A 141,233-nucleotide genomic window follows, 5' to 3' on the forward strand; every position below is an offset into this window, starting at 1 on the left:
TCTTGGTTTTTCCACCTCTTATTTTCCATTCTTTCCATTAGCACCTTAGAACGCGTAGAACTGAAGACTGGGAAAACCTAGTGGGAACACTGGTTCTCAACGATAAACTGCTTATCGTTCACTCTGCTCTTCCGGTTCACAGCACGTGCTGAGCCCTTCCACAGGAGTCAGCGAAATGTCTAGATGATAGAGACCGGATTTTCTCAAATTCTTCACAGACATGGAGACGGTGTAAGACCCCAACAGCTTCTGCAGGTGGGACTCAAGAAGGCAAATACAGACTTCTACCACCACTTTTTCCCAGTCTCTCTAAAAGCTAATACACCGCCTTCTCAATAAAACACATTTTTTAACTAGGAAGGGAAAACATGAAGCAAGCTCTTACGTCTGCCCTATTTCCTGGTCTCTGGCCACTTAAGACGATGGTGCACGTGGCAGCGATCGCAGCCCTTCTACTGGGACCTCTCTGCTCTTCCAAGCTGCTGCTCCTAAGTCCCTCTGCTTCTCAGGGCCCAACACCTGCATCACCCACCCCTTCCATCCTCACTCTCCCAGCAGTTTAAATTCCCAGCGACAAACACAAGGAACACAACTGCCTACCCTCCCCACTTTATAACAAATGTTTCCTGAAATTTTTTATTGAAACAGGTCAGTCCTGGGAATGGGCTGGACAAGACCAATCTCTAGAAATATGCCCTTCACTGAAGATAATAAAGGAAAATAAGGCAAGATAGGAATATGAAATTCTAAGAAGCCCAAGTGAATTTCTTTGACTTGTAGAATTTCTAAGTGAATTCAACGTAACTGCAATTGGCAGGACAGCAGCTACAGATGACTGCCAGATCGGGGCCGCTGGGGGGCAACTTGCTGCAGGGTTCTTCCCTCCTAAGGCACCCTCAAGACAGCCTTCTAGCTACGAAAAAGGTAGAAATCCAAGTCTTTCATCCATTCAAGTACTTATGACTACTGTGGGCCTTCGGAGACCTTATCATAGAGGCAAAAAAGTTGGAACTGGCTGCACCGTGCTTAACTGGCTCTCACTGCGCACATGCGTTCGCTGAGGACGGTGAACCTAGCCCCAGGCAAAAGCTCACGGCTGTGTGGAGGAGTGCAGCAGGTGCTTGCCTGAAAGGAACCCAAAGCAACCACCCAGGCTGCCTGTGATAGACCCCAGCACCCCATCCTGAGATTCCACTTCAAAAGCTCTTGGGCTCTGCTTGGCAACACTACATTTAACCCACATGATCTCTAGTAACTCCTTTGTTTTCTAGAAATTAGGCCAGGGCTCTTTAACGTTAGCAGGAAATAGCTCCAGGCCTTGGAAGCCCAGTCCTTTCAATAGCTAAACCATCTAATTCGTTTCAGCTCCTACCCTGAACCCTAAGGGCAGGGGTTCTCAGCCAGGGTCAGTTTTGCCCCCAGGAGACATTTAGCTAGGCCTGGAAACATCTAGTAGATTTAGGCCAAGGATCCTGCTAAACAGCATACCACGCACAAAAAAGCCAGGGCAGCCTCCAAGACAAAGAATGTCCTGACACAAAGCGAGAATAGTGCGGAGGTTGAGAAACTTGGGCAGAGAACAAGTAGACTCTAGAGAAACGTGTTCTGCCAGTTCCTTTCCCTGTCTCAGAAGTAGACTTGAAACCAGCTTATTTTTTAAGAAACAAAGGTTCTCCTACTTTTCCCTAGGCCGGGATAAAACAGGTACGGAAAGTATTTTTAGCACACTTAATCAGCCTGCAGACAACATTCACCCTGGCATACATTTTGAGAAGCAATTTTTTAATGCGTTAGCTCCCCAGGACACACCTTGGGCTACCTGGTTCTGTTAACACCCAGGGGATAAAAAGGGGTTTCTCTTACAAAGGTCACACCCCTTGGGAGCGGCACCTTTCCTGTCACAGCAGCATGGCCCACGACGCGCAGCCAGGCCCTGAAGTGCACGACATTAGCCCTGCGTGAGGGAACTGCAGACACCCAATCATAAAGAGTGAAGGCTAAATATAAAGTGACCAAATATCCCTGTTTGTCCTGGAGTCCCATTTACACCACTGTCCTGACATAATTAATAGCACTTCCCTTCACTCTCAAAAGGGGCAGGAAATGTACAAGATGATCTTGTAACACCCTGTCACACCAGAGAGCAAAGAAGCTATCAAAGATGATTAGGGTTATGTCGATTTAGGAGCCAATGTGAAGGGGCTCCCACTGGCCAAAAGCGAAATGATTTGAGCATCAATAAGAATAACAACTGTGGCGGATTGGTTTAAATTCATTAATGCATTTTCATTAAAAAATAATAATAATTGATCACTTTTATAAGAAGCAAAGCCACCAGATCATTATTATTGTGAAGACAGGTAAATAAAGGGAAGGAAGAATCAAGCATTTCCTTTCTTCTATGAACTGTATCTAATAGTGAGGGGAAATTTCTTACAGAAGCTTTCCAGCTAATAAACAAAGAATCTTTTATAGAATTAATGAAATAAATGCATTTAGGCTCCCAACATCATATAATGAGAAACAACCAGACATGCCACCATCTGCAATGTGTTCTTGCCAAAGTGTGAAATACAAATCTGGCTACACCTCTACACCTCTAAGTTTTTAGTTAATCAGACGGCAGAGAACTATATTAAATTATGCCATGAGTATACAAACAATAAAATTCAGAATGTGAGAAACTCCACAGGATAAATAATCCAGTTGTTTCAATAAATGAATTTCAAGGGGAGGGGAATTTCCCTGGCAGTTCAGTGGTTAGGGCTCCACACTTCTATTGCAGGGGGCATGGGTTCGATCCCTGGTCGGGGAACTAAGATCCCACAAGCCATGCAGCATGGCCAAATAAAAAATTAAAATCAAAAAAAAAAAAATTTTTTTTCAAGGGGAAAAAGGGATAGGAACTATAGATTATTAGACTTACAAGACAAAGCAACAAATTAAAATTTACAGACCTTACTTTTTTTTTTTTTGCCTGCATTGGGTCTTCGTTGCTGCACACGGGTTTTCTCTAGTTGTGGCGAGTGGGAGCTACTCTTTGTTGCAGTGCGCGGGCTTTTCATTGCAGTGGCTTCTCTTGTTGTGGAGCACGGCCTCTAGGTGTGTGGGCTTCAGTAGTTGTGGCTCACGGGCTTAGTTGCTCCGCGGCATGTGGGATCTTCCCAGACCAGGGCTCGAACCTGTGTCCCCTGCATTGGCAGGTGGATTCTTAAACTAGTGCGCCACCAGGGAAGTCCTCTTACTTTGACCTTAAAGAAGGTTTTTTAAAATTATGTGGTTTTTTTTAAAAAAACATTAATTTGGAATTAAGGAACTGCTCAGTTTTTTAGGTATGATAATAGTATTGTGGGTTTGTTTTTTTTTTTTTAAGAATCCTTACCATTTAGAGGTATACACTGAAATATCTATAAACAACATTTGGGATTTGCTTTAAAATACTTCAGCTGGGGAGGAAGATGAGGAGCAGGATGGGGTAGAGATAAAACAAGATTGGTTATGAGCATATAATAGTTAAAGTTGAATGATGAATACGTGAGGATTCATTTATATATGTTTGAAATTTTCTATTATGAAAAATTCCTAAATAGAAAAATACAGAAAACAATATTTGACATTTGAATAGATACCAAAAATAAGGCTACTACAACTCCATGGGGAAAGTTTTCTTCTGAGACTCTTTTGAGGAACTGTCCACGAGGTTTGGTCTCAAAGCGGACAGGGAAGCCCACGTGGGAAAGACAGCAAGGCCTGACTCTTACAGAAGCTCCCTCAAGAGATCTCAACTGACTGGAAACCCAGTGTATGATCAGAGAATCTACCACTTAATGCAGGTAAACAGTAGCCCATTGAGGAGCAACTCGGAGGCCATGCTGGCCCCAAACTCCCCGCCTAGCTTTGGAATACAGACCTTCCAGAAAAGGCCAAACTCAGGTCAGGTCAGCCCCCACGTCACACAGACTACAGGCCAGAGGCTTAGGAAAAGCCTCTCATTGGGTTTGGCCTCCAGGTGGCTGTAAGCCTTGCCTGGCTTGTCTGGGGCGTGGGGAAGAAAAGAGCTGACTCTGCATCTGGACCTCGACGTTGCTGAGAAGTAGCAGCCCAGAATCTCAGAGTGGACACCTCACAGCGCCCCGGTCAGCGCAGCCTCGTGGGGACAACTGAAGGGCCAGGAGGTCATTCGCTAAATCAAGAGTAAACACCACAGTTGTCTGCCGAGAAATGAGTGATAAAATAATGTTTTTCAAGGTGGACTGAGTAATGCAACTCTCTGTATTAAAGTCATTACCATTTACCTTATTTACAATGGAAAATGGGGGGAAAAAATCCCAGTGAAAGAATATCAAGAGGCACCATGAGACAAATCACATCTTGCAATTACAGGACACAGTCCAAAGACAGACTAACTTACAGTCCCATCAGAAAACTAATCACTCAGCAGCCGGCGTCCAAAGGCACAGCATTACGACACTGCAGCGCGGTCCAGGCTAGTTAGGCAGTTTCCAGAATGTCCAAGAGAAAGGAAAACCTTTAACGACGGCAAAATAATATAAGAAAGCTTAAACACGTTTACAAACACTGCATCTTCTCATTTTTTAAAAAATGTGGTTTTTTGATGCCTACAAACATCTTTGTTTTTCCTAAATTGGCACTCATGCAAAACAGACTGCTACCGTCTCATCATCTCCAGGTGGCCCTGAGGACCCCAAGTACCTCTCAGATGACAAGGACCGAGATGCACTGAGGACGGAGGTGATTCAGGAACAAGAGGTAGGTGGTGGCGAATGCATTTCAGGGCCAGCTGACAGGACTGAGGCACAGGCTCAGATGCCAGGTCCAGAGGGTCCAGGGGAGCAGCCACGGGTTCCACTTTGGGTGGTTCTGAAGATCAAATACATTGACCAACACGTAAGCTCCACGAGGACAGGGATTGCCCACCCCACCTCCACATCCCGCCTATTTTATTCGCTGATGTACCTCAAGCACCTAGAAGAGTTCTTGGCACACTGTCGGGCCTCAATAAATATTTGTGGAACGAGTCAAGTGAGAAAACAGGGAAGCAGCGCATTTTATATATTGTAAAGTGCCATCAAATATAGGGTATTAATACTAGTTCACCTTTTGGCCTTAACATTTAATTAGAATTTTATACAGACCTGGATGTTTTTTAAAATACTCTCATGTTTATACAGTGATCAACAGCAAAATATTAATTTCCTAACAGATGTGTGGAGAGTTGTTATTGTTCAAGGAGTAATGGAATGGGGAAACTACCAGCGAGAGTACACTGTCACAGAGACAAAGGGGGCCGCAAATAAAGTAAAATAAAGGAGGCTGCCTGAGCGACCCCAGCTGGGAGGAAAAGATCAGGCACCTGGAGGGGCAGGGCGGGAGCGCAGAATGGGCCTGCGAGGACTTCCTCTCGCTCGGCACTCGCTGTGAAGGGAACTGAGGGCGCTCTGCGTTACTAACGAGTCTGCTTCCAGGGCCCAATCACAAGCTCCAGGGGAATGAGGTCTCATCTGCCTCGTTCACTGCGCTCCCAGCACCAGGCGCACAGGAGGTGTTATTTACTTAACAAATAAATATCTGTTACATGGAAAAGAGAATTGGGGGAAGGAAGGGAGACAGAGCTAATGTTCTTGCAGGGACACAGCCCTCAGAAAAACGAGGTTCAAGCTGCCGACACGGGACAAGATGTCACCTTGACAACCAGACTCGCTCAGGAGGTGGACGTGAACATCCACGGAAGGAGAAAAACCGGGACCTGAACTGCAACTCGGGATACCGCTTCCTCAAAAAGGGTAAGAGAAAGTACGAGCACCACTTGGGCAGGAGACGCGAGATGCTGTGCCCTCTGGCCTCTCAAATAAACCAGGCCTCTCCCCTCCCCCATGTTTGAAACGAGTGGAAAGAAAATGGGTGAAAGCGCCTCTCTGCCCCCAACGTCCCTCGACGCCCCCAACGTCCCTCGACGCCCCCAACCCTTCAGTGAGTAAAGGGGGGGCGCATCCTCCAACGAGGTCTCCCTCCGCCTGGTGGTTCCAGAAGGCCCCGCCTTCCCCGGCACCTTCTGTGAGCAAAAGAGGGGCATTTCGGCCGGGCGCCCTCACTGCGCTGGGGTCTCCTGGCGATGCTGCGTTTTCTGGTGCCGGTTGAGGATGGACCGCTGGTTGAAGCTCCGGCCGCAGGCGGCGCAGCAATAGGGCTTCTCCCCCGTGTGGATCCTCTGGTGCCTGACCAGCCGCTCCCCCTTGCTGAACCGCTTCCCGCACACCTGGCAGCCGTAGGGCTTCTCCCCGGTGTGGGCGCGCCGGTGCACGGCCAGGCTGGCGTTCCTGCTGAAGCGCTTGCCGCACTCGCAGGTGTAGGGCTTCTCCCCGGTGTGCGTCCGCCGGTGCACCTGCAGGTGCTGCCGGCGGCTGAAGCTCTTCCAGCAGTCCCCGCACTGGAAGGGCTTCTCGCCCGTGTGGCTCCTCTGGTGGACCTCCAGGTGGTGCCGCTGGCTGAAGGTCTTCCAGCACTCGCCGCACGCGTACGGCCGCCTGCCCAGGTGGGTCCGCTGGTGCTTCAGGAGGTACTCACGCAGCGCGAAGCCTTTCCCGCACTCCCCGCAGCCGTAGGACTTGTCTTCTTCGTGGGTCCGCTGGTGTCTGACCAGATTTGAGCTCCGACTGAAGCCTTTTCCGCACTCGGGGCACTGGAAAGGCTTCCAGAAGGAGCTGTGGGTCTTGAGGTCGTCAGGCAGGGGGGCAATGCCGCGCTGGGGAGGGGGCGGCCCGGGCGCGTTTCCCACCGAGCTCCCGGCCTCCTGCTCACAGGTTCTTCCGAGCTCCGGGACCTGGAGAGAGGCTTCCCCAAACCTCTCTGCCGGCCCCTGAGCAGGCGGCCCCTTGGGGTCTGCCGGCTGGGTCTTCGCCTCCTTTTCCTTGCTCCCCAGGCCTACAGGACAAAGGAGATACAGATCGATACTGAAACAGATCTGAAGGTAAACTTCCATGTTAGAACCTGGCTTCTAAGGGTGTCCCACTAACAATTTCTTCTTTTTTCCTTTAACCAACAACCTCAGTACATTTGACTTTCTCTGACTCTAAAACCAGACATTCCTTTACTTCTTTCCATCTGTTACGGACTGTTTGTGTTCCCTCCCAAATTCACAGGTTGAAGCTCTAAGCCCCCAGGTGCTGCTATTAGGAGGTGAGGCCTTTGGGCACTAATTAGGTGAGGGCATGAGGGTGGAGCCCGCAGGATAGGATTATGTCCTCTAAGAAGAAAAGCCAGAGCTGGCTCTCTGCACACACAGAGGTCATGTGAGCATGAACCCTCATGATGGGATTAAGGTCCTTATAAAAAAAAGGAAGAGACACAAGATGTCTCTCTGCCTCCGCCACGTGATGACACGGCAAGAAGGTGGCCACCCATGAACCAGGAAGAGAGGCCCTCACCAGACAACAAATATGCCAGCAACTGGATCCTGGACTTGCCGGCCTCCAGAACTGTGAGATGTAAATGTCTGTTGTCTAAGCTGCCTACTCTCTGGTATTTTGTTACAGCGGCCCAAGCTCAGACAATCTCCATGCCCTTTTGCAGAATAGTCTGCTAAATTTTAATGCCCTCCCTCTTAACTTCCTACTAAGTCAGACTTTGCTTTCCTTCAAAATCCAACTCAGTGTTTTCCTCTAAGGAACTTGCCCCGATTACTGCCCCATCCTGGGTCTCGTCAGCACATATACTCAATTAGCACCGTTTATTTCACACTTACTTACGAGTGACCTTGTTGCACGTGCTATTCTACAGTCATCTGAGATGTCCAGCTTCCCCAGGATCACAGGCCTGTTTCAGCAACGGGGAGCTCCCGGCACTTCACGTCCTCCCTCAGCTCAGTGTCCCTGCTCGCGCTGTGCCCTCCACCTCACCCTGTTTTATGCACCTGGGTCTCTGGGAGCCTGGCACAGGGACTGACTCAGGGGAGACGCTTCATGGCTGCCGGATGAGTGAATGAACCCGGTGTGTAGCAGACCACCTCTACAGCGGCGTATCTATTAGGACGGAAACGCCCTCTACAAGCCCTTCCTCTGATCCCTCTTATGCGCTCTCTAAATTAACAGCTGTTTACAGAAGATCGAGAGGAAGAGAAGGAGAAGAGAGGAAAGAGGGACTAGGGAGCAAAGAAGCCAAAAAGAAAAGAAGAGGGAAATGACAGGTGATGCTTAAACGGGAAAGAGTCCTTTCAGGCAAGCCCATTAAAAGATAAAGAGAGGGACTTCCCTGGTGGCACAGTGGTTAAGAATCGTCCTGCCAGGGGACTTCCCTGGTGGCGCAGTGGTTAAGAATCCGCCTGCCAATTCAGGGGACATGGGTTCAACCCCTGGTCCAGGAAGATCCCACATGCCGCGAAGCAACTAAGCCCATGCACCACAACTGCTGAGCCTGCACTCTGGAGCCCCCGAGACACAACTACTGAGCCCATGTGCCACAACTACTGAAGCCCGTGCGCCTAGAGCCCGTGCTCTGCAACAAGAGAGGCCACCGCAATGAGAAGCCTGTGCACCACAACGAAGAGTAGCCCCCTCTCTCCGCAACTAGAGAAAGCCCACACTTAGCAACAAAGACCCAACGCAGCCAAAAATAGTAAATAAATTTATTAAAAAAAAAAAAAAAGAATCCGCCTGCCAATGCAGGGGACATGGGTTCGAGCCCTGCTCCGGGAAGATCCGACACGCCACAGAGCAGCTAAACCCATGCACCACAACTACTGAGCCTGTGCTCTAGAGCCCGCGAGCCACAACTACTGAGCCCACAAGCCACAACTACTGAAGCCCGCGTGCCTAGAGCCCGTGCTCCACAACGAGAAGCCACCGCAATGAGAAGCCCGCGCACCACAACAAAGAGTAGCCCCCGCTCGCCGCAACTAGAGAAAGCCCGTGCGCAGCAACGAAGACCCAACGCAGCCAAAAATAAATTAATTTTTAAAAAATAAAAGATAAAGGGAAACAGGATATTTCATGCCTCGTGATGTGATAAAATATGAAGGACACAGCTCTCACTTCTGATGTATTCTTTTATTTTGCACCTTTCACAAAAGTAAGTGTGCAAAACATAAAGAGCTGAAAAAATTTTCATAATGAAGATGACCATTAAATATCAGCCACTTCAAGAAATAACATCACCAGCACCCAGAAGCCCCTCCCATGCCCTCCGGTGACTGGAGACACCATCCTACCCCCAGGGTAATGTGTTATCCAGGCTTTTATCACCATAAAGTATTTTTGCCTGTTCCCAAACTTTACATATTTGATTCACACATTGTGTCTGTGTGATTCACCTATATCGTGGTGTAGCTATAGTTGCACTACATTCTTTCTCATCAGTGTGTGATGTTATACTGTTAGAGTATATTACACTCTACTTATTAATCTGGCTGATATTCATCTGGGTAGTTTCCAGGTTTCAGGTGTTATGAACAGCAAATTAAAATTAAATGCAATGCATGAACCTAACTGGACGTGGGGAAATGTGAGTATGAGCTAGATATCATGTATCATGGAATTTATGTTTATTTTCTCAGGCCCAATCCTAGACAGATGTCAGTGCAAGAGCTGCAATCACGTGGGAAGAACTCTCAGGAAGACTCAAGGTTGAGACGGCTAGAGGATGCTATGCTTGGGAAGCGGACCTCCGGCTCACCCAGTCTCAGCGTAAACGTTACGGAAGTACGTGGGTTGTTTTGAAACAGCGAGCGGATAAGAGGACAAGCATAAATCCAGAGTCTCTAGAACAGTCAGAATGGCAAGGAGGGTGTAAAAACTTGCTGGGAACACAGTGGCGTCCTTGGCAGAGGCCCGTCCCCAGCGCCAGGATGAAGGCGCTAGGATGCTGGCACCTCCATGGGTGCACCACGCACGGCTCCTGCGCTCTGCATTTACCTCGGAGGGGTTCCACGTCCTTTGCCATCACAGAAATCGCACATCTCTTCATCATGGGTGACAGCCTTGTACTGGACCCAGGCCTCCCGAGCCCCCCCCCCCAGTATACTGCCACTGACACTACTCTGTGATGACCGCTAGTCAAAAAATCCACATTTAACTTTACAGTCGGCCCTCCGTATCCAACCTTCCTCATCCGTAGATTCAACCAACAGCAGATCATGCGGGACTGTAGTACGTATTCATTGAAAAAACTCCACGTGTAAGTGGACCCACACAGATCAAACCTCTGTTGTTAATGGGTCGACTGTACGATACTTTTGCATGTTTTAAGATGAAACATGTTTTAACATGAAAAAGGACCAGGAGACATCAGTACAGGTGAGTGGTCAGCACATGACTTACAAAGAAGTGATGAGAGGAGGAAGGAGAGAATCAGAGGGAACACAGGAGGGGGCCCTTTGCAGCCACGGTTCCCCTCTCCCCACCGCCCACCCCATCCAAGCCGCGGGGCTGTCAGCCCTCGTCCCTAGCCCCCCGCAGTGTTCACCGGCTGTCCCCGGGGGGCCCTCAGTGCGCACTTCCCAGGCTCACCCTTCCCTCCTACCTTCTCCTGCTGCTCCTCCCCCAGAAGCACCTTTCCTCCCAGCTCTGGCCCCAGGTAAAACCCGGCTGCCACCTGAGACGCCCGGCCGGGGCCCTGCTTGCTCTGCAACACCAGCCCACACCAGCCCCTCCCACTGCTGAGATCCCACTGCAGCCCCGTGCCCTCCTGCACCCACACACTGTGGGCTCCGAGGTTTCAGGAACGTCAGTCCTGCCCCAACACAGAACTGCTAACGTGGGGCCTGCACACAAGGGAGCGCTCCATAAACACAGGCTGGTGAAAGAGATCAGAGGATCCCTCTTTTGCTGCTTTTCTCTTGCTCTCAAGCCCTCAGTCCCCTTCAACCACAGACACGGCAGGAGCTCGTTCAGGGCATCCTAAAGACCGACCTGTCTCATTTCAGCCAGAATAACTACCTCGTGTTTTCTTGTTCCTTGTCTGCTCCTCTCCTGACCCAGGAAAGCACCTCGCCAGCTCCTTACGTGCCTTGGTCCACGTGCTTTCCGCAGACCCATTTACTCATCTGCCATGATATTCCCTTCCTTTATCAGTAGCATCAGGTTCTGAAATCTGGGGCAAGGACAAGAGCCCTGACCTACAGCTTTCAAAGCTCCTCAGTTTCTTACCTCCGGGATGGAAACAGTCTTACCTGGAGGTGAGACCCCGCAGTCCTGGGGTTCCACGTACTCCCCAAGGCAGTCTATCTGGGCTGGGGTCACGTGCCTCCACTCCTCCTCGGGGAAAGCCAGGGCCATGTCTTTAAATGGGCCCAACCCCTGAAACAGCACAGGAGATGGCTATGGATAAAGAAATAATCCCAAGGTAGGAGCAGTGGAAAAGCAGAGAGACACAGGGGACAACACTCCAGGGCAGAACAGAGCAGGAAGACAGAAAGAACGCGGGTCCCTAGATGGTTCCGAGTGGGACCAGAAGTGCCTCCCTCTCGACAGTTTAATGGCAGAGAACGATGGACTTCTCTGAGCCACTGTACTTTTGAGCCTCTGCTGCAGCCACTTGGCTGGTACCCAACAACTGCGGCCTCTAACTTCCACCGTTCAATCACCTCCACTCGATCCTCATGTTTGATGGAGACCGGGGGCTCCTGTTTAGCCCCTCAACCAGAACTGCCTTTCCCTCAGAGATAAGTAAAAACTCGGGCTGGCCCTGCCTTAAGAACAACGCTGTGTTGAAATCAATGTGTCGTCGTCATGACACCGTGAAGAAGAACTACTATGGTAGAAGGAGAGGGTCTGACCAAATTCAAAAACTTTGATGCCCTTTCTTCATCTCCTCTAAACAATATGTTTAGAAAACAGAAACAGCAAACAGCACAGGCATCAACCCTTGCCCAAATACTGCTTTAGTGAGCTCAAACTTGAGTCACTTCTGGGAATTCCCTGGTGGTCCAGTGGTTAGGACTGCGCTTTCACTGCTGAGGGCCCAGGTTCAGTCCCTGGTCAGGGAACTAAGATCCCAGAAGCCACGTGGCGCGGCCAAAAAAAACCCCCAAAAACTGGAATCACTTCTTTTTTCCCGCCAAATGACATCTTTTCTTCTATAAGGAGCTCTTCACTTTAAGACTCAATGTGCCCTTCAGGAAAGTGCCACAGTGGAAATCCCCCACCTCCCGGGGAACACTGGGCATCCCATGGGAGAGATTTTCACCATGGCGGAAGCGCCCCACCTGCGCTCCGGTGACCCCCATCTGTGGCAGGCCGAGAAGTGCTAACAAGGCCAAAACTCCTGGAGCGGCCACAGGAGGGGCCAGAGAGACCACTCGGCTCGGGGCTCCTGGGAGCGCCCACGCGAGTCGCTTCCCTCCTGCTGACACGGGGGGAGGATGGGGTCCAGAGGAAGAGCAGCCGCAGAAGTATCCATAAAGCGTATCCACAACGGGCTACTGATCTCCCGGCCATCCACCACACCCTCCATCACGCCTCTGGCACTTCCACCACTAACGCCTTCCTCCTCACAATTACCAGAGTAATACTGAGTCGATGGAGGAAAAAAAAGAAAAAAAAACAAAGAGTAATCCAAATGAGTGAACTGAGCCTCATGCCTAGACCCTAAGGCAGGGGTCCCCAAACCCCGGACCGGTACCGGACCGCGGCCTGTTAGGAACCGGGCCGCACAGCAGGAGGTGAGCGGCGAGTGAGTGAAGCTTCATCTGCCGCGCCCCATCGCTCCCCATCGCTCCCCGTCGCTCCCCATCGCTCAAATTACCGCCTGAACCATCCCCCCACAGCCATCCGTGGAAAACTTGTCCTCCACGAAACCGGTCCCTGGTGCCAAAAAGGTTGGGGACCGCTGGCATAAGGCTCAGTTCAAATTAATAACTGAGGATGTAAAGTGGAGAGAACGAAGCTGTCACATCCATCAGAACAAGAAAGGTAGGATAATCCAACTCTGCGGATGGTGCTCTGCTGCGAGGAGAAATCGTGGGGAAGGTGAGCCTCATTCGAAGCGACATCGCGATCCCTGAAGAGCAGTCGCAGCTCACCTGGGATCCAGCTGGAAGGAAACCCACTGCCATCTCCTGGTCTCTGGTGCTCACTGCAGGGAGGCCAGGACCAGCCTGAAGAACCGGCAGAGCTGAGCAGGGAAATAAACCAGGAGCAGGATTAGCGCTGCCCTGCAGGAGCTCGTTCACAGGCGTCTAGTGCCTGACACGAAGAACCCCAGGAACCATAAGGAGACTCCAGACAGGTAGGTGTGGGTGGACCCTGCCCTGTTCTCAGCTGGGAAGAAGGGCCCAGCCCAATATGCGCTGCCCTTCAGGGCTGTTCACGCTCCCAAGTCACACTATGGCAATAACCCTCCTTGAGATTCAGCAACCCAGTAAGTCACATGTTACTTTTAGGGATTCAGTTCATCTGCCCACTTACAAAAAATATCCCTACATGTCAGCTACATATTTCCTGGCAGTTTCTAGAAGGGATGTGAGGGAAAGGAGAAGAAATGATAAGAGGGCGTGATACCAGATATCCCCCGCAGAAATCAGGAGATCGAGCTATAGAAAACAATTTCACTTCATCTGTTTCCTACTGAAGTCCAGGAAGTAGCCAGGAAAACTCAGAACTGCACGCTACAGGTAACTTAGTTTATCAACTGCAGGGTTTGTAAAGGAAAGGGGAGGGGGCCGGGCACGAAGCACCCTTTTCTGTGCCCTTTCTTCCTTGCTGCTTGCATCTTACCCTGCTCCTGGAAGGCCTGCGTCCCCTCTCCAGGGTCCTGGGTGAGATGCTCCTCAGTGCCTTGGTCGAGGCCTTGAATTCCTTCCCCATGGGGCAGCCCCCACTCGGGCTTGACCTCCACTGGCCCCAGGTGGACACTTGGTTCCCAAGGACCTCTGCAAAGTGCTGTCTCCTCCTGCTCTCCTTGCACATGGCATGGAACCTAAGAACAGGCCCCAACACCTATTAGAATGAGGGCTGCATAAGGCTGTTATGAAAGGAGTTGAATTAAAACCTAAAAAAGAGACCCATTGCAGCTGCAGGGGGGAAAAAAGACAAGCCGGCTCAGCTCTTCCCCAGGACATGAGTGAGAAGGTGAAAAGGAGGCTAAACTGTCTTTATCAGGCGCTGAGCAACTTCTATGCATCCATGCCATTTTACAAGGGTCCCTTCTGCCCACCTCAATACTGATCAAATTCCACCATGAACAGTATCACAGAGAGATGTTATTATTATTCCAATGAGAACTTTAGCCCAAAACACTCACTATTAGAAAAAAGATTCCCCAGTTACAGATGCTGAAAGTAAAAAATACAAAGCCTGGACTGTGCAGTGAATCAGTGAGAAAAAAACTGCTCTAGAAATAGCAAGGAAAACCAGAACTCACAAGAACAGGCCTTTCCTGGTCCACTTTTAAGCTCCTTGGTAGGGAGTAAAAAAACAAAACAACTCTTTTAGGACTATACAGGAAGTCAGGGGTGACTGCGGTGGGAAAAGGGAGAACAAAATGAAGACAGATTGTTACCTGCAAGCAAAACGGTAACGTCAGTCCTGCCCTCTCTTTCCCAGACGGCAACTGGGAAACTGTAGCAGAGATGGACAGACACATGGCCAGAGTCCCAAGGGAGCATCTGAGATGCAAAGTCACTCACTACGTGAGCCGTCTGAGCCAACGTCCCAGACGTGGAAACGGCACTGTTCCAGACAACGCTTCTCGGGAAGAATACTCACCAAGTGGAATTCCGGAATTCCCTGCATCCCCACATGCATCTCTGCCCAAAGAGGAATGAGTCTACCAGGGCCCTTGAAATAGATCACAGCTGCCTTCTTTGGACCCGAGGCTCACAAGGGAAATATGGCCAGGCCTCTGCCCTGATGACCAAAAAAGGAGCTGACAGTCCTTCCACCGGCCCTGAGTCTTCCCTGCGAATGGCTTTCCTTGCTGAAAACTCCTCTGCCCTCCACAAAGTACCCCAGATGGTCTGGGAGCAGAGGAGGGAGATTCTGCGCCTCATCCACTCCCACTGCTTCCTCAAACCTCTCGCTTCCCGCACCAACAGAACGAGACCCACATCCCCCTTCTCACCCACCGCCTTGGCCTCCAGGGCTCCCTCCGTGAAGCCCTCCACCACGGCCACAAGGGCCTTGCCGCTCTCCGGGCTGTGCTCCCGAATCCAGGCGTAGAACTCCCGGGGCAGGATGGTCAGGAACTGCTCCAGCACCAGCAGCTCCAGGATCTGCTCCTTGGTGTGCAGCTCGGGCCGCAGCCACTGGCGACAGAGCTCCTGCAGCTCCCTGAGGGCCTCCTGGGGACCAGCCGCCTCCTGGTAGCGGAACTGCCGAAACCTCAGGCGAAAAGTCTCCGGGCTGGGGCCTTCCCTCGCCCTGCCCCATGGCAACTCTCTCTCCAGTTTTACCACAGGGACACCCATTTGCTGCTGACGATCTTCTGCCATCCCTGGACACTCTTTAAGCATCTTCACACCCCCTCCCAGAAGACTGAGGGTCTGTTGGGAAGACCAGACGGACAATGAGAACGGCATAAATAAAACACAGGGAAGGTCAGGTCATCCCAGTTCTGTCTCTACGTCAATGAAATTAGGACTTAGCTTATATGCACAAATAGCTTAAAATCTCAAGAGAGAGACAACACTACAATCATAGAAAAATATAAGACGGGTTATAACTAAGTTAGTCACCAGGGCCCACTCTTCCAACACTAAATATACATTTGACATGTATCTATGCCTGACCCACAGAAACTAGAAATAAAACAGAGAACAAGATAGACAAGGTGCTTGCCCTTTGAAACTCACATACTGGTACAGCAGACAGGAAAAAAAAAAAAATTAGGGAATTCCCTGGTGGTCCAGTGGTTAGGATTCCGCGCTTTCACTGCCGAGGGAACAAGTTCAGTACCTGGTGGGGGAAACTAAGATCCCCGCAAGCCCCGTGCGCTTGGCCAAAAAAAATTAAACAAATAAATTTAAATTATAAATGGGGATAAGTTCTAAAAAGGAAGTAAGGAGGGTGTTAATGGGGACAATCAACTTGGAGACTTGGGGACTTCCCTGGTGGTCCAGTGGCCGAGGCTCCTCGCTCCCAGTGCAGGGGGCCTGGTTTCGATCCCTGGTCGGGGAACTAGATCCCACTTGCCACAACTAAAGATCCCCCACATGGCAACGAAGATCCCGCGTGCCGCAGCTAAGACCCTGTGCAGCCAAATAAATAAATATTTAAAAAAACAAAAAACAAAAGAAAACTTGGAGACTTGGAGAAGGCTTTTCTGAATAAACAGTGCTTAGGCTAAGACCCAACGAATGAATGAGATGAGTCAATCATTGAAAGAGCATTCCAGGCAAAAGCCTTGGGGCTAGAAATTACTCTGCAGTCTGAGAACAAGCCCCAGTGCAGTGTGGCTTCAGCAGGGTGAGGGAGGGAAAGAGCTCAGAGGCAGGCGGAAACCAGACTATCGAGGGCCTGGGCACACACTAAGAATTATAGGCTTTACTCTTATTCCTTATTTTAGTGGGGAGATACGTGTTCTTCAAAGGTCACTCTGCCTGGGAAGTGTCAATAGAGAATAGATAAGAAGGGTCAAGAAGGGAAACTGCACTTACCGTGGTCCAAGCAGGAGATAAGCGACTTAGATCAGTGTGGTGACAAAGAAGCAGACAAAGTCAAGACATCTGGGAGGTAAAACCAATAGACTTGCTGGTGGCTAGGATGTGACGGTGTACTCAGCCTAAAGAAAACAACAGAACAATATATATATCATTACTATAATTGATCAAAAGATTTCTAACTTGTGTAGGCTTTACCATTCATAAAGCATGTGAGCACATACTCTCATTTAATACTTACAACCATCCTACCGGGTGAGTACTACTTCCCCTGCTTTTCAGAAACTGAAGACGTAAGAGGTTAGATTGCAGGCCAGCGTCGGCCTCCCAAAACATATGGTATAGATGAGAAACATGGGAGGCCAAAAAGACAGAAAGGTTTATGCAGGTTCAAGTACTCATGAGAAAGAAGAGGCTTGTAGTAGACTTGGGGCGGGGGATGGGGATCACTCTAAAGGAAGCAGAGAATAAGCAATTGGCAGTTATGTACGTCCCAAGTGTCTGCTTAATATTCTACTGGAAGTTTCTGTATCTACCTATCTTTCTTAAATCTATTTACATTTTCAGTCTATTCATTTTCTCTGCTGCATCAATTGAGATTTCTCTTTCCTGGCTTTCTAGCTATTGCATTTGTTCATGGTTGCGTTTACCGCATTGTAGTACGAATGTTTACCCCTGTGTCTCCCTCCGTCTGCCAGATTCCCTTTAGTCAGGAAAGGTCCTCATTCATCTTTTACCCTTAGCCCTTGACAAACAGGCGTCCTCCCATGGTTTCTTTAAATGAGCGTCTGTTTCTAAAACGACCACTTGCACTCTTCACAGTGTTCCGCTTTGGTTCAAGAGATCAGGGTCGTGGACACTCCTCCGTTAAGGCAACCCTGGCCGGGCGGGATCAGCCTGGCTCCTACCTGAGCCCAGCGCGGTGCGGCCCCCCGAGTCCCGACCCGCAAAGCCTCGGTGCCGCGGGAGTCAGCTCCGGGGAGACGCGCCGCCCGCAGCGACAGCCTCGCAGCCGCCGAGGCCCGCAGCAGGCCCACAGCCCGGCCCCGGCTCCCCGGCCACTTCCGCCCCGCAACCCCGCACCTGTGCCGGGCTCGCCCGGGCCCGCAGCGGACCGGAAGTGGCCGACGGACGCTGTCAGACAGGTGCGTCAAGGAAAGGCCCCTTCCGTTTCCCCTCTAGGACTCTCGGAGGCCGGTGCGTCTCGATGGTCGCTCGTCCCCGGGGACCGTTCGGGAGCGCGCGCTGGACCACCAGGGGCTCCTCCCCCGCCTACCTACTCCCCTCGAGGCTCGCGGTCACCAAGCCCCTTTGCGCCTCCGTGCCTTTGCACCTGCGTTCCCCCGGTGGGAAGGACCCTCCGGACGCACCGCCGGGTACCGCGCCTCCCTCAAAGGCTTTAGAGCCCCGTCGGTCGACACGTGTTTATTGCAGCCTCCGGCGCTTTGCGCGAGGCTTAGGGGCGGAGGGTGATGGAGGGTAGCACCGAGTATTGTGGGTTCACATAAGGGGCCTCCACCCTGGGTAGTGTGTGGGGGCGTAGGCGTAGGCGCTAGTCAGGGAAGCCTTCCTGGAGGAGCCGGCACCTGAGCTCAGATTTGATGGATGGACCCAAGAGTGAGGTCAGGTGCCCCCAGCGGAGGGAGCACGACGAGCCCAGCAAATGGTGGGGACTGGTGGCTTTCCCGCACCCTCAGAGCCGCTAGAGCAGGCGGCTGAGCTAGGTAACCTGGAGGCAATGGGAAGCCGCGGAAAGATTTAAAGGGGGGAAGGGACCGATTTTAGAAAGATACTACAGAGAAACCTGCAAGAGAGACTGAGCAAGAGGCGAGGGAGGTGGGGAGATGAGACGACTGACTGTGGGTTAAACGAAGCTAAATAATGCAGTCCCCGAGAGAAAGGATGAGAGACCGGACTGGGGCAGTCGTGAGACTAGAGATGGCAAGGAGAGTTTGGATATCAAACATATTGGGAAAGTAAAATTGGCAAAGTTTAGGGATTGATTGGATCTGGAGGATGAGAGAGAAGGTGGAATCATTTAGTAAATGACAAAGGCCACATCTCATATCAGTAAGAATGGACTTTTAGAAAGCAGACAACTGGTTGGTCATCTGGAAGAAGGTAACATTGGGTCCATTCCTTATAGCACATGCCAGGGCAAAGTCCAGCCCTGCTCACAGGGTCTCCCATCCTTTTATATTACAAATTTCGTTATCAACCCATCTTGGAAATATTGTTGGCTAGCCTCCTCATTCACTAACATGCCCTCACATCCAAGAGGGACAAGGCTGAACCTTGTCATCCAGGACCAAGAGAAACAGCCTGATGGACTTAGTCTGTCTTGGAAAACTTAACTATACCTAGCGATATCAAAAACCATCGTTCAGCTTGCCATGGAGAAGACACAGGGAAGAAGGCATTCTGGAAGAGGCAAAGAGAGATTGGATCAGATCACAGGTTTCCAGGTCAGCCTTGGAAAAGAGAAAGGGGCTCCTCTGAACGGGGAAGGAAAGAATCAAAGATGGGTTACGGTCTAGGTTAGGGCTCAGCAAACTTTTTCTATGAAGGGCCAGATGGTAACTATCCTAGACAGAACACATAGTCTGTCGCCTGTTCTTCATTTTTACAATCCTTTAAAATGTAAAAACCATTCTTAGCTCACAGCCAGGGCTGGATTTGACACAAGGGCTGTAGTTTGCTTACCCCTGAAATAGATTATTTTAAAATTATTCTATAGAAGTGTTGAAGGAGCTCATTCTTAACCTCTTTTCTCAGTGATGTTACCTGCTGAGGGTGCAGGGGACAATGAGAGGTTGGAGCCTAAATAATGGAGTGAAGATTAGAATATCTGTTGTGAGGAATGATGTAGGAAAAAAATCATAGAATGAATGAAAAGATTGTCAAGCAACACTGAATGACTGATATTGAAAACAAAACAAAATAAGTGACAGAATCAATCCACACAATTGTCTATGCAGTCTGGGGGCTAAGAAAACAGCTGGATTAATCCAATATTAGGATTGGTCATAAGGATGATTATGAAAGGATGCCAAGGGGGAGGGAATGAGGGCTCTAGTGGGAGAAGGTTGTATTGAGTGACCATGGAGTCCAAGCTGAGTCGGGGAGGGACCGAAACCAACAAGAAAAACACGGAGACCTGAGGAATCAGAGGTTAGGATGAGGCCATGAAGCAGGTTTCAGGAATTTTTTCGGAAATGTTATAGGCAAACTAAGCATAAAACGCATTATCCTGTTTGTTTTCCATAAACAGAATCATACTATATTCTGTTCTGCTCTTTGCTTTTATTCAGTAAACAACATATCTTTCCACATCTACACATACTGATCTACCCCACTCTTTACCAGCTCTACAGTATTCCACTGTATGTTCTGTGTTCCCCATGATTTATAAAGCTTATCAGTGGACATTCAGGTGGTTTCCAGCATTCGGATTTACCAGAAACCTGGATGAACATTGTCATACAGAATTCCTTGTGGGGGAGTATTGAGTTTTCTTAAGTCTTGCAGAAGGTGGGTGACTGCGCTGTGCCGGGAGAGCGCGCAGGTTAGGCGTTCATAGTTACCGAACAGGAGGGAAAATTTCAAACATGCGCAAAAGCAGAGAGAAAAGTCTAATGAACACCTATCACGCAGCTTCAGCAGTTAACCGGCATGCAGCCATTCTCGTTCCATCCATGTCCTGCGCCTTGGCCTCCCCTGCTCAGTTAATCTGAAAGCAAATCCAGGTCTCAAGATGTCTCCTCCTCCAGGAAGCCCCCTTGAGCCCCCAGGGTGGGTCAGGTATCCGTTTTGGGCTTCTGCTCTCTGGGTTTCCCCCATCCCAGCCCTGACCATCTGTGATGTCAGCGTCTAAACGTCTGTCTCCCGGAGATTGGAGACAAGATGGCGGAGTAGAAGGACTTGAGCTCACCTCCTCTCACGAAAACATCAAAATCACAACTAACTGCTGAACAACCATCAACAAAAAAAGACTGGAACCTACCAGAAAAGATATTCTATGTCCAAAGACAAAGAAGAAGCCACAGGGAGACAGTAGGAGGGACACTTTCACGATATAAATGTCTGTCTCCCTCTTTAGAAAGATAAATGCATGAGGATGGGGACAAAGTCTGTTCTGGTCACCACTTTTATCTCCAGTACCTGGCACAGAGTCAGTAATATCTGTTAACTGAATTAAGAAATGACAAGTAAGATGTGGGTCATGCGCACTTGTAACTCTTGAACTGGACCATGAAGCCAGCTCTCGAGGTCTTGTTTTGATGTGCCCTGACATCAGCGCAGCATTTTGAACTGCTTTAACTTTTATTGGGTGTACAGTAGACATGTTGTGAATCTCATCAGCACACGCACCAGGTGAGATGTCCAAGAAAGTATGTAATAGCACTGACAGCAAAAAATCGGAAACCTGATGTCCACTAAAAGGAGAATGGATAAATTGTATATTCACACAGTGGAACATTATGCAGCAATGAAGAGGAAGGAACTACAGGTGCACAAGAAAAATAATGTGTGAAAGGAGCAAAATTCAGAAGATTTCATATAGGATGATACTATTTTATAAAGCTCAAAACCAAGCACACAGAAACATTGTTTAGGCATTTGAAAATATGTGATAAAACTGTATCTTAAAATAGCAAGGGGGAGAGGGAATCTTTTGGGATTGGTTGCACTGTGCAGTTAAAATGGGTATATTTTATTGTGCGTAAATTATACCTCAGGAAAGCTGAATTAAAAAGGAGAGTGGGCAGAACAGACTACCTGTTGTGCCTCTGGATATACTGTGTAAGGAGGTGATGCTGGGGGCAAATGCCACCATATGGTGACTCACCTGTCATGCTGAGGAGGTCAGGCAGAAGAAAGGACTTGAGCCACCTAATCACTGAGCCAGGTAAGGGACTTTGCTTCCTGTGCTATGTCTCCAGTTCCAGTTCCATGCCTGGTGATTATTTGGAGCTCAATAAACATAGGTACTTTTAAGTAAAATTCTTTTGGAAGTAAAATATAATTTTCTTAACTGTTTGAATTTAACAACCCCAAAACACCTTGCCTCTGGAGTGCTTGCTGTGTGAAGTAACGCATTTCCTTCTGATTCAAGCCCTTTTGACTTGGATCCTCTTATCTGTAGCCAAACACATCTTAAACGGTGACCGCGTGGTGAGTGAGTTAACTGCTAACATTTTAGGGGTGTTAAAAAACAAAATTTATGGGGGGTGGGGTGGAAGGGAGGCTCAAGAGGGAGGGGATGTATGTATACATATAGCTGATTCACTTTGTTCTACAGCAGAAACCAACCCAACATTGTAAAGCAATTATGCTCCAATTAAAAAAAAATAAAGACTTTTAAAAGAAAAAAAAAAAAAAAGAATTCCTTGTGCACTTTTTGGCAAATAAATCTAAAGGATGAGTTCCCATACATGGAATTACGGGATCTAAAAGTCACATGCATTTTAAATTTTGTCAGCTATTGCCAAATTATCCTGCAAAGAGTCTGCACCAATTTCCACTCTCACAAACAGTGGGGGATAGCGTTCATTTTCCCACAATCTCATGAACGCTGGATGTCATCAAACTTTTTCATCTTTGCCAATCTGATAAGTGAAATCAGTGATGCCCACATTTTTGTTTGGACTTTTTAATTATAAGTGAAGTTGTTTTTCCTATCTTCGTTAGCTACTTGTATTTCCTTTTCTGCAAACTGGCTATTTTTACCCTTTCCTCTGTTTCTGTTGGGTTGTTTATCTCTTTCTTACTGATATATGAGTTTTTTGAACATTAAGGAAAATAGCCCTTTTTCAAATGTTTTGCAAATATTTTCCTATTTGCCTTTTGTCTTTCTTTCTTTTTTTTTTTAAACAACAGCTCCTGTTTATTTTTTTATTTTTATTTTTTTATTTTATTTATGGCTGTGTTGGGTCTTCGTTTCTGTGCGAGGGCTTTCTCTAGTTGCGGCAAGTGGGGGCCACTCTTCATCGTGGTGCGCGGGCCTCTCACTATCGCGGCCTCTCTTGTTGCGGAGCACAGGCTCCAGACGCGCAGGCTCAGTAGTTGTGGCTCACGGGCCTAGTTGCTCCGCGGCATGTGGGATCTGCCCAGACCAGGGCTCGAACCTGTGTCCCCTGCATTGGCAGGCAGATTCTCAACCACTGCGCCACCAGGGAAGCCCTGCCTTTTGTCTTTCTTAATGGAACTTTGTGCACTGCAAAATATTATGTTTTACGTATTCAAATTAATCCTTCCTTTTTCTTTAAATCTTCTCTGTTTTGTGCCTTCCATCCTCCAAGATGATTTTTTAAATCCCCTTTATGCACTTCCAATACATTTATTGTTAGGTTAAATCTGAGATCTGTCTGAAATGCATTCTGATCAAAGGGGAAAAAAAAAAAAGGAAATCCAGCCAGTCTTTTTTTTTTCCAAATGGCTAGCAAGTTTTCCTCAACCATTTATTGAAGGATCAATAATCCTTCCTGATTTAAACGGTTAATTTTATCAAATATTATATTCCTCCATAAAGTAGGCTTTATATTAGGACTCTTATTCTGTTCTGTAATCTATCTGTATCCTGCGTCAGGACCTGCCAAACTGTTTTAATTACTGCAGTTTTATGTTGTGCTTTTGCATCTGGAAGAGATTTTCTATATCACTGACCCTACTTTCCCATGGTTTAAAGAAGAGATTGTTGGAGAAAAATTAAGAATGGTACCCTGAAAACTGCAAAAGAAACCAGATAAATTCTGACCTCATGCTCCTGGCCCTGAGAGACCAGACTAGAACTAAGGATTGCTAGGGAAATGGCATTGTCAGAAAGAAGACAGATTTCAGGAAGATGAGCAAATGGAGGCTTTTTTTTTTTTGGCAAAGAACATGGTACTGAATGAATTGAGAGCATGGGGGCGGGGCAAGAAAGAAGAAGGGAAAAAGGGAGGAAGGGAAGGAGAAAGGGAGAGATGCAGAGGGAGAGAGGAAGAAAATTATCTGACAAGAGACAGAAGAGATGAGGTTACGAGGTGAAATACAGAAAGCCGGGAGAAGTTGTCATGACCATAGAGGAAACAGGTTAAGAGGCAGCAGAGTTTACTTTAAAATTTTGAAAACCTGTACTGAACATCAGAGGGCTTCACCTCTCTGGTTCTTTAATAAGAAAATGGGTAGAATTATAGCTGGCCTGTCTTTAGCAGGACAGAGTGAAATGGCAGATGTGAACGCTGTTTTAGCACTAACTATAGAAATGAAGGTTATAGGAGTTCAGAGTGCTGGTATGGACAGTGTTGGATATTTGACTTATATTACCCAACTTACCCTTTAAGATTTAATATGAAGTTTTGAATAGGTAATACATGTACATGATTCAAGAGCCAAACTCATATAAGAAGTTACACACAGAACTATTACTCCTCCCTCTGCCCACTCCACCCACCCCATTTCTTTTTTTTTTTTTTTTTATAAATTTATTTATTTATTTTTGGCTGTGTTGGGTTTTCATTGCTGTACACGGGCTTTCTCTAATTGCGGCGAGCGGGGGCTACTCTTTGTTGCGGTGCACGGGCTTCTCGTTGCAGTGGCTTCTCTTGTTGTGGAGCACGGGCTCTAGGCGCACAGGCTTCAGTAGTTGCAGCACGTGGGCTCAGCAGTTGTGGTTCGCAGGCTCTAGAGCGCAGGCTCAGTAGTTGTGGCGCATGGGCTTAGTTGCTCTGCGGCATGTGGATCTTCCTGGACCACGGCTGGAACCCGTGTCCCCTGCACTGGCAGGCGGATTCTCAACCACTGCGCCACCAGGGAAGCCCCCACCCCATTTCTTAATCTACCCCCATCGCTAAAGATTCATTCATTTATTATACGGTCTTCAAGTGTTTATTTATTTGCAAATACTAATATTCACATATTTTCCTACCTTCTCCCCTTTTCTTACACGAAAGGAAATATACTAGATACCTTGCTTTTTATCATGTAATATGTCCTAGAAAATATTCCATATCAGTACTTAGAGACCTTTCTCATTCTTTTTTTTTTTTAAGCTGGTGTGGATGTAACATAATTTACTTAAAGTGTCCCCTGTTGATGAGCATTTGGGTTGCTCCTAATCATTTGTTACTGCAAAAGCTGCAGCAATTAATCACCCTGCACCTATGTCATTTTTAAAGATGTGTGCAGGTATATCTGTTGGATAAATCCTTAGATTGAGACTTTGGGTTGGGTTAAAGCATTACTGCTTCTGCAGTTTTGTAGGTATTGCCAGATTCCCCTCAGGAGGGCTGTATCATTTTGCACTTCCATCTGCCATGTATGATGGTGCCTATTTCCCCACAGGTTAGCTAACACAACGTGTTGCATCAAACTTTTGATTCTTGCAAATCTCATGGGGAGAAATGGCATTTCGGTAGAGTTTTCTCCATTTTTTGAAAATTTTGCACTTCTTCTAATTTCTTTAACACATAAATAATAGTTTAATAATAGTTACTTTAAAGTTTGTGTCTGCTAAATCCAATATTTGGATCATTCTGTCATCTGCTTCTATTGGTTGTTTATTCTCTTGTCGGTCACATTTCTGCATGTCTAGTAATTTTGCATTGTATGCCAGTATTTGTGCATAAAGAAAGAGGCTCTAGGCCTTCCACGATGGGGCCATGCTTTGTTCCAGAGTGTCTATTCCAGTAAATAATAATAATAATAATAAAGCATTGCCCCATCATGGAAGAGGTTGATCATCTCATATCAGTTTTCCTAAGCAGATGTTACTCCTTCCAATCGATTCCTTTTCAATAGAAAGGAACTTTATTTCAGTAAAGTTTTCTTGAATTTTAGTTTTAAATACTTGTTCTGTTCCTTTATTTCCGTTTTCTTCCTCAGGGACTCCGATTTTACCTATGTTGGACATACACACCTGAGAAACAGGCACTAGGTGTTTTAGTTAGATTGTTTTTAGTTTTTTATTACATTTCTCTCCAAAAGGTATCTTGGGAGTTTCTTTCTTATAGGGAGAGGATGACAGCCTAGTTCCAGTCTTTTCACTTTTCCACCTCACAAAACCCTGTAGGAACAATATAGAACTAGGCATAGAGAAAATCTACAAACTCTAAAATATGTAACGGTGGGCCAGACCACCCTAAACCAGCAGAATGAGTATGGAAAGCCACAACTGGGAGATCAGCATGGCTGGAACAGTGGGGTGGTTATACTCTGTTCAGTTTTTATTTTACAAAACTCACGTCACTTGATCATTTCCTAATATTCCTCCCTCCCTTCCTGCCCTCTAGGCTGCAGGCTGGTGTTCTGTTTGTTCATTTGTTTGCTTTTTGGCCATGCTGTGTGGCATGTGGGATCTTAGTTCCCCAACCTGGGATCAAACCTGTGCCCCCTGCACTAGAAGCTCAGAGTCTTAACCACTGGACCACCAGGGAAGTCCCCTGTTTGTTTTTTGAGGCATGGATTAACAGACAGTAGTCATCGTTTTATTGAAAACACTTGTCCAAAAAAATCACTCAGAAAGCTCAGAAGAATTCAGAAAACTTTTAACAAATTTCAAACACACGCAAGATAGAATCACTTTGAGTAGGGGAAGTGGAGGGTTGATTTGACACTCAAGAGCCTCATCAAAAGTAGCAGAGACTGGTGGAGGTGGGGGAGCCACAAACACCGACACGTGTGCACTCACACAGCTTGATGAAGGGCAGGGCACAGACTATCTTGGTCTAGATAACTGTTTCTTCCTTCAGCAGCGTCTCCCTCTGTATGGAGCTCAGTTCTCCTCCCAAACTCTCCACGTTTTCCAGGTGCGAGATCTCTTGGGTCTCCTCAGTACTCTGGGAAATGGGCAACAAATGACAGCTAAGGCAGGCTGTTTCTTGAACGAGGCAGATGGCACCTGGGTGACAGCAAAAGTTTGGGTCAGGTGAGACAGAGTGTCAAGCTCAGTGCCTGCCCTAGAGGTCGGAAACTCCCTCCTCTGACCTGACTCCCTCTGGTCTGCACCTGCCCCCCTAGTTCTCCCCTCCAATAAAAGGACAAGGCGTACAAATAGATGGATAAACTCATGGAACCGTGGCCAGTGCTGGAAGGCATCTTAGCAATTGTCTAACCATTAATAGGTAAGAAAACAAGGTTTCAGAGAGGAAGGTCAAACACAAAGCCCAGACCTCTTCATGGGCAACTCACTCAAGACCCTCAGTAAGTGAAAGAAAGGAAGAAGAGAATCAATGTTCGTACGAACAAATGGAGATATCTTGAGTGGATAATAAATGCTGTATTATGGCTAAGACTAAGATAAAAGACAACTATTTTCAGCTTTATAGCAGACTAGCTACTCTCCCACTAAACACAACAAAAATTCTAAATATTTCTTCAAAAACCTATTATTCATAAATGCATCATCAAGCTGACATCAGAGTAAGACATTCTTAGATGCCAAAACCATAGTGATAACAGGAATCTGAAGGGTTAAGCAACCACATAGTTAGCCTTCACCTTGGAGACATGCGCTCAACCCAGGTGACCCTGAGTTTCCATTCTGTTGGCCATTCGGGACACGGAAAAATAAAAGGAAAGCCCAGGTCCTGCTCATAGTGGGGAAATCTAATAAGAGTCGGCCACATGAAACTGGAACTGCAAAGTTACCTGCATTGACTGAGATTTCACAAACACAGGCTAGCTGTTATGTGGGTCTGCAGCTGAACTAACAATACCTAAGTATTTTGGTTGTGATCCTAGGGTAGTTCTGCACCCAAGCACCGGGCAGAAGCAAATGCAAATCCTTTTTTGAGGAAACACTTTAAATACAGGCCTCAAATAATTTCCAACAACGACAACAAAAAAATATTCCAAGAAAAATGAGTTCACAGTCAAAATCCACAGACCATACCAAGAAACAAGGCACCACAGCAAGAGCCTATAGAAACAGCTGTAGAAACAGCAGCAAATAATTCAGTTGTTAAACTTATAAGACACAGAATATAAAATAAGTATGTTTAACATGTATAATAAAAATATATTCAGAGAACAGATTTTAAATATGAGGAAAAAAAACATAAAAGTAACAAGATTTACAGGAAAATACAACTTCTAGTTATAAAATAGATTAACTGAAATAAAAATTTAATGGCTAGGTTAAATAGATCAGACACAGCTAAAAAGTGAATGGGTAGGGACTTGCCTGGTGGTCCAGTGGTAAAGATTCCACCTTGCAATGCAGGGGATGCGGGTTTGATCCCCACTAAGGGAACTAAGATCCCATATGCCGTGGGGCAACCAAGCCCGCGTGCCACAACTACTGAGCTCGCGTGCCTCAACTATAGCCCGTGTGCCGCAAACCACAGAGCCCACGGCTCTGGAACCCGTGCACTACAACTATAGAGCCCACAACCCCTGGAGCCTGTGCGCCACAACTAGAGAAGAGAAAATCCACATGCCACAACTAGAGAGAAGCCCACGTGCCACAACTAAGACCCAATGCAGCCAAAAATACATTTAAAAAATAATGATAACAATAAATAAATCTTTTTTTAAAAAGTGAATGGGTAAAATTGAAGATACATCTATATAAGTTATTCAGAATGCAGCCCAGAAAGACAAAGACAGAAAATATGAAAGAGAAATTAAGACACGCAGGATAGAGTAACAAGGTCTAACAGAAATCTTCCTGGAGTTCCACAAAGGACAAAGAGAAAGGGAAAGAAAATGGGGAGGAGATAAAAATGTTTTAGAAATGCTGAAAGATATCACCCCTCAGCTTCAGTTCATACATCAAATCATAACACAAACATCCATACCCTGCAAAATACCAAAAAAAGTCTCAGAGAAAAAAAAGTTGCCTCAAAAAGAATGATATTTTTAAAGAGAGCCAACTTCTCAACAATAAGAACAGAAGTGGGAAAGTAATAGAATAATATCTTGAATGCTGAGAGAATAACTGTTAACTTCAAAATGTATATTCAGGGCTTCCCTGGTGGCGCAGTGGTTGAGAATCTGCCTGCCAATGCAGGGGACACGGGTTCAAGCCCTGGTCTGGGAAGATCCCACATGCCGCGGAGCAACTAGGCCCGTGAGCCACAACTACTGAGCCTGCGCATCTGGAGCCTGTGCTCCTCAACAAGAGAGGCCGCGATAGTGAGAGGCCCGCGCACCAGGATGAAGAGCGGCCCCCGCTTGCCACAACTAGAGAAAGCCCTCGCACAGAAACGAAGACCCAACACAGCCAAAAATAAATAAATAAATAAATAAATAAATATTTTTTAAAATGTATATTCAGCAAAACTAACTTTAATAAACAAAAATGAAAGATAATTTCATACAAACAAAATATGAGATAGTGTATCTCTAACTGACCCTCATTAAAAAAGCTAAAAAAAAAATGATGTAAATGAACTTATTCACAAAACAGAAACAGACTCACAGACATAGAAAACAAACTTATGGTTACCAGGAGGGAAGGGTTGAGGGAGGGATAGTTAGGGAGTTTGGGATTGACAGGTACACACTGCTATATCTAAAATGGATAACCAACAAGGACCTACGGTATAGCACAGGGAACTCTGCTCAGTATTATGTAACAACCTAAATGGGAAAAGAATTTGAAAAAGAATAGATACATGTATAAATGAATCACTTTGCTGTACACCTGAAACACAACATTGTTAATCAACTATACTCCAATATAAAATAAAAAGTTAAAAAAAAAATCATTATAAAGGATGTACTTCAGGATAATGATCTTAGATAGAAGGTCTGAGGTGTGATGAGCAGCTAAATGGGTAAATATGTGGGTAAATTTAAACAAGTATTAAATGCATAAAATAATAATAATAATAATGTATAGAATTTTAAAAAAACAGAAGAAACCAAAACACTGGACAAAATAGCATATAAGTTGGGGGGGAGGGTCCTTGAATTATTTATGAAGAGAATAAATATGCTGATTAACTAAGCATGTTAAAATGTCAAGAGTAACTATGACACAAATGAAAACAGACCATATAATTTCCAAACTAATGAGGGAGGAAATGTAATGAGAATTATATACATAAAATTCAATCAACCCAAAGGAAGGCAAGTGAGGTAGGGGGTGGGGAGCAGAAAAAACCGAAAGCACAAACTAAAGTGGTAGAAAAAATACAAATATATCAGTAGTCACAATAAATGTAAATCAACTAAATGCTCCAGATAAAAGACAAAGGTTATAATAAGACTAGATGAAAAAATCCAATCATAAGCTATCTATAAGAGACATCCAAAACGTGACGACAGAGACAGGTTTAAAGTAAAAGACATAACAGGCAAATAATAACCTAAAGAATGTAGAGGTAGTTATAGTAATATCAGATAAAACAAAAAGCATTATAAGAAATAAGAAGTATCACAGCATGATGATAAAAAGTTCAATCCACTAGTAAAATACAGCAATTCTAAATCAAGGTTTAAACAAGATAATAAAAAGGCTTGATGTAATGTTTATAGATAAAAGGTTGCATTCAACATGAGACATGAAAATGGACCTCAGACTAGGCTATAAAGCAAGTCAATAAATCTGAAAATATTAGGACTATATAAACCATGATCTCTCATCAAATTGAAACTAAGTTAAAATCATTATCACCAAGATACAACAAAAATTCTATGCTTAGAAATTTAAAAGTATACTTTTAAATAATTCATGAATCAAAGAAAAAATCATAAGGGGAACAAGAAAATATCTGAAATCGAACAACAACAAAAGATATTACACATCAAAATGAGAGCTGCAAATAAAGATGCAATTCTTAGAGGGCAATTGAAGCTTTAAATGCCTACTTAGAAAAGAAGAAATAATCAATGAGCTTAGATCCTGATTTAGGAAGCTGAAAAAGGAACAGCAGAATAAACACAAAAAAAAGTAGTGGGGAGGGAAGTTCAAAATAAGAAGCAAAAAGTAATTAAATAGAAAACAAACAAGGTTTGTTTTCAAGAAAGCTAAAAAGCTGGTTCTTTGAACACACTAAAAAAAACTGATAAACCTCTGACAAACATAGTAATGAAAAAAGAGAAAATTAGGTGTGAAAAAAGTACATAACTACAGGGACTTCCCTGGTGGCGCAGTGGTTAAGAATCCACCTGCCAATGCAGGGGACATGGTTCAATCCCTGGTCCGGGAGGATCCCACATGCCACAGAGCAACTAAGCCCACGCGCCACAACTACTGAGCCTGCGCACTAGAGCCCGCGAGCCACAACTACTGAAGCCCGCGTGCTGCAACTACTGAAGCTCGCGCACCTAGACCCCATGCTCCACAACAAGAGAAGCCACCACAATCAGAAGCCCGCGCACCACAACGAACAGTAGCCCCCCTCACCGCAACTAGAGAAAGCCTGCGCGCAGCAACGAAGACCCAACGCAGCCAAAAAAAAAAAAAAATTTAAAAAAAAGTACATAACTACAGATGCAGCACAAATTAAAAGTTAAAACAGAAAACATTTTGAGTAATTTTATGTCAATAAAATTTAAAACTTAGATAAAATGTATAAATTTAGAGAAATATATAAATTACCAAAACTGACTCAAGAAGAAATAAAATATCTGAATAGTCCTATAATCATGAAAGAAACTCAATCATAAACTTAAAATTCTCCCATAGAGAAATGCCATGCTTCTATAGGAAAGCTTAGATATACAATTAAATACTCAAGGTGGTAAAAATGAGTGAAGCTTAGTTCCTCATATTAACATGGAGGAATCTCAAGATTATGCTGATCAAACATAGCAAACTCCAGAAGAAAAAATACAGTTTGATTATATTCATATAAAGTTTTAAAGCATGCAAAACTAAATAATACATTGTTTAAGGATATATATGTGCAGTAAACATGATTGGCATAAATTTCTGAAGAATTGAATCCAGAGGGGAGAGAAGAGGAAGAGACCAGGAACAGCCACATGGTAGAGGGGGGAAGACTTCAAAGGTATTGAATACTTAATGTTCTAACATGTTTCGTTAATTTTGACAAACCCATTTTTTTCACATTTTAAAATCTCTGAAATGAGGATGTACCTTACAAGCTCTAGCACCTTAGAATTATACTTGGTATCAATTTTTCTTTCTCAGTGGTACCTAAAATAAGGATGTAACTTATAAACGATGGATTCGACAAAACGTGGCTAGTTCTTAAACTATATGGTGGAAATATGGGTGTACAGTTTATTTATAATTACTTGTATCTTACAGATATATTATAAACATTCTTTGTTATATATTCAATGTATAATAAAATCAAGTTAAAATAGGTTCTGATCATGGGTCAGGTTAAAATAGTGGGAAGAGGATTAGGAGTAGGGACAAAATTAGATGGGATTAAGAATTTCAATGATGACGGTTGGTAAAGAAAAAGCGATTGAGTGAGGAATAAGATCACAGATTTCAAGATAAAGAGACAGGAATAGAAAGCCTTAGGAACCGGGATGGTGGTAAGGGAGAGTATGAAAGTGTGCAAGTTTGGTTCTAAAGTCAAGGAGCATAAGAATGGGGAGGACGAGGGTGGGGGACAGGGCTGAGGCCCTAGAGCAGTGCTGTCCAGTAAAACCTTCTGCATCCGCACCATCCAATATGGAAGCCACTAGGCACATAATAACGTGGTTTTTGAACATGTGAAGTGTGGCTGGCGTGACTGAGGAACTCAATTTCTAACTTGATTTCATTTTAATGAAAGTTAAATAGCCACAAGTGACTACGGTTTTGAACAGCACAGCTCTAGAGCGTCCACAGCTCCTGAATCCAGACAGAGGGCAGGGAGAGGGCACCAGCCCTGGGACACTCACCAGCCACTAGGAACAGAAGGATGCTAAAGCCCAGGACGTAGTAAGGCCACTGCACGGAGAACTGCGGGGGGCTGGGCTTCATCCGCAGACTCCGGATCTCCAGGGCATGCAGCAACAAGGCCAGGAAGGCACAGGCCCCTGTGGGTCACAGGGCAGCAGCCTTGCTCTCCTCCCGTGGCTCCCACCTCCACTCCAGCCTTCCTACACCTGTGTGGCTCCTGCCCACACCCCTTGCCCCTTCAGAGCCAATAACCTCCACCCCACATGCCTGTCTCGCCCTCCTTCCCAACTCATCTCAAAGCCCGTGTGCCTCACCCCCCAGGGGCCCCATGATCAGAAATCCCTTTCCCGGGTACCCTCTGTGCCTGTGCTCTTGGCTGACTCCAGATGGGGCCCCCTGGGTGTGACGCTTTGGACGAAACTCAACCTGATTTTCCCACTGTGAGCGTTCCACCTCCTCCATCTGATGGGAGCCTCCCAGGGTAGGGCCTTGGTCAGCCTTTTAAAGTCAAAAGGTTCCAGAGGGCAGAGATGATCTCTTCCATTCGTTCATCCAAGAAACATTTGTATTTCATTTATATTCTATATTTCAATTATATTATAACCCTGTACCAGATTCCATGACAGTTGCTGGGATAGAGATTATGGGAAAAAGACCCCCAGACAGATGACACCAAGCCAAGGCTGTGAGGACTGTGCCCGCTGGGAGTGCAGAGCTAGGATGAGCCCCAAAGCGGGGGGATCACAAACCCTGAGGGGGTGGGCTGGGGTGGGCTACTTCACTGAGAGGGCAGCGGAGGAGAGGGGCCCTAAAAATCCCCTCTCCAGAGACCACCCCCGCTCCGTCTCCGGCCGTCTCCCCAGATCCCCCACCCACACGGCTGGGGCCCGCCTGCTGCTCCCCACCTGTGAGGAAGCTGATGAAGCCTGACACAAGATTGTGCTTCCGGGTCCTCGGAAAGAGCCGAGATGCAAAGGACACCATGACGACGGTGGTGAGGAAAGACAAGATGACGGCGGACAGCAGGAAAACACGGCCGACGATGATGTAAACTGCAGGGGAGGGAGGGAGAGCGGGCTGGCGCCGGGCACCCTGGCCCAGAGGGCAGAGCCCTGCAGAGCCTGGGCAGGGGTGGCCCCAGAGCCTGGTCGCCATCAGGTCCCAAAGCATGGCCTGGGACCAAGGCTCCGACCCGGAAGCTTTGCCCCCAAGCATGCCCTGGGCCCACCATCTTGTTCCCCATGACATGAAAAAAAAATTAGATGGGCAATTTCAGACACTGAAATTATTAACCAATTCTTAACACATACTGTTACGTGAATCTGGTTGTATCAAAGCGTATGGGAAAACCATGTATTGTTTGGGAAAAAACGGTGGCTTTAATAAACAACATAAAATGAAACTGTCGTGATAAAATTTGTTGCATGTGGAAATGTGAAGAATTGCATCTGCATTGGTCACACTGAAATAAGTCACTGGTGGAAAATCAGAACTTTGTGAGGTCAGGATATTCTGAACTCTGCAAGGGAGTCCCTCACACCCCTATTTAATTATTCATGTTACTAGGAGTAGTGAAACAGACCGAGGATCGAGGGGAATTCATTCTCCTGCTGTTGGCATGATTCAGACCTTGTTAAGGTGAGTCTGTATGACCTCCTGACCATGCAGAGGTGAGCGGCTGGGGGAGGGACAAAGAGACAAAGGTGTTGAAGACCCAGATATTCTAGAACCTACCCTGGGGTTAAACCAGTGGTTCTCTAGTAAGGGCAGTACTGCCCCCACAGGGGATGTCCGGCAATCCCAGGAGGTAACGGTGGGCGTCACAACTAAGGGGGGGAGGCGTTAATGGACTCTAGAGGGGAGAAGAAGGCAGGGGCGAATTCAGTTCTGTCCTAGCTGCCCCCACCAGTCCTCTGTCACCCCCCAATGCCCACGCTGGCCCCATCCCCCTCGCCCCCATCCCCGCCTCCATCCCCCCTACCGGGTAAGGGTCGAGGCTTCCAGCACTTGATATGGAAGCAGTTCTCAAACAGGCCACTGAAAAACACTTCCTGGGACTCCTCGTTCACCAGACGAACCCAGAAGGGGAAGATGGAGACCAGCAGTATAAGCAGGTAGCCCAGGGAGGTCAAGGCAGGGGCTATGGCCCAGGCGAACCCCTTCATGTCTTTGTCCTCTAATGTCAGCATCACCTGTGGAGGGGAACAATGAGGGGGGGGGTCTCATGCGGCATGGGGTGAAGGAGATGATGCCTGTGGACATGTTAGCACACGTGAGGCTCGGGAAATGTTAGCACACGTGAGGCTCGAGAAATGTTGATTTCTGTGCCTTGATTAACCTTACAGCTTTACAGACCTCTTCAGTAGGCCTAAACAATACATAAAACATTTTTTGCCACTAATTCACTGGGCAATCTTGAGCGTGTGGGGTCCCTTCTTAGAGCCTCAATTTCCACCTCTGTAAAATTTCCACCTCTCCCAGCTCTAAAGTTCTAACCTCTCAGTTCTGTGGACACCCACCCACTGGCCACAGAAGAACCTCTCCAGTCAGCTGTCAGCTACTATGTGCCTTTTGAGATTTCAGAATGAGGACCAGGGCAGAGATTAAAACCAGGGCCTGAAGTGCCTTTACTCAGTGACTGGCCTTCTTGCCTCAGGACCTGGGGTGTAGACGGACAGGGGTCCACCTGGCCTGGAGGAGCCCTCTGCTGAAAAATGAGCAGAAAATATGCACACAGAAAGTTTTAAAAATAGTTTTAGAGTTTCACAGACCCTCCTGAAGCCCTAGGTACCCTCTAGGCCTGGAGGTCAAGACTCTCAGTTAAGGATCCCTCATAACTTCTCCATCACCACCAGCTGTCATTAAGGATGTCTTCTTGGCAGGAGCACCTGCGATGTGGAAGCTAAGTGCCGACAGCTGGATTTGGTTCTGGAAGCCCGTGACCATGTCCCAGCTTTATCACTTGCTGGCTGGGTAACCTCAGGGAACTGGCTAAAACTCTCAGGACCTTGGGTCCCCATTTGGAAAAAAGAGGAAATAACACCTGCCTAGTAAGGTCCTTGCAAGGGCCAAGTGAAATCCTGCCAACGAAGTGTCAAGCACAGTGCTTAGGGCCCAGGCGTTTGGTTAAAGTTGGAGGGTGAGGGGCCGCCAACTTCTCCTAAAATGCAAACATTCCTGAGGGAAATTCACATTCACAACCGAAGGGCAAACGTATTCAACTAGTCTGCTTTCCTCTCCAGGCTAGCAGGGGAAGGAGAGGGGCAGTTGGAAGCCTGGGTGCGGCAGGCAGGGCAGGCCCTGTCCGGGTGGCCCCCAATGACCCTGGCCACACGGCGGTGCAGAATGGCGACATCAGGGGGTGAGAGAGAGACAGGACATGGGAGGTGGAGGACACCCCAAGACAACAGCCCTTCTTTCCCAGTCATGCCCAGAGCCAGGCCTGGAGGCTCCTGCCTAAGCAGACTGCCTGGCAGCACCAAGCTTCGCAGCTGCGCGCTGCTGTGCGCAAGACAAGGCCCTCGGAGTGAGGGGTCTCCCTCTCCTCTCCGCCTCTGTGTGTGCCCACACACTGGGGCCCCTCCACGCTCCCCATGCGGACGCCCCTCTCACTGCAGCCAGGGGCAAGGAGTGTCTCTGAGGCTTTGAGATCTGCTGATCACCACAGCAGAACAAGCCTGGTGGTACAGGGCAGAGGAAATCTGCTGTCTATAAAAGGGTTAACAACTGTTAACCTTCGACTGCTGTCAGAGTGCTTGGAAACTTTCTAAAGCACTCTCTCCTCTTTCTGTTGTTCATTACTTTCTTTTTTTCAGGACTTCCCACCTGAAAAATTTATCCCGCCGTCTCTGCAAAGCTTCCCTTTCGATCTTCCCTCCACCCTCTGGGCAGTACTGATGAGTCACCTGAACTTCAGGGCCTCGGTGTCCTTTACTCTAAGAGGATGAAGACCAGAGAGCCTTGAGTCCTGGCTCTAAAGCTCTCCAGGTAGGAGTCATGGCGGCATCTTGACCCCCATCCTCTGGATGGAATGGAGAACCCTGGACATTTTCCGTTGATGGTCTGAGCCCCTTCCTGTCTCCCCCACCCCCCACTGAACCTCAACGTGTCTAAAGCTGACCTCGGTGTCTTCCCTGTTTTAGTCACCCTCTCCATCCCCCACACAGAGCGCCTGCCGGCTTCTCCGTTCCTCCCACACTTCCACCTCGTCAGCATTCCTCACCTTCTCAGTTTTTCTTTCATGAAGTTTCCCACACACCCAGCCTCCTGCCTCCACACCCGCCATGTCTCCCGCCATTCCTGGAACACCACAGTCACCCCAAGCACCTCCAGCCTTTCCCGGGGGGAGGGGGGTGCGGTGCCCTCACTTCACCTCTAGACCTTTTAAATCCCACATCTTCTGCAAAGCTCAGCTTGGTCCTGTCCACTCCACGGACCCTCCCAGCCACCAGCCATTAACCATTCATTCCACAAAAGCAAACTGTGTACTTACTGGGCGCCCCATGCCCAGCTTAGGCCAATGGGGAGAATCAGGGATGAAAGAAGACAGGAACTCGGAGGCTCTTGGTAACTACTGGGGAGAAGAGACACATAAACTTGTCACGCGGTACAGCGCTTTCCCTCCCCCACCCCCACCCCGGGGTGACTGAGAGGCCAGGCGCCACCTCCTAGCTGTCTGTCCCCTTGCCCACCCCAGGCTGCTCTCCAGTGAGGGGGACCTTGTGGGCCTTTCTCCGGGGATAGGCCAGCATCCTGCATGGAGCAGCCCTCAGTGCTGGTTCTGGACGACTGTGCGCCAGGGATATACAACTGGGGGACACACTGATATAAGCCAGACTCAAAGGAAAATAGACATGTTCATATAAAGGGGGATTTGCAGAGCCTTTTGTACTGATGGGGAAACAGCTGGAAAGAAGAATGGACTGGTCCAGGATCCCAGGCTCAGTCAGAGTGGAGGCAGGGACCACAGTCCTGCACAGCTGCCCCTCCCTCCTCACCTCTTCACCAGTCGCCACTGGCCAGCAGTTCAGTTCGGGATTCCCAAAAGCGGGGTTCAGGGAGAGAGAATGGGGGGAACAGAAAACTGCCAACTTTTTACTTTGCCAAGGGCATTCAAAACAAAGCAAAACTACTGCCATCTACTATCACCAATTGTTTTCATTATTATTTTGAAAAGGACCTATGGCACTGGAAAGTAGAAGAGCTGCATGCTCCGTGGGGCCTGGGTTCCCGCTGGCAGTCTCCCTGAGCCATCGCGCCGCAGCCCGAGGGCAGCCCTGTCACCGGCCCAGGCCCTGCGCATGCCAGGGACAGCTGAGAACTACACAGGGCGAAGAACGCGAGGAGCAACGTAAAGTGCATCTCAGGCTGGACCGGGAAGAGACCAGGAGGGAACCGTCTGGGCCGCGACGAGCCTCACTCCCCACTTTTCCCGCCAGTAATTTGAGGCTACTTGGGCTGCAGACTGGCTTAGGTTCCGTCAGAGGTTCCTTCCTGCTGACCACCCTCCACCCTTCCGTGGCCCCAAAGCCCCAGTGACATTTTCCAGACCCAAAGATGGGTGCTGACCTGGCCATCAGCCCCCAGATCCAGCCCCGCGGGTCCCAACAGCCGGCCGGTAATGTTTGGGGTTTGGGGGGCCTCTTCCTCTTCCTCGCCCTCCCCCTCCCAACCCGTGGCTCCACCTCCGCTCGCCACCGCCCCCCCACTGTTTCCCGTCCCTCTGCCGAGGCACCGTTGGGGTCTCTCGGTCTCCCGGGCGGGGCTTCCCTCCAGGCGGCCCACGGTCCGGACCTTCCGTTGGCCCCCGAGGCCCGGCGAGGGTCTGCTCCGTCTCCCGGCAGAGCCCACCGAGCCCTCGGGGCCGTGCAGGGGAGGGCGGGAGTCTCACCTCTCGGCCCGGCCGCCGCCCGCCGCTGACCTGGCCCTCGGCTGGCGGAACCTGGCCTCCGGGGTGGTTCGCGGTCCCGGCCTCGCTCACCGGTGTGCGGAACAGAGTGGGGGCTGGAGCAACCTTAAGTCCGCGGATCTGAATTCGGATTCCAGCTCTGCCATCACCAGCAGGATGACCTTGGGTGAGTTACTTCTCCTTCCTGGGTGTCAGTTTTCTCATCTGTGAAACGGGAATGATAATAGTAACTCCTCCCGTGGGATGGCTGGAAGTGCCTGGAAGACACGTCGCTGTGGACTCCGCAGAGAGGCAGCGCTACACAAACAGCAGCCTGGACCGCGAGCCTGGAAGAAGCCCGAGTTTCCTGACTACCCAAGGCCCTGCCAGTTCGCTCCCCTTCCCCAAGACCCTCGCTCACCCCCCTCCCCCACTCCCAGGCCCTCCCTCGCCCTCGCCCTGCGCATGCGTTCTGCTTGCCTTCAGGCCCCCCACCCCACCCCGCCCCCGGCCCTCACATTCCTCCGTTCTTCTCTGCCCTCGCGTCTTAAGGCTGACTGGACGTCTCACCACGTGGGCTGGTTTTAAACTTTTAAACTTAGGCTCTTCCAAGAGAGGCACACTGGCCCCTGGCCCTGGGGGTGGGGTGTGGGGCTGGTTCGAGTGGCAAGAGCGGCCACACTTGGAGCCGGATAAGTCACCAGACCCCCTTGCTTTGAGTCTACGCCCACCAAGGAAACGCATTTGTAACTCCTAAGATTTTAAAAAGCCAGGACCATGTCTGCCACCTCCTCACACCTCTCCACTAGGGCCAGCACATATTCAACGACAACAGGAAGGGATGAGAGCTGATGAACCACTAATTTATTGAATCACCTATCATGTGAGAGGCATAGGAAAGGCCCTTTTACTAGTCAGGATTCTATCTGTCCTAAGGTTCAGACCCCGATTTGTAAGCGCTCAGGCAAGACAGGGGTCTTTATTGGCTTAGCTGGGGCAGGGCAGTGTACAGCTGGGGAGGCCTGGAGCCAGGCCAGGGAGACCCCCTCTGCCCTGATCTCAGAGAGATGGCTTTGATCCCCTCCACCCCATAGGCTATCATCCTCCAGGCAGCAGGGGATACAGTCAACTTCCAGACTCACATCCTCACATTTAGCCACCTGAGGGAAAAAGAATATTTTCTTCACCCTATTCCCACCCCTACTTGGTTGGAAATTTCCCAGGGAAGCATTCTGATTGGCTCAGCTCTGGTCAAAAGCTCATTCCACTCTGGCCAAAGAAGATGACTCAGCTGTGCCCCACAGAGGCTGGGCAGGTAGGATCATCTAAGAAGCCGGCGATTTGGACCACTTATCTGGAGCAGCATACAAACTTTCTAAAAGGAAGTGAACACCTTTAGAACACCTTTCTAAATGGTGTTCTCAGAAGAAGGGAGAAGTTATGGCAGACCATGACATCACCGTCATATGCACTCTATGTCATACTTTTTTACACAGCAAATCCAAATCATGGGCATTATTATGCCCAGGCTGCAGATGAAAAAACTGAGTCTCAGGTTAAGAACATGCCCAAACTATCACGTGGATGGTTGCTAAAGGGCCATGGATGATTACTAAAACCATTAGGCTGTAGAGGAACAGATTCTTCACATGGTGCTGGAGTTTATCATCCTCACAAATTACTAACTGCAAAAAAAAAAACATATCTTTACATAGGAGAAATCTAGCAGTCACTACCGTAAACAAGTGAACAAACAGCACTACTTGGGGTGGAATAATCTGACATCATGTGCCTCTTGAGGTGATAATAGTATGAAGGAGACATCACCTGTGAGGTATTCGTGCCAAAAATGTGTCATCAGGCCTCTAAACCTCTTTTCAGTTAAGAGAAAATACAGCGGGGCGAGAAGGAAGCTAAATACCACCGGAGGAAAACAAGGAAATCAATTTTGTAGAAAATTATAAAGGATAACTCTTCTTGACTCCTCCAAAAGTCACTGTCATTTAGAAAAAAAAAAAAAAGTGGAACTATTCTAGATTAAAAGAAACTAAAGAGATATAAAGCCAAATGTAATGTGACCCTTGATTTTTTTTTCTGATTTGAAATAATCTAACTATAAAACACATTCTTGGGGCAACTAGGGAAAATCTAAATACAGAGTCCATTTTAGATGGTATTATGGAATTAAATTCTTTTTCTTAGGTATGTTAATAGTGTTGCGATTATGTAGGAGAATGACCTTACTCTTAGGAGACACATGCCATAGTATTTAGGGTGAAGGTTATATCTGAGTTTACTTTCAAATGATTCAGAAAAAAAGCATATAGATAGAAAGCAAATATGGAAAAATGTTAATACTGTCCATCTAAGTGGAGGATATATAGGGTGTTCATTAGTCTATTCTTTCAAGTTTTCTGTATATAAATCAGACCAAAAAATCAGAAAAAATAAAAAGAGACCTTGTCTAAGAACACGAACAGCTGGAAGCTGAACCCGGGTTTATCACTCAGCCACTTAACACAAGTGCTTTCTCTAATGACAGAGGCCAGGACAGGTGAATATGGTCCCTGCCCTCATCGAGCTTGCAGCAAGCGCAGAAGACGGGCAACTGAATAAATCATTTTTTTAAAAGTGTGCTCAGTGCACAAAAAGTATAGCATGCTACGGCAATTGCAGAGCGCGAACAATTCAGTCCAAAGGAAGACCTGCCAAGAAGGCCCTTCTAGACAGAATCTTACTCCCAAAAAGGGATTGCAATGTGCAAAGACTTTTACCTGCTCTACAGCAAGAAATACTGTACATTATACTTTGCACACATGCTCCCTTGTGCACAAACAGAAGTCTGACTTCCCCTTGTGATGGATGTTTTCTACTCCATTCTAGTTCTGCCTACTTTTTTCTTTTACCCTTTGCTGCTCTTAACTCATTACAATAAATTAACTTTAAGACCCCCTAGTGGCTCTTGACCTACATTTGAAAAATACTGTGTTCAAGGACCCAGTGAATTTCAGAATGACTGGGAGAAGGGGAGGCCACAGAGGGCTGGAGAAGTCAGCGGGCAGAGCTGGGATTTGAAGGGTCTTGATTTCATCCTGAGGTCCATGACGGGCCTTTGGTGGGATTAAAGCAGTCCCATGTGGGTGCCACTGCCAAAATTCATCTTCCTCCTCCTCCTATCTCCCTGAGAAATGGACTATTTCCTGCCATATCAATAAACAAAGGATGTCACAGTCGTCAACGATTGCAGCCCTCCAACGTGAGCTGAGGAAACTCAGGGCTGAAAAGAACACCTGCCATCTAGCAGCCATCAGACTGCAGCCACTCCCTGTGGTGAACCCTGAGGAAACTCAGGATGTGTCAGGCTACTGGCCCCAGATAACTGAGGTGCACAGCAAATGAATGATTTCAGTGAGCCAAGACTCTTGCATCCTCCCATACATAGAAAAGCACTAAATTCCTTGAGATATCTGGTTTTCTTTAACAATAATCTTTTGATGTCCCGACAACCGGTCCTTTGTTGCCAAACTCCTATATATCCTGGCTCCCCCTCGCCTCCTCGGAGCAGTTTCTCAGTTATCTGAAACGCTGTCCCCCCGGGGCTGCAGTCCTTATGTTGCCCCGAATAAAACTTAACTCGCAGCTCTCACATTGTGCTTTTTTTTTTTTTAAGTCAAGATCCTTATTGCCCAAAGACTCCTACCCCTTCAACCAGAGCATAGGAAATGCCTCTCACCCCGGGGGCCCAAGGCTGTGTTCAAAGTATGGCTTGGGACTGCCAGGCCAGCCCCTCCCAGGACTGAACATTTTAGAAAGTGTGTATAAGTTTAGGTTATAGTCTCCTCTGGAAGCATTTTCATGTTTTCCCGGGTCTAGGGTAGGGGGAGAGGCAAGGGAAGAGGGAACTGTCTGCTGGAAAAGTAGGTAGAGAGCCCATGAGCTGGGGCTGGAATCTTTAGAGTTCTGACTCCCCCAGGCTCTGTGCTTCCTTTGTCCCGAGCTCCAAAGGGAAAACCCAAAGTTACCCAAACCATAGCTTTACTGCACATGACAGAACCAGAACCCGGCAATGAGCAGGCCCTGAGGGCGCCCACCCAATAGCTGGCTCCACCCCCAGCACAACAGTCCCTCCCACCGCTCCTTCCACCTGGCCTGGAACACCCTGTCTGTCTCCTCTCACACAGGCCCCGGAGTCTCTCTGTACTCCCAGCCCAGCCCTCTTGCCAGCCCTCAGTGACTAAGCCACCAGATCCTGTGTGGTCTCTTTGTGTCCTCTTAGCACCTGTGAAGCATTGGTAACCTCTACTGTATAGATTCTCAACCTTGGTTGCACATTAGAATTACTTGGGAGCTTACAAAACCCCAAAGTCCAGGCCATACCCCATACCAAATGTACACAACCTCAGAGACTGAGGCTCCAGTGCTTTGAAAGCTCCCCAGGTGATTCCAGTAGGCAACCCAAGCTGAGAATCTCTGCTCTACTGGGTCCTGCTGCAGCTAGGAGCCATGAGGGGCGGGGGAATGAGGTCACGATAGGTTCGGGTGATCCACCCTCCTGGTTTGCGGAGGACTGAGCGTTTTACTGGATGTGGGACGTTCGATGTTAAGGCTGGGAAAGTCCTGGCAAACTGGGATGAGCTGGTCACCCTCGTGTTCACCTGAGCTCTAACGGCTTGATGAACTACTCTGTCCACTAGTAATATTTGTGCCTAAAGAACCAGAGCCCCGCTTGAGTGCTTTTGATACTGCTAGGCAAACTCTTTTCTCCCCTCTCCTGGCCTCCAGGGACACCTCCGCTCTTGAGGCCTGGCACGTGACCCCACACACTTACCTTGTCCTGAGGTGCCCTTCTCTGCCAGTCAGAATCCGACCTGGCCTTCAGACCCCACTCATCAAGCCCTGCCTTATTCCAGAAGCTTCTCAGACCCCACAGAAGGAAAGGGCCCTTTCTGTGGTATAAGGGGGTGGAAGGGACTCGAAGAGGGTCACATGCCAGATGGAGTAAGTGGGCCCACTGACTGAGGGCTCAGACCTGGCCTCACAGAGTCTACTCGGTGTCCAGATGTCAAGGTGACCCTTGTGTAGTGTGATAATCACCTACAGGAACAGGGGAGGAAGGTGGGGGAGTGCAGAGAAGCGTGGAGACAAACAGGAAGACTTTGGCTTCCAGTAAACAGATTCACTCCACAGCCACTGAACACCTGTGTGCATAGCACCAGACCAGGCAGGGAAAGGTATACAAGACAGAGGCAACTTTCAATTTCAAGAGTCTACAACATTAAGTATAGTTTTCACCGATATTTTAGATAATCACTAATCCAGACTAACAGGAGGAAAAATAATCTGATTTTTTGTAATCAAAACATAAGCGTTTACAACAAAGTAGATATTTCTCTCAGATGCCTAGAATAAATCTAAAATATACTGCCTACTAGAGGTACTTTGGGAATCTCCTTTAATGATTAAAATATTCACGATAAATTGGTGCTCAAATTTTTGATTTTTTAAAATTTTATCAGTCAATCATGTATCACACTATTCAACTACTTTGCAAACTTTTCCCTCGATAATTGCAAGGTAGTGAAGCTCTGCCTCAGGTTATGATGGAAGTTCTGTTATAAAGGAGTCTGAACAGTAGCTTTCCTGATAGGAAATCTTGAAGCTTATTATTGAGGTTCTTTTTTAAAAACAGCCAGAAGCTAACCATTTCTCTCTACCTAAACTTGAAATAAATGTGTACTTCTCATAGGATAGTAAGCATGTGTATGACTAGGATTCAATCAGAGAAGGAAAACCACGGCCCAGTAAAGGCAAAAAAGAATCCTGGGGAAGGTAGACTAGTTTCATGTCCAGCTCCAGTGAGGTGAGTCAGCAGATCAGTGACATGTGTGAGCTACAAAATTACTGCTGCTTCTGTTCTGCCCTCCAACTCTCCCAAGAATCTCCCTTGTAGACCACACAAACCAAAAAATACAAGAAAGGGAAGTCTGACAAATGCAGTTCAGCCTACCGGAGTTGACACACAACAAAGCCCATGACATGTTATACTGAGAAATTATTGGGCTTAGAAAATTTGCCCACTTATTAAAAGCATCTATGAAATATAAAACAAAAAGAGATTCAGTAGTCTGCAGGACACTGAGGAGCGAAAATGCTGGTCCAAGAAGACCCAAGAGCCACTTCCATGTATAGTTATACCCAACAGGACAGATGAGATACAAGGAAAGCTATTGGATTCAAAGGTCACACTGCAGCCTTCCTGATCTATGAGTCTGAATCCAGAATGCCCTGATTGTTCCTTCCCTGGAATGGATCTAACTCATTCCATTTTTGGCGGAAGATTATGGAGATGTGAAAAAAACCCATAGAATCTCCCTCTGATGTAGATCCTCAAAATCAAATAAAAAGTAGTGCTAACTTAAGCTTCCACTTTAGTCATTCCTTCTGTAGTGTCACATGACGCCCCTTTCATGCCCCTCTCCGACACATAGCAAGGCTCTCCCCATACCCATGATTCTCCCAAAGCAAACTGGCTAATGCTGAGTAAGCCGGGAACTCTGTCTAAAGGTACTCATGCACTGAATACATCCATGAGATCTGTCCACTATGTGGATTTTCAGGTCTTAGTAAGAGTTGAGCTAGGACTGAAGGCCGTCTGCACTCACTACAGCCAAAGGTTTTCTCCCCAGCGCGAGTTCTCTGATGTTCGCTAAGAGCTGAACTCCAACCAAAGGCTTTACCACCTTCACTTCATTCACAGTTTCTCTCGTGAATGGATTCCCAGGTGATCAATAAGGTATGAACTGTACTTGAAGGTTTTCCCACATTCTTTACATTCAGAAGGTTTTACCCCACTGTGAGTCTTCTGGTGCTGAATAAGGTGGGAGTTCCGACTAAAGGCCTTCCCACATTCACTACACTCATAGGGTCTTTCTCCAGTGTGAATTCTATGATGTTTGATAAGGAGTGAACTCCTACTGAAAGATTTCCCACACTCATTACAGTCATAAGGAGTCTCCCCTGTATGGACTCTCTGATGTTCGATGAGGTGTGAGTTACGACTGTAAGCTTTCCCACAGTCGCTGCATTCATATGGTCTCTCTCTGGTGTGAACTCGCTGATGTTCTGTTAGATTTGAGCTCTGACTGAAGGCCTTCCCACATTCGGTACATTCATAGGGCTTCTCCCTAGTGTGGATTCTCTGATGTCGAAGGAGACTTGAGCTCCGACCAAAAGCTTTTCCGCACTCATTACACATGTAAGGCATCTCCCCCGTGTGGATGATCTGATGCTGGATGAGGTGTGAGCTGCGCCGGAAGGCCTTCCCACACTCACCGCATTCATAGGGTTTCTCCTCGGTGTGAATTCTTTGATGCTGAATGAGATTTGAACTATGGCCAAAGGCTTTTCCACATTCATGACACTCATAAGGCTTCTCTTGCGTGTGGATTTTTTCATGCTGAATACGGTATGTGTTCCGTCTGAATAGCTTGCCACAAACGTTGCACATTTGAGATTTCTCTTCCATAAGAATGTGTGTCTGTCGGATAAAGTCTGAGATATGACCAAAGTTCTGTCCATACCCATAGGGTCCCGCATGTTTGTTTTGTTCACATTCATCTCCTTCGTGTGGCTGTGTCCCTACTTCAAGAGTTTTCTCCTTTATAATTAATTGATCCTCAGTCCAGGTCTCACCATCTGACGGAAAATACAAAAAAAGTATATGTAACAATAAAAACTCCCTGTGGGAAACAGGATGATCAAAGTATTCCAGGGTATCTGGTTCAAAAAAGTACGAAAAATGGCCTCACAATAGGAGGAAAAGATGGATAAAAGCTGAGCAGATTTGGAGAAAGTGGTGGGGAAACTGAAGTGAGGATTTATATATGAAGTCCCTGACCAGACAGATACACTGGAATTAGCAGAATAGGAAAGCAGAGTTTGAGGGAAGTGGGATTATCTCAGAACACAGGAAGGGTGATGCTGGGGGCTCTGTGTGGGGAGGGGCAGGGACTGAGCGGATAAATAAAAGAACCTCACGCAGAGGTTCTCTCCACATGGTACCCTGGTCACATGGGTTGTCACTGTGGTAACAGGGAAGGCTCCCTTCCTGTAATCACACACCAGCACCTTTCTCACTCCTGTTGAGAGCCTCTCTCTACACACAGATGCTCACATGCTCATTCATGAACATGACATACTCGGACTTTAGATGCACCTTTTAGAAATGGTACAAACTGGGAGGATTTGCGAGAGGAAGGGAGGGGAGAATAGGAGGAAAAGTTGTTTAAAATATGAAGCACGGGGTAGTGAGAAATACTTCCAAATCTATTTCAACTCTAAGAGAACATACAAAAACCAATTCTGGGGACTTCCCCGACAGTCCAGTGGTTAAGAGTCTACCTTCCAATGCAGGGGGCGCAGGTTCAATCCCTGGTCAGAGAACTAAGACCCAAGATCCCACATGCCACGCGGTGCGGCCAAAAATTTAAAAACAAAAAAAAAATTCTGCACCCTAGCTGTATCTAAGGGAGACCTTAGAAAAACATCTCCTGTTTACTACAATACATTTCTCCTCTTAAGTTTTACTTATTAAATATGGCTTACTGAAGTGCAGTGATATTACAGAAAGAAGGCCCTCTGCTTAGGGGGATCTTTCTGGAAGAAGGGGGTGCTGAGGAATATCCAATGTAGTATCATTTCCATCAGCAGTGAAAGTCTAAAACATATACAACCCTGATTTTAGTAGGGAATGGTCATTGTTTTTAAGGAATTTAATAAGTATCTGGTCTCACAGAACCATATTTACACTTGTTCTCCACCTCCAGATATGCCCTCATCTTCCGTACATTCAATTTGGATACTGGATTTCTTACAAATTTTTTTGTGATGAGAACTTTTAAGATCTACTCTCTAAGCAACTTTCAAATATACTACATGGTGTTACTAACTATAGCTGTACCTTACATCCCTGGGACTTATTCACCTTACAACTGTAAGTTTGTACGTTTGGACCCCCTTCATCCAGTTCTCCCACTCCCCACCCCCCACCTCTGGCAACCACCAATCTGTTCTTTGTATCTATGAGTTTGGATTTTTCAGATTTCACATACAAGTCAGGTCATACAGTGTTTGTCCTTCTCTGACTTATTTCACTTAGCATAATGTCCTCAAAGTCCATCCGTGCTGTTGCGATGGCAGGAATTCCGTGTTTTTTATGGCTGGATAACGTTCCATTGTGTGTACAGATAGCACATGTTCATCCATTCATCCGTCGATGGACACTTAGGTTGTTTCCATGTCTTGGCTATTGTAAGTAATGCTGCAGTGAACCTGGGGGTGCAGATATCTTTTCAAGAGAATGATTTCTTTTCCTTTGAATAAATACCCAGAAGTGCTGGATCACATGGTAGTTCCATTTTTAATTTTTTGAGAAACCTCCATACCATTTTCCATAATGGCTGCACCAATTTACATTCCCACCAACAGTGCACGAGGGTTCCCTTTTCTCCACATCCTCGTCAACACTTTTTATTTCTTATCTTTTCGATGTTAGTTATTCTATCAGGTGTGAATGGATTGCTGGTTTAATGTTTTTACGTCCCCTTGCACGTGTGTTTACCTTACTTGTCAGACAGATTGCAAGCTCCTGAGGAGCAGAGACTAGGGTTTCTTCTCTACCTCCCTGACCTGGCCCCCATCTGTCTTTCCAGCCTCATTCTGATCTTCTCCTTACACAAAGCCTCTTTACTATCTGTTGAACCACTCTAGTCATAATATGTGAAGGCTGAGATGTTGTAGAGGATGTGTCTTTTATTTGGCCCACTGCCCGAGATTTGACAGTCTGCCCAACGTAGTCGAGAATGTCAATCTCACTGCTCTCAGGCCCTGTTCAATATCACCTTCTCCATGAAGCTGAAGGTGATCCTTTTCCTACAGCTCTTGAAATACTCCTCATCTTTAAGTCATGTAACAGTCAGTACGTTTTATTGATCACTAACAGCATGCCAGGTATACTTCCAGACTCTGAGATACGTCAGTAAGCAAAACACAAAAATCCTCAAAGACCTTTCATTTTACTAAGGGAGATGGATAGTAAACTATGTCAATTACATACTGTTAAAAGGTCATAAAAGTGTTACAGAGGAAAAAAGCAAGGAACAAGGATTAGAGTGCCAGGGGGCAGTGGGCAAAAGGGTTGCAATTTTAAATATCACACTCAAAGGAGGACTAAGAAAATGACACTTAAGCCAAGACTTGAAGGAGATAAGGATTATGTGGGGAAGAGCATCACACATAGAAGGAACAGCAAGTGCGAGACCCTGGGTGTTCAAAGAGGCAAGTGTGACTGGAGCGGAATGAGCAGGGGGAGAGGAGAAGGGCTGAGGTCAGGGACACAGAAGGGGGATCAGAGAACACACGACCCTGTGGGCTACAGGTTTGTAAGAGGTTTATTTCAGAGTGAGATGGGAAGCCACTGGAGGGTTCTGACCAGAGGAAGACAAGAGCTGACACTTTACCAGGATCACACTGGCTGCCATGCTGGGTAGAGGCTGGAGGGAGGCAACTGCAGAGGCAGGACAACCAACCAGGCTGCTGCGATAATCCAGGGGAGAAATGATGGCGACCTGCACCGAGACGGTGGCAGAGGAGGTAGTAAGAAGCACTTGGATTCTGGAAAGAAACGTTGACGGTCGCACGGACAGGATTACTGGCTGACGGATATGGATATGAGAGAAACAAAAGTTTCTCTCTGGGTTGTGTAGCTGGAGGGATGGTGTTCCCATCTACTGGGATGGGGGATATTCATAGACCACCTACAGCATCTCCAATGATCGAAAATGACATTTCCACACGACGGCTCTCATACCAGTTTCTTGAGATCAACCTATCCCAAACCTGCACATACACTTCTGGTGTGTGAGTACTTGGTACGATAGCCTTACAACTCTCCTGTAGCTTTAACATTTTTCAAAATAAAAGGGGGGGGGGCGGTAAATAATGACCAGTGACTCTCTTCTCTGTCCCCACCTCCACTCAGTAAACAAAAGTACTATTGCGTCTAGCTACAACGTAGCAATACTTCTTTTTTTCCCCTGCCTTCCTGTTATCACTGCTAATATCCTAAAGTCAGATCCTAATCACCTCTCACACTAAACAAACTAGAATCTCTTCCTTGATTTGCAATGCTCATCTGCTAGCCTCCTGTTAAGCAAAGCTCACATACTTCAATTTCTGCCAAGCAAATCTAAACTCTTTGGCGTGGCATTCATTTTCCACACTCATGCTCCGCTCTGCCTTTAGTCTCATCCTCTGTCAATCTACTCTATGCTCCGGTTACTCTGAAATTTTTCCTGAACATTTAGCTCCCCACGCGATTCCTTCTCCTCTCGACCTTCTTCCTCCACCTGGATCAGCCTCCCTTCCAACTTCACCGATCAAAATCCTATCCACCCTGCAAGACCCAGATCAAAGGCAGCCTCCTTCCCCAAACTTAACCCTGCTCCAACCCCCGGCTGGAATTGATCGTTCCTTTGAATCTCTAAAGCATACAGTTCCTGCCCCCTCCTCGTGGCATTTAACCACATTGACTTTGGGCCTCTCCTTAGAAATATGTTTAGTTTTTTGTATGTGTGTATTCCCTTCAATTTATTTTGAAAGTACCTCTAGAATAAGAGGTGTCTTCCATTTCTTTTCCTCCAACCCCAGTACTATGTAAAGAACTCTGCCCACATTAGGTGCTTTAAAATGCTCCTGATTATTCCTAGCAATCCATTATAAGGAAGTTGTACTCCATCAAGAGAAGAATCTATAAATCACGGAGGGCCCCACGTTGACCATTTATAAAGTCTTCAGGACTGAAACTCAAATAGAATTCAGAGAGGTATATCTCCTCATGGGTTTGAGCCACTTATACAAGAAATATCAAAAACTTGGATCCAAACTCTGATGGACGGCAGGACCCTCTGGAATACCTCTGCGGACAGTGGCCAGCCTGAGACAGAGCCCGAGAAGCCCGAGAAGAGAGCAGCCGCCCTCTGGAATGACAGGCTCATCAAATGTGTCCCTGTGGACGAAGGTTTAAAAACACATTTCTAGACTGATTTGCTTCTAATTTAAAGGGAGGGGTTCTTCAAGTTCTTCAAGCAGCTTAACTACAAAGCTGTGTGATCCCAAGTACATTTACTTCTAACAGCAGCAGAAATGAGCAACGCTTCCTGTACTGGGTCAAATAGAGCCCTCACCCCCAAATTTATGTATACCTCAGAATGTGACCTTATTTGGAAATAAGGTCCTTGCAGAGGTAATTAGTTAAGATGAGGTCATAATGGATTAGGGTGCACCCTAAATCCAATGACTGGTATCTTTATAAGAGAAAGGAGAGGAAGATTCAGACACAGAAACACATGGGAAAGAAGGCCATGTGACAATGGAGGCGAGACTGCAGTGATACAGCTACAAGCCAAGGAATGCCGAGGATGGCTGGAAGCCACCAGAAGCTACGAGCAGTCAAAGAAGGATTCTTCCCTAGAGCCTTCAGAGCAAGCCTGGCCCTCTTGGATTTCTAGCTTCCAGACCTATGAGAAAATACAGTTGTTTTAAGCCATGCAGTTGCAGTAATTTGTCATAGCAGTCGTAGGAAACTAATATACTTCCTGTTTGATTTAATCACTCAACAAACATATGTACCGCTGACTATGCGCAAGATTCTGGTAAAGAGATTATAATGCTGTTTCAAAGCACAATTAGGAATGACAACCCCTCCCTAGGTGAACTGCGGATGGCACCCTCAAAGAATGACGTTGCGCTGCATCTTGAACTATGATCGGGACCAACAAGGTAAAGAGAATTGCAGGCAAAAGCAACAGCATATGTTAAGGCTCAGAAACATAAAAGGGAATACTAAGTTTAAGGAGTAGTGATAAAAAATTCAATGAGATGTATGCTCCGTGTAGGCAGGAAGTAGGACATAGAGCAGAAAAAATAGAGTAGAGGCAGATAATGAAAAGACAAAAAAACAATAATAAAGTCACTCTGAACAATTTTTTTTGAAAAACATAATGAAGAGACATATAGGCCACACTCAGGATTTTAGACTTTATTCTACAGGCAGAGAATAATATGGGCAGCTGAGAGTGGGGGAAATTACCAACAGCACAGGGATGTGTCAATACTCCAAGGAAATACAATGGGCCTAAAATGAGGAGGTGGTGGTGACAGGCAATAGAGTCAGGCCTTTCTGAAGAAAAACTGACAGGATTTGGTGGCCAAATGAATACAGAGGGAAGGAGAATGTAGAGGATGATCCAAGTTTTCTGGCTTGGGAAAAGCACCTACTAAAATTAGCCAAGGGAGTCACTGGAAGGTAGGGAGGTGGGGGATGGCAGAAAAGAATGAGTCCAGAAGTACACTTACAGATGTCTGGTTCAGCACAGAGTGCAACCTGAAGTCTCAGAAGGGGACAGTATCACCCACGAGGGTGAAAGAGAAGAGCGTTGAGAACTGCTTTGGGGAAAATCAATGTTTAAGAAACGGGTGGAGGGAATTCCCTGGCGGTTCAGTGGTTAGAACTCTGTGCTTTCACTGCAGTGGCCCGGGTTCAATCCCTGGTTGGGGAACTGAGATCCCGCAAAGCACATGGTACAGCGAAGAAAGAAGGGAGGGAGGGAGGGAGGGCGGGAGGGAGGGAGGGAGGAAGGAAGGAAGGAAGGAAGGAGTAGAGAAACAGGAATGGGAAAGACCCTGAGAAGGCAAGTGGCAGGACCAGGAGAAAACAGTGCTTCCAAAACCAAAGAACAAGAGTTTCAAGGAACAGTGATCACATCAACAGAAGTACTAAAGGGTCAAAAAAAATTAGGGATGGGACTTCCCTGGTGGCGCAGTGGTTAAGAATCCGCCCGCCAATGCAGGGGACACGGGTTCGAGCCCTGGTCCAGGAAGATCCCACATGCCATGGAGCCACGAAGCCCGCACGCCACAACTACTGAGCCCATGCACCGCAACTACTGAAGGCCGCGCGCTCTGGGGCCCGTGTGCTGCAACTACTGAGCCCGCGGGCCTTGAGCCCGTGCTCCACAAGAGAAGCCACCACAATGAGAAGCCCACACACTGCAGCAAAGAGTAGCCCCCGGTCTCCGCAACTAGAGAGAAAAGCCCACACGCAGCAATGAAGACCCAACGGAGACCAAAAAAAAAAAAAATTAAAAAAAAAATTTTTTTAATTAAAAAAATATATTTAAAAAAAATTAGGGATACAAAAAAATATGTCCAGTGGATTCATTAGTTAAGCCCCTGGCAACCTGGATACAGTCAGTTTCGATGCAGCAGCAGCAGCGCCCTGCACCGAGTGAATGGCAGTTACAAAATTAACGGCAACTGGTGAAGATTTGTAAGAGGTTATGATAGCAAAGGAACAAAGGTGATTACACCCAACTTCCCTCTATTACTTAGTCAACCACCAAGTCCTACAGGTTTCCGTACCAATGTCTCTAGCATGTGTTTGTTTCCTTCCTGGCAGCCACCAGTCTGTTTCAGAAACCTGACGGAGGAGGCTGCCCTGCACTGAGGTTTCAAGCATGGGACACTGGGATGTGTGGGGTTTGGGTAAGCAGAGAATGTAGGGGACAGCGACGCAAAAAAAGGACACAAAGGCACAATGGTGGATAGTGCAAAGTGTTTTCGGCATTACCTTGTGCAGACACACCAGTCTTGCGGGGTCTGTCTGGGGGAACACTGAGATAAAGACTTTAAAGTTGGGTTGAGACCCCACTGCAGAGGACCCTGAATGCCAGGTTACAGAGAATGAACTGCATGCAGTGGGCACTGTGAACGAACCCAAGTAAATATTTTAGGATGGCAACTAAGGCACTTGGCCTTAGAAACACTAGCAGCAAGGAGCCTGTGATAAGGGCCTATCCCCCCTTACCTAAACTCTGATTCTTTTCTTACTCTAAATTCTTTCAAGGCCAAATATATGACTTTCTAAGGCCTCCTGGGCCAATACCCAGTTGATAGGTGAACGTCCACATTGTTTATTGTCCTGTAGTCTCTCACAGATAACTATTCCAACTCAACTCTAAGCTGGTGTGTGGTGGGGGGGGCGATGGGGTAAGTTTTCTTTCAACTTAGTCTCAGCACCTTATAATAACAACTCAATAGAATATTTGAGTTAAAAATCAGCCTAAAACAGAATTAGAAGGCTAACTATGTGAAAGAAAAATCCTCCAAACGTTAGCCATCTCAAAATCCATGATGTGGATTATCTAAGCCTTTGTCCCTCAATTAAATAATCCAAATCCACCTTTTTTTAAAGGCCAAGCATATACGAGATAATGGTGGGATGGTAGATTGAAATTTAAATGTTGATGTTTACAGTTTAACCTCATTTTCCATCAGCAGGTGGCTGGCCTGTCTACTGTACTCCACAGGCAAGGTACCCTCTCGAAGTTTACACCCTGGGTGGAAGATGTATCTACCCTAATGATGAAAGACAGGTTCAGGGGAGAAGCCCACTCTTTTCCTGGTACTTGGGGTATAGGACACACTTGGCTGGGTTCATTCATTCTTTTATTCACACAACGTTTACTGAGCCTCTCAAAGGACAAGCAAGTTAACACGTGCTGGAATGACAGATCCTCAAGACTTAGTGCTATGGACAGTGCCGCTGCAGGTCTGCAGGTCTGTCTGCTCCACACATGAAGAGAAGAAACATTAGTGATAGGCTTTATTTACATGTAATAGAGTTTTAGATTAAAAAAAAAAAATCAGTGTCTTGCACCAGGGTAATTCTAAGCGCACGGTTAATCGTGTCCATCTGATCTGAGGCCGCGGTGGGAAGAACAAAGTTTAGACAAAGAAAGCAGCTAGGTCAGCTCTCCTCACCCTTGCTCTTTCGAGGCTCCTGCTCGAGGGACGGACACGGGGATTCCGGGGACGTCTGTTCAGGCAGCTTCTCCATGGGCCGGGTCCAGTCCCCGGTGCCGCACCAAGGCCAGGATCTTCTCTAAAAGGTCTTCAGAACCCGACCCAAGGGACGGGCAGTCACTTCAGGACAGAGAGCGAGAAGAGGACAGATGTAGGGAAAGCTGCAGGTGCCGTAGGTGCCGCTTCCTGAGCGGTTCCCGGCCTGGGGGCGGTCGGGGGAGCCTCGTCTTCCCTGCAGGCGGACTGGGCCCCGCGGCGGGGAGCGCCCGTCCGTCCGGCAGCGCGCCCCACCCCGACCCCACGGGATCCCCCCTGCCCGACCTTCTCCCGCCGCCCCAGCTCCGAACCGCGACACTCACTCGCTCACCCGGCCGCGCGTTCCGGCGGCGTCGGCGACCTCGGCCTCCAGGGGGACTAGAAACGCCTGCTCCTCGGCGCGCACTTCCGGGGCCCGTCTAGGCAGCTCGGAGGTCTAATCTCGATCGCGGGTTCCCCAGGGGCCGCTGGGGAGCTGGGTCCAGAGTGGAGTCGGGTGGGGGGCCTCCTTGGGCGTTTGTCCTCCTTCCCAAGGAGGGATTGAAGGAGGACGGAAAAGATTTCTCTATTTGCCCTTCATCGCCCAAGTGGACTTAGGATCTAAATTGGTTGTCTCTTCTTTCTCATCCCCAGTGTCCCGTGTTCACCCCATTTGCCTCCTCCGCTCTGCTCCACCCATCTCCACATTCCTTCTTCAAGATCACAGGCCACGCTGACCCTACTGGGCCAAAACCTGTTATCTACGTCTTCTGTCCAGCCTGTCCTCCTCTCCCTTTGTCGCTTCAACTCAGCCTCCCAGTTATGCCTGGAGCATATAAACAAAGAGGAGGAATGTACTGGTACCAAAGGGCTGAAAGGGGAAGAAAAGCCGTAGAGATAGGATCAAGATCCAAACACATACTGCACCTGGAGTACAGGTTTGCAGAGGCGTATCTGATATGCTGAAGCAGGAAAAAAGGATAAGGAAACGAGCTGTTCATGATAAAGAGGATTTTCCTGCTAAATTCAAACATAACAGCTACCAGTTATGGGGCACTGAAACTGAACATTATCTCATTAACCCTCACAACAATCCCACAAAGTTGATACTTTTTACTATCGTACACGCCAGAAGCTGCACAGCTAGCGAGCAAACTAGAGGCAGGATTTCAACCCTGGCGCGTTCAAACCAGAGCCTGGCGGCTAACCACACTCGGGAGACAGTGGAGGAAGACGGGGAAATGCTGTCTGCGGGACGTAAGCAACTGCGGGAAAGACGCTCGTAATTACGTCCAAGTTGTAAATTTATTAACATGGATGAAATACAAATATAAAAGGGTAACCATTTTCTTAAAGAGAGTGGGATGAGGCAGCAAAATAATTCCGAAATCAATATTTTCTTGTTGATTTGTACAGAGCACCATCTATTTGAAACCATTCTTAAGTCTTGGATTTAACATTGGTTCCTTCATGCACTCATATTTTGAAGGGAGTGTTAAGACTTGATGCCGCATGATAACGAATGTTAGAGGCGTTTCAGTTTGCCGACTCCAGCAGGAAGTGCCCGTCAGGAGGCAGTTCCTACCACACAGACCACAAATGCCTAGTGATTTCTCTAGTCATATTTTAAGTTCTCCAAGCTCAGGGTGTCCCTCCCTGGACAATACTAGTCCTGCACTGGTAAACGCTTGCTCATTGATTTCCTCTTTTTTAGATTTTATGCTAAGTATTTCTCCTCTATTGTAGCGTTTTTTATATTAGTATTTACATTAAAAACTTCTGGGCATTTAGTATATGACCAGTAGCTTTTACATTATCTCATTTAATTTTCATGCTATTAACAACCATATTGTACACACAAGAAAACGAGAAAGGCTAAGTAAAATGTCCAAAGTCATATAGCTAGTAAAGTTCAAACGTATGTCTCATTCCAAAGTCATTGCTTTGACTCATCTGTCTTCTTTACTCAGTGGATTGTTTAATGCATCTGATTAGGTTAACTGTATCCACCGGCTACCACTAAATATCATATTGCCTGCCAACTGTATTACTGAATGAATGAAAGGACATACGAGGTTACCTATTTGGATGTGAGAAATTCCATTGTTTCTGAGATAACACCCTATGGGCTTCCTTTGAACTTCGTTCTCAAATCCTCAGTTACCCACGTACTATTTCCTAAGGTGAGGCATTCTCCAAAGAGCTCATTTATTACTGCCTTGAAAATGCCATACTCTTTCCTCTGCAGGCCTTCTGACATGCTCTTTTGCCCGAAATACTCTCCCTGCTCCACTCTCAGCACTCTCCATCTCTAGTCTACCTCTATCCACTCTTACTCAAGCCAAAAACCTGGGAATCAAACTTGATTTTCCCATTACCCACTGTGCTCCACCACTATAATATAATCAGAGGTGATAGTAAACCTTGGTAAGGATATGTATCCATTAGTAAGTCTTAGTTGGCAGAAAAATTAAGAATGCATTTGGGTCACTGAGAAATGGAAATATAAATCTAGTGATGGCAGTGGGGGTGTCTTGGCAGAAGATGGGAATTCGGGAGATTTGACCTGTAGCCTGTCGTTGTCAAAATTGTCAAGCCTGTTTCAAAGGGTGGGGCGGGGGGGTTCTAACTAGCTCCCAAAAGACACTGGGATATTTTCTCCCAGCTTCCCAGAGAGCTCTGGGAGCATTTAGGATCAGCTGCAAACTAATGGTGAATCATTGGGTATGTAACAGGGAACAAAAACTATCAAAGAAAACGTCTCTTCTCTAGGTTCTGGGATGTGTCCGATACCAACATCACGATGATGGAAAGCTTTGGAGTGAAACAGCCCTGACTTTGAGCTTACTGTGTGACCCTACAGGTTTTTCAACCTCTCTACACCTCAGTTCCTCTATAAAACGGAGCTGGTTCCCTTGCAGAGTTGTTGTGAGGACTGTTCGAATATGTGCATATATACATACATGTGTACGTAGGTAGGTGGACAGATAGATAAAATTAGGTGTCCCAACTATTAGATTCCTTCTCTTCCCTCCCCCGTCTTCAAGGCTAAAAAGACTAAGAACACAAACTATACTGGACCAATTAAATATCAGCAAGCTTAAAGAGACAAGTTACTTGCCCTCAAGGATTATTTTGGTTTCTCATTTTTTAAAATGTGTTTTATTTAAAAAACACATTCTGCCTAGCTCTACTGAAACCTCAAACTATTTACCCTTACTTTATGTGCCAACAGCATCCCAACCGAATAACCCTTTAAACTGTAAACGTTCAGACTTTATTCCAGAGGTCTGTGGAAGAGCAAGCTTTGTACCTGTACGAAGGAGAGTGATTTATTCCTGCTGTGAAGCAGGTTTCTAGAAGGAACTGAGTTGCAGCCAGGAAGGTGATTCTAAGATTCCCAAATGCTTCTGGCTGAGGACTTCAGATTTTATTTAAAACAGATTCTCAGAGTACCAAACACACCTTTATTCAAGTGGAAGTACAAAAGCACATTCCTAAACCAAACGCATACATGTGATTTTTACATTTTCTGCTATTTAGAGATTGCTTAATCTTGTTTCATAATCAGCGGAGGTGACTACCCGTGGTCTCTATCCGTAGGGTACACATGTTCATAGACAGGAAAATGAAAACATGCATTTTTCATATGCTTTTACATTTAGATCAATTCATTTAGGTCCCTACCGTGCCCTGATGAGATCCTATGCTTGCTGATGGCTAAGAGGTAAAATACTGTGGTAGAACTACCCTGGAGGTTATTAGCCATAAGAGGCTTACAGAGTAAGCAATGAATTTTTATATATTTGTTGAGGATCCCTAGTGAATATTTTAACATATGAATTATGAAAGCCTCAATCGCTGGAACGACAACTAGAATTTTAAATAACACTTGTCTTATTCACAAAATATTTTGATGCTTAAGATGGAAAAATACAATAGAATGCTTTGATATCATCTAAAGAATCATGAACTCTTGCTAGGTGTTATGACAGTGACCCTGAACTCTGGAGCCAACATCTGTGCTCAGTTTCATCAATCAAAAGAAAAAAAAAATGTTATTTTATATGGCTTGTAGACTCTAGTAAAATACAAAAAATATGATGTGTAAACAATTCCAAACAGGTAATGAAAAACTGTAATGGTTAAATTTTACAGGCATATCTGCCATTCTTGAAATACTCTCTCTAAAGATATTACACAAGAACAACAATACCTTTGATGGAAGGCAGCATTCCCTCACGAAGATCTCTGATTTCTTAGTATATGTGCTTTACGTTTTGCCCTATCAGAAGCACACTTGAGCATTCTGCTGGCCTTCAATGGACATACATAAAATAATTCTGAACTCAGACATGCAGAATAGGTGCTGAATATAGCTAGGCTACCACCAGTCTTGTTGGCTTCCTAAGGTCTTTTTCATCTCTTTTAGAAGGCTGTGAATGCTAACACAGCTAAGAACTTGAGTGTCACTTGAAAATGCTGCCTGCCACAAACTCAGGGGAAACAGAATCCTTCATACTCATGGATGGACAGGGTGTGTAAATCCATTTCTTTTAAAGAAATATACTTTGCATTAGGACAGAAGACACCAAAAAAGCAAGTAGGGGTGGTATACCTGCTGGTGTAAAGCTTAAAACTAGGAAACCATCATTGAAGGTGCGTAAGAGAATGGAGAAATCAATAGGAATCCAAATGTTACGGCTGGAAAGAAATAGGGTCCTCAGAAAACAGCAGGCCTGAGTCTGTTTTGGAGAGAACTTTAGCTGAGAACAGCAGAAAAAGCTAAATGAGAAACTTTCCAGAAGTTGACATGTTTTAACATTGGTGTATCAATGTATCTTAGGGAAGCTGTGAACAATAAGAACCAATTTCAGGAAAAATAAAAATGTTTATAGGCCGCATTAAAATAAAAATAGCTTAAATGAGTTCTATAAATAAAGCATACATACCTACTTATAACACCTATTAAATAAAAGAATGCCACGAGAAAACAGAACTGCATTCATCAAGTCACCCCTCTGACTAGATTCTTCCGCAATGAAAAAGACTGGGACTATATATTAACGATTTCATATGCAAATAATAATTCTCCCTTCAATATTCTGATGTTGAATAAAGCCTGAAATATGGTGCTAAATGTTTCCACTTGCATTATATCAAATTCTGGTCTGGTGTGGATATTCTGATGATGAAAAAAGACTTGAACTCCTAGACTTGTCATTTACTATATACCCAAATGACTTCTCTTGGGTATGGATTCTTTGCTGAATGAGGGTTGGAATATGGCTGAATCCTCCCACACATACACATTTATTACATTCATAGGTATTCAGCATGAAATGAATTTGATGCTCACAAAGTAGTTTCTTTGACTGAAGGCTTTTTCACGTTTATAGGGTTTCTCTCTAGTGTGTATTCTTTTATGTCGACTAAGACTTGAACTCTGACTGAAAGATTGTTCACATTCTTTACATCTGTAGAGTTTCTCTCTAGTATGAATTCTCTGATGTCTAGAAAGGGCTGAGCTCTGATGGAAGATATTCTCACATGCATCACATTTATAGAATTTTATTCCAGTATGAATTCTCCAATGGTGACTAAGGTATGAAAATAGCATGAAGCATCTACCACCTTCAATGTATTTGTAGGTTTTCTCGTTGGTATGGGTTTGCAGGTGTCAAGAGTTTAACACGGACTAATAGCTTTCCAATGTTCGTCACATTCAGAAGGTTTCTCTCTGGTGTGAATTCCCCAATGATGAATAAAGGTTGAGCTGGGACCGAATCCTTTACCACATTCAGGACACACACGATTTCTCCCTGGTGTGAACTCTCAGATGCTGAATGAGGCCTGAACTTGACTAAATGTCTCCCCACGTTCATCACATTCGTAAGGTTTCTCTTTGGTATGAATTCCTTGATGGTGGACAAGGTGTGCTCTCTGACTGAGGTTCTCTTCCCACGCATCACAATCAAAGCCTTTTTCTCCGGTGAGGACTTCCTGTTGCAGGACAAGATCTGAGCTATGGTTGAAATTATCCTGATAATCATTACACTCATAGGATTTCTCTTTCCTATGAATTTTGTGATGCTGAATAAGGCATGAGGTTTGACTGAAAGCTTTTCCACATTCATTACATTCATGTGGTTTCTCTCCTGTGTGAATTCTTTGATGCTGAATAAGATGGGAATTCAATCTGAAGTCTTTTCCACATTCATTACATGTATAGGGCTTTTCTCTGAGACAAATTCCTTGATGCTTAATAAAGGTCAACCCACATTCGTTGTATTCATAGGACTTCTCTTCACAATGGACCTTCTGATGTTCAGCTAAGTGTGAGGTATGACAAAAGTCACTGCCACACACAGTACACTTACAAGGCATCTCTCTGTGAACTCTCTGATGTTGAGTGAGGTGTACACTACGACTGAAGACTCTTTCACAACTGCTACATTTATAAGATTTTGCTCTAGTGTGAATCCTCTTATGCTGAATTACGTCTGAGCTCTGACTACAGGATTTGTCAGACGCCTCACAGGATTTATCAGATGCTTCACATTTATAGGGTTTTTCTCTAGTGTGTATTCTTTTATGTCGACTAAGACTTGAACTCTGACTGAAAGATTTTTCACATTCTTTACATTTGTAGGGTTTCTCTCTAGTATGAATTCTCTGATGTCTAGAAAGGGCTGAGCTCTGATGGAAGATTTTCTCACATGCATCACATTTATAGGATTTCTCAGTGGCAGGAATGCTCTCACATTTATTAAGGTGGGAGAGTTCCATTAAACTTTCCTTATATTCATTACTCTGAAAGTCCTGTGTTAGATTTATTTGTTCATGTTTACCAGCTGAATTCTGGTTGAGGCTCAAGTCATACTTATCAATGTCATCAACATTCTGTATTCTAAGAACTCTCTGATCTGCATCAAGAGTTGAGTCCAGACTGAAGCTTTTTTCAGGTTCATGACATTCACTGTTCTTCTCACTGGTGAAGGTTTTCTTACTGATTGTTATTTGCCTGAACTCTCTCTCCAGGAAGAGAAATTTCCTTAAGATTTCCTGAAGCCTTTCTAATCTGTCCTCAGTCTTATACACTTCTCTAGTCTCAGGAACTTGGGCAATATCCTTTTTGAGTCTTCCTACTCTCACTTTGTATGAATGTACTTCTTCTGGAATTTTCTGCTTAGGAATCAACAGCTTGTTTTCTTCTCTGGTCTCTCCATCTGATTCAATATATAAATAGAAAATGCAAATGTAATCTGTACCCTGTGCTTAGAAAAACAAAACTTAGAGAGGAGAAAACTAAATAATCTACAATCTACCAGGGTAAGAGGAGTTTATTTACTCTGAAACACAGGAACAAAATCTCAACAGCAGATGGAAGGGCATGAATAGGAGCAGTGAGGTAGGATCCAAGTGGTCCAAGGTGTGGTAGAAATAGAGGGCAGGTTCAGCAGAGTAAGAAGATAACCAATTAAGGTGTTTCAATGGAGGTAACAGGGAACTAGTTCAACAGAATTATAGATAAGCAACTTGAATAGGGACCTAGTACAACTTACGGATAAGGGACGAAATAAGAGTTCATCAAAACTGAACGGAAAAGGAAAGAGCTCTCCATTCTGGGATACAGACAGAGCTCTTCATTGACTGCCAAAGCAGCTACAGCTTGGCTCAACAACTAGACTTTATTTCCCTACTAATTCATCTGATTGATTCTGCCTTACTCACCTGAGCAGTCATCTCTTAAGACTTCTCTATTCTTAGTTTCCAGATCAAAGACCTGTAGATCTTGTTCCAGCTGGGAGATCCCATCAGGCTTGGAAATTGGAAATCCTGCTCACAGAGAAGGAAATGGGATGTGGCAATTTATCCCCAGATACTACACCAGCCACTTTTTCTCTTAATTAATGGCTAATGGAGAGAGAAAGTAAATTCTTAGAAGACATTAGGAAGGCCTGGAGAGTGAGAAGGCCAAAGACCTTCTACAGGGAGTTCATATTTGTGCTCTAGAAAGAGGTGTGCTAAGGGGCAAGTTGATGACTTTTGGGAGCATAAGTATTCACTTACACATACTCAGGGAATTTGGCATGAGTGTGTACCTGTCTTCACAGAAATTATCATTATCACTCCTCATCTGTTGCCTACAGATTACTCTTTGTATTAGACCTGGCCTACAAGTATTAGACCTGGTCAAAATGGAGGTCATCAAAATATAACTCTGCTGGACTGGAGAAAGGTGAATTCTCAGGCACCTGTTGTGTGGTGAGCTAAACTGTAGCAACAGAATCAGTGAAGGCTGAAAAAATATTCCAAGGACCAATCTCAAGAAACAATTCATTTCAGGGCACATGAGGAAACAAATAATAATATGACACATCCTTACCCCTTAGGAGCTTATACTCTTGTTTATTCAACAAACATTTATGGGGTGCCTCCTATATGCAAAGTATGTAGGAGATAAAGAGCCCAAGCAGATAAGGTCCATCCCCTCAAGGACCTTACACTCTAACTGCAGAGACAGATATAAACAACTTACTGTAATATGATACAGTGAGGAAGATGCAATAAAAGTGCATTTTCACACAAAATGGTTTCTCTGGCTTGCATAATGGACTGCTAGGATCTCATCTCTTTTAAAGCAAAAGCAAGAGGCAGTCTGCTTCTGAGGCGGGGCAAAACTATTACAGTATCAAAGGGGCAGTTTTTACACGTATTCAGCCCATAAAGCTTCTAGTAGCACACATACAAGGTCTAGCTCAAGCCCCTCATCTCCAAAAGCCTTTCTCTCCACTTACTGAATGTCTACAAAATGTATTATGTGTTCCTCTTATCTTGCCATGTCTCTATATAATGAAGTTTACAGATTTTTAAAAACTGTTTTCAGGTATTATCACCCCTACCTGATTTATAAACTCTTTGATAGCAGGGACCATGTACCTTGTATCTTGCACTTCTTTTCATTCATTTATTTAAGAGCTACTCATTGAGTGCCAATTTTGTGCCCAAGTGTCAACAGATAATCAATGTTTTAAAAAGGGCTCCGGGCCTGAAAAGTATGATAAACCAATAGCTGTCCTATGGGATTCCACGTGACAGCTTAAGAGCAGGGAGATCAGAACAGATATAAAAAAGGCATTTACTGTGTTTCTGAATTCCTGTTGGGCATAAATAGAGTCAATTCTCTTTTTGGACACATTTTAGTTAAGGTCCTCCGTGTCAAATGAAATAGTTTTGCAAGTTTAAAAAAAGTTAGTATGGCATGACACAGCAACTACTCTGCTCAGAATTCTGATAACATAATTTGCAACTTTTGACAGATATTTATTAAGGTGTTTCCAAGTATTTGATAGTTGAAATTAATTTTGGTTATTTACTCTATATCTACACTTAAATCACTTACACACAACAAAAAAGATCATCTTCTTGTTGGATTAGGGGTTTGATTTTAGACACATGTTTAAGGTAACATAGGAAGGTATAGAGAGAATGCCTAGCAGGCAGTTAGAGATACAAGACTGCAGTTTAGAAGAGAGAACGGGATTTAAGATACAGACTTAAAGTCACTTGTATTATCAAAATATTAAGCTAAGATTCGCTAAGCATTTGGTAGGTGCAGAGTACCACACCGAGAGCTTTATAAGCTTTCACTCACTTAATACTCACCATACCTTCATGAGATAGGAATTACTACTGTACCAATTTTACAAATGGGAAAACTAAGATTCAGAGAGGTTAAGAACGTTGCCCAAGGTCATGATAACTGGTGAAGCTGGGGCTCAAACAGACAGCCTTATTTCAGAAACCGGCTTTTAAATAATCTACTAGTAAAAAATAATGATTGTGAATGAAATCCATCCCTTCCTCTAAATATGTACAGAAAGAGAACAGAAGACCAACACAGTGACAGTGGAGCAAAAGGTGAAAATAATAAAAAGAACAGAGAAACAGTAATTAGAACAATACATGGAGAGCCAGGATCCAACAGATTTAGAATCATGACGTTTAATTAAAAGGGACCTGAGAGAACATTTAGTGTCAAAGGAATGAAAATCTCTTCGTAATAGGCACAGCCTGAGCAACATTCAATCTGAGAAAACTCCGTTATAAACAAACAATTTGAACACTCTCCTGAAATCTTTGTCTGTATTAAGAAATCTGGTCCATAGCTCCCACCACTTGCTGCCCCTTCAGAAAGAACATGTAAGTAACCAGCACAAGCCAGGTGCTTACGCACATAACCTGATTTAAGCCTTGACACAACCCAGGAAGCAGACATTATATTTTGTTTTATAGATGAAAACGTCATTATAATCGGTTTAAATAATCTGCTCAGTCACAGATGGTAAATGGAACCCACAGTTAATATTCTTTCCAATCTATACTAAGGGTCACAGAAAGCATTAAAGCAGGTTTTCTCACCACTGGCCTGAATGCCTTTTTCCTAGATTTAAGTCAAAAATCTATGCTTTCAAAATATGCATTTTTCCTATCGAAAAATTTGAAATTTTTCCTATCTAAAATTAATTTTTTATTAAAACATTTTGATTTTTAAAATTGAAACCTTGACAGTTTTCTAATTAGATTTATTTTTAACTTAATCTGACCTTTAAAAATAACATTTAAAATTCACCTCATTGTTTGTTGTCTATACCAGTGCTGTGCTAAGATTTTAGCCATCTGAAAGCTTCATGCTTTTCTTCCTGGTCCTTAATAAACACACAAATAAAAATCTCTCCTTAGCAATATTGTTCCTGTGTAGATACCTATTATAATGGAATGTATCCTTTAACAATTTTACTTTTTCTTGAATGTATGCCCTTTCTGCTCCCAAACTGTACAACCTCATGCCTGTCTGTCCAATTTATTGTGGCCATTTTAAATTACCATCATAGTACAGAGCCATAAAAATATAAAAAAACACTATACGTGGCCGGACTAACTGTCCTAAGGCACAAAACAGTGAAAAGGCATGGGCTTCAGAGTCAGATCTGAGTCCATAGCCTAGCTTTGACCCTGGATGGATCACTTAACTCCTCTTAGCCTCGGGTATAAAACAGAATAATACCTGCTCACAGGGTTATGGTAAGGATTAAATGAGATATATGTTAAGTACTTAGTAACATACTGGTTGCTCAGTAGTGAACTGTGGTAGTGAAAGACATTCTACACAAAATCATTTTTGCCCTCACGACATCAACTTCAAAAAGCAAGGGGTACGTGCCAAACATTGCTGATTTATCAGCTCACTCACCATCCAGTAGAGTTCTGGGAAGCAGCTTTCTAAGGCTGTCACCTAACAGGGCACCTGCCACACTGCCCCATGTGAAGTGTAATCCAAGCTTTTTTCCCATTCTTATTATTCTCCAGCACTAAGTCACAGATAACTTTCCCTTTGGGTATGACCCCCAAGCCAGTAATTCACTCACTGGCAATAGTATATGCTTCTTTTTAGATTTGGTAATGAAAATTTTTACCTACTTTTTTATTCTTTTACTCTGTTCATACTCTGTATATTTATTACTGTGTAGTGGAAGCACTTAACCAAAAGACCAAAGTTCTGGTATCTGTGACAAATACAACTCAGAGCTACTATCATGGGAAAAAGATATGAACTGGAAAACAGGGCTGCTAAATCAGAGACTGAATTATAAAGTCCTTATTTTACAACACCAAACATTAAGCTAAGTTAACTAAGTGTATAAACTTAAATTTCAGGTGGAGTTTGCTGAACCCCCAAATATGAAAATTACTTCCTAAAGATTGTAAAAAATAATTACTAAGGAGAGGCCTGCTGACTTGGTCACAAAAACAAGTTGAGTAGGAGGGCTTCTTTTACGTAATTGTGCCCAGCATGTGTGAGTGTGCATATGTGTCCTGTGTATGTGCAGAGATGACAGAGGAAATGGGATAAAATTCAGTCTAGTAGTATGCTGTGCTGTTAGGCTGATTGAACTACTAAGAAGTTTCTTTACTCCAAAAAGTAGACAGGTTAACTGTTGGAAATTATGTAATTATTAGATATTAACAGTAGTTTACAATTACATATCACTTTACAATTTACAAGTTGTTGAATATACATTCAATTTGACAACCTGAAGGAAAGACAGCCTTTCCGCTCCATCGAGGAAAAGCTAAGGAACACTTGATCAGGAAAGGTCATATAAACGCATCAATCTGTACAGCCCCACAAAGAATAGACGGGACGAAGGCAGGACCCTGGAGGGGGCCACAGGGATTTAAAGGAAGCAAAAGACTAGAACGTTAGAAAGGCCCAGGGGTCTCAGGAGATTTAGGCAACAGAAGGGGCAGGTCATGTTCACTACAGAAAAGGAGGGGCACACAGTGTATGTTCCACAGTCTAAAATAACATGAAAAGATCATAACCGAAGAGCTGGAGTCGAACTTTGTGGTTTCTGAGAACACAAGTCGATGACCACCAACCATGGCTTCTGATTGAACTCAGAATTCAGGGTTCAAAATTCTGGTTGCAACGGAGGGCTTCCTTGGCCCTTTGAAATTTATCAAAGGTCATCTGAGGAGCTGCAATTTTACATGGTGGTGGCATCCTGAGAAGCATCTACTCCATCAATCAAGTGCAATATCTCATAATCGTGGAAAAGGAGTTTCCGAGCGGGGGCGAGCACTATCGATGGGAAGCCGATACCTGGGCCACCTCTTGGAGATTCCTGCTGAAAGGACTGCAAGAGTTTCTCCAGAGAAAGCACTTGCCTGGGTATGACTCAGGGCCGGGCAGGAATTCACACTATGAATCCGGGTGGTGGGAAGGCGGAGAAGTATGCCTACGAAGATCAAAGAGCCAGGAATGGAAAACACACTAAAAACCTTCCCAGTGGGCAGGCTGCCTCCCCACAGATAAGACCTCTTTAATCCTAAGTGTAATCAAGGAGACAAAACAACACCCTGGATGCCACCAGCACAGGCAAAGCAAAAAAGTTAAAAAAAAAAAAAGAGAGAGAGAAAGAGAACAGAAAAAGTATGATTAAGTACATACATACATAACAAAGAAAAGAGCAGCAGAGACAGGCAAAAAAAGAAAGAGGAGCAACGCTCACACCAAGGGGGGTGCCGACAACTCCCACCGATCCTTCCCTACAGCACCACAGGTCGCCTAATCTCAGCTGCCAACTGCACCAACCAAACGACAAAGGAGAGACTCGGTCTAAGTCTGAGACTTCTGCGGCTCGGGCGAGGTTACGCAGGATTACCTTCTGGGTGACTCACTGAAATGTACTCGCAGTGAGTCATGCCTTGAAATCAAGTCTCTCAAATTCTGCCTACTTGCAGATGAATTTAGGGATCTTAAGAGGTGAGGGATTATTCAACAAAGACTTTAGCCTATCTTAAAAAAAAAAAAAAAAAAAAGGCATTTCTTCTTCTGAGAAAAATGGGAAACTCTCAGATACAGGGGCACTGAATTACCAGGAAGGAAAGTGTCTGGTTGTGGGTTGGGAGGCCCTAGAGTCTCTCTCATAAAAAAGGAAAAGATAGGGAAAGTGAGAACTTGCAAAGCACCAGCAAGTTTCCCTTTTCTAACAGGGAACAGATGCCCCACAAAAGCAAGAAACATTAACTGAGGTTAAGGAGTAGAATGTCTCTTCTTGAAACCCCCAAAGGAAACCCACTCCCAGAGGAGACGACCTGAAAGGAGGAGGAATCGGAGGTTCTACGACCAGGGATTTGAGCCACGCTCAGAGACCTCACGCCTACTCAAAAACAAGGAAGTAAAGAAATCCTAAGCGGTAAACTGAATAATAAGAAAGGCAATCCTTACCCAGTGAGACCAGGTTCCCATAATTCTCTAACATCACTTCTCTGTAGAGAGCCCTCTGAACAGGGTCCAGGCATCCCCATTCCTCTCGAGTAAGGTGCACAGCCACATCCTCGAATGTCACAAACTCCTGAAATAACACAGCCTGGCTGCTCTGGGGAAGGAGGCCACCACAGCATCATGGCCAGAGAATGAAGGAGATGACACAGAGGGTCTGCAGGGTGCATTTATGTTGGAAAGGAGGGAGAACAGAGCAGAATCTAGGGAATAGGTTCCACAACCCTTTAACATCTAATAAGCGCCCATGACAGCACCAAGGATAAAGGAAGTGTTTGCTGGTGGTAATGGGGAGATGGAAAGGTGGTTTCTGTGAAGTCCAGGTCTCTGAAGATGATCAGCACCCAACCTGGGGTCTGCTATTAAAAAAAAAAAAAATTCAGGCAAGGTTTATGGATGGGATGAGGAAAGGACCGCACTCAATCAGCAGCAATAGTCCCTGAGGAAAAGCAGAGGGTTCCTCAGCTCACCTGGTACCTGGCTGTGAGGAGCGCAGCTGCCTGGTCTCCTGGGCTTCCCTCGTGGGGAAGAGCAGGCACCTGGGGGACAGGTGGAGCTGAGGGACGAGAAAGGAGCCAAGAGTGAGAGCAGCCCTTCCCCAGGGCTCCCTTACGAAAGAGAGAGTCAGTGGGACCCTTCCTCACATCAACATTACGGCAAAACCAACGAACGTTTATCGGGTATTGACCATGTTCTGCACCTTCTCAGCACCTGCATGCCCTCCTTACACATGCTTGGACCCGTGATACAGGATTTTATTATGAAATCTCATATTGTACGTTATCCCCACGACATGACATACCTCTAACAGAAGGGTAAGCACTGTTACCCGTTTTGCAAATGGGCAAAGCAAAGCATAAAGATTTGCAGTGACTCATCCAGAGCCATAGTTATTTAGTAGACTTCTGACCCTCTCCCAGACACTGTTCTGTAAACTTCATTAAGTCTTTCTTTTGAGACTGGGCACTGTCTCTGCAACCAGTGTGTAAGGCCCTCAAAGATAAGGAATGGTCATCTGTTTCCTCATAATCCTTTCCACACTCTCACAACGCTCCACAGCACTCTACGCACCGTGGCACTCAGCTGGTGTTCCTGACACACAAGTTATTTCAGTTACTGCAGTCGGCCACAAGTAATCTCATACAAACTTCGTACAAGACAAAGGCCGTACAAGACAGAGCAACCTCTCTATGTAATACATAAAAATGTTATTCTGTGGTCAATATGCGATATGCATACATTGTTATTTTATGGTCAATGTGTGACATGTATACATTGGGCTCAACCAAGGAATTAGATGATTGTTTTCTTGATCAAAATTAGATTAGTCACGAACGCTGCAGTTGCAACAGAATGGCAGCTGGCAAAGCACAAAAGGGCAAGGAGGGAAGAAACTAAGTTAAGGGAACAGGGGGAGGGACAGGCCCTAAATCTAAGAGGAAGTGAAAGCAAGGCAAGGGCGGTGAGGTGCGGCAAAAGCAGCATTTCTTAGAAATTATTCTGAATGTGGTAACTGGGATGAAGTGCAAGTTGCATGAAGGAAAAACAGCCAGGGCAGAGGGAGCGAAGACCACTCGGCCTATTAAAGAAGGACAGGCTGACCTCAACAGAGGGACCCAGACCAGGACTGAACTGAGTCACGTCTGTGCCGCCCTTCAAGACCTCCCTCTAGGGACCACTCTCTCACTGAAATCCCCGGCCTCTCTCACACCAGGCCCAGGAGCCCCTCTGCACGCCCATCCTCCTGGATGGAAGTGCTGTCTCCGCCTTACCCCCAGTGAGTCCCTGTTCCATGTCGGTGTCCTGCACGAACTGAGGCTCTGGGGACAGACCCTCAGAGTGGGTCTCCAAAGGCTGAAACTGGACCCTTGGAGATCCTGCTGCTTCCTGGGCCGATATTTCCTCCATCCCTGTTCTGGAGAACAATGACCATCACTGTGGGGGTGAGATTAGGAGAAATTATTGTAACAAGTTAAAAAACAGCCCGTCATCTTACATCCTCAGGACTTAGCAAAGTATCTTGCACACCGTAGACACATTGAAAATAGTTAATTCTGATTAACCACCTAAAATAAACAGCAGGAAGAAAAATGGACATTATTCACTTTCAGATAGGTAAGAACCAAGTCATATAGTCCAAGTATGCTGGTTTATTTGAACTCCACTAATCCAGAATTTGTGGAATTTTTTTAAATCAAGGAAACACAATTTAATAGCCTAAAATTTTCTGTGTAAATTGAAAATACTTGACATTTACAAACTTCTTTCAAGGCTCAGGTACGCACCCAGAGAAATATACTAGTTCCGATTACTCGTTATTTTTTTAAAGCAGGCTCCGAAGAATTTTTTGGTAAGCACTCTGTCAGCCCACTCTGAATTACTGAATGGCCTTGACCGATAACCAAATTCCACTCTGGGGGGGGTCCAGACCCTTCGATAACTCAGACTAGGTGGGCAGGCCTTTCCCACAGTCCTGACAGTAAGCCAGGGAAGGGCTGCGACTCGAACACGTCTGACTGGTTGTCCTTCACACCCAAGGACGCGGCAGCGCTCCGTCCCCTTTCCACACCCTCAGAAAGGGCCCTCGCGCCCGGCCCTCAGAAGGCCTCGCCCGGCACTGCCCTCCTCCCACTTCCCTGCTAGGTCAAGACACGGTCCCAAAAGGGCGAAGCGGGCCCCAGAAACCCAGCTCACAGCAGGGCACGGTCACCGGGTCCTGACGGCGGGGCCCTCCGTCCGCGGGGTGTCGGGGCGAACCCTGACTGAAGAGAAACGGGCCCTCGCACCCCGGCCCCGCGCGCTCCTGGGGACGGGAACCGCAGTCAGCCGGGGACGGGAGACTCCTCCTCCTCCCCGGGAGGCTAAACAAGAGGCCGACCCACCGCGACCCCAGAACGCCTTCCGGAGACTCACCAAGCGGAGGGGCGGGCCAGGCGGCCGTCCGGTCGCGGACACCCTGGCTCGCGGGGCCACCACAGCCTTTCGGGGATCGCTCTAGGCCGCTCGGAGGCCGGCGCTTCTCTGTGGTACTTCCGGAGGCGGAGTCCGATGGCTGGGGGCAGGGCGGGCCCCGGATGCGGGCCCCGGTTGCGGGCCCCGGATGAGCGGGTGGCAGTCGCTAAGGCTTGTTTGCGAGGCTTTTCTATCCACGTCCTTCTGCCGGTCTAACCCTCTCTGCTGACCCCCGCTGGCCGCTCTGTAGCCAGTACATCGGTAGTGACCGCGACAGCCCCGGACTTGGGAAGGCGGCCCCGCTCTCCCTTCCCTGGCTCCAGCCAACCTTCGAGACTCCCCGCGGGGTGGTGGCTCTTCCGCGCGGGTGCGTGTCGGGGATGAGGACGAAATGTCCAACCTAGTGGTCCGACCTCCATGAGTCAGCCATTCGGGAACTAGCACAGGGGTACAAAATACGCTAATTACAGCCAGGGTTGAAGGCGCTTCGGTTATATGAGAACCTCAGAAAATCATAGGATCGAAACATAATACGGTTCTTGGGGGAAGGTGGGGGCATTGAGCAAGTTGGAGTGGAAGAGAGACTGGAAAAGAGCTGTGTTCCTGGTGGAAAGACGGGACTCTGCAGAAGGAGGGATGGGTAAAGCACGGTGCACGTGGAGAGGCAGGCCCAGGGCTAGCACAGAAGCCCCTAGGGCATTAGGACCTCCTGCATCCTTAGAGAATGTGATGTCCTGTGGTGGGACTAGGTCCGCCAGGGACTGGCAAGTCGACTAAAGAATCAAAACAGTGATTTGGAAGGGACTTTAGCTACTACTCCTTTGTTTAAGCTCACAAATCAGATATTACCCTTTAATGATATTTGACGTTTACAGTTAAATATAAGAAAAATCAAGTGTGACATTCTTCATGCTTTTTCAAACTACATGAGCCTCTGGGAGATTCTGATATGCCTTCCCTTTCTCTCCTTGAGTATCTCATGGATCTACAGCAACTTCCTACTATGACACAATCTCTCTAGTCTATAGTATCTCTGTCACAATGGAGTCAGCATCACGGATAGGAAATGCACTGCTTTAAAAAAAAAAAAAGCACTGCTTGGTCAATTGCTTGTTGGACAGCTCCAGTTAGAAAGTTTTTTGTGTGTTGAACAGAACTATACCTCCTGGTGATGTCCATTGTTCCTGTTGCAATCCCTGGGACAACAGATGACACATTACTTCCTGCTTGTCATTAACAACTTGTTATGAACCAGGTTCGTTTGCCCAATGGGCAGCAAGCCAAACACTGAGAGACTGAGGTTTGCAGCAGAGAGTTTATTAACACGGAAGCCAAGTGAGGAGACAGGAGAACAAATCTCAGATCCACCTCCCTGAAGGTGAGGGGCTTGAGATTTTTATTGGATAAAGAAGCACGTTGGTCTTAGGTGTGGGGTAAGGTGATAGGAGGTCGGGGAAAGGTGAGGTAATCAGTGTTCTGCAAAGGCATATCTGAGTTACAGCCTTCTTAATGGAATGCATGTTCAAAAATGCAGGCACTGGGGCTTCCCTGGTGGCGCAGTGGTTGAGAATCTGCCTGCCAATGCGGGGGACACGGGTTCGAGCCCTGGTCTGGGAAGATCCCACATGCCACGGAGCAACTAGGCCCGTGAGCCACAACTACTGAGCCTGCGCGTCTGGAGCCTGTGCTCCGCAACAAGAGAGGCCGCGATAGTGAGAGGCCCGCGCACCGCGATGAAGAGTGGCTCCCGCTTGCCACAACTGGAGAAAGCCCTCGCACAGAGATGAAGACCCAACACAGCCAAAAATAAATAAATAAATAATTTAAAAAAAAAATGCAGGCACTTAGCATGATCTGAGCTTCGAGTTTTTGGCCCTCTGATGTCAAAAGTTCATTCGTCAGACACCTGCACAGGCCGAGTTTTAGGATCAGTAGTCCCAACCAGTCTTAGCCAGCTTGAACTGGAAAAGAGCTGACTCCAAGTTTCTGAAAAACAGCTTTAGTCCCTGTTACTATAGCCACTCATATGTCAGAGGTGTTATCTATAGGGGTAGTTGAGGAATCTCCTGGTATATTATCTAGGCTACGTGAAGCTTGGAGGGTATGTAACTTGAAAAAAATAATTTAAGCGAGCTTGTTCAGTGAAGGCAGAGGGTTTTTTAAACAAGTTGTTCCTTTAGCTGCTGTTCTGTAAAACAAGCTCAAGAATTGGGCACCAGTTCAAGCTCTTCTAATATTCTAGGATAGCTATAAGTTTGAGGTTCTTTCCTGAGTTGCCATTTCCCCAAAGGTTGTACCTCTCAGCAGAGTGTTGCATTTCTACAGCAGAGGTGAACAAACTATGACAGTGGTGCATTTGTGTCTAAGTTTTGCCTGACTCGGGCAGTTTTCTCCAGCGAGAGGTCCTCAGGAGGCACCCATTTAAGAGTCCATGTCCCACCAATAGGCACCAATCCCTAACAAAGGATGGTAAGAAACAGTAGCTACTGTTTTGCTCTTGAGCACAATTTTCTTTCAACCGTTATTCAGATGATGCAGGTGGAAACAACGAACTCACAAAATTTATGATTTTTAACTTAAACTATATCGCTTTAAAGAAAATGTAGGCGCCACTATTCCCAAGGGATTGAACACTTCACTACTCTTTCCCACATGCCCACCATTGCACTAGGCATGGATAGATACAAAAGAAGGGAACTATCACACCAGAATCGATACATGCTCTGAATATGGGTTTGTCTTCCCTGAGTGCTTTGCCTCCATCCACACCATCATCTGAGGGCTTATAGGATGCCTTATCCACTGGATATACCTTAAACCAAGGAACCCATTTTATAGTCAAGGAGGTGTGACAATGAGCTTGTAACCACAGAATTCACAGTGTTTACTCATCAGCCAGAAACAACTAGCATGATGGAACTGTGGAATGGCACGTTGAAGACTCAGCTAAATTGCTGTTACAAGATACAGCACCTTGTGAAGCTGGGGAGCTGTCCTCCAAGATACAGTATATGCATTGAACCAATAACATATATATGGTATTGTGTCTCCAATAGAAAGACTACATGGATACAGGAGCCAAGGGGTCAAAACAGGAGTGGCCCCTATTACCATCATAACCAGCAACCTATGTGTGGAATTTGTGCTTCCTGTCTCCCCAGTCTAGAGTCTGTTGGGTATGATCCTGATTCTCAAGAAGAGCATTTCTTGTAGGAGACATCTTGAGTGTTCCACTGAACTGGAAACTGAAAATGCCACCAGGCCACATCAGTTCCTTGTGCCATTATATCAGCAGGCAAAGAATGGAGTTATTACAAAGGCTTCCTACAGTCCCTTCGACACACAATACATAAATACAAAAACATACCCAGCTGGCTGCACTCAACAACCTACCTTCCTGGATCCTTTAGGCGCTTTAAAGTACGAACAGGGGTGGGAGCATAGGGGAGAAGGCAGATTTAGACAAAGAAGAAAAATACAACGTACAACAATGTAATGGCTCTTAGAGATGACTTGCAACACTGGAAGGAAATAGGAGGAAGAATCTGGAGACAGAAGTTCTGGGAATATGTCTTCAAGGAGGACCATAGGTCAGGGAGCCAGCCAGTGATAGAGGAGCAAAAACCTACTCAAGTGGATTACTGAAGAGTCACAGGGAAGTAGAAGGAGAAAACAATGGCAACCACAGCAAGGTCAAACCTCGCTGGGAATGGAACATTACTCAGGGCTTGGAAGATTATTCAGAACATCACCTAGTCATTGGTAGCCTCTGTAGTAGGTGGCTGTTCCTTTTGGGCTTTCCATTGTTGCCCTCAAATTCGTCTTGGAACTTAAGAGCCATGTCACAATCATTCAAGGTCTCTGTTACTGTTTTATAAAAAGTGAATAGCAAATGCTGTAATTACTGTGATAACATTTTAATAGCAAAAATGCCTCAAGTTCGAATTACTATAGTAATTACATTATTATCACACTCAAAACTCCCTGGAAACATTAGCCAAGCTCAGAATCTTGTAACTATCTAGTATTGGAAAGAATATCTGTTGCCTATTGAACAAATATTTGAAAATACTGTCTGTCAACTGAAAAAAAAAAAAAAGCATAACCTATAAGTTGAGAATTATGTTTTATTTGGCAGACAAAATTGAGGACTTAAGCCGGGAAGACAGCCTCTCAGCTCTAAGGGGCTGCTCTGAAGAGATAAGGGAGAAGCCAGGATATGTAGGAGTTTTGCAGCAAAAACCTCATAGCCAGAACATCAAAAGATTACTCTTAATTGAAGAAAACCAGACATTTCAAGTTAATGATTTTAGAGCTTTTCTATATATGGGAAGATGCAAGAGTCTGGGTGCACTGAAATCATTCCTTTGACATGCACCTCAGCTGTCTGGGGCCAGTACCCTGCTCTTCTCCATCCTGAATCCCCTCAGGGTACACAGTTGGGGGCGGCTGCAGTGACTGCTGGCTTGAAGGCCGCAGTTTACTGCTATGGCAGGCAACATTTTTCCTCCCCAGGTCCGTTCGAGTGGCAATGCGCAATCAGGGTCCCCGGAGAAGCAACCACTTTGGTTTCGTGAAACCATCCATCCTTGACTTCACTTTGCTCTACTGTCTACATTTTTGTTTCAGTTCCTCTGCCACAGACACACAATCACCTTATTGTTTGATAATAACTAGAATTATTACGATTACTGCCATCAATAAGAAAAAGTAGGAGAATTGTATAAGTATCTGAGCAGGAGGGTACCGAGGGAAACTTAACCCCCGTTTTCCCGGACGGGAAAAGCGGAGCTAAGACATCCCCAAAGCCCAACCCACGAATTGGGGAACAAGAACCAAAGACCTCCCGCTTTCCTAGAGAGGACCAACCCCACCCCCACCCCACACACACACACCCCCTACCCACCGACACACACCAACAGCGCAGCGCAGGCCCGGAAGGCGGATGTTGACGCACTTCCGGCTTTTGTGACACTCTGGGGTCTGGCGAGCGGAGGGCCTGGGTCCAAGTCCACTGCCCTTTGGTCCCCAGAGTCACCTCCCTTTTCTAGCCCAGCACCCCAGGCTTCTCCGGGGTTCACGGTGAGACGGGGCTCCAGCCGGGGAGGACGGGCGGGGACGCAGGTGGATGTGTATGGCCGTGTTCCGCGATCCCCCTCGCCACGACCGTCCCCAGACGGGGTGGAGGGTCCGTGTCCCTGTCCTTCGTCCCAGCCTCGGCCGTAGGAAGCGCCGTCTCCCTGCAGATACAGCCTTGGACCCCTGGTTTCTGGACTGGGATGAGATACCTCTGGGGCCGGGAGGAGGCAGCCTGCGTGCCCCACCTACGCCGCCTCGTCCTCGGTTTTCACCCCAAATGACCCTAGTCTAATTTCTGTGCTCCACGATCGTCCCCCTTTGCTTTCCTTCTGGTGAAAGCTTGTCTCCTGGGTTCCTAGGGACCTCGAGGTGTAAAATGAGAAAGACCCTAGAGGCTACCAAGCTCCATGGTTTTGTTTTTGATTTTTTTAGTGGAGAAGTTAAAGACTCATAAGTGTTTGCAGATCATCTGCTCACCCCCAAATCCACCACCATTAATGGCAGTGATTAAAGAATGTTTGAAGCTTAGTGAATAAAGTGAGTTGAACGCAGTAGGAAAAGGTTACATGCACTTCACCCTCTTCCTTTCAGTTTCCGAGCTTCCTGAAAGCTTTTTTACAGGAGTAATTTGAGACACCAGGTGAATTTTTCAGTTGTGGGAGCCAACTGTGCTTTACTCAGAGGGCTGAGTAGTGAGGGGCGTCTGCCGTGGTGCGGCAGCAAGAGCAGAGCGCTGGGCCATTTGCCCACTGGGCACTGGCACCCTCTCTGCCACTGGTTAGCAGGATGCTCTTAGACAAAACACCAAGTCTCAAATTTATCCTAAGTAAAGTAAACTAGACTGCATATCTCAGAGGGCCCTTCCAACTTGGACATTCATCGATAGAGGGAAATTAACTGAAAAATGCAGCTAGGCCAAATTTAATGCCCCATCTCCATTTTCTGAAGTGCCACCAGTATACACAAAGACGCTGTCATTATTGAGAGAGGCTGTTAAGTGGCAGAGGACCAAAGAAAACACTTATACAGGCCTGTGCTACACAGATCATTTGCAATCAATAAATAAGTTGTGGAGAATACCTTGTAAGCAGATCAATGAAACCTTACTATTTGCTGGAGAAATAGGTTGGTTACATAGTGTAATGGGAGACATAGGTAATTTACCCATGGACACATTATTTACTTATGTATTTTAAACCTGTGCTGCTATAGTATTCCTCCCATTCTTACTTAGATGTTTCATAAGTAACCTGACAGTTGCAATAGAGTAGCATCTCTTAATTTCTAAATGACATGCCCTTCCAAGTATTGCAATACCAGGCCTATAATGAATTTGTTGAACTTTCTCCAAATGGGCAAAAAATGTTGGCATTGCATTCATTCAAACGAATGTTTTTAAAAATATCTCCTGGTTGCAAGGAACTATGTCATGTGACTTAAGGGCCACAATGAAAGTAAAAGACGGTCTTTATTCTTGAGTAGTCTAGTTGAAATAGGGCATGAAAGCATTAAAAATTAAATTTCAGGGTAAAACCTATCAAAATATTGCATACCAAACTGGAGACAGCTAGTGAGCTTAAAGTCAAGAGATGACTGAGTGCTGGAATCATTCAAGAAATGCAAAATAAAACCCAGTCTTTCTACTGCTACTTGCCTAGAACATGAGCAGGAAAACACTCCAGAAGGGCCTGTCCATGTCCTGACCTCAGCCCCGTATCTTTGAGTTTCACTCCCTTGGAGTCACTTCATTTTGATTCATACTGCCAGTGGGAGGGAAGGCCTCTAGGAATGCGTTATTCCCCATACCCCACCTTTAAATCTTTGATGAGATGTCAAAAACCAAGATTCCTTTTCCTTGATCTTAAAATACCTGAGAAAGAATGAGATTTTTGACAATATATCACTAAAAATGAAGGGAAATGAGCAAAGAAAATAAAATAGTTGGAAGATGACAATAAGAACGGCAACACAAATGATGACAGAATATAAATGCTATAAGATGGCTATCAGGAAAGCTTAAGTGGGTTTCAGTGTTTTTAAAAAATAAATACAAGTTTTAATTGTTTTCCCCTGTGCCCCAATGGATGGTCTTGTACACCGTACTTTGGTGATCACTTTCTAAGAGTATCTAGATGGCAGTGTAGCAGCATAGTTAGGACTCTGGACTTCAGACTTGGGTTTGAGTACTGGATCCACTACACTATGTTGTTAGACACATTTTTTAATCTTTCTCAGCTTTTAAAATAGGAATAATAATTGTGTACTTCATTAGGTTTCCATGAGACTTAAATGAGCTGTGTATGTAATGTACCGAATCTGCCTGGTACACAGCTAACATGAATGGCAGTTACTCAGCATTTACTATGTCACATCATTGGATCTAGTGACTTGTCTTCGTGGATGAGGTGTAAGCAGCATAGCAACACCGTGTTACCTTTTAATACTGCTATTAAATTTTTCTACCCTGCAGGACAGCAAAAACTGATCTCATAAAACATCTAGGACAAAAAGGAAAGTCCTGCAGACAGACCGTGTTCGGATCAAGTGAGCCAGTTCTTTGAACCTGAACAATGACTGCTGAATCAAGGAATGCTACAGATTTGTCTCCCCGGGCTACCCAGGAGATGGAAGGCACAGTGATAGTGAAAGCGGAGGAGGAAGAGGAAGAAGATGAGGAAGACCGTTTTCAAACAGAAAGAAATAGCCTAGAGTTATCACCCCAATTTCTTAGTCGTTCCACAACTATGAACGAGAGAGCCTTATTATCATCATATTTAGTGGCGTATCGAGTGGCAAAAGAGAAAATGGCTCACACAGCTGCTGAAAAAATTATTCTCCCAGCATGTATGGATATGGTACGTACCATCTTTGATGATAAATCAGCTGATAAATTAAGAACTATACCTCTTAGTGATAATACAATATCTCGTCGAATCTGTACTATTGCAAAACATTTAGAAGCAATGCTTATGACACGGCTACAGTCTGGTATAGATTTTGCAATCCAACTTGATGAGAGCACTGATATTGTAAGTTGTCCCACACTCTTGGTATATGTCAGGTATGTATGGCAAGATGATTTTATAGAAGATCTGTTGTGTTGTTTAAATTTAAATTCACATGTAACCGGAGTAGATTTATTCACTGAATTAGAAAAGTGCATTGTTGGTCAATATAAATTAAACTGGAAAAATTGTAAAGGAATTTCAAGTGATGGAGCAGCAAATATGACTGGGAAACATAGCAGAGTTATTGAAAAATTGTTAGAAGCCACCCATAACAACTCTCTTTGGAATCATTGTTTTATTCACCGAGAAGCTTTGGTATCCAAAGAAATTCCGCCGAGCCTAATGGATGTATTGAAACATGCAGTGAAAATTGTTAATTTTATTAAAGGAAGCTCATCGAATAGCCGACTTCTTGAAATATTGTGTTCAGAGATTGGAGTGAACCATACCCACTTATTGTTTCATACAGAAGTTCGTTGGTTGTCTCAAGGAAAAGTATTGAGCAGAGTATACGAACTCAGGAATGAGATTTACATTTTTCTCATTGAAAAGCAATCGCATTTGGCAAATATTTTTGAAGATGACATTTGGGTAACAAAATTGGCGTATTTAAGTGACATTTTTGGCATTTTAAATGAATTAAATTCGAAGCTACAAGGGAAAAACAATGATATATTTCAATATCTTGAACACGTTCGAGGATTCCAAAAGGCATTATTGTTGTGGCAGGTAAGACTTAAAAGTAATCACCCCAGCTACTACATGTTCCCAACGCTGTTGCAACACATTGAAGAGAACGTTATTCATGAAGACTGCTTAAGAGAAATAAAATTAGAGATATTAGTACATCTCACTTCTTTGTCTCAAACCTTCAATCGTTACTTTCCAGAAGAGAAATTTGCATTGTTAAAGGAAGCTATTTGGATGAAAGATCCATTTGCTTATCAAACCCCAGAATCAATAATTGAGTTACACTTGGTGCCTGAAGAAGAGAATGAATTACTGCAGCTCAGTTCATCATTCACACTGAGGAATTATTATAGGACATTAAGTTTATCAGCATTTTGGATTAAGATTAAAGATGAATTTCCACTGCTAAGTAGAAAGAGTATATTGCTATTATTACCATTCACATCTACCTATTTGTGTGAACTAGGATTTTCGATCTTGACACGATTAAAAACAAAGAAAAGAAATCGGCTCAACAGCACACCTGACATGCGTGTTGCCTTATCTTCATGTGTGCCTGACTGGAACGAACTCATGAACAGGCAAGCACACCCATCACATTAAGTAAAATCTTTATGAAATTTTGTTTTTGTACGTTCTTAGGCACTTTTTGTATATTGTATTTAAATATTAATAAAATTATGGTTGGGATTTACCAGGTTTCATTTTCTTATATAGTAAGTATTGTTTCGTGAAACTTGTTTGTTACATGAATATGTGTGTATGTGTATGCAGAGTAATGATGTAAAATATATTTCTATGAATTGCTGTCAATTTGGAAAAGTAGTGCTCTTAACACTCTTAGTTTTATACTCAAATCTGTCGCCTTGTCCACTGCTGCTGCCTTGCTTCTTTCAGGCAGAGCCCGATTCAGGTTCAGTTTCTCACCATTTATGTGCCTAAGTGCTCTTCCTTGTCGGTTTTGTTTTGTTTTGTTTGTTTGTTTTTTGCCACACCACGCGGCTTGGGGGATCTTAGTTCCCTGACCAGGGATCGAACCCAGGCCCCCTGCAGTGGAAGCACGGAGTCCTAACCATGGGACCACCAGGGAATTTCTGTCTGTTCTAATTCCAGGAAGTGAATCTTGATGCTGATCATGGTCTAACACCATCCTCGTCGCTGGGTTTATTTATGCGTGGACACGTGTTATAATTCTAGCTAAGGATATATGTAGGGCAGTCTATCAGGATATCTCTGTGAAGGTTTCCCTTGCTCTCAAGAAAGGACACAAGATAATAATGATAGTACCGTAGTTTTTGTATCTCCCCAAATCCCTCCTAAAAAACACACAGAGCACCATATGATCCTGCAATCCCACTCCTGGGCATATATCTGGAGAAAACTCTAATTCAAAAATATACGTGTACCCCAATGTTCACAGCAGCACTATTTACAATAGCCAAGACATGGAAGCAACCCAAGTGTCCATCGACAGATGAGTGGATAAAGAAGGTGTGGTAGTTACATTCAATGGAATGATTACCCATAAAAAAGAATGAAATTATGCCATTTGCAGCAACATGGATGGACCTAGAGATTATCGTATTAAGTGGAATAAACCAAAGACAAGTATCATATGATACCACCTATATGTAGAATCTTAAAAAATGATATAAATGAACTTATTTACAAAACAGAAATAGACTCACAGACACAAAAAACAAACTTACCAAAGGGGATGGTGGTGGGGGCAGGGGAGAGATAAATCAAAAGTTTCAGATTAACAGATACACACTACTATGTATAAAATAGGTAAACAACAAGGACCTACTGTATCGCACAGGCAACTATACTCAATATCTTGTAATATCCTACAATAATGGAAAAGAATCTGAAAAAGAATATGTGTAGATAGATAGATGTATGTATAACTGAAAAAAAAAAAAAAAAACAAAGAGCAACTAGGATTGCAAAGCTGAAACCCATGGACATCTACAAGAAAACCAGGTGGTGGAACCACCAACAGTTACAAAACTAGCACGGTCTCAAGCAATTCTGTAAAAGGAAACAGAAGCAACAAGCATCTGACAGATTAAAGAACTGCAAATAGTCAACAGGTATTCCTGCAATATTTCAGTGAGCTATATTGAGAACAGCAGCTGAAACCAGGAGGAGTTTGTCCATTTCTTTTTTTTCTTTTTTTTTTTTAAATTAATTTAGTTTTGGCTGTGTTGGGTCTTCGTTTCTGTGCGAGGGATTTCTCTAGTTGCGGCAAGCGGGGGCCACTCTTCATCGCGGTGCGCGGGCCTCTCACTATCGCGGCCTCTCTTGTTGCAGAGCACAGGCTCCAGACGCGCAGGCTCAGTAGTTGTGGCTCACGGGCCTAGTTGCTCCGCGGCATGTGGGATCATCCCAGACCAGGGCTCGAACCCGTGTCCCCTGCCTTGGCAGGCAGATTCTCAACCACTGCGCCACCAGGGAAGCCCTGTCCATTTCAATAGAGAGGAAGTGTTGGGAATTGGTGGTAAAGTCTGGGAGCAGTGTAGACTCTGTGAAATAGAATCCAAATTGACCAAGATGGGGACAAGAGAGACCAAGACTTATCTCTGTGTCCTTGAGGCTTGCTTTGCCCAGAATCAAGATCTGTTTGGCTCCTGTTAGTGAAAATTGGCCTTTGGCCAAGTTCCAGGTTTGTACAAGCACCATCCCGTGGACCATGGCAGTTTTTGTGGGGTCTTTTCTATCTAAAATCCTGCTTCTTCTTAGTCAAATACCTGCTTTCTTCATGTTTTCTCACTGTAAATTAAGAAGTATGTATAGCTCACCAGCACAGTTTTTCACCAGGGACGATTTGGAATCACAATGGCCACTTTCAGGGAACTTGACGTGAACAAGGTTGTTCATTTGAGAAGTGCCTTAAACAAAAAGGGAAGAAACTCTCACGAGAGTTCTGGACTCGCGCAAAAGTGGTGGTGAAGCAGCTGGCCCTGGCCTCGCGGTGCTGAAATTGAGGATTTTTAACATGAGAGATGGAATTGGAGTTAGAAGGTGAGTGACGGCAGAAGGTCCCACAGATGAGAGTCAGGAGACCGAGTCCAGTCAAGGGCCTGTCACTCCCTAACTGAACTGACCCAGGTTTGCTGTGAGGCTATCCTTTTTATCTAAGGATGCTTTGCAAATGGTCTCTATACATTATATGGTGTAATGATTATTATCATCACCAGACACTGACACTGTGTCTTGGGTGGGGGTGGGGGATGAGTCTACCACGTGCACAAACCCTTCTTACATTCTTACAGTTTCAGGTAATGACCAGGTCTGGAGTGTGACTATGGGAGCACGTATTGTAGGATGGAGGACAAGATACTGCAGGAGAAAATTCAGAGGACTGACAGACCAGGATGTTAGAGAACCATTCATGTCTATATAGAAATTACCAAGAATGCAGACAGAACTAGTTTTAAAGAGTGATGGGGATCCAGGAGCTAAAATCAAGGAGAAATAAAAGAAAATGATACACGGGCCAGTAGACCATAACAATGGGGGAGAGGAAGTAAGAGTGTTAAAATCTGATGACAATGCAGACATCCTTCCCCCTATACCACACTGGCCCCCAGTTCCTGTTAGGTTTCTTGTTTCTTTTCGGGAAAATAGATTCTTGTAATTCCAAAGGCCATCTGCCATGTAATCTGTCTCCAGTTTTTCTAGGTTTTGAAGTCAGGAGCTTTGGCTTTCTCCCTCACAAGGACTTTATCAGGGTCACCATGCAGGATCAGCACCCCAAAAATTGTTCTCACTAGGTAAGGTTTTTGGCTTGTCTAGACCATAGCCTGGGGGTTTCTGTCCTCCCTGGTTTGTCATGACCCTCTGGGTTTGAGAAGGTAAGCAGGGTTACCATTGTGGATTGAGGAAAGAATCAACTATAGCACATTTCTCTAACATTTCCCTCTGGGACACATGAGATCTCCTCCCAAACTAACAATCTCAGTACTGATGCCCCACTGCTCAAGATTCACTCCCTAATCAACTGAGGGTGATGGCAGATACAAGGCAGCAACAAGCGCCCCTCTGTTTCGATATGGAAACAAAACCAGAAGCTGAGGGGGACAAGCATGGGAGAGAGGTAGGAGGGAAGGAAGAAAACTCACATTTTTCAAGTGCCTACTATGTGTCTCACACTACATTAGGTGCTTTCATTTTTCTGTTTTCACAGCAACACAGTAGGAAGCTATTATTTTTGTATTTTTACAGGTGAGGAAAATGCTCAGAAACTAAGTAACTGGCCCACTGTCACATTTACCAAATGGCAGAGATAGGATTCAGACCAAGGTCTAACTGATGCAAAAGCCTACGCTGTATGGCGAGAAAGCACCTGGAAATTACGGTATAACAAGGACCAGGGAATACATAGTGATACAAGTCAAAAATCACAATACAACAATCTTCTAGACCATCGATTATCTCCATTTTTCTCTTATACCATAGTTCTATTGATTAGTATATAACTTGTATGGCTTAGTGTATAACTGAAAAATCAATTGGGCTTATTACTGCTTTTAGTTTTATCATTAAAATAAAAAGAAATAGCTGAAGATTTGATATATGCAACTGTATTTATTCATAAGCCCAGTTATTTCCTAGCCACTCATCTCTGCATGGAAGAAAAATAATGCCTCTTGATAAATAAATAAATACAGTTACAGTCACATTTTATGTCTGTGCCCCCCCAAGGTATGTAAGTATCTCCCAGACAGAGATGTACATTACGAGGATGTACAGAGAAATTGGCATAAATAAGTAAACACACACAAAAATTAGTAGGAAGATAAGAGGAAAGATACGGGTCTTTGAGGAAAGGGAAAAAAGGGTAGAAAAGTAGGTGGAGAGCAGTTAGAAAAGTGAGACTTTGGAGACCTCAGGTTGGTAGCAGAACAAAGAACACTGTGACCAGTTCACAGTGCCAGATCGTCAAATAGATCTTTGACTTTATGGTGATTCTCAATAGATTTAAGAGAGGGCCCATGAGTCTCTCTCTCCTGAGGGAAAAAAGGTAATCAGGAGTCCCAGGCTGGGTTGCCAGAGCCTGATTTGTTCCATTGCTTCTGAGTATTCAGTTTCAGCCAACAGGAGAACATCTCATCTTCAACCAATTTGAAGGATTCTGCACCCTTCCTGTTAAGCATGTTATATACCTTTTTCCCTAGGGTTTCTGCAGATATATATTTAGATTCTATGAAGCACTCAAAAAAATCAGAGGCATGATACTTGGTGTTCAAAACTTGCTTTCTAAGCTTGAGAGATCAAAACCACCCAAACAGGAAGGTTGAAGAGTACAGATTCTGAAGCCATTCTGCTTGGGATAGAATCCTGGCTCTAACACATGTTAGCCTGTACTTGAGCAAGATACTCAACCATGTGTGTGCCTCAGTATTCTCCTCCATAAAATGGGAACAATAATAGGCCCTACCTAATAAGGTTGCCATAAGAATGAACTGAATTTATACATATATGTATATATGTGTGTGTGTGTGTGTGTGTGTGTGTGTGTGTATATATATATATATATATATATATATATATATATATATGGCACCTAGGAGAGTGCCTGACATATAGTAAGTGCTACACACATGTCTGAGAGAGAGGAAAGAAAGAAAAAGAAAGAAAGAAAAGAAAGAAAAAGAAAGAAAGAAAAAAGAAAGAAAGAAAGGAAAGAAAGAAAGAAGGAAAGAAAGAAAAGAAAGGAGGGAAGGAGGGAGGAAAGAAAGAAAAAGAAAGAGAAGAAGAAAGGATTACAAATGAGTAATTTCAATTAAATGAGACACTGTAGAGCAAAGTGAGGTGGAACTAACCAAATAAGGCTTCACAGAAGAGGTGAACACAAAACAGACTATAAAATGAACATTCAGAACCATCCATATGAACACAGCCTATGAAAAGACCTTACTCAGGGGTTGTTTGGACAGAGTCACCCAAGCATCCCTTCTGCTATCTTTGCCTTGAACTCTGTAAATTCCTGTATTCAGAGGAACTTGTACTTTAACTTAGTCTAATGTAATTGCTCCAACCATCCTTTCCCTCCAGTTCCAAATCCTATTTCAAGACTAACACCTTTACTTCTTACATTTTCCTTTAGATTCTAAAATGACAAAAGAAAGAGAGAAAGAAAGAAAGGAATGAAAAGCCTTCAAGGCAGAAAATGGTGGGAAAAAAGTGAAACTTCCAGGACATGATTAGGAGAAATCAAACAATATGCCAATGATGATGGGCAAGGCTGTGAAAGTTTGGGCAATGTGCAGATGCTTACAAAGACACCTGGGAAAATAACCCAGAAACAAGATGTTTGTTGTTTTCATAAACCACACAGGGGAGAATGGGAAGAGTTTTGGCAGAATTCTGGTGCCATAAGAAGACACATGCCGGAGAGAAGCCCTACCAGTGTAAGGAATGTGGGGAAAGCTCCAGCCAGAGCAGAGCTGGGAGTCCACACCCAGGAAAGGCTCTGAGTGTGTGGTAAGTGCAGGAATAATTTTAGTTCTGGCTCATGCCTCACCATTCCCCACACGAGGGAGAGGCCACATCATTGTCTTGACTGTGAGAAAACCTTACATGCACCACCCAGAAGGTGCAGCAGAGAATCCACACTAAACCACAAAAGGTAGTGAGAGTGGCAAAAGCTTCATGCAGACCTCAGCACCCTCCTCACCACCAGGTGGCCACACTGAGGCGAAATCCCGTCCTCGTGGGGAGTGTGGGAAAAGCTTCAGGTAAAGCTCATGCCTCACCATGCACCAGAGAAACCAACTGTAGTAGAAAGCCTACAGTGCGGTGGGTGTGAGAAGGCTTCCAACCTCAGCATAACTTTTTGATGCACAGGAGAGAAACCCTGCAAATCATGGATGTATGGCACCAGCTTGATTTTACATTACAGAATCTACCTGGGAGAGAAAACTTACCAGTGTCGTGCATAGGAGAAGAGGTTTGATGGCAGCTCTTATTGTTTACGTGAGATACCAGAAAACTCACAGCTCAGGAATGGTTTGACAAGGAAAAGTTCTATAAGATTAGATTTCCTTGGTCATAAGCAACTACACTGGGCAAAGGAAAGAATCCACGACCCAAAGGTGACTTGTGAATAAAATACCACAGGAGCAAAGCTGTCTATTGTTTTCCTTTACCCCAGGATAAAGGGCATGGTGTTGGACAGAGAGGCCAGGAACCCTCACGTACAAGTGTGTCTTCTCACTTCCCATTCCCTACCTTTACGTTTCAGCCAGTGGGTTGGGGAGGGGGGCGAAATACTGAGCAAGCATCAGAGGTGTTGAGACCAAAATCCATAACCTGATACCCCAAGAGAAAAACATCCAAATACAATTTTAGAGAGTTCACTAAAAAATGCAAATGGAATTTAATCATATAAAAACTTCGAGTGCACTCATATTAAAAGAAACACACACTAAAACTATACTGAGTTTCTTCTTCTGGCCATGATGCAGTTTCTAGGACTGGACTGACTTATTGGACTCACTGTAAAAACTATCAAACTAGACAGAATATATGAAAATATGTTCTCAGACCTTGGACAACAGGCAGGGCAGACCCGTGATCCCTGGGAAAAAGGAAACACATCAGGTGAGGCTTATATGGCCTTGACTTTCTAACTGGAGGCACTTTCCAGGCCCCAGTGCAGGGGAGGAGGAACCCAAACAGACCACAGCAGGCTCTCAGATGAGGAGACAGAGATTTGAGTTCAAGGAGGCAGAGGGAGCTGGGATTTGGGTAGCAGAAGCCTAGAAAGCCAGAAGCTGCACAGAGAAAAAGCTCTAGAAATCTCCATAATGGGTCCTCCTGAGTTTGTTCCTGGCAGAATCAAGCCAGGCAAAGAACAAGCAGGAAGCTGTAAGCTGAGTAATTCCCAGAGCTCACACAGAGCTGGGAGATGTTCATGTCCTGGCCAGCTATAATGGAGTCCTCACTGAACACCTGAGGCAGCCAGTAGAGATCCTACAAGGATAATGCCTTAATAAAAGGACTGAACCAGGCCTGGAGTACTTCAAGATTAGCTCAAGCTTTCAAGCCAAGATCACACTCTTCCAGGCGGTGATAAACCCATACAAAGCTTCAAAATAAGCCTTGAAAGAATCCAGGTGATATAAAAGTACTTTGAACTGTTGGCCAGGGGGAAATTTTTTATTATGGTAAAGTACATGTAAAATGAAATTTACCTTTTTAATAATTTTTAAGTGTACAGTTCAGTGGCATTAAGAGCGTTCACATTGTTGTGCAACCACCAACACAGTCCATCTCCAGAACTTTCTTCATCTTCACACACTGAATCTCTGCACCCATTAAACACCACCTCTCCATTTCCCCCTCCACTCAGTCCCTGGCAACCACCTTTCCACTTTCTGTCTCTATGAATTTTACTATTCTAGGTACCTCATATAAGTGGAATCATACAATATTTGTCCTTTTATGTCTGGCCTATTTCACTTAGCATAACATCCTCAAGGTTCATCCATGTTATAGCATTTGTCAGAATGTCCTTCCTATTTATTTAGTGCTGAACAATATTCCATTGTATGTAGACTACCATTTGTTTATCTATTCATCTGTCCAGGTCACTTGTTTTCACCTTTTGGTTATTGTGAATAATGCTATGATGAACATGGGTGTACAAATATCTGTTTGAGTTGCTGCTTTCAATTCTTTGTGGAACTTACCCAGAAGTGGAATTTCTGGACTGTATGGTTCTAATGATTTTTAAAGGAAGACAACAAACTCTTAACATGCAATGTAAACTTCATAATGTCTAGCATCCAATCAAAAATTAATGGATATGTAAAGAAGCAGGAAAATGTAATCCAAAACCAGGAAAATAATCAGTCAGTAGAAACAGATTCAGAAAGAACAGAAATTATGGGGTTTGGAGACAAGGACTTTAAAATAATTATTATGGATATGCTGCTCAAGGATTTAAAAGAAAGCATAAACATAATGAACAGAAAAATACAACATAATAAAAAGAAATAAATGGAACTTGTAGAGATTTTAAAAAGCACCAATATCTGAAAGGATCAGCAAGCTTAAAGAGTAGCAATAGGAACTATTGCTTATAAGACTTACAATTATTGATCTCCTCTCCATAGTGGTCTTTATCTCATAAACACTGGGAGACTGGAAAATTCCTCTCTTCCTTGTCCAATGTTCTAGTATAGCTCTTTAGCCTTCTGTTCCACGTAGCTTCAGATATCAGTAAATATTTTGATAGGGAAACTATCCCTGAGTTTGAGGCCCCCAGGTCTCCAATGTCGTCACTTTAGCACAGCATGATTGTCAAAAGCTCAACTGTATGAGCATTTTTCTGTCTGACTTCAGCAGCTTTTTGCCTGGACCAAGCCCTAAGTGCTTTGAGTAACATTTAAATGCGTAATATTTAAAATCTAACAGTGCCTGGCACATTCTAGACACTCAATAAACATTAATCGAATTAATGAATTTCACTGTATTTCCTGATTTTTAAAATTCTCCTATGGAAGTTCAAACTGCTACAACACTGAGTCAATGAATGTCTGTATTCATCTAAAGATGTTTGGAAAACAGAAGGTTTTCACTCTAATACTTGAGGAACATTTACTATGTGCCAGGCATTGTTTTAAGCACTTCACATATATTAACTCATTTAATACTCATAACTCTATGAAATTCATAGTACTGGTATCCTCATTTTACACCTCTGGAAAATAAGGTACAGAGGAGCTAAGTAATTTGTCCTAGGTCAAACAACTAGTATGATACCAGAGATATATATATGTATATCCCGTGGAAATCGGGACTTAAACGGAGATTTCACACAATGCCTCAAAAGGCTTTTTTTTTTTTAGTCTGTAGTCTCTCTTACTTCTTTACTAAACATATGGAATCATATAAAAGATTAATTAGTCCTACTATCAATTACAATTAATTGCCACGAAGTCCTCTGTTGCTTTAAATAACAGCATTCATGTCACAGAAAAGTAAACAATTCTGAATAACATAATTTCATTTAAGTACCTATTTTTATGTTTTTATCTTAATAACATATATGAGTATTATAATTCATTATATTAACATATTTTTTTTGCCTGGTAGGGCTGTGTCCAGGGTCGGCTCTCTAAAAAGTTGGTCACTCTACATTAGACTACCAGGAGGAGCTTTTAAAAATACCCAACTGCACGAGGGCTCACTCCTAGAGATTTTGCTACAATCGGTGCGAAGGGGAAGGACTTGGTATTAGCCTTTTTAAAGCCCCTAGCCTGTTCTTACGAGAGATTCCAGACCTCCAGGGTAGGCTGGACCGGGTCGGGGCGGGGCCTGGAAGTCACGTGGCCTAGTCAACGCCCTCTGCGGCAGTTGATTGGCTCCGGCCAGGAGCGGGGATTGCGAGAGACATGAGCGCCCCGCCCCCTTACTCGTACACTCCCCCCACCCCCGCCCCACCCCTTACCCCCTATCAGAGAGTTGCGAAGCCTCCGCCGTTCCTAGAAGGTACTCGGGTGGGGATGCTCTGCTCGGCGTGCGCCAGTGATACGGCCGACAGGCACAGGGACCTTCCGCGTCGCGCCCTCAGGTGCGAGTTAGCTGAGAGGCTCGGACCTGATTCCGGGTCCGGCCCAGCACCTCGAGAGGGGAGCCCAGCCCCCATGGCAGCCGCAGGTGCATCCTGAGGACTTCCTGGAGGAGGCGACGCGGCTGGAGTCGGAGGCAGCGAGGTTTGGGGAGAAAGGAGCTAGTGTGATGGGAGGATTGGGGGCCGCGGGGAAGCCCCGGTGGCCCCGCCATAGAAGGTGTGAGGGCTGGAGAGACACCCCCCTTACCCCACGTGCCCTCCCCCCCATCCCACCCCGATCTTCAGGGCACTTACTGAGCGTCTTCCTGAAGACGTCAATCTCTGAGTATTGAGTATGTTAGGTCTTCATTAGGGAAGAGAGAGTCCGACAAATGAATGGCTGGTTAATACTGTTGTTTGCTTTGGTATTGTTATAGATTAACAAATTGGATTATGGCTTCTGACTTCCACATGCACAATGCTCACAGAAGATAATCTAGTTTAGATAATGAAAGGGTCGAGGTCCCTTCCCCTGATCAGGACCGTCTGTGGGGTGCCTCCTTGCTTAAGAGGCAGGAGCGCTTAGGAACACTGTTTTTAGGGAACGTGAACGGTGTGTGAGGGACTTTCTTAAAGATGTACTTACATAAAGCAAGGTTCGCTGGTAGCCAGAGAAGCACCATTAAAAAATGAAGATCCTCCGTATCCCATCATTTGTGTACTCCTTGAGAGAAACAACACCGAATTTACTATATTAAAAAAGAAGCAAAGTGGAGGCCACAGTTTGGGTATGTCCCCTGGCCAACCACCCATAGCTGCGGAACCAAAACTTAAAAACTGTCCTAGTTTCCCCAAAATGCTGGCTCTGTCCTTAAAGGAAACAAGCTTTCTTCATGTCAGGGTGACCTTGCAGCTTCCTAGCCAATCAGCTACAAACAAGTAAATTTGTCCGGTGCTACTCTTCTAAAAGGGATGTCAGTTTCTAGTAACCAGTCCCAATAGAAAACAGTGTACTTCCTCATTCATGTGCATGGGAGGAAAATAATTTTCTCTCTACCCTTCTGAGTACTTAATTGAGACCCCCGCAATAAAAGATGAAAACAAACAAGTTTCTTAACATGTATACCTCATGTAAACATGGGAGATACCCAAGCAAAAATGACTAACCCCTGAGATGGCTTAGAATTCAGGCCTAAATACTATCTTCATAGGGAAAGCGGAGGGAGGTTCTATTCCTGGAAGAGGCTGAAACGGCAGTTAGGTTAAGTATTAAGTGTTGGTTTGCTGACCCGGGGCTTAGCATGAGTGAGTCCACATAGCTTTCAGGATCTTAGTTCCCCGACCAGGGATGGAACCCAGGCCCCGGCAGTGAAAGCCCCGAGTCCTAACCACTGGACTGCCAGGAAGTTCCCCTGTTGCTTCTTTTTTAAACAGCCGTTTTTTAAGTACCACAGCTCAGCATTCTAAAGTGGTATATTTTGGGGTGGCTTATTCTGCCACCCCTTCACTGGCTTTATAAACTGAGCGGTAACTGCTGAGAGCCCAAGACTTTCAATTTTGAAGTCTCCTTGTTCACAGTTTGGGTTTTGCTCCATAAAATGTTCGTATCAAGTAAAGTCTTCTGAATTTTCTTTTCACCACAATTAGCTCTTTGTATATCATATGTAGCCTAAAATCTCTAACTGCCCTAAAATCATTTTTACACTATCTGAGCTGATTCTGTGTGATGTAGAAATACGTGAAGACCACCCAAAAGAGAACAAGCAAAGGCTCTTCATTCGCTTCATGGCCAAGGGAATTGGCCACCATCACGTGTGTTTGGCAGAGACTCAAAGGCAAGCAGGGGAAGTTTTATAGTGGAAAAGAGGGAAGACTCAAATACGCTGAGTTTGGAGGTGATTGGCTTGGAAAAGCTGGAGGCAGGTTAAATAAAAGAAGCGGAACATCCTATGTGATTGGGTGCGGGAGCATATTTGGCTTTTCCTGTCGGCCCTAGATGGAGGATGGGGGTACATATTAGAGATAAGCTGGCACTTGTAGAGCAAGTCCTGACGTAGGGCCTATTGCTGCATTGCTTGTGGTTTGGGTTCCAGGCAGGTTGCTGCAGGTTGCAGGTCAGAGTTCTGTTTTTTCCTATAGTCTGGTCCCTAGGTGTATTGAGTCTCTCAACGAGGTGCTGCAGAATATACTCTAGGGGGGAGGTGAGGGCAGAGCCACAGGTTTCCTTGGATAAAGATTGGAAATTGATTTAGCTTCAGAAATTCCTAACAAGAGTATTCTAGCAGTTGCTTTCATTTTATCACATATTCCAACACCAAACACAGTGACTTTGTGCTAGCTGAGGTTTGTTGGCCCCATTGGAATTCCCTGTCCCAGGGCTGCCTGGTGAGAGAGCTTCAAATCAGGGCTGGCCTTACGTGTTCTCTTTTTCTCTCCTTCAGCTTAGCCTGATGGCCGGGATCCTCCACCAGCTCAGAGACCAGGCCATGGAAGCCGTGTTCCTGCCAGTCCTGTGGAAGGTGAGCAGGGCTCCTCCTCCCCTTCCTTGGTGTAGTCTCAGCGCCGGGCGATGGCTTTCACATGGCTTTAACTCCTGTTCAGGTCGAGCCATCTTTATCAGCTGAGGGTTTTTCCTTCTTGGAAGGTAGGATGTAAAGAGCTTGAACTTTGGGGCCAGATGGGTTCAAATCCAGACTCTGTTTTAGATGTGTTACCTGATCTCTCATGGTTTCCTTAGCTGGAAAATGGGCTAATGAGAGTAGCTGTCGCAGAGTTGTGAGGATTCAATGAAACGGGGCACGTGGAGTATCGATCGGCAGGGTATCTAGTGACATGTGGAGCGCTCTGTAAGTTTGAGCTGTTGTCACCACAGTTGCTCCTTGTTTCTGTCAGTGATCATTATTGTGTACCTACTGTATACCAGATAGTACTGCCTTTGAGCTGGGAGAGAAGCTCTCACCTAAGGCGCTTACAAGCCATTTGGAGAGGGAGCTATGGAAACAAACTCCTGCAACACAGGATAAATTCTGATCTGTTGGCCTCAAAGGGTACACTGGAAGCTTAGTTACTGAACTCATAACATGATGGAGGGTGATTGTGAGAAGCTGAGTAGAAAAGTGAGGAACCATCGCGACATTTGGAAAGAACAGTCTTGGACGGGAGGGAGGCAAGAGGGAGTTCGAGGGGCAGCGGTTTGACCCGTTGGGTCAGCGTGTCCGCATTTGCTGAGGGATCGCAGAGCTCTGTCTGCCTTTCTGGTGGCATCTCCCACCTTCCCTGACGGCCAGAGGACCCGCCCGCAGGGATGTGGACTCCCTTCTGTCCCCCGGCCTGTGTGCATCCTGTTCTCTGTGTCCGCAGGCAGACCCACCTCTGCATCTGCTGAGACTCAGCTCAAAAATCCCCTCTGTGAAATCTGAGGTCCCGCATTAACCCCATTACTCTCCCTTGTGTCCCCACATGGGCGGAGGGCTGGGCTGGGCTCAGGAGGACAGCTGCAGAAGAGCCAGAGGGCAGGTGTGGGGTGACTGGAGGTGAGTGTGTAGGGTTTTCTTTACAGAAAAGGCCCAGTAAGGGAAGGAGAGAGGGCGGAAGCGAGAGGGAGCAAGGCACCCGGAGCATCGTTGTAAAGGCAGGAGAGGCGGCGACATCCTTGCGGGCTACGGGCAGGAATGATAGTCTGGGAAGGAACGCGGCTGTGTTGCTCTGCTTCATGACGCCTCACTTCTGACCGTTCTGACGCCAGCTGGGTGCCCGCAATTTAACTCATTCTGACATTGTCCCCCTGGAGTTAGCATCGGACCCACAGGGTAAGGGCCCAGTCCCCGCAGGACCGCCCCCCGCCCCGACCTCAGACGCCAATCACAAGTGCGGGCTGTCACCTGTGCTTCTGACCCACCGGCTCTAAATTGGGGTTCCCACGACCCACTCCGCGGGTGCCATTGATCTGGTAGAGTGGCTCCCGGAACTCTGAAAACGGTTTACTTAGCAGATCCCTGGTTCATGTAAAAGGCTACAACTCAGGATCAGCCCGATGGAAGAGAGGCACAGGGCAGGGGGAGTGGGGGAGGGGTGCAGGGCTTTCCTCTCCAGGCAGACACCCCCCAGCACCTCCGTTTCTGCGTTTTTATGGGGGTTCATTACGTAGGCGTGATGGGTCGAGTCACTGACCTTGGGTGACTGGCTGAACCCCAGCCTCTCCCCGCCCCTCAGGTGCTGGGGGTGAAGGTTCTCACCCTCTCATCACATGCTTGTTCCCCTGACATCCAGCCCCATCCTTAGGAGTTTTCCGCATTAACATGAACTCAGGTGTGGTGGAGGGATTTGTTATGAGTAAGAAGACGTTCCTCTCACCTGTATGGCCCTGGAGCTATTTCAGAAACCGAGGACAAAAGCCCAAATATTAAAAGATGCTCCTCTGTTCTTATCCCTTAGGAAAATCCAAGGGTTTTTAGGAACTCTGTGCCAGAAGTAGGGAGGAAGACCAAATATATATTTCTTACTTAAATCACAGTATCACAAGGGCGAAAAGGGCAAAGACAGAAGAGTAGTGGTCATTGGATTAAGACCCTGGAGGAGACAGGAGAGAATGGAATCGGGCCGAGGAGGAGGGGTCACCAGGAGGGAGAGGAGAGGAGGGGTGAGGCCCGATGCAGGGAATGTCTGGGAGCCGGTGGGGAGGCGGGAGGAGGTGAGGGCCATGTGCCCCGGGGGCTGTTTTCTGGGATGTGACTGGCAGTGCCTCCTGAGAGGAGGGGGTGGGGTGAGCCCCTGTCCTCACAGCCCCCATCGGCCCCCGTGGACCCCCGGATCGTCACCGTGTTGACTTCTCCCGCTTCCCCACTGGACCCTTCACTCCCTGAAGCGGGGCTGGGGCTCCGTGGGTCGCACAGGCTGTGCACTTAGCAGCTCTGGGGGCCCCGTGGTCACAGCTGCCATGTGAAGTGTCCCCTAGAGTCGAGCAGTGCGCAGCCCGAGGAGCTGGTCCTGTGGGCCCAGCAGGAGCTGTCACCTCTGTGCGTTCACTGTCACTGGCGTGTGGCGCGGAGGCCGGCGACTTCTTGGTGCTCAGTAAATGTTTCCTGAAGGAACGGGAGTGATAAAGGGGGAGAAGACCACTGGTGAGGACCATGAGGGCGAGAACTGTGGGGCCACACGAAGGGCCCAGCTAGAAAGCCCCACGCACAGAGATAACTCTGGGGGTTTGAACCGTTGTATCCCAGCACCTGGGAGCCTCCACGCGGGTGCAGAGAAGGCAGCGGGCGGGTGGGGCAGGTGAGGGCGTCTGCAGGCAGCTCTGGGGACGGAGGATGTTGGGGATCGGGGGAGGGGGCTTGAGACCCTAACCCTGGAGCCAGGTGTGGGCAGGAGGAAAGAAAGGCCTGTCGTTTGGGAGACTCAGGGTCTGTCTGCAGAGGGGAGCGGGGTGAAGCATCTCGGGTGGGGCTGGTATTCCTATTGCTGAAGCCCTTCCGCACGAACACCCCCGAACCACAGCGAGTGTGGGGGGCAGACGCCAGGCCTCTCGGCCCCCAGGCGCTGGGTACACAGTTGCAGATGGAAACTTCTTCCGTGGGCACGGTGCTCAGCGGTCTGCGTTTGGCCCCGTGGAGACACTCTCCACCGTTCCCCACTTTGTCTGCGCCCTGGGAGGCTGGCCTTTATCTTCTCCATCCACGGGCTCCCTTGCTTTTGCTTCGGGTTGGCTTCTGACAGGGGGATTGGGTGGGGCCCAGAGGCCTGGAGGGGATCGCTGCTGGGGGCTTATCCCTCAGTCCTTCCCCGCTGGGCTGCCCCCCGGCTCCGGTCTTGCTTCTCCAGCAACTTTCTGGATCCCAGTGTCCCCTCCCGTCCTCCCCCTTCACACCTAGTGGGTAGCGGTGCCCACGACAGCCAGCCCGCGAGCTCCAGCCCGCCTGGTTGGTTCCCATTAGCCTGTCCATCCCTGTGCGAATGGCCCGCACGCTGCCCCATCCTCAGTGACCTCATGGGAGTGAGCCATCTCTTTCCTGAGAGGTCCGGGCAGAAGAAATACAGGATGTGGAAGGTAGGGTTGTACAGAGCAGGGTCGGCCAACTCACCTGGAGCCGGGAGTAGTTTTATTGGGTCACAGCCACACCCATTTGCTCTCCTGTTGTCTGTGCTGCGTCTGTGCTACCAGAGCAGAGCTGAGTGACTGCAGCAGAGACCAAACGGCCAGAGAAGCCTCCAGTGTTGACCATCTGTAATAATAATACTGTAGCTCACGAAGTTATTGTAAGAATCGCAGCTGCAGTTAGTCGCTGTGTTTCCAGGGGTTGCTGGCCTTTGAGGACGTGGCTGTGTACTTCACCAGGGAAGAGTGGGACGCACTGGACTGGCCTCAGAAGGCCCTCTACAGAGACGTGATGCTGGACAACTACAGAAACGTGCTCTCCTTGGGTAACGAGTCGGCTTAACATTTCACTTTGTGTCTGCACATCTCCTCAGTCTCTTATCTGCAATTCCAGAAGCAGAAAAAGCTCTGAAAACCAGTCGTTTTTTCATAACTCATTTGGCTGTAAGACCCAACCTGAAGTCATCAGGTGGTTAAATCTGATTTTTATCATACAGGAAGCTATTTATCATCTGCTATTTATCATCCTTTTTCTCATTTGGTCTTTTTATATATATATATGGCATCAGAAACATCAGTGTGTTTGATTAAGGTTTCAGCTCCAACCCCTGTTGCGGGTGGTGCATAAGAGAAAATATACCCACCAAGGCATCTTTCCGAAATCTGGAAAAATTCTGAGTCATGAAACACATCTGGCCTCAAAGTTTTCAAATGAGGGATTGTGGACAATAAATAGTTTCCTTTTGTTTTAGAGTTCAGAGACGATTAGCCCATTCCCCGCCCCGACCCGAATCCTCCACACCTGTTAAGACCCCTAGGAGCTGAAAAGACTGGCCGCTGCAGATTCCAAGTCTAGCATCTTGCTCCCTTGAAGAGTCTTTTTCTTCCTTCTGTCTGAAAATGGTTTCCCTCCTTGTTTACAACATCACTGGGTGCCCAGGAAATGATTCTTCACTGACTTCACTTCTGAACCTTCACAGCTTCCATCTTCCCAGGAGCCTGCCTTTGTCTTACTGCGATGCAGAGTCTCCCTAGGGTAGGAGGTTCCTGGATGAATTTTTCTTTCTGGGGAGTGTTGGCTCTCATGCTGACACTCTTGGCACAGAGTCTTGACCACCTCTTGTGAGACTGTCCACCCACCACTGGATGTTTTACTGTTTATTTTTGTTTTAAAAGCATTACAAGAGCATACTTGAATATATGGAAGATAGAGGAAAGCATAAAGGGAAAGGGAAAACATTCAGGGCTAACACTGTTAATATTTTGGAATATTTCCTTCCTGTTTTTTTTTTCCTGTGAAAAAGCTAGCTGAGCATAGTCTATGTATAATTCTGTAATCCCTTTGAAACTTAACATTATAGTATCAGCATTTTCCCTATGTTATTAAAAACCCTCATAAAGCAGAAAATTAAAATCATCTGCATGCCCACTGCCCAGCATTAACCCTGTTAACATTTTGGTTACTTTTATGGATGTATACACACAGTCCTATTTATGACGGTTCAGCTTAAGATTTTTTCAACTTTACAATGGTGTGAAGGCAATACGCATTCAGTGGCAAGTGCACTTCGAATTTTTATCTTTTCCTCGGGTAGCGATATGCAGGACCGTTCTCTCTGGTGATGCTGGGCTCAGAGCCGCAGCTCCCAGACAGCTATGTGATCATGTCATCACGAGGGCAGCCAACCAGTACACTTAAAACCACTCTGTTTCTCACTTTCAGTACAGTATTCAGTAAGTTACAACAGATTTTCACCACTTTACTATAAAGTAGGTTTTGTGTTAGATGATCTTGCCCAACTGTGGCGTAATGTAAGTGTTCTTTGCGTGTTTAACGTCGGTGAGGCTAAGCTATGATGTTCGGGAGGTTAAGTGTAATAAATGCATTTCTGACTTAGGATATTTTCAGTTTAGATTGGGTTTATCCAGAAGTTACCCTTTTGTAAGTAGAGGAAGATCTGTACACACACACACACGCACGCAGACACACACACGTAGTTTTTAAAAACAAAATTTGGATCATAATTTACATGAGTTTTGTATTCTGCTTTAAAATATCTAGGGAGCATTTTCCTATTTTAAGAAACATTCTTTGAAAAATGTATCAGATGCACTGGGGGGAAAAAGAAATATTCTTTTTTTTTTTTTTAATATGAAACTTCAGGTTTTTTTTTTTTAATGTATTTTATTTCTTTCTTTATTTTGGCTGTATTGGGTCTTCGTTGCTGCGCGCGGGCTTTCTTTAGGTGTGGCTCGCGGGCTCTAGAACACAGGCTCAGTAGTTGTGGCACACGGGCTTAGTTGCTCCGCGGCATGTGGGACCTTCCCGGACCGGGGCTCGAACCTGTGTCCCCTGCATTGGCAGGCAGATTCTTAACCACTGCGCCACCAGGGAAGCCCAAAAGAAATTTTCTTTGAACACATGGATTTTCAGTGTCTGCCTAATACTTCTGCCTTCGTTGTATTCATGTGCTACACTTTAACCATTCCCCTACTGACATTTAGTTCATTTTGAGTTTGCACTGTTTGTTAGAACTCTGCTGAACATCTCTGGTACGTTAACCTTTGTCCTAATTCTCCTTAGGCTATATTTCTAAGAGTGAAATTACCACGTCCCAGAGTGTGAATATTGATCAGGCTTTCAGTAAAGACTGTGCCAGGTCCCCTCCGCACCAGCCCTCTCCATTACCGTCCTGACCTCTGCCTGTCGCTGTCCCCCCACCGCGCAGACCCCACGGGGTGAAACGAGCTCTGGGGCACCTCCTGCTGCTCACTAACCAGCACGTCCCGTTTGCTTCCCCACGAGTAGGACTTCAGTTTCCCAAACCTGAGGTGATCCGTCAGCTGGAGCAGTGCGAAGAGCCGTGGATCCTGGGTCTCCCGCGAGCTGGGACTAGGAAGGCTTCCGGTAGTGCTCGCCCAGGTGGGTGAGGAGAAGACCCGGCCCTGTGGGGGTCTCGCAGAGGGAGGGACCCCCATTCACCAGGCCCCTCCTGTGCCGATACCGAGCCGGGTGTCTGGCGTCTCTCCTGCTCATTATCCCTTCTGCCGCCTGCAGGTGTGGGTATGATCATCAGCCCCATTCCCAGGTGAAGAAACTAAGGGACTGCGGTGTCTGTCACACGGCTAGTAGGTTGAGAGTTGGGATTTGACATCAAGTCTGCAAAGCTCATCCTCTTTCTACTGCAGTTAAAGTGCTTCTCTGAGGCAGCCGGCCTGGTGTTTTCTGACAGCTCTTGTGCCATCCTAGATACTTTTTTCTACCCTCATCACTTACCCTTCCTCTATACTTGCTCTTGTTCCCTTGCTCTCATTTTGTTTTCCAAATTCTCTCGGTGTTTACTGACGTTCCTTTTTCCTACGTACTATGTCCTGATTGCTGCTTCTACCCGTTTTCACATCCCTCCCTCCATGGTTTCACAGCCTCAGCACCGTTGACGTTTTAGGCTGTTTAACTCTTTGCGGTGAGGGCTGTCCTGGGCCTCGTAGGATGTTTGGCAGCATCCTTGGCCTCCACCCACTAGGTTCCAGCAACACCATCCCTGGTTGAAAAACCACTGCTCTAGTCCATTGGTTTTGTACTTATTTCTCTCTGGTTTCCTTTCTATTCTATCTTACACACTTTCTCCATTTTTAAGAAGTTGTTTCTCCCAGAATTATTAAAAACATGCTTATCTAGAAAGTACAAGATGCTACCTCTCTCCTAGTTATGTGACACTGCTGGGTACTGAGAGTAAGTTGTTATCCCACTAATGGTGATGGATTTATTCAATTCTCACATTCTCTGACATACACTCTTGTGCACATTTTAGCTGGTTAGCTGATGTCAAGAGCTCTTTCTCATATGAAAGCTGTGGGTCCTATGGAAGGAAATCAGAATACTGGTCTCTGTAGTATGATGATGTAACTAGGTGAGCACTTCTTAGCCTCGTTTGAGCCTCTCGTATCACAAACTTCCTGGCTTCTTTCCTTTTTTTTCCTTCTATGGCGGTCAGGTCATTTATATACTTTCTTTTTTTTTGGCTAGGTCCTGAAGCCAGATTCAAGATGAAAGAGCTAACTCCAAAGCAGAACATTTCTAAAGATATAGAGTCATGTAAGATGTCACTGGTAAAGCAGAAAATGGCCAGGAAACCCTTAGAAAAGTTACTTGAATGTAACGAATTTGTGGACATTTACCAACTTTCACTCCCTACTATTGGTGATGAATGCTGTAAGGACTTCCTTCAAAACCTTAACCTTATTCAAGATCGGAAAGCTCAGGCAAGGACAAAGCAGGGCAAATATGATGAGTATGGAAAACCCTTCCATCAGAGATCACTGCTTTTGAGGCATAAGCGAATTCTTACAAATGCAAAATCTTATGAATGCAGCGAATGTGGAAGAGCCTTCCAGCGTCAGGCAAATTTTGTTCGACATCAAAGAATTCACAGTTCAGAGGATCCCTTTGAGTGCGACATATGTGGGCAGGCCTTCAAACAGAAGTCTGCTCTGATTGTCCACAAACAGTGTCACTCACAAAAAAAGCCATATAAATGTCATGACTGTGGAAAGTGTTTCCGTCAGATGGCATATCTTGTTGAACACAGGAGGATCCATACCAAAGAAAAACCTTATAAATGTAGCGAATGTGAAAGAACATTTAGTCAGAATTCAACCCTTATTCGACATCAGTTAATCCACAGTGGAGAGAAACCCCATAAATGCATTGAATGTGGAAAAGCCTTTGGCCGGCATTCAACCCTTATGAGCCATCGACAAATTCACAATAAACAGAACACTCATAAATGCAGTGAATGTGGTGAATCCTTTGGTCGGAATGTAGATCTCATTCAGCATCTAAGAATCCATACCAAGGAGGAATTCTTTGAATGTAGAGAATGTGGGAAAACTTTTAGTTTTAAGGCAAATCTTCATCGACATGAGGTCATTCATACTGGAGAGAGACCCTACAGATGTGACAAATGTGGAAAATCTTTCAGTTGGCGCACAAGCTTTATTAAGCATCAGGGTACTCACAGAGAGCAGATACCTATGTGACAGTAACCAGAAAAGCTACCATTTAAAGACCAGAACTTAACCACTCTTGCAAGTATGTGTAACTCAATTGTTTTATGAAAATTAATAAACAGGAACTGAAATGGTTTTTCTGTGGGGACCCTCTCTTCGTAGCTAACCTTCTTGCTACAGTCAAGAATTACTTAATAGAGGACTTCCCTGGTGGTCCAGTGGTTAGGACTCTGCACTTTCAATGCAGGGGGCATGGGTTCGGTCCCTGGTCAGGGAACTAAGATCCCACATGCCATGCAGCACAGCCAAAAAACAAAACAATAAAACTGGATTTAAATCAAAAAAAAAAAAAGAATTACTTAATAGAAATGTCATAGGCTGTCGTGTCCAGTCTCCCTGGGTCCCCTTTACCTTCATTTCCCCGAGTTAAGTCAAGGCAGATGGAAGGCACTGAAGTTTTACTCTGTGGTCCCCCAGGCTGGAGACCGTTTTCTGGATCGTGAACGATTTAAGAATGCCTTTCTTGGTTTCATACTGAAAAATCACCTGAGATTGTATAGACGTTTTAAAAATAAAGTAAGGGCTACCACTAGTACTACTGAGATATTAAGAATTACCGAAATTTACCCAGAAACTAAAATTAGTGTGCTACTGGGTTCTACTGAGAGTTCGAAGTCAGTGTTCAGAGCAGATGCTTGTTAGTGCCCCGCCCGCCCCCACCGCACCGGCCTTGCTCCTGCCGTGTGCTCATCCCACTTGCACTATTTGTGTCTCTTGGGCTGCGGGCTTTTTCGAAAACCACGAAAGACCACCACTCTGGGGGCAGCCCTCAACTACGCTTGATGGGATTCTGATGAATACCAGATCTCCCTCTCCCCTAGGGTGGAACATCTGTGAAGCATGTGTTTCACACTGTTTTCAGAGTCTTTCCATGGGATGATGCACATTCCCTCTCCGTGGTAGCTGCTTTATTAGCTGTCTTCCCTTCTCTGTGTCCCTTCTAACTCCCCTACCAGTATTTCAACACCTCTTCTCCCCACGAGTAAATTGCTGCTGTTAGACCCTCTCATGTTAATCAAATCCCTTGATTTTATTATTTTCTGGTCCTTACCAGTTCCATGATTTCTTACGCAGCACATAAAAACAAAGTTCTATTGGGAATGAGAAGAAAGCAAGTGGCACCCCATAAAATGAAGGAACCTTCAGCTTTGCAGGAGAAAAATAATAAGTGTTAGATTATATACTGGGTTCGGTATCAGTACTTTTGTACCAAGCGGCAGGAATTGGCTGGAAGGAAAGGCTGCCAAACTGTATTTCCCCGAACAAAATTAAGAAGTCAAGGCCTGACAAGAGGAAATAAGCCAATGAGAGAGAATTCTTGCTCACAACCACCTCTGGAGTTGGGGACCTGTGAAAGCAGATCCAGGCTTGAGTACACAGTCTGGCTCAGACTACTGAATCTATTTTGTGTAGATGACGTACATGCTTCCAGCTTTTCAGAAAGAGAGGGTACAGCTAAGGATCCAGAGGTAACATGGAAATGCCTACCTTCAGCCACATCTGTCCCAAGGAGGAGAAAAGAGCTGCACTCTTCAGTATGGCGGCCACTAGCCATATGAGCCTATTTAAATTAAAAGTTTGAAAAGTTAAAAACTGTCCTCAAATCAAAAGCCATATTTCAAAAACTGTCCTCAAATCAAAAGCCATATTTCAAGATCAGCACAATGACAGAACATTCCCGTCATCCCAGGTTTACTGGACAGCCCTGCTGCAGACACCCTAAGGACTTCTTATGGAGGCACAAGGGAGCTTGTATTTGGTGCCACTTCCTTCTCTACAACTAAATTAAATGGCCTTCCTTTCCCTTTATAAATGGCCCCTATAAAATGTTTTATTTGCTGAAAATATTTTTTTCAGTAGAATTCCTGGGACACAAAGGAGGGGAGGGGTGGGGCTGGTCTGGAAGCCTTGCTGAACTAATTTGCCTTGGGAGAAAGGGCTCCCCAGCTCAAGAGTGCCGGCGTACAGGGCAGGCTTCCTGCCTTCCCCAGAGGCTGGACGGTCACCAGGCCGGGAGCACAGATCAGCGATGTCATCGTCAGTGTATGGTCATGTTTGTCAATATTTAGCAGTACGGCAGGAGCTCCGAACTAGCCCTCCAGGGAAGGTAATGGAGAAGAAACGCTCAAGTTTTGGCTTTTCTATTTAGCTAATGGGCTGGACCCACTGTCCATGCCTGGCCACACAGGGCAACCATTAGCTCATACTGCAAAGGTCAGAAGAGTCTAGAATACTCCACTGGACTAGAAAAGGTGCACCTTTTTTTGACAAGACCAGTGAAGCTTTTTACACCGTATTTAAATCAAGATGAAAAATAAATAATACAAATGTTATTTCCTTCTTTAGCTAATAATGCTAAACTATAAAAAACAGACTGTTAAAACTCAAATGACTAAAAATAAGATACAAAAATTGTTCAGTTCTTTCATTTTCTCCTCTTTTTACACATTTGGATTACAGTTCATTAAAATGTCACAGAACATGGTCATATGGCTAGTATGCAGCTCACACCTTTGACAACACCTGTGTGGGTCTAGATCTTGTGCAAGTTCACACTCAACTGTAGCTTTTATCAAGGTGGCTTCTCTTTCTGCCAACATTTCTTAGCTGGTAGAAATGAGGAGGGGAAGCATACAGGAAAATACTACATGAAATTCTACATTTTAGAATAAAATAGTAATAGATGACTTCCTGTCAAAATATACATTTTCAGGTAAGTTCTTAGATTTTTTCCCAGTAAATTTATGGTCAGTTATTTGTGTCATTATCACAAATGGATATTTCCCCCACTTGCACTTCCAAGTGCATACTGACAATATAACTGACTCAGTAGTGATGCTGTTAGTCTGAAATAATTTCCAAATTGCAAAAATAATACAGAGACTCCTTTACACCATCTACCCAGATTTACCAAATTTAACATTTTTCCAAGTCTCTCTCTCGAACTAATTTACAGCAGTTTCAATACACTGGATCTATTTATATACAGAAACATAAATCAATCTTAAAATGGCAAATCAAGTTCCAACATGACAGAATACAATATGTTTGCATAAAATTTTAAATCCTGCAACACTACATATATTGTTTATGGATACAAGATCTTGTGGTATAAAATGGGGAAAAGAAGGACACAATTTCAGTATAGTTATTCCTTCCGATGAGGGAAAGGAATGGGAGTCTTTACAGTACATATTATTTTATTTCTTAAAATGATATGAGGGATTTCCCTGGTGGTGCAGTGGATAAGACTCCGCACTCCCAATGCAGGGGGTACGGGTTCGATTCCTGGTCAGGGAACTAGATCCCACATGCATGCCGCAACTAAGAGTTCACATGCCACAACTAAGGAGCCCGTGTGCTGCAACTAAGGAGCTGGCAAGCCGCAACTAAGAAGCCCATGAGCCACAACTAAGGAGCCCACCTGCCACAACTAAGACCCGGTGCAACCAAATAAATAAATAAATAAATATTTTTTTAAAAAAGATATGAAGCAATTATGTTAAGAATTGATTAATCTGGTGCATATGTGAATGTTCTTTAAAATCAATCTCTATTGTCTATACTTGTCTGTATGTTAGCAATATTTTACAGTAAACTTGTCCATGTTTATTGTGAAATAATACCATAATTCAAAAGTATCTGAGGATATATGACAGTAAATGATAATAAAAAGAACACCTATGCATCCTCATACTAGGTAAGAAATAGATCATTTTCAGAATCACAGAAGCCTCTTATATTCTGTCCAATCTCCTCTCCCTCCCTCTTCACCAAAGGTTAACAAATACTCTGAGTTTTATGTTAATCATTCCCTTGTATTATGTAGACGTACCACCTATCTATTTATGCCTGGATGATGTATTACTTCGTTCTGCTTTTTCAGAACTTTACATACATGGAGTCATACTCTTATTCTTTCACTGCACATGTGTTTCGAGAATCATGCATCTTTCCGTGTAGCTGTGGTTCAACCACATTCACTGACAATAAGTATCCCACTGCAGGAATACAGCACAATTTAGGAATCTATTCTTTTGTTGATGGGTTTTCAGGATGTTTCCAGTTTGGGGCTTTTATAAAACAGCATGTCAACATGCCTCTTGGTTCCCTGTGAAAAGACCTAGAAATAAGATATATACATGTTCAACTTTAAGAAGTATGGCCAGGGACTTCCCTGGCGTTCCAGTGGTTAAGACTCCACGCTTCCAATGCAGGGGGCACAGGTTCGATCCCTGGTTGGGGAACTAAGATCCCACATGCCATGTGGGATGGCCAAAAAAAAAAAAAGAAGTATGGCCAAACTGTTTTCCCTAATAAATGTAACAACTTACACACTCAACAGCAGATGAGAGCTTCCACTATTCTATATCTTTATCGGTACTTGGTACTGACAGATTTTGAAAGATTTGATAATCTTTTGTGAAATTGTATCCAATTGTGGTTTAATTTGCATTTCTCTTATTACTAATGTAGTTGAGCATCTTTTCATCTTCCTGGGCTGTGCTTCCCATTTTGTTTGTCTTTTCCTAATATAGTGTAGTTGAATTTATCAATCTTCTACAGTTAGTAATTTTTGAGTCTTGTTGCAGATTGCTACTAGTTTATCAAAAATTTGTTTGTCTCCTTCCTGGACACACAGCTAGACTACACTTTGCAGCTTGTATTGTTAAATGCAGCTAGGTGACCGAGTTCTAACCAATGGACTATAGTGAAGATGATGTGTGCCACTTCTTGGTTCGGCCCATAAAGCCCTCTCACACGTCCGTGTTCTCTTCTCCCAGTTGACTAGGTTAGAAAATCCCCAAGGAGGTCTCAGAAGCCACGTCTGAAGATGCCAGGGCTGCCATCAGATTGACTGCTCAGAGGAGAGCCTTCCTGTCAGTCATGTATATCTGCCTTACACTGTTACAGGAGTAAAAAGTAAACTTCTAGGGGCTTCCCTGGTGGTCCAGCGGTAAAGAATCCGCCTTCCAACGCAGGGGACGCAGGTTCGAGCCCTGGTTGGGGAACTAAAATCCCACATGCCACGGGGCAACTAAGCCCACGCCACAGCAAAAGAGTCTGATTGCCGCAAACTACAGAGTCCATGAGCCCTGGAGACCTTGCGCCACAGCTAGAGAGAAGCCCGCACTACAACGAAAGATCCCACACGCCTCAACAAAGACCCCACATGCCGCAACTAAGACCCGATGCAGCCCCAAAAATAAAATAGACAAATAAAATAAATAAATATTTTAAAAATTCATTTAAAAAAAACTGCTATTGTGTTTGAGCAGCTAGACCACTGTAGGTCTATTTGTTAGAGCTGTTATCATTAAACTGACTTAATACATGTTTAAGACATTCTTCATTAAATCTGAGATTAGAACAATACCTCCTGCATTTTCTTTTCCAAAAGAACTGAAGAATTTCAACAAAGAACTGGATGGATTATTGGGCTGTAACCAAAAGCTAAGCGATATAGTCTGGCAAGTGGGGCTCGGACAATTAAACATCATTAAAATGGGGGGCCCAATTATGATAAGCCCTTTGCTCACCAAAAAGAATCCAGCGTGGGTTCTGAAGGGGACAGGATGCCAAGACAGATGTTCTAGTCCAATCATTCAAAGTGGCAATGCAATCTCTGCTCACCAAGATGAATGGCCACGGAGGCCCCCAAGCCATGCTGTGATCATCCAATGATCCCACATCCACTGCGACACCTGCTGGGGCAATACCGGTTACCGCAGACTGTTCAGAATCCCGCCAGAAGGTAAGCTTGTGAGAAGCAAGGGCTCACCCGCTCCACCTCGGCTGACTCCACCGCACCTGCCTGGTAGACAGCCCCACCCCGAACCCTCGCTAGGAACCACAGATGCTTGTTACACTGCTGGGGTTACTGCGAGGACACAGAGCCTGCCCCTGCAGTTCCCACCCCAGAGGCCCCAGGAGCTTCCCTTTTACCTCTGTGCCATTGTCCTGGAGACTTTGAAGTTCCAAGCAGGAACTAGGACCTTCCAGAATAGAGCTCAGAAATTTTATAAACAAAGATGAGCTAAGACAATAGATTTAAATGACGTTATAACTCCTCTCCCAGTTCCCATCAGGTCTTCTATCACTTTGTTAACAAAAATCTAGATTTACCATTTTGCAAGGCGCTGTGCTAGGTGCTATGGGAAAATACAGAGAGTGACAAGATAGTTCCCAACTGTTCTGGACTGAATTGTGTGCCCCTCGCAAAATCCATGCACTGGAAGCCCTAACCCCCAGTGTGACTGTATTTGGAGACAGAGCACTTAAGGAGGTGATTAAGGTTAAATAAGGTCATAAGGGTCGGGTCCTCAAGGATAGGACTGGTGTCCTTATAAGAAGAGGAAAGAGACACCAGGAGTGCACAGGCACAGAGGAAAGGCCACAGTGAGAAGTCAGCCGTAGGCAAGCCCAGGAGAGGGCTCAGAGAAACCGACCCTGTGGACACCTCAGAAAACGCTAGTGTCTTGTTTTGTCTCCAATTCCTTTCCTAATCGATCTCATCATTTAGGTTAAGTCAAAGCACAAAGCTGGGCTGGGAGTGGGTGAGGGAAACGTGGGAGAGGGGCATCTCCCACATCCTGCCGGGGGTAGTAACTACGCATCTCTTGTCCCCTACGCTACCCGCAGCCGGAAACTCCGAGTCCCGGAGACGGTGCGGGAACCAAGAACCTGCAGACGATACAACAACCTGTAGAACAAATAGAACGAGTTCCGGAAAGCTTACCGGAAGCGCGTCACGGTCCCGCCCCCCTGGAACTCCACCCCTATTGGTGTTCTCTAGGAATCCGGGAGGGCTCGCTGTCTCGGTGGTTCCTCTATAAATCTAGGGAATTTAACCTCCTCCTCAGTTGAGGAAAAAGACCAAGATTTAGCGGCACGTGCTCGCTAATGCGAAAGAAGTAAGGAATTGATGGGGAATCTAGCTTCCTGGGTGGAAGGTGCAGGTCACAAGTTTTGAGAACTAGCACATGGGTGTCTCCTTCTAATTGTTCCTTCTGCAGGGAAGGGACTCCAAGCTGATGACATTGACCTGGTCGCACTCAGATGGCTCTGACACTTTTGTGAAAACAACAACAAAAAATTGATAGAATCAATCACAGGCTTCCTCCCAGCCCCAATACCGTACCAAAAATTTCTGTAGAATTCAACCAACGTGCTCCGGGCACGCATTTACTGATGTGATTGGAATACAGATTCTACTGTCCTGTTCCTTTTCTGCCTTTAGTCCTTTACAACATCTTAATGTTAAAAAACGATAACAAAACAGCGTCTTGAGCAAACAGATTTTGCTCTAACTTGCCGCAAAATTGAGGAAACAAAATACATGACCCTAACGTTTTGTTTCCCTTTTCTTTCAGAGGTTTAGAAGGTAAGGTGATGATGGATGTGATGACTGAAAGGCAGAAAAGAACTTCACAGTCGAATGTTCAAATCATAAAACTCTTCTAACTTTTTTCTGCAACCAGGAGATGTAAGACCCCAGATCAGCATAGTTTTCAGCTCACTAAGAAGTTTCTGGCAATCAGAGCTGTTTTTAAATGGAAGAGGCTGCCCTGGGAAGCAACGAGCTCCCCATCAGTGGAAGGATTTCATGCAGAAACTGGATAATCAGATGCCAGGAAATGTTTTCTCCAGCTCAACAAAGTAATTAGGCACTTGGTGCCTGCACATACCTACAATTGAATGGCGATTCCTCCATTGGGTGGGAGGAATGATCGAACCCTTTACAATTCTAAGATTCTATTACTGTATGATTTTATCATATCTTAGATCAAAACTGTCTTTCACACAAACTGACAATAACAGCGTTTCATCACTTAGTAATGTTTGATGTTTAATCATCTAAGACATAGTAGAGTTTGGTGCTTAAGAGCTTAGCTTTTGGAGACAAAGTGATCTTGGTTCAAATGCTCGTTCTGCCACTTATTGGCTGTGTGACCTCGGGCAAGTGAATTAACTATTCTGAATCTCAAGTTTTTCCCAACTGTAAAATGAGGGCGCTAAAAAGTGAAACCACCTCATAATGTGAGGATTAAGTGAGGTGATCCACATAAAGCACTAAGCATGATGTTTAGAACACAGTAAATGCTTGACAGACACTAACACCAGGCTTTACTGAAGTTGTCATTCTCATTCAAGTCCTATAACACCTTTAAGTCTTAATCACCTTTAACTCTGTAATTCTGTTTGCAGGCAACAAGAGTCTCCTTAAATGCTACCAACGAGGCCCTCTGACACTCACAGGTTGCATTAAGTTGGTGGATATTTGTGCTGTGTCATTTTCTCTCTTCAAGCAATCAGTGGCTTTCAGCAAGAGCCACTCGATTCCATAATCCTTACATTATTTTCATTTTGTTCCCCAAACCTTACCCAAGTCAGTGCATCCACTTCTACCTGAATTCCATCCCAGTTCACCAAAGTGAATGTCTCCCAATTGAATGGCCGCCACACGCCAGAAACTACCAGTGCCCTGCCCACCATCAGTGATGCGGTCCTCGTTGCCTCATGGTGAGTGGCCAGCTCCACAGTCCATTCTTACAGGACCACTCATGGTGCCACACATCAGATCAGGTTCCCTAAAGCAGAGCCTGAGACAAGGATTCAGAGTCATGTGATTTGTTGAGGGCGTGGAGGGGATGAGGGGACGGTACAGGAGCATGGATGTAGTCTAATAAAAGTCTAGCCTCAGCCTGATCCACAATGGGTGGGTCTGAAGCATAAACTGCACCAGTTTCCCACCTTGAGGCATGTGAATCAGCCCTTTGTACCCCCATATCAATCCGTCATTGGCTGGGGGGTGGGGAGGACAGCTAACTCCTGGATGGGGCAGCTCTGATCACCTGAGGGCAATTCCCTGAGTCTCCGGAGAACAGGGTGAGCCGCGAGTACTTGGCAGACAAAACTCAGAGCAGCTGGGGGATGGGTATGGCAGCCTGGTAAAGGGGATCTGGACCAGGTACCAGTGTACAGCACACACAGACAACAGGTATTTATTGGGTGTTTATTGTAAGCCAGGCAGTCAGCAGAAGCAGGACTTCGGTGGTGCCCAGAAGCACCTCTCCCTCTCTCTAGCAAACAGGATCAAGTTAACCCTCTTTTCCATGTCATCATCCTTCCCCCACAACCCCTACCCAGACCTTCCCACAGGCAGGGCTCACCAGACCAGGACCTCCCTGCATCTACTAATGTTTACTTTCAAATCCAGCTGCAACTCAAGGTGAAACTCCTTCTCTATGCCATTATCCTATGGGGGAAATCTATCTCCCGGGCAACTGGTAGTTGGTACATCTACTGCTTGGACAATTCTTGATTCAACTTGGTCCAATTCCTTCTATGGATATAGCTGCCCTCATTCTTGTGGGTAATAGAATAACCAGTCCACAGTCTGGCCCGTCTTCTCTTCTCTATTCCCCTAAGGTCCCGCTCCCCTCTCCCCAGGCTGTGACTGACCAACAGTTTCTCCTGAATTTACAAACTTAACTTCTCTTTCTACTAGCCAACCATGATGCCAGGAGAATCAAGACAAAACAAAAAGGTAGAGTGTGTTTCATGGAGAAGTTGTAGGTTGAATAAGGCAGCGAGAACACATACCATCCAGCCTCTGAACCTCAATTTTGCCAAAACAGAAATACCTTAAGTCAATTTCTTTTCAAAGGGTTTAATACTCAAGATGAGAACATTGCCTGGAGCATTCCAGTGTCTGGCATCACCACGTCTAGAAAAGGTTCATTGCTGAGGTACCAAAACCAAGGTCATGCTGAAGGGTTCTTTCTTTCACTGTGCTCTTCCCTGAATAGATAAGCTGTCAAACAAGGCAGAAACTACAAATGAAGCTTATTCCTACTGCATTTGTGAGGCTTTTCCCACTGTCAATGTTCTGAGAGTCGCATGAAGAATGAGTGCCATCTGAAGGTTTCCCTTCGTCCCCTGTATCCTTAGGTTCTCTCCTGTCTAGACTCTCAAGCTTGAAGATGCAAACGAACGCATTTCTCAAGGGAAAGGCAGCTATCTATCTGCTGTGGATGCTCCAGTGTCCTAAGTTCTAACTGAAGGATCTCAACAGATCCGTAGGTTTGATGGTTAAGTTGGAGGAGATGCTTGAAGTTGTTATTACATTCGTTATAGGAGTAGGGTTTGTCTTCAGCAAGGCTTCTCTAAAATCGTGTAAGAGCTGTTCTACAATAGAAACCTCTAGACACTTAAGGTATTTATGGGATCTGTCCTCTCGTGACTTCGCAGATGTTTAAAGAGGCTACAACTCCAACTGAAACTCATTCCGCATTCTTTACATTGAAAGGGTTTCTCACCAGTATGGATCCTCTGATGTTGATTAAGATGTGCCTTCAGAGCAAAGCCTCTGCCACATTCCTCACATTGATGGGCTTTCAGGTTGGAATAGCTTTTTGGATGTTGTTTTGTGTGGGAACACTGGCCAACGCTTTCTCTACACACATCCCATTTATAGGTTTTCTCTGCGGTATGAGTTCTGTAATGCTGAATGAGCTCTGAACTGTAATGAAAGGCTTTGCCACACACATCACACTTATAAGGCTGCTCTTGCAACTCAACCTTCTTATCCTCAATCACCGTTAAGTTCCAGCTGTACGCTTCCCCGCGGATGCTATTTTGTTCATTTTTCTGGCCCATGTGGAGGACCTGGTGTTCAATGAGGCTAACGTACTGAAAAAAGATTTCTCCACATTCATGACACTGATGGGATTTCTCTCTCGAGTGGAGCCTCAGATGCCCAGCAAGGTGTGACCGTCTCCCAAAGCCTTTCCCGCACTCGTTGCACTTAAAGGGCCTCTCCCCACTGTGCACACTCTGGTGCTGAACAAGGTGGGACCTCACTCTGAATGCTTTCCCACACAAGGGACAGGTGTAGGGCTTCTCCCCAGTGTGGACCCGCTGATGCTGAGTTAGGTGCACACGCTGATTGTAGCTCTTCCCACACTCGTCACACCTAAACGGTTTCTCCCCGGTGTGTATTCGCTGATGCTGGATAAGATGTGCACTCTGAATAAAGCTTTTCCCACATTCGTTACATTTATGCGGTCTCTCTCCGGTGGAGGACTTTTTGTGGACATACGTGACTTCGCTGAAATTCATCCTCTTTGAAGAGGGTTGTCCTAGTATCTCTTTCATGGGAATTCCCTGCTTTCTATCCAATTTGCCCTGGTGTTCATGGCCTTCTCCAAAATCTTGAACCTGAGAAACATTTCTTGGGATTATTCCTGTTGGTTCCATGTCTGCTTCTGAGAATTCTGAAATTTTCTTCTTAACATTCAATTTTGTATTCTTACTTCTTTTATCATTGCCTGAAAAGATAAAGAGGAAACACAAATGTTATCAGTTCTTTTACAGAAGAAAAATAAACTATCAGGCAAAAGAGGATAATCAAATGAAACTACGATGTAATAGGAGTAACAAAGGCAGGGTGATGGGTGCATGGACGTGCTTGATGCCAACAAATGAAAAGAACCTTTTGGTGTCTGTCCAGTGAAAAGAACAAAATGAAGAGAAAGCTTACTTGGGATGGTGGTAAGAATGACTGAGGTTAGGCAATCATAGGGGAAAGCCAGACACTTTTATTACATAGGAAAGAGAGAAGGGAATTCTGAAATGGGAGAGGAGGTAGGAAATGTGGAAGGGATCATTACCCCAACATGAGTCAGGGAGACAGAATGAGACAGGACAAAGATACACAAGTGGGGAGTTCCCTGGCAGTCCAGTGGTTAGGACTCCGTGCCTTCATTGCCGTGGGCCCAGGTTCAATCCCCTGTTCGGGGAACTAACATCCTGCAAGCTGCGTGGCAGCAGCCAAAAAACAATTTTTTAATAAAAAATAAATTTAAAAAATGAAGATACACAAGTGGCCAGTGAGAACTGACAAGAACTAGAATAAAGGAGTATGAAGAGGATACGGACTTGGAAGAATACCCGACTAGGAGCCAGGAAAAAAGAGAAATGAGCCAGTAGAACATATTGTCAATACGATGGGTGACACATCAACCTCTGCTCTATGCCCTTAGCCAACACCCCAGCTTCCTTTTCCCTCCCAGGGCACCCGACACTTCTTTGGGAATGCTCATCACCTTGAATGCTCCTCCCATCAGACCTTCAGCTCCACGAGGGCACAAACAGTGTCTGTTCTGCTTACTGCTGAATCCCAAGCACCTAGCACTGGAGGCGCTCAATAAATACAGCTGGATGAGCACACAAAGTATCCCTCCTTCGATCAAAAAAATGGGGGAAGTATTAACTAGGAAACTAGGCTGAAGAACAATTACAGGGAAGATATAAAAGATACTATTTTAAAGCAGTTGCTTCCCAGGTTCGGAGTGCTATTGGATGGATTTCCCCCAAGAGGCAGTCACCAAGGAGAATGGGATCAAACTGGCTGAGGAGACGGCTCAGCTCGACCCAGACCACAAAGACACCATGAGCTTCGTAAGCTTCTATTCCATGTTGGAAGAGGTGACAGCAGCTGTTGATGTGAATGACAAGTAGCTGGGCTTGGGGACACCAAAGGCATAATTTAAAAATAAACACTTTGGCCAGTCTTCGAGTTTTCTGAAGAATATTAATAAAAGCCTTTAAGTTCACAGCACAGTTTACAGTGATCTCATCCTTACAGAAGTCATGTGAGCCAATAAAAAAATAAGTACAAGCAGCCTGATTCATAACTAAATTACTGAAAATGAATACAGCAAAGAATTCTCTTCTGCTTACACAATTTGCTAAAAAAAAAAAAAAAAAAGTCTGATAGCCCTGGAAGAAATTTAGTACAACTGATACTCTCACATGTGGTATAATTGTTTTAAAAAGCAATTTGGCCATATGTATCAAGAACCATAAAAATGTCCTTGGCCTTTCATCCACTAGTCCCACTTCTGGGCATCTATTATAAGGAAATATTCCCAAGTATAGAACAAGGCATAAGCACAGTTATCAGGACAAAAGAGAAAAAAAATGAGAATTTCAGCTGGGGAACAGTTGAGTAGACCATGATGTTTCTACACAATGCCAGGTTGTCAAAAACAACAAACAGGAGGGCCAAGCCATGCTGGAAAATGTGTGTGTCTAATATTTGATTGTACCCTATGAGTAGCCCTATATAAAAAAGGCTTATAAAAAAAAATGGAAGCACACTAAGTAATAACAGTTCTATTAGTTAGGATGGTGGGATTATGGGTGATTTTTTTTCCCCTCCCACTTTCTTTCCCCCAAACTTCCGGTACAGTTGACCCTTGACCAACACGGGTTTGAACTGCAAAGGTCCGCTCGTATGCAGATATTTTTCAATAAATATGTACTACAGTCCTACACAACCCACAGTTGGTTGAATCCGAGGATGTGGAACAGCAATACGGAAGGCTGACTGTAAGGTTACATGTGGATTTTGGACTGCGAGGGGGTCAGCATCCCTCACCCCTCTGCTCTTCAAGGGTCAACCATACTATTATTACTTTATCATTTTAAAGTAAGTGAAATAACTAAATTGGGAAAAGGGGGAAGAGGGAAGAAGCATGTAAGAGAGCCAAAGTCCTCACTTACGAAATAGAAAGTCAACAGATAATGTCTAAAATTGATGCGTCAAGCAACAGCCGTATTATTTTAAAATGTGGAATTATCAGAAGAAACAGGTAAGATTGCTGAGAGCAGCACCTGTGGGGAAAGAGAAGTTGTGGGGATGGCGGGGAGGGCACAGAGTTTTGCCAACTAATCTGACAATTAATTAAGTACAAGTGATACAGACACAGAGAACAGGCTGGTGGTTGCCAAGGTGGAGGGGGTGGGGGAGGGACAGACCGGGAGGTTGGGATCGGCAGATGCAAACTATCATGCAGAGAACGGATAAACAGGGCCTACTGTAGAGCACAGAGAATTATATTCAATATCTTATGATAAACCATAATGGAAAAGAATATCAAAAAAAGAAGTATATATAAGTGTAACTGAATCTCCGCTGTACAGCAGTAATTAACACAACACTGTAAATCAACTATACTTCAGTAAAAAAATAAAAATTTTAAAAACCCCATAAAGTACGTGATAATAAAATAGACGGTAACTCTTTGTCCCTTCCTGCTACTGCTGCCAGGATCACCACCCATCTGTCCGATAGTTCTAAGCTGATAAGGCGATCTCTGCCTCCTTTACGCTCCGAAGACAAACTGCTCACACCTACATCTTTGGGATTTCCCTCTGAAGTGGCGCTTGAGGTGCTCGATCAGGTGGGAGTGGCGCCCGAAGCTCTTCCCGCACTCGGGGCAGCCGTAGGGCCTCTCCCCGCTGTGCACGCTGTGATGCTGGACCAGGTGTGAGCTGACGCGGAAGGCCTTCCCGCACACCTGGCACTTGTAAGGCTTCTCGCCGGTGTGCACGCGCTGGTGCTGGGTGAGATGCACGCGCTGGTTGTAGCTTTTCCCGCACTCCCCGCACTTAAAAGGTTTCTCTCCCGTGTGGATTCGCCGGTGCTGGATGAAGTTGGAGGCCTGAAGGAAAAATTTCCCGCAGTCGTTACATCGGTGCCCTCTCTCGCCGTTGGTGTTTGGCTTCCGGTTCACGTCTGTGATGGCGCCGAGATCTCTTTTCTGGGAGGGGGTCTGCCTTGACTTCCCCACGGGGGGGTTGACCTGCCACCTTTCTACCACGCTGTGAGGGTCGCTAACTCCTCCAAACTCTTGACTCGGGGGGACATTTCTTTCAGGGCTTCCTGAGGTCATCCAGGGCGATTCGGCTTCATCAGAAATCTGCTTTACTATGAGTTCCACATTGTCGTTCCTGGACTCGTAATCTGAGATAATAGAGGGAAAATGGAAACATTAGCTTATTCCCCGCATTCGGAAATAGCGGATAATTACATGAAACCAACACGTGCAAGCAAGGCGTGACTTTGTAAAGCCATCTGCAAAATGACTTCACAATACAGGGATGGGATGAAGAACGCTGAAGCAGGAAACTGAGGCAGGTTAGGGAAGACAGAGCCGGCAAGAATGGTTCAAGGGGATGAGACTGGGAGAGCAGTCATTCCGTTTAATGACGATCACATCCTCTGGGTACAGTACGTCCGTACAGTACCTGTTTGGGAACACCTGTGCCATGTCAACTGTTCTCAGTAAAATCTGATACTGGGTGATGCAGCTAACCCAGTCCTCACCTTCCTCTTCTTGTTTATTCATAGCCTGGAGAAGAAAGAGGATCTTTCTAGCTTTTTCAATCCCCAAAGAATCTCAGTTTGGCGTGAATTAGTCTAAAGGGGAAAAGGCGTTCCTTCTGTACCCAGAGAAGCCCTACAACTGTCCAGAGCTAGCTCACCACTCAGTGGTCACTGATGAACAGAGACATTTAAGAGGCTGCAATCGGTTCCCTGCGTCACTGGATCAGCAGCATGTATTTCACTCAGAACGCTGACATGTAATACAGTTTGCAAGGACAAACCTTCAGCAGTTAACAAAAAACAGGGAATGCTTTTTAAAGGATAGAGAGATAGATCATGGCCTACTGAGAACTTTCCAGTAAGGCTGTTTTGTAGAAAGAAAAGTAGTTTTCAAACATTACATAAAAATGGTATTAAGCACTAACGTTTGCAGAGCTTGTACTATGGACCAGGCACTACGCCTTCAAGTGCTTTTCAGTTTTATGGCATTTAACCCTTACAATGACCCTTTGAGAGAGATACTATTTCTATCCTTTTTTTGATATAGCGAGAAGTTGTAATTCTTGTACCATGAAGGCAACTTTAAATTTATTTTCTATTTTTACTTAATTTTCTTCCTAAAAAGGCATTTTAAGAGTGGAAACAAACATATAAACAAAAGAACTCTATCACAAAAGCAAACTTTTTAGATGTTTTTTCCTCCTGCATTTAACTAGGCAAGTAATCTCAGCTATCACAATATTTCTTTTTCTTTTATTCTCATTTACTTATGTCCACACATTTTATTCTTATTAGAGCTCTCTCCCATTCAGCAAGGCAAATAAGCTTATGGCTTTCTTTTTCCAGGGGCGAATTTGAAAAAAATCAGATGAGCTCCGTGTATCGCTTTGGGACTATTCACAATCGCCCTTTTCCAGAGAAGGTGATTATACAGGTTGATGTACCAGCTGGCTTACAGATTTGTTTTTTTCCTCTTTCCCCTCCCCTTCTCTGAGTACATGAGGAGCTTTCCGTTGATTCTCCTGGTTTATTTGCATGTTTGACAGAGAGCTGTGTTCCTTGTTCAACACTATGCCCGGCTGCTTAGTAATGCACTGGGGGCGGGGGGTGGGGAGGGAGTTGGTTCCAAAACACCCAATCAGCAGATTTGGTGCTTTGCAAATTCATGCTTTTCAACCTCACTGGTACCCCACACTGGCATCCTACATTTCTAAGGTTGGCTAGTTTCCCACTCATTCTTCTCAGCAGCTACATCAAAACGTCTTCATCGTGATCTCCAAGATAGATCACTGTATTTAAAAATAGAAGAGTGTTTTGGCACAAACTTGTCTACACACAGACTATGTCTAGAGATGCCATCAGGAAGCGTAACAGTCACTGCCTCTGTGCGGGAAACTGAGGGATTGAGGGTCAGGAGACTCACTTCTCACTTTAAACCCACTTAAACTATTCGGAGAATTTTTACCACGTGCGTGCGAACCAAAGTCCTCTCTGCACTCAAACCTCTGCTCCACTGCCCACCCCATCACCGGCTCACTCGCAACAGGTGACTCTATCTCCTATTTCAGGGAGAGTCTAAACTATCCAGTCAAGACCTCCTTGGACATCCTACAACCACAAGTGTCAGGGTGCTGGCAACCTGATTCTCCCGTCCTCCCCTTGCCTCACAGCGGAAGAGCTGGCCCTCCCCCTCACCAAGGTCAATCTTTCCTCCCGACCGGGCCTCACCAGGCCATTCTGTCTTCCAGGGACCTCCCTGCACCAATTATCTGCTCTTCCTCGCTCTAGCATTTCATACTCACTCCCCACCAGCTCTCGCCCAGTGACATTTCAGTGTGCTTAAAACTTTTCCCATTAACAAAGACAACATACAAAAACCACCCATCCATCTACACCAGGTACGCTGTCGGTGACCAGCCCTCTTTTGCTTTGCCTTCACAGACAATGTTCTTGAAAATTTATCTACAATAGCTTTCTCAAATTCTCTCCTGTGCAATCTTCCAAGAGACTGTCTCTTGTTCCCCAACATCCCAGCCACTCCACTGAAACGGCTGTCTCCATGATTCATTCACTAATTTTTAAAAATCTCACTTCTAAATTTGATGGATACTTTAAAAATCGTGACCATCTCTGATGCTGTTAGGAACCCACAGGATGAAAATTCTCTAATGTGGTCTTCCCAGAGAAGCTGAAGAGGCAGAAACCACTGAACATGTTCTTAGTGTAGAAGAGTTTACTCAAGTTGTAAAGATATTGTAAGAAAAAGATGAATAATGAGAAAAAAAAAATCAGGACTTCCCTGGCGGTCCAGTGGTTAAGACTCCGCGCTTCCACCGCAACGGGCGCGGGTTTGATCCCTGGGCTGGGAAGTTCCACATGCCGCGCGGTGCAGCCAAAAAGAGAAAAAATCAGAAAGTAACAATTCAAAACCCCTTGGAGAATGGTACAGAAAAACTGCGCAAGTTCTGCAACTCTGAAACCCATTAAATACCTATAAAGTAATTGAAAAAGATAAAACAATACTAATCAACTCAAATCAGACAAGAAAGGTATTTGAAATTAATTTTAAAAGAGAATGAAAAAAATTTGCATTAAATATGATAATATTTATACTACATAAATAATTCCTTGAGACCACCACTAAGATCCCGATAAATAAGCAGAGGGCATATGCAAATAAATCAAAGAAAACACAAATATATATCAATAGTAATAAAGGAAATGGAAAATTTAAGAGAGAAGTCAATTTTACTTTTTAAATAAAAGCCTGTGAGTGAACTAAACCCTTAACGATACAAACTGGGATAATGCTTTTCAAAAGAAATTTAGCATTATAGTATATGTATTCCATCTAAAGTCTACCAGCGTGCTTGACAGTGATTCTTCCAAAAGAATTCACTCAAAAGAAGATAAAATTCATAAGCTTCAAAATGTCTGCCACAGTGCTGAGATTTTTTACAATTGCTCCAGGCAGCACAATCAAATATTAGTTTCCAAGATCATAACTTAGAAATAGGTTCAAAATCTTATCTGGGGTGCAAAATTCAAGAAGGGATAAGACATGTAAAATGCAGATGCCAAGGCAAACATCATAAAACAAGTACCAGTGATGTGAGAATGGTAATAGAGTGAACAAGTTGCCACCCATGCGTGAGAGGAAAGGAAAAGAATGAATGCTATTGAGACACTGTAATAACTACTTCAATAAACAGTTATTCAGCAAAGTCTGAGACGCTTTCACAAATGAGAATTATTCAGTTAACAATGATTCAGTTTGTCAAGGAACAGAGTACAATCACTACTACAACTTTGTTAAGATCCAATCCTGTTAGTTTTAAGCTAAATATAACATTTGCTGGATTGCAAATACCATCCCCAAAGCATGATCAGTCCTCAGTCTTACTCTTATTATGATGGAGATAATCAGAATAAGCTGAATAAGAAAAAAAAAGAGAAGGGTGATTTACTCTTTCACAGACAAAATAAAATACGCAAAGTCACAGTGATTAAAACATACATGCTTTTACAGGATGTGCTATAAATATTCTTAATAACAAAATGAAGATGTCCTAATCCATGCAGACGAAATCATTCTTACCCATGGAAGTAATACTCCCATAATTCTCCTTCCTGTCATCCCTACAGAGGGACTTCTGGGACTGGTCCAAGTGTCCCCATTCCTCCAGGATGAAGGATACAGCCACGTCAGCCACATCTTCAATTTTCACCAACTTCTGAAACACGAGATCTCCACTAAATTCCCATTCCCTAGGTTCAAATTTGGAGCGAGGGGAGGAACTGGGAGCCTTAGGGAAAGAAAAAGGGGAGGGACTGTGCTTCACAGAGGATGGGGGAGCAGAACAGAAAAAGACAGAAAAGCACAAACCCAAGATGGGCCCGGTCTCTGGTTAAAGAGACAGAACCCTGACAAAGACGCAGGCTTAAGGCAGCTACTTGTCCAAAAACAGACGTGGGTCCTCAATGTGGGCACACGGACACCGGCTCACCTGGGACCCAGCTGAGAGAAGTGAGGCTGTCAGCTCCTGGCTGTCCTTCAGGGGAAGGGAGGGAACTTGGAGAGCAGGAAGGGCTGAGGGGGGGAGAAAAAGAGGTGTCAGTGAGAATCTCTCTACCCGGTTCCAATTGCCATCATGTTCCGCTTTTGCTCAAGAATCCACAATGGCGCCCTGTGGCATCAAGACCAAATTCTTCTGCTCAGCCGTCAAGACCCTCCACATTCTGGGCCCCCCACACCTACCCTATACTCACCCTTCCCCTGAAAAAAACTAGACTCCCTGTGTTGGTCAGGCTAATCCTGCTGCTGACTGGGGATGGTACCATTCCCCTATAAAGGATGCTCTCTGCTCTGCCCAGGTCAAACCTAGTCACCTCAAAGAACCTCCAAAGGCCCACTCTTCCGTGAAGCTGAAGCGCTGCCTAAAGCCCAGGGCTTCCCAAGCTCTAATTGCAAACAAATCACCTGGGGGTCTTGGTACAGGGCAGACTCTGCCTCAGTGGCTCCAGGGTGGCCCCCATATTCTGCATTTCTAACAAGCTCGAAGGTGATGCTGATGCTGCGGCTCTTTGGACCACACTTTGATCAGCAAGGCCTTAGTCCACATTCTCTCCCTTCAAAAAATGACTGCAGTTGGTTTATAGTCAGCCAACTAGCTTGTATTAAGTCTATTCTGTGTGGTCTAAGAATTGGCAGATAAAACAATTCTTGCCTTCCAAAACCTCACCATCTGATGGGGAGGGCAGACATGGAAGCTCTACTCCCAGCACAGGGTAAAGAGTATTATCCTCAAAGTTCACCCAAGTTCCTGCAGGAACACAGAGGCAGGGGCATCTACAGAGTGGAGAGCAGGAGGTGGGAGCACCCGGAAAGCCCTTCCACAGGAAGTGACTCTGGAAGCAGGGGTGGGGGGGGGTGAGGCGGGATGAGGGTGCTTTCTGGGTAGAGTGAATCGCATGCGCAAGGCCTGGAGGGTCTGGTCTGTAGATGCTAGTGAACATTTGACCCTCTGCTGTCACCTCTGCTCTCCTTTGTCCAAGATTCATGGTGCATCCGGATCTGTCTACATGCACCCTGACTTGGAGATCCACCTGGAATCAACCTTTAACACGACGATTTAGACCTTTCTATGGTGTCCCCGGTCCCAGAGATGTACGTGCATATGTAGCTTGCTTGTGTCCAAGGACTAGGAAGTAAGGAGCAAAGACCCAAAATAGAGGAGATGGTGGTTAGAAATGAAAGCCGGAAACAGACACGGGATCTGAACCCAGGAGTGTGGTTACAGTCGAAGTAAGACGTGAAAGAGAGGGATGAACATAGTCTATACACAAACAGTAATTATGTTCCAGTCACAGTTGGACTAATGAGAATAATGACATTCTAAATAATCCCACTTATTTTTTTTGAAGTTCCTGTGAAACCTGTTGTTTCTAACTTTTAAGTAAACAACTTTGGCCCTCTCAAGCTCAAATGAGTCCCAGAGACGGAAAGCCAGCTCTCGGTGCCATCAAAGGCATGAAGGATGCAGCATCTTCCAGGGTGTAAAACAAACAAACCAACCCAGTATTTTTTTTGTTGGAATAAGCAAACTGGCCAGGGCCTGGCTGACAGGGCAGAGAAGAGAAGCAGCACTGAGCGAGCAAAGACGAGCAGCCTGATCTGACGAGACTCCGCGTGTGAAGGGAAGATGACAGTGCAGAGGGGGACGCGGTTCTGTGCTGGGAGAGCCTGGAGGTAAAGCAGGCAGCACAGCTCAGTACGCGGTAAACGTGCAGAGTTACGGCCAGACTGCTTGGGGTAACATCCCAGCTCTGTCGTGTAACAGCTTTGGGACTTTGAACAAATTATTTCACCTCTGAGGGCCTCAGCTTCTTAATTTCTAATATGAGAGTAACAATAATACCTAGTCCATGGGGTTAGTGTGGGCATTAACCCTTGGAATGCCAGCTAGGTCTACTAGATACAATTTTGGGTTTGGGGGTTCTCTTTTTTTGGACAGTTTCAACTATTTTTAAAGACTGGAATGACATGACTTTTATTCTTTTAGAGGTCTTCTGAAGAACAAAAAGAAAATGTTAGTATTATTAAAAAATAAAAGAAAACTCTATCTTGTAATTTCCATACGGATCCATTGGACCTTTTTACAAATCTAGGATACATTTTGGGATCTGAATGATCTTCTATCTCCTGTACCATGAAGTACTCTTCTAGTTCATCATCCTAGGAATTATTTCAGTTTTACTAATTATTCATTAATGAGTCTTACTGTTAACACGAAAAGACTGAAATTGTAAGAAAATGGGAGAATAAAAGAAATATTCAGGATCAGGCAATAGTGAAATAAACCATTATTCTTCACTGTTCTCAAAGTATTAAATACATTCCCCAGAGTTTTGCATCATCTTCAAGAAGGTTTAAGGCTGTTGACACCTGTTTTTAGCTTTCACTGACCATAGCAGAGAATTCAGAATTTCTTACTTTCCACCCACCCATATCGACAAAGAGAAGAAAATGTGCCGTGGAAGACGTTTCACTATCAGTAGGTGAAGGAGAAGATGACACAGAGAGCAGTGTGCTAAAGACAGTATGAAACTGAAGGCATAGGAGAAAGCTGACAGAGTCTGCCAATGACAATATCCTAGATGAATCTTCTCACACTCAAGAATCAATGATAAACGCTACATTTCTAATTCCAAAAAGGAGCTATGACACCTTATCCGATCATTCAACAGGAAGGACTTCATCACGCAATATTTTGCAACAAGATTCTGGACCATCCCATCTTGCTAAAATGACATATTCATTTCGCTAAAGGGGTGGTATTGAGTGACAGTATTCTTTCACTTTTTTATGATTTTTATATTATCAAAACATACTTGATACAAAGAGGTTTAATTCTTACTAAAGTTCAAGATTTATTTTTCATTATCTTTTGATTCTTCTGTAAGTATTCATAAAATGACTTAAAAATATTTTTAAAAAAAATAGAAAGGACCCATTGGCCCCAGATGTTAAATGGTGAAGACTGTTTTTCCCGGTACTACACTGAGGGTTAAATGAGTTCATACAGGTAAAGCAGCTTAGAACAGCTCCTGACACATAGTAAACACCACATAAGTAATAGTCACTGTTAGCACAGTGAAAGGAAAGCTGGAAAAGCTTAGAGCAGTGGCACTTCAAGGCCGACCACTAAGAGGAGCCTGGGAGAAAGGCTGGGGCCAAACAGGAAATTCGAGTTCACAATTCCTTCTCCGCATTCCGAAATCCCAAAGCTTTAAATACCAAAAGTTTTTTTTTTTTCATTAAGTTGGCCATTGAACTAATTTGACAGCAAAACCTGACCAGAACTGATATGAAGCTATTTGAAGTTTTTATTTAATCCACTTACTGTAACTAGGCATACATTTCGCTGCCGAAATATTAAATTAATGTGTGATTCTGGGGTCACACTTCAAATCCTGATGGTAGTGCACTGTATGTAAATCAGATCATCTTACTAAATCTGAAAAATTCTAAATTCTAAAATATATCTGATAGCAAGAGTTTCCGATTAGGGATATTAGACTTGTGGACATATATCATCATAAATGAGATACTCAGCTGCGTACTTTTCTTCCTTGATGTATCTCATACAGGTTAATAACAGTGAGGGCAAGAAGGAGGGAAGGAGAGAAAGAGAGAACAGACGCTCTAAAGGTCCTCGTGAAGCATGGCTTAAAATCAGATTTCACATGAATGGCTGAACAGCCAGAAGTGCAGTGAGGAACTGGAGAGCTTTGTCTACCTGAGCCTTAGGACAACAAAATGAATGAGGTAGAGCTGGAAAACTGTTGCAAAACCATGATAATACTTTTGTAAAAGACTTCTGTACATCTTTTAACAGTACCTGTACTTAGAGTTGTCGTCATCTGCAGCATAGCTCTCGAAGGACACTGGTTATTGCAACGACTCCTAGCCAGCCTTCGAGCTGACCAGGGACCCGATTCCAGGCCCCCACCCCTTCCCAACCTCCAGATCCGCTGACTGCGGAGAGGCTGCCCAGCCCCAGGTCTCTACAGATACCGCTTACCCACACGGCCAGGGAGCCCACATCCGTTCCACTGAAGCCCAGATCCTCACCGTTTTCCTCCAGAAGATGAGGCCTCTGCGGCTCGTGTTCAGGCTGCGGGTCCACGGGCAGGAGCTGGTGACTGAAGGACTCGGGCCCGGCTCCAGGCGGCACGACCTTCGGAGGAAGCACTTCAGCGCACGCCACGATCTGACAACCACAATCACACCAATCAGCACGTTACAGGAGAGGCTATGAAGGAACCCAGCAAGGTCACGTTACTCTTTCATTCACTCCTTGGCCAAGTGTTTCACGTGCATCTACAACGAGCCAGGACTAATTACCCAGTTGCTGCATAAACACGTTGTAGTTGAAGACGACTTCTATTAGACATACCGACACAGCACTAAATACAGTTACAAACTGTGTTATATGTGAAAAAGGAGAAGAAAGTGGTGCCATGAGGCAGAACAGATGAGACTTACTTTAGACTGGGTGGCCAAGGAAGGCTCTTCTGAGGAAGTGTCACTGAAGTCAACACGTAGAAGAGGAAAGAAGCCAGTTAGGGGGAAAGTCAGGAGTGTCCCAGGCAGACAGAATGACATAAGCAAAGACCCTCAGGCAGAAAGCCGGTGTGGGCCAAGTTTAGTGAAGTGGGGAGAGAGTGAGAAACGAGCTTGGAAAGGTCAACACAGGACGCAGGAAGTCACCCTCGAAGCCCCAGACGACCAGGTTCAAGTAGGACAGACCAACCACAAGAGCGGTGTGTCTCCGTCTTTCTGCTCTTTGTTCTTGCACAGCCCTAGGGTACACAACCAGTCTCTAAAATCTGCCTCTTCTGGAAGGTACTAGCTCAGTGCCATCCTAGCAGGTAATAAGATCCGGCTTTGAGATAGAATTGCCCTCCCCCCCCCCCAACCCCGCCGCCGTCCCGTATGTTTCAAAGCACTTTCCGTTTTAACTCTCCCAGTACTGGCAAAACGTGGCACAGGAGTGTTACATTAAGAGGCGGCGGCAACACAGTTGTGGCAAATATGACTCTGCACGCAAGTGTGTGTGTCCTTGTGGACCTGCTCAGGACAAGAGTTAAGATGATGCCAAGTACGTCAAAGGGCCCCTGGGCAACGAAGAAGCAAAGCAGCCCTTGAGGACCCCTGAGAGTAGGACAGAGAAACCAAGAAGGAGGGGCAGAGGATAAAGCCTGGGAAAAGGCTTGCTAGAGACAAGAACTACCTGGAGATAAAGGTGAGAAACAATGCCAGGGATACAGAGGGCAGGCAGAGAGACAGGCAAACACAGTGAGCTGTGCAGGCCCTCAGGAAAACCCCCCTCTCTGGGCCTCAGATCCCTGACCTACCATCAAGAAATGATCTCCGTGCTCCTTCCACAGATGGGGTGCATATCCCAATGACAGGGGTCAATGCGTAATATCTGCTGTAAGCCATCCATTTAAAAATGCTTTCTGTTTTAAACTATGATTTTGAATATTTATTACCATAAAAAAGTAGGGAAAGGTTTGTCCGCTAATGTCCCAAAAAGGTTTGAAAAAGGAATAACCAGATGGCACCAGGCACCTTTACTTCCTGTCCTGACAGAAGCAATAGAAAGGTTCAAACACTCCGGTCTGCAAGACAATCATTCAGCTCAGCTGCAGGGTCTGGCGGCGGGTTCCCAGCAACTCCCTCTGCTGTCCCCTTGCCTCATGGAGTGAGCTAGCCCAGCTGCAGAGCCTGAGGGTGTTCTGGAGTATTGAAGTACCCCTGACCCAGAGGGGAAGAATAATGAGACTGGTACCTTACACTGAAGGGCAATGGCTCTGAAGAATGAGGGAAATTCTCTAACTAGCTTCAAAGTCTTGTACACCTAGGATCCCATGATTTTTGTTTCTTTGCTATAAAAAAAAAAAAAAAAAATTAAAGTTTCAGAAATGTGAGCCTAGCAACAAGAGGGAGGTAGACAGAGTCATGTGATAAATGAGTAAGAAAGGACAAGAAGACGTAACAATGTAAAGATACGGAACCTCCCTAAATTAACATCCGATTTCATGCAATCCCAGCAAAAAATACCGACAGGATTTTTGGGGTGGTAGAAGCTAAATAATTCTAAAGTTCATATGGAAAAAAGAAAATATTGAAAAAAAAATTTGGAAGGGGGAGGGCAGACCTATTGACCAAAACACTTTACATAACTCAGATAATTGAAATACTGATATGTAAACAGACAGTAAGATCAATCAAATAGAATAAAAAGACCAGAAATGGACCCAAATACATGTACAAATCTGGTATGTAATAAAGATGGCATTTGAATCAGAGAAGGAAAAAAAGGGATTGCTGTATAAGTTGCTGGGGCAACTGGATAGACATCTGGGAAAAAAATTAAGCTATAACCACACCAAACACCCTACACCAAAATGAATTCCAGATGGATCTATCATTTAAAGGGTAAAACAAAAACAACAACAACCATAACAAAAATGTGGAGAAGAAACGATAAGTTTCTTATAATACTGGAGTGGAGAGGGCCTTTCTAATTATGGCACAATTCCCAGAAACCATAAATTACAAGATTCAAACTGACTGCATAAAAATAAAACAACACGGCAAAGCAAAAATCTCCATAAGCAAAGACAAACAACAAAACGGGAAAATAACTCTTGCAACTCAGATGGCAGACACAGTGCTTACTTTTTCTAACAGGTTAATATAAACAGATAGGTCCCAGAAAAGGGTATATGCACAGCCTTTTAAAATATGTACAGTGATCAAACTCACTCATAATAAGAAAAATGCATATTAAAATTGCACAGAAATACTGCATCTTTCAGATTGACAGCAATCAAAAAGTTGGATAACATCATGTTATCAGGCTGCAAGCAAAAAATTTCTCTCATACATGGCTGTTGGGAATATAAACTGGTATAACCTCTGCAGACAGCAATCTGTCAACAGCTGTCCAAACTACAAATGCAAGGCGTACGGGCTCTGAGCCAACAATTTGACTTCTAAGCTTTGATTTTACAACTAATGATGTATATAAAGGATATTCATTGCAGCAAAGTCTGTTGCAGTAAAGATTCAGAAACAATCTAAAGGAACAACGTAAATGGCCTTCGACAGGAGTTAAATTATGGTACATCCATACAATGGAACACAATGCAGTTTCAAAGAGTGAGGCAGCTCTCTTTGCACGAACATAGAACAAGCCAGGATATACTATAAGAAAAAAAGCAAGAGGCAGAAGTGCACAGTGATGTAAAAACATCTGTGTTTTTTTAAAACAAGTTATACACATATACTCTAATATACACAGAATACAGTGTATCTCTATAAGGATAGACAAGTATCATGGGACAATGGTTGCCTCTGGTGAGGAGAACTCAGGCGGCTGGGGAATTAGGGGTGGGAGGGACACTTACTTTTCATTACAACCTTATGTACCTTTTGAATTTTGTACTATGTCACCACTCAAAAAATAAATACAGTAATTTAAAATAGAAATAAAATCGCAGACTGTCTTCTCCAGATTAACAAACTGCATACTGCTTCTCTTTGCTGAAGTGGCAGGAAATCTCCACAGTGCACCTAATCCCAGGAGAACAAAAGAAGATGAATGAAGCACCAGGGCGCCCAGGATCTCACCCCTGCTCAGCAGCTCCTCAACTCTCTTCCTCTCCTTCCTCATTGCCCGAAGGTCTCCTCTTTCACTCACCTGTTGTCTGCGTTCCTCTAGTTCTCTTTGTATATTTTCTACCACGGCCACAGCCTCTTCTCCGTTTTCCGGGTGATGTTCTCTCACCCAGGTCTGGAACTCTTCAGGCAGGATGGTCAGGAACTGCTCCAGCACCAGCAGCTCCAGGATCTGCTCCTTGGTGTGCAGCTCGGGCCGCAGCCACTCACAGCAGAGCACCCGGAGCTGGCTGAGGGCCTCCCGAGGGCCTGACGCTTCATGGTACTGGAAGTGCTTGAAGCGCTGGTAGAAAGTCTCAAACACGGGCGGATTGTACTCCCGCATCCAGGTGCAATCTTCTTCTTCCACCTTCACTATCAGAAGGTCTTCTTGCTCTGGTGAAGTCTCCGCGGGAGGGTCTAAGTCTATAACTTCCCCAGATCCTGTCATTATCATTCCAACTCAGAGGGATCTCTCTCCAGGTAAGCTGGGTTACACCGACCAAACTTGTTTCCTGCTCTTTGAGATCTTCTGAAGGACGCTTTCCTTAGCGTGCAACCTACTGATATATTGGAAATCGTTATTAGCAAACAGATGACAAAGAGGTCATCTATCCTAAAGATGATCACTCAACAGAGTAATTTCCTTAAGAATTACAAGACAGCCATCACTCCACCCACAAAATAATGACCACCGGAGAATATTTCCAACATTTAAAAAGTGTAAAGGAGAGCAATAAAACTCTGACGTACGGCCTCATGAAATATAATTTTTGTGGTGAAGAACATTAAATTTCATGTAAATAAGACGAGACTTACTAACTAGGCCAGACGCAGCCTCTCCTTCTCTCTACCACAAGCCAAACTTAAGTCTGAACAGAGGTCAAAAACATTACAATGGTCAAAATTGGTCCTCTCCCTCAAGCCCTAAGAGGTTGACAGACCAACAGGAGACTTCATGGGTCCCGAAGAGAACCAAGGTTTTAAGTACAGATTTTGCACCTGGATTGCCCACAATCGCTCCTGACCCCGATCCACGGAAACCGGCCCGGTCAAGGTTAGGGACAGGACCCTCGTCTGTATACAAAGGCCATTCCCTTTCCTCAAGGCCACAGTCCCGGGGAGCTCCCCTGGAAGACCAAGCTCCAGCAGCCAAGGCTGGGAATACGGGTTTCTTCTTACAAACAGAGAGAAAGCCGAAGCCGACACTTCACAACATTTCTTCGCCGGAAGTAAGCAAGTCCAAGCTTTCCCTGACCGGCGGGTAGAGCCATAAATCCCACCCCCGAGAGCACTTCCGAGTCCTCTCTAGGAACCCCGGAGGTCCTCGCCTCGCCGCAGGAGGAAAGTGCCCGCCCCAGGCCCCGCCTCAGAGGGGCTGTGGGCCAACCGGCGGGGAGATGAGGCGCCGGCCCGGGATCCCAGTCCAACCTCCAGTAACGCGGCCATTCCCCGCCCACCGAGCCGCAAGTACAACAACGCTAGAGCCGGGGAGAAAACCCAGCCACCCTCTTCCCCACCCAACCCCACAGCCATTTAAACAGCCCGAGCCCGTCCCTTTTCTTAGCGTGGGGGCAGGGAGCGGGGTCTTAGGTGTCCGGAGCGCTTGATAAGACAACAGTTGCTAGTGTCTGATTGGCCGTGGAACTTGCGCTCCCTCACCCCCAACGCTCTGTGCCCCAGTTCGAAGTACGTCCGTACCTTTCTGCGAGCCCGCAACCCTCACTTCTCTTTAATGGACTCTTCGGTTTCTTCACCTGAATCCTCGCCACTCCCCTCACCCCGTCTCCAGACACACCCACCGCTTTACCACCGCCGTCAGCTCAGGCGGCCGAAACCTCTGATGTCAGACCCTAGAGTCCCCAACGGCTCCGGGGACTACATCTCCAAGGAAGCCCCGCGCGGGCCGCGCCCTCCAGCCAATAGGGCCGTGACTCTTTTCGCAGCCTCAGTCTTGCGGGCCTATCAGAATGCGGGAGAGCAGGGAGGCGTTTCCTCGGCGCCTCCAGTGGAAGGCTGAGCTTGTCGGGAGAGAGTCCCCCCTCCGGGCTGGGGAGAGTGGGGGCTGAAGCGCTGCATCCTTGCAAAGTGATAGGAGCCGTCTATTCAGGGCCTCTCTAGCCAAGGGGATCCCATCCTTTTTTTTTTTTTTTTAACGACGACGTCTGCATTTATTGGGTAGGAGGGCCGGGTGCTGGGATTTGAGGTTCATAGTAACTCCGAAGCCAACAGGTTGCAGCAAGAGGAGCCGCGAAGCACAGATTTTCACTAGAGATAAGCAACTTACCCTCTCGGGATCCCATCTTTAGTAGTCTCATTTTTGTATCCGTTTGCAAAGCTCTTCGACAGGCACAAGAGTCACTGTCTTACAAGTGACGAAGATGAATGAGGCTCACCGACTCCACTCTGAGTGGCATATATCCTTGGATACTCCAGGCGTTATTTTTTTAGCGTATGTTGTGAATTTTCACTCAAATCAGGGATGGAGTTTTGAGAATGCCTTGCTCGCGCCGTGGTCTACCTTATGGGAATGAAGAAATGCAGAAAATCCCCTACTATCTCCAGAGAGACCTGGAGACGCTTAAATTGACACTGCGGTATGTTTGGTGCAATGTAGTATCTGTATTTCCCTTTTTACATTTAGAATCGTCAAAAGTTCAGACAAAAAAAAAAAGTAAAACCAATGAATCACTGAAGTGGTAATTAGTAAAAGTTTATTGTGCACACATCAAAAAGACAGCGGGCTTCCCTGGTGGCGCAGTGGTTGAGAATCTGCCTGCCATTGCAGGGGACACGGGTTCGAGCCCTGGTCTGGGAAGATCCCACATGCCGCGGAGCAACTAGGCCCGTGAGCCACAACTACTGAGCCTGCGTGTCTGGAGCCTGTGCTCCGCAACAAGAGAGGCCGCGATAGTGAGAGGCCCGCGCACCGCGATGAAGAGTGGCCCCCGCTTGCCACAACTAGAGAAAGCCCTCGCACAGAAACGAAGACCCAACACAGCCAAAAAATAATTAATTAATTAATTAAAAAAAAAAAAAAAAAAGACAGCAAACTGGGAGCACTCAAACCAAAACAAGGCATGAGGCTCACAAGTATATTGTTTCAAAGTATCTTATATAGTGTGGAGGCAGTGACTGTTTATTCTTCACAGCGATTGGTTACAATATTAGAATTTTCTTAAATGAAAGGGAATTGGTTAGCGGTTACTTCATATCAATTTGGGGAAACAATTTAAGTTTTGCTTATGATTTTCAGAGGCATAAGCAGGAAATACCCAGGTCACTGTAACCTGGCTTGTCTTGCAAATTAAGTAAGCTAAGTTAAGCTTTGCTCTTATTTTTTTTTAATTTATTTATTTTATTTATTTATTATTTTTGGCTGCGTTGGGTCTTCGTTGCTGCGTGCGCGCTTTCTCTAGTTGTGGCGAGCGGGGGCTGCTCTTTGTTACGGTGCGCGGGCTTCTCATTGCGGTGGCTTCTCTTGTTGTGGAGCAAGGGCTCTAGGCGTGCGGGCTTCAGTAGTTGTGGCGCACAGGCTTAGCTGCTCCACGGCATGTGGGAATCTTCCGGAACCAGGGCTCAAACCTGTGTCCCCTGCATTGGCAGGCGGATTCTTAACCACTTCGCCACCAGGGAAGCCCAAGCTTTGCTCTTATGAGTATAAATTTCTCTTTCCTCTTGGTACCAAGAATAGCTGGATTTCTCCTAAGCCACTATAGTAGTTTGCTTTTACCCGAGATGCACTGCAAATCACATAACTGATCTTGTTTTCTTCTTGCTTTGGCTGCTGAGGTTTCTCAAAGCCAAACTGTGGGTTACCTTTTGCCAGTATACAGCAGTTTACAGTGGGTAATTTCTAATCCCATCTTATCCCTGGCTCCATCTTATTTATTCCTGCCCTGTTTTCCTTTTCTCACTTTCTCTCCTCACTTAATTATTTTTAAAAGATGAGGCAGCTAGCATTCTTCAATTAACTTTTTGAACAAAGCATCAGAAAAGGCATTGGGAACAGAGATATATGTCATTCAATGATATCAGTGAGAGCAGATGAAAGCATTTGATATTCTGCAGATGAAGGCAAAAGTTACATTACAGGAGAAAGGGAGATAAGAGCTAAGCAAATCACTATATCATGATCAGAGTTCACAGTCACACAACCCAGAAGCAGGAACTAGTGGAGCCCATACTGGTAATCAGCTAGTAAGGAGACCTACATCTCCTCTCACTGGGAGGAGATGAAAAATGCTTGTACTGCCTTCATAGAACGTGATATTCTCTTCTGTATTCCGTTACTAGTTATATAGCTGGATATTGTCTGGAGCTAGATTTGCCTATACTATAAAGGGTTCTCTTATTTGTGGATTTGCATTCTGTCCAATTCCCTTGCCATCCTTGGCCACCCGATCCTACTCAAAGCCTTGTCCTGCAATACTGGGAAAAGAGCTTTTGACTTCCTGCCAGACTGTGATAGCATTCCCACACAGATGAAAAAGTAGACTTGTGCAAAGTTTCTGCCCTCCAGGGACTTTCAAACCGCCTAGAGAGATCAGATGCAAACATGTGACAAGTTATGTCATTAAATTATTACATGTTGGGACTTCCCTGGTGGTCCAGTGGTTAAGACTCTGCGCTCCCAATGCAGGGGGCCTGGGTTTGATCCCTGATCAGGGAGCTAGATCCTGCATGCATGCTGCAACTAAAAGATCCTACAGGCCGCAGCTAAAGATCCCGCAGGCCAGAAGGAAGATCCCGCACACGGCAACGAAGACCCAGCACAGCCAAATAAATAAATATTTTAAAAATTATTACATGTTGCTCTAAATTTGTAAAATGATGAATATGAGCCTTGTGAGTAGTGAATTTTTTCTGTGTAAGTGGATTTGACATAAAAATTAATCCCGAAAAATCTGCCTTTTCCTGTTTTTTTGTCCTGTTAATGTCCAATCAAAACAGATCACAACAGACTAATACAGCCACTTACCTGCTAGAGCCTAAAGTAGGGGTTGACTGCCTGTGCTTTTGCACAAACTATGGATAAATCATTAGTTTATAATTTAAACTTTAGTCCACAGATATGTCATATGGAATCCTGACCCTCCCTGGGACTTTGCATTCATAAATCAGGACATTAATTGTACAATACTTATTGAAATAAATGGTATTTTAAATGAATTTACCCATAACATAACTTAGATAATTCTTCATTTGTTAAATAATGCAGATGATTTAATGTAAATATTAAACTAATGTATAGTATCCTTCATTTCAGTTGCATGGTTTATTTTTCTGAACACTGGCACAGAAAAGAAGAGGTGGGGTGGCAGTGTCCATGTAGATACTTAAAATGAAGTGAGGAAGAGGGAGTAAATGATAGAACAGGGGAGTAGGGCTTAGAATAGGACAAAATCCTTGGCAACTTGGATACCAACTGTGAAGCACTGCAAGGAAGCTGGGCATAGGAAATCTAAAGTTGGAGGGGATGATACAATCTACTATGGATTTATTGCCTATAAATTTAACCCATTTTAAAATTAAAGGGACTTGCCTGGTGGCACGGTGGTTAAGAATCCGCCTGCCAATACAGGGGACACGGGTTCGAGCCCAGGCCCGGAAAGATCCCACATGCCGCGGAGCAACTAAGCCCATGTGCCACAACTACTGAGCCTGTGCTCTAGAGCCTGCAAGCCACAACTACTGAGCCCGTGTGCTGCAACTACCCCGTGCACCTAGAGCCCGTGTTCCGCAACAAGAGAAGCCGCCGCAACGAGAAGCCCGCGCACCACAACAAACAGCAGCCCTCGTGCAGCAACAAAGACCAAACGCAGCCAAAAATAAATAAATAAATTTATTTTAAAATAATAATAATTTTTTAAATTAAATTAAATTATGTCCTCAGTCCACATGGACTCTTTAAGCTTTATCTCTTCTGTGAAGCTTAATCTCTTCTGTGAAGTCTTTCACTGTACCCTCTCCATTAGGCATGGTTGATTATTTCCACCTCTGGTTATACAAATAGACACTGCATACACCTCAAAGTACTGCATTTACCACACTGTCCTGCAAGGATTTGTTTAAGTGTCTGTCTCCCTTAGGAGACTGAACAACGGAGGACGGGGACTATGTCTTCCCAGTTTTGTGTCTGTAGTGTCAAGCACGATGCCTGGCATGTAAAAGATACTCAACAAACCTTTCTTGCATTAAATGAATATCCAGTGGATGAATGACCACTTATTGTACAGTTGGAACTTTTAACTTTCCCTAAAACAAAATTTACAAAACTTTATTCACAGATAATGTGTTAAAGAATGACATTCATTTTTAAAGGAAGAATATCCTTTAGTTCGGTAACCTTAAGGACTATAAGCGTCACACTGCAAGGTACTCGTGCAGAGTATCTCTGAGGGGTGAGGACAGCGAACCACAGAGATGCACGTCACTCCTCCGGGGAGCCTAGAGAGGCCCCGGAAATGCCCGGGATTGGGCACCGCAGTGAGTCGGGGACGCACTTCCTGCTGGGGCTATTAGTGGTTTTTGTCAGGGGACTTGGCAGCTTCTGGGAGGGGGTAGCTGCGGGTAGGAGGGGGCTGGGAGGGGGCAGGGCAAAGTGGGGGCTTGTTAGGGACGGGACGGTGGGCAGCCGCTGCTTTGGGGAGATCCGATGAGCTCCGTGGCTTTTTGCTGGGTTTGCTGTCATTTCACCTGAAGGCAGAACTCCGGGAAAGTGCGCACTTGCAGGAGAAGGATGAGTTGGATCCGGACCGCAAGTCAAGTCAGGGTCGCCGCTCTGCCCCTGAGTGACGGACCTTGGATAGTGAAAGTGGAGGAAGATTCACCTGGAGGTGGGGAGTCCGACCCACCAGGGGACTGTCCGGATCCCGAAACTTCCCGACGGCATTTTAGGCGGTTCCGTTTTCAAGAGGTGGCCGGACCCGAACAGGCGCTGAGCCGACTCAGGGAACTTTGTCGTCGGTGGCTGAGGCCCGAGGTGCACTCGAAAGAGCAGATCCTGGAGCTGCTGGTGCTGGAGCAGTTCCTGACCATCCTGCCCCAGGAGCTCCAGGCCTGGGTGCGCAAGCACTGCCCGGAGAGCGGGGAGGAGGCTGCCGCCTTGGTTTGGGCTCTACAGAGAGAGCTTGATGGGACCTCACGCCAGGTGAGAAGTGAACGTGTTCTGGTGGTGGGAATGGAGGTGTGAGGGATGCTGTGGGCTTCATAAGTTCTTTCCTTATTACATCTTGCGTGAACTTTAGGATGTGTATGAAACATGAGCCCTTTAACCTAATGGGATGTCACACCATCTCCAGGTGGGTAGGGTCAGAGTTGTTCAACTGTAGGACACCCAGCTGGTGCCGCAGAATTGCTTGACTTGTGGAAATGCACACATCTGGTGTCAGAAGTGAAGGACTGTTGTAGTGAATATTCAGAGTACTGAGAGCAGAGGAGACACACAGGAGTGTGGTTTTCCTTTACAAGGAAAGGAGAGGCTCAGGGGAAAACACATTACTGCTGTTGGTGAGGTACCTTCCTCTGAAGATAGAACTTTGTATCCATTACACAGGTGAGGAAACAGCGTCTGCGAGCCAGCACTGCAACTCGGGACTCTGGTTAACCTGTATATTTTCAATCCATATCAGGTTTCTGCTTTGATAAATCACAGCAATATAACCCAAATGAATATTTTGCTCTCCCCCCCAAGTTAGTGTAGACAGTTCATAGAAAGGCTTTTCAGGATTGCAGGAGAATGCCAGCTTCTGTTTTTGGTCACTTTGCAACTCCCGCATCAGTACAAGGCTCACTGATAAAGACTCCGTTGGTCGTGACTCGGTTTCTCAGCGCTCGCAGACTCCTCTCTGGAGTCCGGCTTCATCCTGGCACTGTTGGTGACGCCATCCTGGGACGGCAGGGGCTGAGGGAGGTCTTGTGTTGTTTCAGAGGTTGGTGACAGTCCCGGATGTGGCTGTGTCTCTAACCTGGGAGGAATGGGAGCGCCTGGACCCAGCACAGAGGGACCTCTACAGGGAGCGTGCGCCGAAGGATTATGGGAACGCAGCCTCGCCAAGTAAGTGCCCTGCCTTTGCTTGTTTCCAGCTGTGTGTGATTCGTGGAGGGCTTGCTTCAGTAAATCCCCCAGCCAGCCTGCCATTCAGACACAGGTCGAGAGCTTTCGAGTCCCTTTTGTGACCCAAGCAAGACCTCTCTGTTCTGTATTGTTAGGTGATAGAGTCAGCTTTTTATTATGGTTCATTTTTTAATAAAAATACATAAGAAAGAATAAAAACGTATAATGAGCACCTGAGGATTCACCACCCAGGTTTATTGAATTTTAATATTGGCCATGGCTTCATTTTTTTTTCTGAAGAGACAATATATTACAGCCATAGCTATAGGTGAAGCTCTGTGTACCCTCCCTGAAAGCTCTTCCCTTGATCCTTCTGCAGAGGTAACCAATATCCTGACTTACCATTTCCATGCTTGTTTTATATTCTTTCTACATATACATGTAGCCACATATACACACTCTCTGTATATAAATGTATGTAAACACGTAAATATGTAAACATGTAAACGTATATAGTATTTTTACATGTTTTTATGGTATATAAATTATATTACTGTATGGTTCTTTTGCACCTTGGCTTTTTTCTCAGCATTACATTTTTGGGATTTATCCATGTTGATACGTGTAGCTCTAGTTTATTCATTTTAACATCTATATATTTCATTGTATGACTATTCCAATATTTACTTATCCATTCTCCTGTCAATGGACGTTAAGGCTTCTAGTTTTTCACCATTACACACAGTATTATACCAAATGTTCCTGTCTCTTTCTCCCTGTGTTCATATGTAGGAGTCTCTGAAGAGAATATCCTTAGGGATGTTTGCCCATCTTGCTGTCCAAAATGATGGAAGCCAATTTGTACTCCTACCAGCCGTATATGAGAATTCTTCTTTCTCCACACCCTTGGCAACATTTGGTGTTCAGCTGACAGCACGATGTCTTAACCCAGTAGCCCAAGTGTTCCTTTTAGAATGTTGGGTTGCATCACACCTCTGCTCAGAACCTGAATACTCCTCATTTCATGCAGAGTAAAAGCCTGTGGTGCCTGATGGGACGTGGCCCTGTTCCCTCCTGCTCTCCCCTCACTTACCCCCCCAGCCCCCAGCCTCACTGACCTTGCTGCTCCTTGAGCGTGGTGGGCATCCTGCCTCACGGTCTTTGCTCTGATTGCTCCCTCTGCCTGGAATATTATTCCTCCGGATCTCCACCAGACGGACTCCCTGACTTGTTTCAAGCCTGTGCTCACATCTCACTTTTCGGCGAGGCCTGACCTGACCGTCATGTTAATACATGATTCCTGCCATCAGCCGCCTCACAGATCCCTCGCCTTGCCTGACCTGGTCCATAGCATTTATTACCCTCTGACATCCTATATATTTGACTTTATGTTCATCTATTGTCTGACCATCCCTTCTGGAATGTCAGCTCCACAGGGGGAAGGATTTTTGTCTGTTTTGTTCATTTATAACCTAGGTGCCAAGAACAGTGCCTGGCATAGAGTGGGTGCTCAATAAGTAATACTGTTAGGATTAATGAATGGTGGATCCTTATCTCCTCTCCTTTCCTCCACTATCTTTTAAATTGTTTTGTGGCTGTTCTTTATGTTTTTGATACTAATCCTTTGTTATTTTATTGGTTATAGAGGTGGCTTGTCTTTCTAACCATGGTGTTTTTGTTATATAAAATTTTGAAATTTTAATATAGTCAAATTTTTCAATCTTTTACTTTATGGTTTGTGTTTTTCGAATCTTCTTAGGAAAATAGGCCCTTCTCAATCCTGATTCCAACTTTGCAGAGACAACAACTTTAAAAGCTTTTCACCCCTTCCAGTGGTATTTATTTTCATATTTCTAAATAAGATGCTTATTCTGCTGGGGTTTTTTTTCTCAGTTTCAGTTATTACCTCTTGACTGCCTGCTAAGGAAGACAGGGTCGTGTCTCCCCAGCATGCTCACATTTCGCAGTCCGGAATTCTCTCAGCATAGTTAAATCAGTCTGTTTTTGTTAAGGGAATGTTTCAGTATTATGCCTATATAAATATTATCTGTATTCACCCACCTAACATATATGACCGTAAGGCTTTTCCTTTACAGCTTTCAGTTTTTCCCAGAATGAATAATGCCTCATTCTGCACGTGCCTCCTTTTCTAACTCCTGAGCACTAGTTCACCCACAAACTCTCTGTTAGAAACGTAAACCCCTCCCAGTGAGTTCAGATCCATCACATGGGCCATCGGCTTCATTCTTCCTCGGAGAGTCCCTCCTGAAGCCTCCTCTGCTCCAGGGTGGATGGGCTGCTCCAGGTCAGTTACACAGCTGTTGTCCTAGAACGTTCCTTCACTCTCACCTTTTCCTCTTTCCCAGATCCCATACGATTTTCTTCCTTGGTTTACCCCCTCCATGTGATATAGAACGACCTCCAGTATATTACAGAGAACATATACTTGGGAACTCAGTGCATGTCTAAACGCCTTTATTCCTCTCTCACATCCAGCTCACGGTGTGGCTGGATGCAGCATTCTACTTTAGAAATGACTCTACCTTTGAATTTTGAAGATGGTGGATTTTGTAACTAGCTTGCCATGTTGCAATTGAGAAATCTGACGCCACTGTGATATTTTATCCTTGGTGTGTGATCTGTTCTGTGCAGAAGCCTTTAGGAGCTTTTCTTTATTCCTGCTGGTATGAAATTTCACAATGGGTGTGGCTGGGTGTGAGGTTTCTTTTTTCATTCATTGTTCTGAGTAGTTGGCGGGTCCTGACAATATAGACGCCTGCGTCTTTGAGTTGTGAGAAATTTTTTGTAGTATTCTTTTATCTATTTATTTTTATCTCATTTTTTCCTGTTTTCTTTCTGGGATTTCTTCCAGTTGGATGTTGGAACTCATGGGCTGATCCTGTAGGGTTCCCTACCTCCTTCCCATTTCCTTATCTTTTCTTTCCCTTTCTGGGAAATCTCCTTAGCTTTATTTTCCAACTCTTAGGTTGAAATATTTCTGCTCTCATTAATATTTTGAAGAGCTTTTTCTTGTTCTTTAAACATCCCTTTTCTTTTCTTTCTTTTTTTTTAAGATTTTTTTGATGTGGACCCCTTTTTTTAACGTCTTTATTGAAATTGCCACAAGACTGCCCCTGTTCTATGTCTTGGCTCTTTGGCCGCGAGGCATGCGGGATCCCAGCTCCCTGACCAGGGATCGAACCTGCATCCCCCGCATTGGAAGGCGAAGTCCCAACCACTGGACCACCAGGGAAGTCCCGAAATATCCCTTTTCTTATTTTTTTAAATAGATTTATTTATTTATTTATTTTTGGCTGCGTTGGATCTTCGTTGCTGCACGCGGGCTTTCTCTAGTTGTGGCGAGCGGGGGCTACTCTTCATTGCGGTGCGCTGGCTTCTCATTGTGGTGGCTTCTCTCGTTGCAGAGCGCGGGCTCCAGGCGTGCGGGCTTCAGTAGTTGTGGCACTCAGGCTCAGTAGTTGTGGCTCAGGGGCTCTAGAGTGCAGGCTCAGTAGTTGTGGCACACGGGCTTAGTTGCTCTGCGGCATGTGGGATCTTCCCGGACCAGGCATCAAACCCGTGTCCCCTGCATTGGCAGGCGGATTCTTAAGCACTGCACCACCAGGGAAGCCATATCCCTTTTGTTATAGCTTCCTTGTTTCCTGGGTGCAGTATTGTCTCTTATTTATCTGAGAATATTAATTATAGGTTATTCAGTTTTCTCTCATTTCATGGATTGCATGTTTCATTGGCATTTCTATCAGAGGTTTTCCTGAAATGCTGGTAACCTTTCAATTTCTGTTTGTGTTTAGCAGTTAAACCCAAGCATTCTGACTGGAAACTCTATTGGGAAGGACTTGTGAACTGTGATCTTCAGGACCGGGTCAGGCATCAGGCGCTTTTTCACCTGGGAATTCCCACATGTCAGTGTCTCAGGGTCTTTGGCTCAGTCTGCTAAGTTTTCCCATAGAGAGATTCAGTCAACAGATATTTCATTGCGTGTCTGCAGATAAGCCAGGTGCAGTTCTAGGTGGGAATTCAGTAGGGACTAAAGCCTATGAAATCCCTGCCTTTTCTGCCGGGAGGATGTCAGGCTCGGGGCTGACAGTTTGAGCCTGAACAGAGGACAGCGCATGGAGGTTCCACCAGTCAGTGTGTCCGTTTTCACTTGACTCTCCTCATGGGAAGGTGGTACCTGTCCCCTGTTCTCAGCTGTGCCTCACGTCCCCAGTCCCGAATTTATCTGGTTCAGCCTTCCTGGAGAGTAAACTGCAAGAATTCTGGACTGGGGGATGGAATCCTTCACAGACTTTCCATCAGTCCTAGATTTACTGCCTACCCAGAGCCTGCCTTCAGACTGGAGGCACCTGGTGTGTCTGTTACTGTAACTCACCCACGAATCTCTCTTAGTAAAGCATCCTGCGTGCACAGGATAAAGGTTGTACCGTCTGTGTCGACACCTTCTCCAGTAGTGCCTCGTGTAATACAGTGATTCACACAACAGTGCAGTGGGGCTGGGGCAGGAGAGACAGGTTGGCCAGCGGAGGCACAAGTATAAAAGGAAAGAAACGGGGTTTGTACAGGTAAATGTGAGCACATCTGACAGGTTAGTTAAAATAATTTAACTTCAGGAGTGGTTTCATGGAGGACATTAAAAGGGCTTGGGCGGGGGGGTTGTTTTTCTGCTAGCACTTTCTTATTCACTCTTGCGCAAGGATGAAATGT

The 141,233-nt window shown here is 45.3% G+C and overlaps 8 protein-coding genes and 1 long non-coding RNA gene across 25 annotated transcripts in view; 3 read left to right on the forward strand and 6 right to left on the reverse strand.

Annotated features, from left to right (window-relative positions):
• Positions 1-4,790: 4,790 nt before the first annotated feature.
• ZSCAN25 (zinc finger and SCAN domain containing 25) lies at positions 4,791-17,708 on the reverse strand. 6 transcript variants are annotated; one of them, XM_061209330.1, is made up of 8 exons: positions 17,518-17,674; positions 16,607-16,731; positions 15,077-16,198; positions 13,728-13,929; positions 13,034-13,125; positions 11,183-11,309; positions 6,071-6,942; positions 4,808-4,881 (listed from the first exon to the last, which is right to left on the reverse strand). In XM_061209330.1, the coding sequence occupies exons 3-7, from the start codon at positions 15,527-15,529 to the stop codon at positions 6,110-6,112; spliced, it is 1,707 nt and encodes a 568-aa protein (XP_061065313.1). In that variant the 5' UTR covers positions 15,530-16,198; positions 16,607-16,731; positions 17,518-17,674; the 3' UTR covers positions 4,808-4,881; positions 6,071-6,109. The 6 variants fall into 6 exon arrangements, 5 of the variants coding, with proteins under 5 accessions (XP_061065312.1, XP_061065314.1, XP_061065311.1 ...); XR_009703380.1 differs by having other exon boundaries at positions 4,855-4,881; positions 4,978-6,942; XM_061209329.1 differs by lacking the exon at positions 17,518-17,674 and adding an exon at positions 17,693-17,708 and having other exon boundaries at positions 4,791-6,942.
• Positions 17,377-18,012, forward strand: LOC133104254 (basic proline-rich protein-like). Its single transcript, XM_061209887.1, has one exon. It carries the CDS (start codon positions 17,377-17,379, stop codon positions 18,010-18,012), a length of 636 nt encoding a protein of 211 aa, XP_061065870.1.
• An 8,085-nt stretch (positions 18,013-26,097) lies between these two features.
• On the reverse strand, positions 26,098-69,912 carry TMEM225B (transmembrane protein 225B). 6 transcript variants are annotated; one of them, XM_061209351.1, is made up of 7 exons: positions 69,853-69,912; positions 38,386-38,517; positions 36,898-36,978; positions 34,387-34,597; positions 33,311-33,457; positions 32,405-32,542; positions 26,098-26,489 (listed from the first exon to the last, which is right to left on the reverse strand). In XM_061209351.1, exons 3-7 carry the CDS (start codon positions 36,907-36,909, stop codon positions 26,317-26,319), a joined length of 681 nt encoding a protein of 226 aa, XP_061065334.1. In that variant the 5' UTR covers positions 36,910-36,978; positions 38,386-38,517; positions 69,853-69,912; the 3' UTR covers positions 26,098-26,316. The 6 variants fall into 6 exon arrangements, with proteins under 6 accessions (XP_061065334.1, XP_061065333.1, XP_061065329.1 ...); XM_061209350.1 differs by having other exon boundaries at positions 36,898-36,975; positions 38,296-38,517; XM_061209346.1 differs by having other exon boundaries at positions 38,296-38,517.
• On the reverse strand, positions 44,704-54,254 carry LOC133103809 (zinc finger protein 239-like). The gene is made up of 2 exons (XM_061209344.1): positions 54,172-54,254; positions 44,704-45,987 (listed from the first exon to the last, which is right to left on the reverse strand). Exons 1-2 carry the CDS (start codon positions 54,245-54,247, stop codon positions 45,044-45,046), a joined length of 1,020 nt encoding a protein of 339 aa, XP_061065327.1. The 5' UTR covers positions 54,248-54,254; the 3' UTR covers positions 44,704-45,043.
• On the reverse strand, positions 66,318-71,081 carry ZNF655 (zinc finger protein 655). 2 transcript variants are annotated; one of them, XM_061209352.1, is made up of 5 exons: positions 70,994-71,081; positions 69,853-70,015; positions 68,551-68,636; positions 68,027-68,153; positions 66,318-67,034 (listed from the first exon to the last, which is right to left on the reverse strand). In XM_061209352.1, the coding sequence occupies exons 2-5, from the start codon at positions 69,986-69,988 to the stop codon at positions 66,838-66,840; spliced, it is 546 nt and encodes a 181-aa protein (XP_061065335.1). In that variant the 5' UTR covers positions 69,989-70,015; positions 70,994-71,081; the 3' UTR covers positions 66,318-66,837. The 2 variants fall into 2 exon arrangements, with proteins under 2 accessions (XP_061065335.1, XP_061065336.1); XM_061209353.1 differs by lacking the exons at positions 68,027-68,153; positions 68,551-68,636.
• A 19,226-nt stretch (positions 71,082-90,307) lies between these two features.
• ZNF789 (zinc finger protein 789) lies at positions 90,308-101,619 on the forward strand. 2 transcript variants are annotated; one of them, XM_061209341.1, is made up of 5 exons: positions 90,308-90,397; positions 92,818-92,895; positions 96,670-96,796; positions 99,280-99,393; positions 100,498-101,619. In XM_061209341.1, exons 2-5 carry the CDS (start codon positions 92,827-92,829, stop codon positions 101,508-101,510), a joined length of 1,323 nt encoding a protein of 440 aa, XP_061065324.1. In that variant the 5' UTR covers positions 90,308-90,397; positions 92,818-92,826; the 3' UTR covers positions 101,511-101,619. The 2 variants fall into 2 exon arrangements, with proteins under 2 accessions (XP_061065324.1, XP_061065323.1); XM_061209340.1 differs by having other exon boundaries at positions 90,318-90,539.
• LOC133103814 (uncharacterized) lies at positions 94,859-108,238 on the reverse strand. The gene is made up of 5 exons (XR_009703384.1): positions 107,487-108,238; positions 107,081-107,245; positions 103,029-103,101; positions 96,457-96,852; positions 94,859-95,457 (listed from the first exon to the last, which is right to left on the reverse strand). It is a non-coding gene; the product is annotated as an uncharacterized LOC133103814 (long non-coding RNA).
• A 2,304-nt stretch (positions 108,239-110,542) lies between these two features.
• ZKSCAN5 (zinc finger with KRAB and SCAN domains 5) lies at positions 110,543-130,227 on the reverse strand. Of its 5 annotated transcripts, none has more exons than XM_061209324.1 (7): positions 130,151-130,227; positions 128,493-129,012; positions 124,853-124,991; positions 120,726-120,808; positions 120,317-120,449; positions 115,747-116,355; positions 110,543-112,873 (listed from the first exon to the last, which is right to left on the reverse strand). In XM_061209324.1, exons 2-7 carry the CDS (start codon positions 128,904-128,906, stop codon positions 111,747-111,749), a joined length of 2,505 nt encoding a protein of 834 aa, XP_061065307.1. In that variant the 5' UTR covers positions 128,907-129,012; positions 130,151-130,227; the 3' UTR covers positions 110,543-111,746. The 5 variants fall into 5 exon arrangements, with proteins under 5 accessions (XP_061065307.1, XP_061065304.1, XP_061065305.1 ...); XM_061209321.1 differs by having other exon boundaries at positions 120,317-120,452; XM_061209322.1 differs by lacking the exon at positions 130,151-130,227 and adding an exon at positions 129,452-129,667 and having other exon boundaries at positions 120,317-120,452; positions 128,493-129,009.
• A 4,859-nt stretch (positions 130,228-135,086) lies between these two features.
• The window catches only part of ZNF394 (zinc finger protein 394), a 7,570-nt gene continuing 1,423 nt past the window's right edge, over positions 135,087-141,233 (forward strand). The window contains exons 1-2 of the mRNA XM_061209327.1: positions 135,087-135,602; positions 136,382-136,508. Coding sequence (XP_061065310.1) covers positions 135,192-135,602; positions 136,382-136,508 — 538 coding nt within the window. The 5' untranslated portion in view covers positions 135,087-135,191. The remainder of the gene's footprint in view (positions 135,603-136,381; positions 136,509-141,233) is intronic.

Source organism: Eubalaena glacialis, chromosome 13 (genome assembly GCF_028564815.1).
Source record: "Eubalaena glacialis isolate mEubGla1 chromosome 13, mEubGla1.1.hap2.+ XY, whole genome shotgun sequence".
Taxonomy (NCBI): Eukaryota; Metazoa; Chordata; class Mammalia; order Artiodactyla; family Balaenidae; genus Eubalaena; species Eubalaena glacialis.

Bases quoted from the DNA above. Each gene is read 5' to 3' on its own strand.
- ZSCAN25 (XM_061209329.1), bottom strand. From the start codon at position 15,529: ATGCCGTTCTCATTGTCCGTCTGGTCTTCCCAACAGACCCTCAGTCTT. The intron at 13,930-15,076 runs GTGGGTGAGAAG...GCCTGTTCTTAG, and splicing joins GAGCCCTGGAGGCCAAGGCG to GTTCCATGCCATGTGCAAGG. The intron at 6,943-11,182 runs GTAAGACTGTTT...TTTGTCCTGTAG, and splicing joins CTGCGGGGTCTCACCTCCAG to GCCTGGGGAGCAAGGAAAAG.
- LOC133104254 (XM_061209887.1), top strand. From the start codon at position 17,377: ATGGTTTCTTTAAATGAGCGTCTGTTTCTAAAACGACCACTTGCACTC.
- TMEM225B (XM_061209351.1), bottom strand. The intron at 33,458-34,386 runs GTAGGGGGGATG...CCTCCCCTGCAG, and splicing joins GAAGCCTCGACCCTTACCCG to TTTACATCATCGTCGGCCGT. The intron at 26,490-32,404 runs GTGAGTGTCCCA...GCTGTCACCCAG, and splicing joins CCTTCTGTTCCTAGTGGCTG to GTGCCATCTGCCTCGTTCAA.
- LOC133103809 (XM_061209344.1), bottom strand. From the start codon at position 54,247: ATGGAGAAGCTGCCTGAACAGACGTCCCCGGAATCCCCGTGTCCGTCC. The intron at 45,988-54,171 runs GTGAGGAGAGCT...ATTTTCCGTCAG, and splicing joins GGAGCCTCGAAAGAGCAAGG to ATGGTGAGACCTGGACTGAG.
- ZNF655 (XM_061209352.1), bottom strand. From the start codon at position 69,988: ATGGAGGAAATATCGGCCCAGGAAGCAGCAGGATCTCCAAGGGTCCAG. The intron at 68,637-69,852 runs GTAAGGCGGAGA...CTCGTCCCTCAG, and splicing joins GGAACAGGGACTCACTGGGG to CTCCACCTGTCCCCCAGGTG. The intron at 67,035-68,026 runs GTAAGGATTGCC...TGATCTTCGTAG, and splicing joins TGGGAACCTGGTCTCACTGG to GCATACTTCTCCGCCTTCCC.
- ZNF789 (XM_061209341.1), top strand. From the start codon at position 92,827: ATGGCCGGGATCCTCCACCAGCTCAGAGACCAGGCCATGGAAGCCGTG. The intron at 96,797-99,279 runs GTAACGAGTCGG...CCCCACGAGTAG, and splicing joins CAGAAACGTGCTCTCCTTGG to GACTTCAGTTTCCCAAACCT. The intron at 99,394-100,497 runs GTGGGTGAGGAG...TTTTTTGGCTAG, and splicing joins TTCCGGTAGTGCTCGCCCAG to GTCCTGAAGCCAGATTCAAG.
- ZKSCAN5 (XM_061209321.1), bottom strand. From the start codon at position 128,906: ATGATAATGACAGGATCTGGGGAAGTTATAGACTTAGACCCTCCCGCG. The intron at 116,356-120,316 runs GTAAGAATGATT...CTATTATCTCAG, and splicing joins TGGGAGTATTACTTCCATGG to ATTACGAGTCCAGGAACGAC. The intron at 112,874-115,746 runs GTAGGTGTGAGC...TTATCTTTTCAG, and splicing joins CAGAGGGAAATCCCAAAGAT to GCAATGATAAAAGAAGTAAG.